Below are 144,179 nucleotides of genomic sequence, written 5' to 3'. Positions count from 1 at the left end.
AGGTTATGGACTGATTTTGGTGTAGGTTATGGACTGATTTTGGAGCAGGTTATGGACTGATTTTGGTGTAGGTTATGGACTGATTTTGGAGCATGTTATGGACTGATTTTGGTGTAGGTTATGGACTGATTTTGGTGTAGGTTATGGACTGATTTTGGAGCATGTTATGGACTGATTTTGGTGTAGGTTATGGACTGATTTTGGTGTAGGTTATGGACTGATTTTGGAGCAGGTTATGGACTGATTTTGGTGTAGGTTATGGACTGATTTTGGTGTAGGTTATGGACTGATTTTGGAGCATGTTATGGACTGATTTTGGAGCATGTTATGGACTGATTTTGGAGCATGTTATGGATTGATTTAGGAGTAGGTTATGGACTGGATCTAATTGACTGTTGTAAAACAGAGGCTTATCGAGCGACAAGTGCTCCATGTTATGGACTGATTTAGGAGTAAGTTATGGACTGATTTTGGAGCAGGTTATGGACTGATTTTGGTGTAGGTTATGGACTGATTTTGGAGCATGTTATGGACTGATTTTGGAGCATGTTATGGACTGATTTGGGAGTAAGTTATGGACTGATTTTGGAGCAGGTTATGGACTGATTTGGGAGTAGGTTATGGACTGATTTTGGAGCATGTTATGGACTGATTTGGGAGTAGGTTATGGACTGATTTTGGAGCATGTTATGGACTGATTTAGGAGTAAGTTATGGACCGATTTTGGAGCAGGTTATGGACTGATTTTGGTGTAGGTTATGGACTGATTTAGGAGTAAGTTATGGACAGATTTTGAAGCAGGTTATGGACTGATTTTGGTGTAGGTTATGGACTGATTTTGGAGCAGGTTATGGACTGATTTTGGAGTAAGTTATGGACTGATTTTGGAGCAGGTTATGGACTGATTTTGGTGTAGGTTATGGACTGATTTTGGAGCAGGTTATGGACTGATTTTGGAGCATGTTATGGACTGATTTTGGTGTAGGTTATGGACTGATTTTGGAGCATGTTATGGACTGATTTTGGAGCATGTTATGGACTGATTTTGGAGCATGTTATGGATTGATTTAGGAGTAGGTTATGGACTGGATCTAATTGACTGTTGTAAAACAGAGGCTTATCGAGCGACAAGTGCTCCATGTTATGGACTGATTTAGGAGCAGGTTATGAACTGATTTTGGAGCAGGTTATGGACTGATTTAGAAGTAGGTTATGGACTGATTTAGGAGTAGGTTATGGTCTGATTTAGGAGTAGGTTATGGACTGATTTTGGAGTAGGTTATGGTCTGATTTAGGAGTAGGTTATGGTCTGATTTAGGAGCAGGTTAAGGTCTGATTTAGGAGTAGGTTATGGTCTGATTTAGGAGCAGGTTAAGGTCTGATTTAGGAGTAGGTTATGGACTGGATCTAATTGACTGTTGTAAAACAGAGGCTGCTTATCGAGCGACAAGTGCTCCAGGCAGCGACAGCGTCCTACAACTTACTGACTGCTGGTACTTAATATATAATGCAATATTCTACACTGTGCCATTTGTCATTTGAAGCGAGACACAGATTATGGCTCAGGGCAGTGCATCTGTCCTAGAGGCTGCTGGGAAATGGACTAAAAGCTCCTCCAGCTGAGCCGAGCCAATCACACGCTGAACCCTGGATCACCCTCACTCCTCCTCTCCAGCACTCTTGCCACACACACACACGCACACACACGCATGTACACACACACACACACCACACATACACACACACACACACACAAGCACTTTCTCTTCCACTTTTAGCCTGGCTGTCTGGCCATTTTTCTTCTCTCTTTCTCTCTCTCTCTCTCAGTCACACACACAGACAAACACACAAAAAGCACATACTAACACACACACACACACAGACACACAGAGTGAGTGGTGTCCTGCTGGTTTATCCCTGCATACAGGAGTTAGCCATTTCCTCTGTGTTAGCACAGCAGCCTGTGCAGAGAGCAGCAGCAGTGTCGTCCTGGTCTCTGTAGCTTCTCTTCTCTGCGGGCAGTCTGAGCCTGGTGGGAGTCTAAATGAACCATATTGACGTCCCACTGGGGGCAGTCTGGTTGCTTTGACAAATCTTCCCTGGCATTTATCAATCAAGCCGTCCTTAGCAGAGCGGAGGACCTCTAAACCCAGCCGGAAACTCCCAGGAGAGAGAGAGAGAGAGAGAGTTTTATAACACGATGCAGTTTGTACCTGGCGTCACAGTCACTCCCCGCTCCAACAATTTATGCACACGTGCCACAAATTAAAATGAGGGGGAGGTTAGGGAATTGTCAGCCTTCAAATGGCTGACATAAGTTACAAGCAAAATTTTAATTAGCCAGGAGGAGAGGGGTGATAATTCAGAGGGGCCCTGTGCTGTCAGGGGGCTTGTCCACATTGTGTTTCCTCATTCAGCAGGCATCTGGAGACTCCAGCAGGGCCCCACAAAGCTCTGCTGAGGATACAACTACTTGTGACACACAATGAAATGTAGGAACCTCCTCCACATCACCCCTTCAGCTAAAGTGATATTCATACTGAGGAGGGTCTGCTGGGACTCACTGCATGTCCCTGCCCATTAAACACAGTCACACCCATTTCATGTACAGCAAACTGTTTCATTGTAGATTTTGTTTGCATGTTTTATCCAACAGGCTGACATTTATTTGCATTTATGCAGGTTGGTATAAAAATGAACCTGAAGACACTTGGACTTCCTTTAGGAGAAGAGTTGCTGCACAGAGATCACATCGACCTTTTTTAGGCTACAGCAAACCACAATGATGATACTTTTCATTGTTAGGGTTGAACAAATAAACATTGAGTTTTGAATATTTAATGAATGTTCAAGCATTAAAACATGTATCACTCTAATGTAACATTAGATAATATTCATAGTATTTTCTGTGCAGTGAGATTGAAAATGCAGAAACATTTAATTCTTGTCACCATCTTTTCAAATCCAGCGGCTTGGTCAGTGGATTGATTTTTTTTTTTAAATGACTCTTTTGTGTGTTTCTGGAGTCCTTTCTCCAAGCTGTTTTCAGTTTGATCGTTTAATATGTCCAGTCAGGTGACAGAGTAAGAAGGGCATCATAGTCAAGTTTAGGTGAAGGGATGATGGGTCACACAAAGATGTTTCTGTTTGACTCGTGAAAACGAATCAAAATTGACTTTAAGTTCAGCATTTTAATTACAGAACATACTAAAGTAACATTAGCTTTGCATAATTTATATAATTTTATATTTATTAAGACCAAAACCTGAAGCAAAACGATTTCCTGCAGCATATACAAATAAGCTCATCCTGACTTCTTGTGGAAATATTAATTATGGGCCGGCTCTTTGCATTCACACATGCAGCTCAACTTTTTTAGGAGCCTGGTTTATGTGTGAAAACACCAATACAAGTGCCATCCAGTCATTATGTAACATACAATACAATACAAGTCCTCCGTTAATCTGACACAGCAACACGAGATCAATGAATCATTTTTACTTCCCATCTGAAAACGGTTATTTGATTGTCTGAAGTCTCAAAAAGTGAAAATGTTCATCATTTCATGTTATTATCTTGTGCTTATCTAACAAATTAGATAAAAACTTCTTCCAACAAGATGATAACCTGCACACAAGATAAAAATGTTCACTTTTTGGGACTTCAGAGGCTATGTAGATTTAGCTTTTCTCATTAAAATAGACACATTTTTAAACCTTTCACACAAGTCTTACAGTCTGTTAGAGCTGTTATGATTTTACTTACTGTGTGTGTATATTCCTATGTGTGTGTGTATGTGTATGTGTATGTCCTCTCTCTCTCTGTGCCTATTTCTGTGTTTGTGTGTGTGTGTGTGTGTGTGTGTGTGTGTGTGTGTGTGTGTGTGTGTGTGTGTGTGTGTGTGTGTGTGTGTGTGTGTGTGTGTGTGTGTGTGTCCTCTCTCTAACTCTGCATCACGATTGGTTGCAGCTCGTCAACAAATAAAGGCGTCTCTGTCATGAAGCGTTTCAGGAAGCCGTGTCACGCCGCACAAAGTAATCAGCATCATTAATATTTTACAGTCGGCCACACCCCCTCCACTGTTATCCAATCTCAGCTCCCGCTCCGCTCTGCACTTTATGCTGCCATTATTTATTTACTGATAAAGTAGGTGGCAGGGTAAACACCCTGCTGGGGGCTGGGGAGGGGCTGCTCTTCATATGGGGGAGGGGGGGGGGGATTATTAGAGGTCTGCCCTCTGCCCTCCCCTGCTGCCAGATCATTTTAGTGGGGGTGAATGACCCTAAATACAATATTTAACAGAGAACAGATTTATTTCGTTTTATGTCTGAATGTCTTCTTTCTTTTTTTAAAGAATGAAACATAAAACGGCTCAAATCCACTGACGAACACATGAATATTTCATTTAGAAACAGTTTTTACATCCTTAGTGCAGCAGATCACTTAAATGTGACATGTCTAATATTTCCAGACACATAAAACAGTGTGGCTGTGTTTCTCTAATCGAACGCTTTTCATGGGATACTCTGACTTTCTGCAGGAGTACATGAGATTTAAAAAAAATATGTGATTAAAAAAAAAAAAAAAACATACATAGTTCATGAAAGTATTTAAATTCATTAAAGCCATTTGATCATTTTTTATCAAGACAGTCTGAAAGACATCATACTTTTCAACATGCATGAGACCATTACAGAAACACTCATGTTCATATTCCTTCACCTGCCTCCTTTGTGGTTAACATCAACAAAGTGAATCAGTCACACACTTTTGTTATTGTACTCATCAACTGCTGTACTGTTGCTGTATGTGCTGCTGTGATAAAAACATCATGTAAATTATGGACCTACTTGGATACATTGTCAGTAAACATTTTCTCTTCCTCAGGTTGGTTTTGCCCAGTCCTCTTCTGCTACTGCAGGAGTAGCAGAGAGAACTCCCATGATTCCCCACCAGCCTCAACGTCATCTTTTCTTATTGTAGTTTTGATTGAGGGCTCCCTGGCGGCAGAATCTACATATTGTATTTTTAATATAGGATCATTTCACTCTATTCTACTTAAATGTGTTTCATTTATTGTCTTCATGTATTTTTTAAACTCTTTTTAGACTTCTAATGCTATTGAGAGTGTCGGCTGATCCTCTTCAGGCCTTCAGCCTTTCTGGTGCGATGACCGAATATACAGTTTTTTTGTATTTCTATTCGTTTTCCTGATTTTGTTTATTTTATTAATTCATTTATTTTGTATTTGCAGCATATTTTCTGATGTTTTGGCTTTACATGTTTATTTTTATAGTTGTATCATGTTCAGCACATCTCTGTTGTTGAACTTGATCAGGAGTTTAGTTTGTGTTTGCAGACTGCAGTTGCAGCTCGATTGCCCTTCTTTGCACACTGTACACTGTGCTCTGACCATGAGACTTAGTGGCTGAACATTTTTACACTGATGACTTCTTTTGTGTAAAAATCAAACTCAGCAGAGTGAGAGAGTGAGAGAGAGAGAGAGAGAGAGAGGGCAGATTTAAGAAAAGCAGGACGTGAGACCGATAGCTTCTTGAATTTTTAATGCTGCTGTTCAGAACCAGATGAACAATACGATGAATATAAATACTTAACATCTCAACAATGCCAGTATCCATCAGAAAAACACCATCTTTTTTGATTTGATTCAGGGAAATTCTGCTTTACACTCTGTTATTTTAGAGACATGCTATACAAACATAGGCCCACACACATGCACAAACAAAACCTGTGGACATGAATTATTGGAGAGATGTCAGAGTGGGGCTGCTACACACTGCTACACAGAGATCACACCAGGGCAGTTAGGGGTTTGGTGCCTTGCTCATGGGAACCTCTGCAGTTCTTGGGAAGGGCCCTCAGCATTAGGGAAAATCCTCATTTAACTTTTTGGCTCCAAATGTGGAATATTTTTTTAAATACTCTAAAGATCAACATTGTCATTTCTCTAGAACAAATCAAGTAGATTATCATGAATCATGTCACCTTAGTGTGTGGCTATCTTCTCTGTGTATTTTTTGTGTGCTTTGTTTTAATTGTTAATTGTGCATTGTCCTATCTCCACATCATTGTTAATGAGGAAAACTTCACAGATTTTTCAGGCTTAAATGAAAAATGATGATGACTATTAAATAGATACTCCTTTATCAGTCAATCACTTAATCATTACTTATATAGAGCCAATTCATAACAGGTGTTATCTTGAGGCGCTTTACAAAAGAGCAGGTAAAAGACCTTACTCGTTTTCGGTGCCTTTCCTTCAAATTGACTCAACGTCGAAGATGATTTTCTGCAGGATTCTTGACCTTCTCTCTACCGTCCAGTAGGATCTTTACCTGTGGTATTGTGGATTTAAAAAGTAGTATTGTGTTGTCTATAAAAGTGTATTGAGGGGGAAACAAGAGGTTAGATTATAGTGTCTTAATAACTGCCTGATTAAAGGAGTTACATGTACTTTTGTATTTCCGCCGGTTGATGTGTCTGATCTGTGCAGACGAAGCTGCAGAACATCTGGCGGTGACTTTTGTTATCTGACGTCAGGAAGTTTCTGCCAAAAGCTCAGAAAGTCTACACGAACGCAACGTTACTCGTCCAAACACACAACTGCCTCTGCTTATCTTAATACCAAATAAATCACATACTTTTGTTCAGGTTTTAAAATGATATGGCTTCATAAATGAGAGTTCAACAAAGTGAAATAAGCTGCATTTCCATAAATTTCCCTAATGGAGTAATCCCTCTCAGACAGAGGACACATCGTGCACCATATTGTTGCATATCTGCCTTTCATCCCGACCCCCCTGATTTTCATATAAAAGTCTTTTTTGAAAGCACTCTGTGACTTGGCAGACGGTACAATGAGCAGCGCTGACTATGGATATTCATTTATGGCTTGATTTTAGAGCGGCTCTCTGAAAACAATAAAATATTCATCATCATCATCAGGATACAAACAGAAGAAGCTGCTCGTAAAAACGAAGCTCCTGAGTGTCTAATTCTGCAGAAGTCTTTGTGTTTTTTTTAAATTTGACAAACAGATAAATATCTCTGTGTCCTTTGTAGAGACACGTATACTCCTGCATATACATCCTGTAAGAGAGAGAGCATGTTTAAGGCTGACCTTATTATTTAATATATATTCTTTAATTTGATCTAATTTCATTATTTTCTCAACGTTTTTATAGAAACTTTGCCATCAATTATAAAGAACCTGTTTAATGAGCCTTGCTTATCCAATGTGATTTTTTAAAATTAATGCGGTACTAAAGGAAGGGTCATGGGGTTAAAAAAATCCTAACCCATCGTCCTCTGGAGACCATGAATACATGTACTCTAAAATAACTCACTGTGCTCAGAAGATGTTTAATGGATGGATAAAATCAGCAGCATGAACACAGAGGCTCCTCCACCAAAACTGAACACAGCCTGGACCACGAGTTCAGAACTAATCTGATCACCATTCTTCTATCAGGTTCTCACAGAAGAGGGTTAGTGCCCGTTATGAGAAATAAATTATGATGGGAGGAAGAATTTATTTTCAGTATGCATTTCGAATAAAGTCGAAATTTGGAGAGTTAAGTCGAAACTTCTGAAAAAAATGTTGAGAATAAAGTTAAAAAACTATTTTGTATAATTTAAACTTTTTTCTCCACATTTTGACTTTTCTCTCGAAATCTTTGCTTTATCTTTGAAATTGAATTTGAACTTCATTCTCAACATTTTGAGTTTATTCTCGACTCTTTGACTTCTTCTCGAAATACTATTTCAACTTTAGGTGAGCAAAACGATAGCCGATTGGGAAGCGAGCTGACTGGAGAATGAAGAACAACAACTACAGAAAATCAATTCTTACTCCTCTCCGGCTCGCTCTGTAACATGTACAGCACATCTTCACTCTGTCTACACAGCTTAAGGCCCTTACACACCAGAGAGATCGTCGGCCGTTGGTCCTAGTTGGACCGTCGGTGAGCGATCGTCACCCTGCTGTGTGTCCGGCTCCGTCGCTACCCGTTGGCTCCCGTTGGCCTTTTTTTTTGTCCGATTCGACATGCTGAATCAGCGGTCAGTGAGAGAGATCTCTCTAATTGTTCGGAGGTTTCATTTATCTCCAGCTCTCGACACAGATTGAGGAAAGCCCCTTGAGCAGAGCATGCTGCTGCAGTATCCATGCTTTCACCCATTAGTGCGGTTTCTTCTTATTTGTCACCTCTGCCTTCTTTTCTTTTTCCACTAAGATTTTTCAGGCCTGCAGGTGAAGACATGGCTTTACTTCTACCAATACAGTTCATCATGACACCAGTGGAGGACCAGTTTGATGACAGTAAAGAGTGCAGGGTTTAATGAGGGTTTTATTGTAGGGTTTAGCTCCTGGTATCCAGAGGCTGTTTCCACTGAACCCACACTCAAGTCTCTAGACATGGACACTGACTGATGCCTGACGTCCCTGTTTTTGACTTCTGCAGCACGTCTCCTTTCTGGGTGTTTGAAGCATGTTTCTTCATTTGCAGTGTGTTTCTGTTGTTGCATTAAACTTTTAAATGTGATCTTGGCTTTGCATGCTTTTGAATGTGCAGCCTGTTGAAATCATTTGGGCCTTTGCAGCGGTGTGCTCTCCTCAGCCACAGTACCACTGGAACAAACCAACCTTCTCTTCGTTTTTTTTGAGCACCGATATGTTCTTACAATTTTCTGAATGTTCTCACCGCTTCATCGTGTGAGAGCAGCAGACGGCGATGAGTTGAAACTTCAGCGTGTGATGAGCAGAGAGGAACACGGCTGTAAAAGGAGGGAGGATCTGATTATGTATTCTCTCGGGATACTAAAAAGGGGGGGTGGGGGGCTGGTTAACTAGATTGGCGTAGCAATGAGGAGGGAGGGGGGAGCAGTCCAGCTGGAAACGAAACAGATATGTGCCCACAAAATAACAGGTGCCCCCCCCACACACACAACCCTCCATAACCTCAGCTGGTGCCACCCTGAACCCTGAACCCTGACTTGACCTTGTCTATAAAGGCTGTTCCCCCTCTCTGTCTCCCTCCCGCCGCCCTTGTTCTCGCTCTGCCTCCCCTCCGTGAGTCTTCCTCAAAGAGCCAAACACACTTCAGGGCACAGAGAAAGAGGGAGGGGGGCATGAATGTTACTGTACCTGCTGTGGCGGAAACAATTTGAAAATGAATAATGCTCTCTGAGTCCCCCGAGGCTCTTATGTCTTTCTCACTTTCTACTCTCTCTCTCTCTCTCTCGCTCTCTCTCTCGCTCTCTCTCTCTCTCTCTCTCTCTCCCCCTCTCTCTGTGAGGGAGGGGTGGGGTGAGGTGAATTAGCATAAAGGAACAAGCACAACAACAGCGCCTCTGAAAGAGCTAACCGGTGGCTGGATTAAGTGTGTCATTGAATGGGGTTCTGTTGTAAATGATGGGGTGGGGTGGACCTCATCCCCATCTGGTCCTTTTAAACAGTACCTTGTGATAATTACCCCCCAGACAGCATTGTGGAGCGCCCGGGCCGTCCAGCCAGGTGCCTGCGGGCCCCGCTGCGTCCGGCCTTTCACCGGCACCGCACGCTGCCCCGACATAAATGGAGCCAAGGTCAGCACCTGATTTGTCAGACTTTTACTTCACAGCATTTTAAACAAATACAAACCAGAGCAGCCCGCGGCTCCAGGAGGAGAAGAAAAGAACACGTGAGGGAGGGTTTAAGATCTTTTTCTGTTAACAAATGTGGTCAAACTGGTCATGAGGATGGGAAAAATAACAGGCACTTCTCCTGAACATAGCTGGGTGCATTGTTGTAAGTGTTGCAGCGGAGATTTTGTGAGGACTGTGAGCTCCCTGCAGAGCTCCTCTCTGTACGCTCAGAGTGCTCCTCCTCCTCCTTCACACAGGAAAGTGTCTGTCTGACCACTATGACCCTCTTAAAGGAGAGTCCAGAGGATGTCTCTGATAGATCTCCTGAGGGGTTTCCTCTCATTCCCCTTTTTCTCTTTGATTTCTGGAAACTCTGGTCACAGACATGACATGGAATTGATTTTATCTCGTGGTTTGACGGGGCACAGGACTCCTCTTTTAAAGATATGGGAGGAAATGTCGGAGTCCATTCTGTATAATGCTGTGATATATTTGAACACTGTGTGTATCTCTGGAAGCGTGGATACACATAGATGCTTATCTGAGCTTGTCAGGTGAATCTGGCTTTAAATAACTGATGTTTTTAGACACATATACTGTCTTAGATTTGAGTTTTTACAACGTGTGAGAGAGTTATTGATTATTCTGAACAGATCACAATAGCATGCTGAGCTTTGATATTTACATTTATTTATCAGAAAGGCACTTGTTGTAAATCACTTTAGTATATATTCGCAGACAGCCTTCATCAATGACTGCTCTGGTTTGGTTGTGTTAGCCTCCCAGTGGTGAGCAGTGGGCTGTTCACTATGTCCCAGTTTGTGATTAACAGAGCTCCCAGTAAACAATGGGTGCTTGACCTTTGGCTCTGACACACACAGAAGGTCCCCGAGCTCTCGTCAGCTATTCAGCTTTATTCATGAAGAATACGAACAAATAGGGATCAGCCAGGGCCCTAACTGTGCTCCACCAGGGAATTACACTCATCTACATCTACTATTGTAGGGTCAAGGTAACTATGCTGCCATGAAGAGCTCGACCAAGGACTCATTTAAAATACCTGCTAGACATTTGAATCAGGCCATACTGTCAGGTAACTGTCAGGGCCACCTGGCTTAGATAAATACATTTCAATGCAAAAATACTGCAACAAATTCACCCTTCATGAAGTTATAAATCAGTTATTAATACTGAAATAATGATGTAAAAATTAGAATTTGAAAATTCTTTGGTTAAAAAAATTATATTTAACTGTAAAAAAACTGTAAAAAAACCCCAGACGTTTCTGTTATTAAACCTGCCCTCATGGACTTAATGAGATAGATACAACAACAGAGAAACAGTAGAAATAATAGAATACCTTACAATAATAAACTTTATTCATGTGGCCCTCTTCAGAAATAGTAAATCATCCAATGAAAATACACTTAAGTCATAAATTAAAGAATAATAATATGGTGATTATGACATTTATTACATGGCTTTATAGAAATAAGTAAAGAAAAATAAGTTAGCGGAAACCAAATTTACCAGAAGTTAAGGTTTCTGTCATAACTGTTTTAATTAATGTCCAATCTAAAAAGGACTTAAAAAAATAAAAGCTGATGCGAATGTTCTTTACCTCTCGTTAATTTATACAGTGAATACTTCCAAACCCATGTAGCATTGATATAAAGGCCAGATCTGTCTTTATTGTGTCAGACTCTGTTGCTTCTTCCCCCATGTCCATCTTTATATGTCATGTCCTTCCTCCTGAGGACCCTCCACCCCCCACCCATACGGCAATGAAAGTCCCTGCACTGTTTTCAGCAGCAGACTGATGTGAAATGTCTTTACACTTTCTGTGAAAAATGTGTGAAAACAACTAGTGATCAATTATTATTTCACTCAAAATTTAACAGTTTATAACTTTCTGCAGATAAAACACAAACTAAACATTGCTTTTAGAGATGCACTGATCCACTTTTTTTCAATTCTGATCTGATTCCGATACATACAGTATGTATACCGAAACTGATTCCAATATATTTTTTATCTTAACAAACAGTGTTATTGTTGTTATTGGTAGTCTGTGTAAGGCTACACAAAGCATTGCATTACATTGTGGTGGCTTCACATACAAACAGGAAGCAGGAACAACTGTCAGGTTTTCAGATTAAATGTTTTCAATGTTTAAATGTGTTGACGTGTAAGAATTGTAAATTTGATCATATAAAAAGGAGCTGCGCCATCTCATCTGAACGTCGTCATGGAGATGATTTGTGGACTCTTCTTACAGTTCAGTCTGAACATCTTCAAAGAGAGACTGTACGAGCTGAGAATGTTTAAAGTGCGTAACTACCTTTCTTGCTCTGTGACAAAGTTGGAACCGATACCGATATTAGGTCTGATCGATCCCATCTCTAATTGCTTTGTGCAGAACAGACGGTCAGTGCCACATTGCATACTTTAAAAACTCTATGAGCCACATGCACTACATTTCTTTAAAACATTCTGGCCTCAGGAGAAAAAGATTTGGTGGACACAGGACTGATTCATGGAGTCCCACAAGGTTCAGTGCTTGGACCAATTCTCTTTACATTATATATGCTTCCTCTGGGAAATATTATGAGGAAACACTCCATACAGTTTCATTGTTATGCAGATGATACTCAGCTTTATGTATCAATGAAGCCCGATGGCACCAGTCAGTTATGTCAGCTAGAAACATGCCTTAAGGACGTTAGGACCTGGATGACCAGAAATGTTTTGCTACTTAACTCAGACAAGACTGAAGTTATTGTGCTAGGCCCTAAGAACCTCAGAGAGACTTTTTCTAGTGATTTGACTGTCCTTAGTGACATCAGCCTGGCATCTAGCACCACTGTTAGGAATCTAGGAGTTCTTTTTGATCAAGATATGTCTTTTAGCTCTCACATCAGTCAAGTTTCAAGAGCAGCCTATTTTCACCTTCGTAATATATCCAAGGTTAGGAATATCCTGTCGCAAAATGATGCAGAAAAACTAGTTCATGCATTTGTTACCTCCAGACTAGATTATTGTAACTCTCTTTTGTCAGGGTGCTCTGGCAAATCTCTAAAGACTCTTCAACTGGTCCAGAACGCTGCAGCTCGTGTACTGACCAGAACCAGGAAATGGGACCACATCACTCCTGTCCTGGCTTCTCTGCACTGGCTCCCTATACAGTCTAGAATAGAATTCAAGATCCTTCTTCTCACCTACAAAGCGCTAAATGGCCAGGCACCATCTTACCTGAAGGAGCTACTAGTGCCGTACTGTCCCTCGAGAGCGTTGCGGTCCCGGAGTGCAGGCCTGCTGGTGGTACCTACAGTCTCCAAGTGTACTATGGGGGGTAAAGCCTTCAGTTATCAGGCCCCTCTCCTCTGGAACCGCCTTCCAGCCGGGGTCCGGGAGACAAACACAGTCTGTATTTTTAAGAATAGACTTAAAACTTTCCTTTTTGATAAATCTTATAGTTAGTGCTGGTGTAGACCAGCTCTTAGTTATGCTGCTATAGGCTTAGACTACCGGGGAAACTGGCACCATGAGCTCCTCTCTCTCTCTCTCTCTCTCTCTCTCTCTCTCTCTCTCTCTCTCTCTCTCTCTCTCTCTCTCTCTCTCTCGCCTTTTAATAAGGCAGTTTTTTCTTACCACTGTAACTTTTGCTGCTTTGCTAAAGTGCTCATGATGGATAGGCCGGGTCTTTGTAATATAGCAATAAGTAAGGTCTTTTTACCTGCTCTTTTGTAATGTTAACAGACAAAGAGTAAGGTATTTTACCTGCTTTTTGTAAAGTGTCTTGAGATAACACTTGTTATGAGTTGACGCTATACAAAATAAATTGAATTGAATTGAATTCAGTGGTTTGAACATTGAGGTTCAGATTATTTAAGACTAATGGAAAGATGATTGATGTGTGAAATGCTCAAACTGTGGCAGAACTAGAATCACCACATGACCAGATAAAGTGAGCAGTTAATAGGAGGGTGGTATGACTGCTGTTTCCTCAGGATGAGGTGAGTTTTGTGGCTGTGGGAATTCATGATGCTTTCTGGAGGTTTAACAGGTACATCCGACAGGAGGGAGACCCTGAGACTGATTATATGAATGTTCTGAGATGAAAACAGGATCAGTAAACCTTATTTGTTGAGAGCCCTGAAAGGCAGCAGAAGACAGACAGGTGTATAGGCTGCTTGTTTACCTTAACCTAACACTGACATGAATGGCAGGCTGTCCACAAACCAACACTGATGGGTCTATAGGTGAGGAGCAGCATCAGTATTGATCATTTGTCAGAGCGGACAAGTTCACTGAGGAGGCCGCTCGGACTGAAAGGTGTCATTTATCTGCTGTGACAAAGTACATCACTAAACACTGTCCACGTCCTGCTGCTCGGCAGACCCAGTGACATTCACATACAGTCAGGGATCGATCGCACCTACACTTCATATATGTGCTCCACCTGTTTGACTAAAGCTCACACTGTGTGAGGAAACAATACAACACTGTTTATTCATTTAACAGAAAGGTCTGATATTCAAAACTGCCATCTTTTTTAAGTTCTCACCTGAGGAATCTGAATTTTGATCAGGCCTCCAATTCAAACATAAATACTGTTCGATGTAAAGATGAGGAAAAACAGGTGTCTTCAGAAGATGACTTTGAGTTATCATGAGGAGCGCTTCAGTCAGGAAACACAATTCTCAGGAGCCTTATTGGGCTTTGTTAGATTCAGAAAATTTTTTACTTAACTTTGAAAACATTCAGACTTTATGAGCACTAAGAACCAAACTGTTCTCATTCTCAGGAACGTGAAAAAAAACTGGGGTTTAACATTAACAATGGCCTGATGACTGTGACCACAATATCTCCCTCTGTGGCGACCAGATATTAACTGTAGCTGTCTCTCTTTTTGATTTTATCAAATCAAATTTAGTCTTCACTAACTCACAGCACCATTTGTCCTTGGCTCTAACGTCACTGCTCCAGCTCTTCAACTGTTCCAGCAGTGAAAGCTAATGAGCCAGTTCAGCAGATTCCTGCAGAAACCGAACACTGCATCTTCTCTCTTCAATGGTGAATTAGCATTTCCGTGCTCTTCATTAGCTATAAGCCAAGCCCAATAAAATTCAGCTTCTTTTAGTCTTTTGCACACATGCACTCCTGAAAATTTCTAGAAAATGTCACACAGACTGCCTCTGAAATCTTCCTGAGCTTCTTGTTCAGACGTCCCTCACAGCAGGGTACTTCTCCTGTTGGAGAAGACGGGGGTCGCAGGAGGCAGGACATGAGGATAAAGAACGGCACGGACATGGATAAAGTAAGAGGGTCCAACTCTATGATTACAGTGAGTGTTTTTTTTTTTTAAAATCAATGCTCCATGTGATTGGATGAATTTACAATATGAATAAAAGAGCATGTAGAGGAACGTACTGATGAACAGAACAGATAATTTAGCTAATCTTTTACATGCTCAATAATGGCACTGCTCGCTCACCAGTCACGTGATGTAAAAGTCCCCCACCCTTGGCTCCTCACTTGTGGTGACTTCCCTGCGTTCACAAATTTGATCATCCGGACTTCATGCGGAAGTTTTAGGGGTCTGGCATAAAAAATTTGGGGTAAAGTTGGGGTGAAAAATTTGCATTGACACAAATGCAAATGAAATTTGGGGACATTTTCGAGTTGTGTGTGAAAATGTGTGAAAATAGCATAAGAGAAATGTTTTCATCATATGTTATCAAAGATATACATTTACAACAGAAGTAAATCATTTCTGTATGTTGTATCATGTTATGTGCTGTCACAGGTAAGGACAGCTGTGTTAGGTTAGATTTGTTTTCCTACATTTACATTAAGCCACCACAGATCAACTTTGATCACTAAAGTTTGGAGGCTTATTGGCCTGCTGTACCAGATCCTGCATGATGCCTGCATGAAAGGTAAAACTCAGGGCAAATAAAGTCCTCCTTGCACTCGCTCCAACACTCACAGCTGCTAATTAAGCTGATTGATTTCAGTGCAAATAGATGAGTGTATCAACGTGTAGAGATTAGAGACTTCAATCAACCTGGGACAAAAAGAAAGGAGGGACACCCTCCCTCAGGGGAGATTACACCCTCTACTCTAAGAGTCCTGACACATGTAGAGTCCCTGCGCTGCGTCTGTCAGGCAGGGCCGGGTGGAGCTGCAGGACAGACGGAGGGATCCAGGGTATGATGGAGGAGAGACAGACCGAGGGAGTGATTCAGGGGTCTGATGGAGGACCGGCTGATGTAGTGATGCAGTGACATACCGTGGAGCATCCTAACATCTGCCCTCAGAGGCTCCTGCTGCTTATTATTGAATATTTACGGCGCAGGGACATTCCTCAGGGGACAAAGAGCTAAACAGAGGGAGGGGAGGAGCTCTGAGTCATAAATGTGTCAGGGAGTCTAAAGTGTGTGTAATGACTCTCCCTGAAACCATCATCAGTTCAGGAAACTGGAATCTGTTTCATTATGGCCTCTCTAAACACAGTGCATGTTTATTTGAAAGATGATTTTCATTGTTTCATTGTAGAATGGGATGATTCAGAGATTTCTATTATTTTTGAATTTATTTCTTTTTTACATATTTGATGAAGACATATAAACCAAACAAAAATCCAAACTCATAACCCAACCCAAGGATATAAACACCTTAAGTCCCACATTCTTACTCACACTTGCACACACAGACAGGACAGTGGACAGAGTCTTAAATCAGCTACAGAGAGAAAGAGTGCAGAATGACAAGCGGGAAAGGAGCCAAAGGTTGAATTCGAACCTGTACCGCCCACTTGGAGGACCACAGCATGTGCACATGGGGCGCAAGCACCAACCACCAGGCCACCAGCGCCCAAATGCACACTTTTACAAGCAGATAGGAGGGGTAAAAAATGAAAAAGAAGAATTCAACTAAACCCTGTGTCAAGGACACAAAAGCAAACATACCTTTATAAATCATCTTCCTGGTATTGCTAAATCAAAATGATGAACATCACACAGTGTCAGAGTCATCCTTATTTATGATTTAAAATGATCTCTAATTGTGTTCTGAATATTTGAAAAAAACAGCAACAGCAAATCTTTGACATTGTGACACCTAAAGCTTTTTATATCTTTCATTTTATTTCTGCTGTTGGAATGAAAATATGTTTGTGCTGAAACATCCTCAGAAACATGTTTGTCTGTTTGAAGTGTTGGATCACTAAAAGCAGCAGAGCTGTTTGATAACTGCTGCATGTTGGACAGTTTAAGTGTTAATTAACACGGAAATATTTCAGCACAAACAGCTGACAGAGTGTTTACCACACATGCTGACATCACACACACACACTTCAAACTGTGCATTTACAGCTGTGTGGTGAGCTGAAAAGCTTTTGATGGTTACACAGGCTCGATGTCATTAATGTGATTTGAAATAGAGACACCACGCTGCAGAGGAAAACAGCTGATCTGCTGAATTTATTGTACTAATAATCATAGTTTCCCTCAGGTTCAGTTTAATCTATGCAGCTTTATGTGATGGAGGATGAGCCCACACAGAGCAAAGGGAGGCTGGATTAACATGCATGATGCAGTTTGATGAAAATCAAAATATATAAATGTATTCATGTATGGAGGCCCTAAGTGGACAGCATCAGTATATTTTTATTTAACTCTGTTTTTCGTGATAATTACTTCTCTTTTTTCGTTTTGTTGAGCTCTAAATTTATTTCTGTCGTTATCTCCGAATAAAATCCCAGGTTTATCCATGTTAACTCGTCAATTTCAACTCTTTTCTTTAGAGATTTCTAGATACTGATTAGTTGTCACAGAACAAGCAGCGTGTATCCCGAGATAACGTGATAAAGAAAGATCTGAAGAAAACGAACAGAAATGTCCCCGTTCACATTTATACAAAATGAGAAAAAAGAGTTGAATGAACTGTATGGATGTTTGTCCACTTCGGTCTTCCATATAATGTTATAAAGCATGAAAACATTTTTTTTTTTTTTCAGTTTGATACGATACACTTTATTTTCGTCATAGGGAAATTAAATTAAAGTGGAGTGTAGCTTCATGTCTGTTTGTGTTGTTTTTAAGTTGCAGAGGAATAAATAAACAATAACAACAATGTGATAATAAGATTAACCCTTAGCATGTTTTTTTTGCCTGATTTGTTTTATTCTTTGAAAATAGAAAGTGTCTTTTCCAAATGTATTTATTTGACTAAAAGCAGAGAGATGTCATTTTATCACATACTAGGCCTATATGTTGATATATATAGAAAAGAGAGAAAAACATCCAAATCATAATGTGAGAGAGAAACAGTAAATTATACTGTATGTATGTATTTGACTGACACTTCAAGAACAGAAATATATTGAGTGTGGTATAAAATTAGAGAACATCATCCAGGAGGAGGAACTAAAGAAACCCACAGACATGGATAAACACACAGTGTGCACTATGTAAATGTACACCATCATAACAAATAGAGACACATACATACAATTAAGGAAGAGGACCAAAATGCATTTAGAGTTTGAACCTGTGAATATATTCATGGAGCAAAATCATAAACCTGAACCTGAACACATAAATAATAAATGAACATGTTCAAGGACATTTAAAGACTCAAACTATTCTTATCATTAAAACCTCATTAGAATAAGGCATTATGAAGAGATTAAGTTATAACATGATGTCATGAAGTAACACCTCACAGCTAGGTGGTTGATCTGCCCTCTGAATCAGCCTTACCACAGTAAACAGTAGGGCATGGCATGAGAAAGCCTCAGTCACGTCCCCGTCCAGAGAGGGGCGTGGTCAGACAAAGCTCATTAGGGCCAGAGCACCAACCGTGGAGTCAGAACCCCATTGGAATTCAAAGAATTACTATTTCTTTCTGGCTAAATTATCACATTTGGGGGGGAGAATTTCTCAAAATGGCAGGAGCATCATGGCTGGAGAAAGAAGTTATATTTTAGTGGTTTCACTGATTGAGTTTGCTAAATGGCTCAATTAGGCCCCCTTCACATTTTCTAAAATTCAGGCTCTGGCATGGATTTCACCTACATGTATGAAAACTGGTAGGCATATGCATCATGTCCAGACCTACAACAAAGCCTCTTATCATCATAGTGAAATCCAAACAGGAAGTCCACCGTTCTGATTTGAATTGCATAATAATACCTAATTTTAGCGTTTTACAGGCCTCATATATATTTATGAAAAAAAACCATGAAATGTTTTGGTTTCATGTAGTCTACAGATGTAGATAAACTACTAAACTTCTACTCCTTCCTAGAGAACGACATGCAAATTATTTTCTGCTCCCCTAAACATTTCTAATTTCACCCTTTGATGATTTTCTTTATGCCCCTCCAGCCTCCATCTTTCCTCTGGTAACGACTCTTTTACTCCGAGCGAGGGTAAAATCCTGATTACACACTGACTGTCAGACATTTTAACCTCTGAACTCCACCCGTCACAGGAACACACACACACACACACACACACACACACACACACACACACACACACACACACACACACACACACACACACACACACACACACACACACACACACACACACACACACACACACACACTCACACACACACACACACACACACACAGGAGTTTAACCTGGAAACACACGGTGTCAGGAGGACAAAGAGAGCAAGACGTGCTACTCGCTGCTCTTTATTGATTGTGGGAGGGCGTAGGAAAGGTCTTTGGTCGTGCCCTTACCAAAGGATACTAATTTGCTCGATCAAGTCTGTCGGAGTATCGACTGTGAGGGAGGGGGGAGGAGGGGCAGGAGGAGGGAGTGGGGAGGGAGAACAGCCATTGTGCGGACTCTGTCGGGGAGCTGGTCTGTGAAACAGGATTACTAGAGGTCAGGCAGCCGGTGAAAGGATTTCCATCACTTTCTGGGGGCTGATAAAAGGGGCGGGGCAAAGCCAACGTGATTGAGATGTTGAAGACCGGAGGGGAGGGCTCGCTGCTGCACCACTGCTCACCCCCCACCTAACCCCCATGCATGCAGATTTTCAGCCTGTTAGTGTGTCAGACTCACAGCAGGGTGTGTTTCATACAACACAATGTATTCACAGAGGACTGTCGGTCTTATTCTGGGACACAAACATCAGATTCTGTTGATTTCAAATGATGGTTTATTGATTTCTACCTTTAATGAAGTCCCTAATACTGCTGATCCAGTGAAGAGTCAACACTTGTAATAATAATAATAATAATGATAATAACTTGATTTCTAAGGGCACCTTTAATATACAGCTGAATTCATCATATTTGATGCAAAAAAAATTAGATCTGCATTCTTTTATTTCCTGAAACCTGATTACTACACCAGACACACAGAGTACAAAATATATTTATTGGGTTCAGAGAGCATGATCTATAAGACCTTTATTCAGCACATCAAAAATGGAGAAAGCCCATTTGTTAAGAGCATGATTTCATGGAAATTGTTACTGATACTTCAATGTGGATATTTGGCTCGAGGAAACATATAGGCTAAACATATATAGTAAAATCATGTTGAAAATGTGTCTATCAAATATGATACAGCAGGTATTTAAGGTGATTTTGTCAATTATACATATTAAAGTAAATTCATTAAAAAATAAAATAGCAGTATTTGATATATTAAATGGAAACTGGGATAATTGTTTCTGACATCATGACATCATGTTTTAAAAATGAAATCTGTTGTTATTGAAAGTTTGTATGAGTCACTTGTTCATCATAATCATCATTTAATTTCTTGTCCATGTTCAACGTTCATTAAAATGTTCACAAAAGAAACTGATCAAGAGATGATAGACACAATCATTTTGTATTTATGCTGTTTTTTTGTTCTGTCTTTTGAGTGTGATGTGATCTGATCTGATGGGAGAATTTCTGAGCTTGTAATGTAAGACAACTCTACGTGCAAACGGACAATAAAGTGTTATCTTATCAATCAAATACTGAAACAAAGACGTAAAAACAAGAACAGAAACAGTCGATCAAGGGCCAAATGAAAAGAAGAGTCTCAGAGAGTGGATCACAAGTTTGATCATCCGGTGGTAAAAAACAATGTGGCTCTGTTTTTATATGTTTGATCAGCATATTCTAAAAATAACTCCTGATCTATCAAATATGAAACGAAAAAAACAACTCCTACATGTAATGTGTTATTATTTTTTTTTTTATTATTTTAGAAGATTATGTAACAACTCCAGATTCAAGGAATTCAAATGTTCTGACAGGTATTCAATGGTTTAAATTACGGGGCTAACAACAGCTTGAAAAGCTTTTTGACAAACAAAGAAGAAACAAACAACAGAAAGGCAACAAAAGGCCAAAAAGACAAATGAGAGCCAATGGAGGTCTGAAGATGAACACTAAGAGCTGTCAAAGATATATCACAAAACATCAATATTTAAAATGTAAAAGAAAATAAGAAAATGTGATAATAAAGTTATATTCGCATTTATAAAAAAACATTTATTGGGAAACATTTATGAGTTGATGTAATTAATGGATAATAAGTGATATATTTATCTTCAGCTAGGTTCATAGAGAAAGAGGAAGAAGTCTGTGTCACATAACGAGCTGTCCAACATATATTTGAACATTTCAAATTGTATTCATTATTTTGAAACAGAGATGTAAAGACTGTTTACAGACAGGAGTCAGATTACATTTAACAAATGACTCCGTTAACAAAATGCATCAAAGTTGCAGCACAGACGTCGTCTCTGACTGTCCTCTAAAGAACTGACCCTGCTACTTCTTCTTCTTTTTAACGTGACCTTTAACCTCTTTACAAACTGAGCTTTGTTGCTAACATCTGAAACTTAAATCTGTTGTTAGCGAATGGACAGAGAATTTCATAATAGAAATGGAATTAAATGTAAATAACTAAATATCTGTGAATTTGCCAAAAAAAACAGAGTAATTATTGTAATTGAGGGTAATCTAGATTTCCCCTGAGATTATCAATATATTTATATATATTTATTTATTAATGTTTTAAGCCTGGTCCTCAATGACAGTTGTTTCTCTTAAAGGAAGAATGAGTGACTTTTTGATCCAGTAGATGTCGCCCTTGAGCACCAGCATGAAACCAAAACAAACTGCTGATTGGCGACGCCTCGGCTACTCTGAAGTCTGCGTTCTCCTCCAGGAACACACCTCCAATCCCTCTCCATTCAAGTGTGGTGCAATTGCAAACAGTGGACAAAATTGTCAAGATGATTATCCGTGTCCTGAATTGTTGTGTTAGCAGGCTAATGTTAGCGCTCTTTGGTAAACTAATAGCTTCAGATTGCACATAAATTGACAGAATGAGTTAGCTAAATATCCAATTAAGCAGTGAGTATGTTATTCTTCTTTTATCTCCTTGACTCAAACAGCTTTATACTCAAGGCCAGGGCCGGCCCGTGGCATAGGCAGTATAGGCAAATGCTAGGGGCGCCGTCATTCCATAGGTGGTGCTGCTGGCGCCCCAAACGAGTGAAGGAGAAAAGCTGAAGATCAGAAGAAGGAAAAAAATGAAACTGCGTTTAAAAATTACTAAATATTATTAATATACCGGTAATATAATTTTCATGCTATTATTTAGTAAGCCATGAAAACACAACTACACATTTTAAAAAAGGCTCTATTTTCTTGTCTCACACTATATTATAAAATGCCCATTATTTCACAAATGCTCATCTTCTCTCTCCAGATGCAATCATAAAACATTTAAAACCATCCCCTGCTGTCCCTGGGCCTTCTGTGATCACTTCTACTCCCTGCACTGTTTGATATTGTTTGTTCTGTTACACTAGATATTTGTAGTTATTTATAAGAAATATTAGTGTTATTACCATTTTATTCACGTTTGTTTAGAAGTATTTTTTTATTTTTAAATTAAAGAAATTCTGTTAAATTTAAAGATGTATGCCAGTTTTCTTTAAGTTGATGAATATTGTCTTTGGTGGTCAAACTGTCTGCAATATAAGGGGCAACCGCTGAAATCTTGCCTAGGGCACCAAAATGGTTAGGGCCGGCTCTGGGTCTGAATCAAACAACCAATCAGGGACAGCTTTTACATAAACAGCCATTAACAACGACTGTGAGGAGAATGTTTGAGTTGCTTGGCAACAGTCGAGTTTCAAACTCAGTTTTCATTTTTTTTCTCCCGCTCTAATCAGAACTTCTGTTTCTACTTATTGTTAAAGTTGAGACTTGACCTGAAGAGTTCAACGTTAAGGATGACCAGTTTGTGTGATTTGTTTTCAAATCATTGTAGACATAACTAAACAAAACTGAAGTAAACAAACCTTTAAGAGCAGAATCATCTGTTTTAACTCAACTTGTCTGTTTATGAATATGAAGTTTGTTTCATTGTGTTTGAATCTCGTCTCTCTGGGATGGATGCAAAAGTTTCATCTCTGCAGACGGACGATCTCTGAACAAACAGCTTCACAGTGAGGCTCCAAAAACCTCCAAACCACATGAAACTCTACACTAGACCACAGACAATCACACACACACACACACACACACACACACATAGGCATTGGAAACACACTTCTATGCTCTGCAAACAGACAATTAGCTTTTATAGACACTGTGACTGTGTGTGTGTGTGTGTGTGTGTGTGTGTGTGTGTGTGTGTGTGTGTGTGTGTGTGTGTGTGTGTGTGAGTGCAGCCTCTATGGGTGGGGGACATCTGCTAAGGTCTGAGTCCAGCACGAGGACTAGGACCTGCACCTTTTCATCCTGATCACATAGGTATTTAGCTCATTTGTGTGTGCGTGCGTGTGTGTTTGTTTTATTTCAGAGCAGGTGTTTCACAATCATTAGCGACTCCATTACGACCCCGGCTCTAAGTAGAAGACAAACACAGGCCCTGCTCTCTCCTCAATGGAACCATCTGGTGGCAGGCAGGAAAAATGGCCACTGTTTGTGTGCGTGTTTGTGTGCACTGTTTGCCCACGGTTGTGTAATTGTGTTTGAGAGGAGAGCGTCAGATAGCAGACAGGCGGAGCTGAAGTGCTCCGGCTCTTTATCGAATGTTTCTAATGTCTTTGTCTGCTCGGACAACACGCCGCTGTTTGTATTCAGACGTTTACACGAGGGACGGCCTCCCCTAATGTCTTTTTTATTTCCAAGAAATGTTTTTGTGGACAGTCAATAAATTTCACATTCACCGGGCACACCGAGCTGCAGGAGCATTCAAATAAAGCAGAGTGCATTATGTTTCAGCACTTTATTCCCCCTCAGTATTTTCACCTATCTGTTCCTCATCACCGTGGACACGTGCAGACGTTTGTGTAAAAGCACACAGGAACAATGTAAAGAGTGAACCACAAACATAAAGCTGCTGCAGGTAATACATTTATGAACATTATGACAGCCCTGACGAGAAAAAAATATTCATGTTTGATACGACATGTTTGTATGTATGCATGTTTTTTTATTATGATAGATAGATAGATAGATAGATAGATAGATAGATAGATAGAAAGATTAGAAATCCTTGTTATTTATCTTTTTAATTCAGTGTCTTCTTTTGGAAACAGTTTAATAGTTTCTGTCTTTAATAATCAACAGTGAATACGAGTTTTTAGTTTTTTTTCCTCTTGTTATTAGTTCATTATGTTCAACATGTCTTTCTCCTGTTTAAAACACTCTCTGTATACAGCTTCATTCTTAACCAAATTTATCAGTAATTAAAAGTAATTCAATAAGTGAAGATGAGACCCCTCTAGTGCCCTCTGGCGACCCTCCAATGGGTCAGGACCCCCACTTTGAAAACACTGACAGAAATAGGGAAATGGAAAAGACATTAAAATGAAGTTTTTCTTACATTTACTCGGGTTGAATGTTGATTTCCACCTCTCTGGTCTTTTGAGAGTAAATGTAAACGATCACTGAGGATTTCATCATCCTGAGGTTCTGATCATCTAATCTTTCACATTCAGGGTGTGAAGTCTGAAAACAGCACAGAGAAGATAACAAAAGAATCTGACATCTTCACATCACATCTTTTATCTGCTGGTTGTAACATGATATAACAGATATAACAGTGTAAATATTTATATCTGAACACTGTGCATAAGCACCCGCACTCTCAGGTCTGCGGATGCAAACCTCCTTTGGGTTGATGTTTTTGTCGAAGCGTCTTTGAGTATTCAGAAAAGCACTATATATAAACTAATGTATTATTATTATTATACACATAAACCATGTAGCTGATGAGGCTAATAAAAAAAACAGGAAAAGGTGTTCATAAAGAAAAAAAAACAAACAATACTAATTAAAATGTAGAGAGAAAAAAACAGATTTATTCCAAATTCACAACCTAACTCAAAATGAAAAAAGTAAGTACCCATTAAGCATAATAAAGAGGACTATACTTTTTACAGATCATGAGTTTTTTGTATTCTGTTTTGCATATAAATGTTGTCTTAAGTTTTCATTTATCTTCTAACATGTTTTGTTACCATGGATACAGAATAATCACTGACACATTGAGAACATAACAATATCTTTCATTGAGCCTAATGTGCAAAACTCAACTTCACACTGTAACTCTTCTATGTCTTCAACTCTCTGTTCTTATTGCTTTATTTATTATTTATATTATCATTTTATTCCTAATTTCTATTTATATTACTATATTTCTTACTGATAAATTGGGTAAAGGAGCAGCTGTAACAACTGTTCCTCCCGCTGGTCAATAAAGTATTTCTGATTCTGATTCTGAGAAACGATACGAGTATAAAAACGTGATTTATTGTTTATGACTGTCTTCGAAATCTACACATCCTGCAACACTGACACGCCCAGGAACAATATAAGAGGTTAACTTGGAAAATAATGAAACACAAAAACAAGAGCAAACATAGATTACACATTATTATTTTAATTCAGAAACAGTTCATCTGAGTGTGAAGAAGTAAAGAAAGTGTGTCATTGTTTCAGCTGATAACAATTCTTCTTTATACAAGTAACTACCTGTACCTGAAAGAGAAAAAGACTAGAGAGTGCACATCCAAGCAGCATGCATACAGGTGCAGGACAATAGAAGTAAAAACTGCAGAAAAAAGAGAAAGGTCAACACACTGGCTCTCAGTTAGGCAACTATATTACAGTAACGGCAAATTAAGGGTCTCCAATATAGTTGCTCACTGGGAGCTGAAAGGTGTGCCGACCTGTCTCTTTATTCTGCAAACTATGTGTTTCTGAAATGGACTTTTTGTGAATTTGAGGGAAAAACTCTCAAAAACACAAATGTTAAGATAAAACAAGAATCATATAAGGTCTAATTCAAATGAATAATTTACAGAATTCACACAGTGCTGCAAATAATGTGGACACACAAGGTTTATAAAGATTTAGTATAGCTAACAATGAGTATATTTTGTTTTCTGTGTGTGTGTGTGTGTGTGTGTGTGTGTGTGTGTGTGTGTGTGTGTGTGTGTGTGTGCTGACCTGCAGTGTGTTGTCCCTCCTCCTCTCATCTCTCTGCTTGTTTGTGTTTATAAAAAAAAAAAACAGTTGGATGGTGATAATTATTGCAAACAGAAAGCTGCTGCTCCCTCTACACATAATTATGCCACTGATGCTAATTACCGTGTTCGTTATTAACGACTCATTAAGCAATTATGGTCACCGTCAATGATATGCTAATGAATTTCACATGAAACGTGTGTAAAAGTGACGATCAGGTGATGATGGAGGACACACACACTCATCAATTTCATCAGGACCAGTGTGCACCTCATTGTCCGCACATACTCATAAACTTTTTATTTTTATTAATACACCCAACATTAATTATTATTAAAGTCATGTCTGATAGTGGAGGTTCAGGAACAATGATAAAAATATCATTGCATCTTTTATTAAAGACTAATTTATAGATAAACATCATCTAACATCCTCAACTTACTGTCAACATGCTGACTTATGTTAATGTCATTCAGGGTAACAACAGTGTGATTTATTGGATGCATTAGTTAAATAAATCAGTTTAGGTTCAAGTTTAGGATAATAGCGGGGCTTTGTTTCACATGAACAAAGTCAGACGTGCAAAAGAGCAGAAATCTGAAAAGAAGGAAAAGGAGAAGATGTACTTTAATTATCCTGCAAGGAGAAATTCAGTTTTACTCTTCGTTATAGAACACGCTACACACGCACAGGCTGATATACGCACACATGCACAAACAGGATCCTGTCAGCCTGCACTAATGCAGAGATGTCAGAGTGAGGGGGCTGCCCACAGCGAGCGCTCCTGAGCTGGTGGGTGGGTTCAGATCCATGCTCAGGGGCACCTCTGCAGTGCCCAGGAAGTGAACTGGCACCTCTCCAGCTACCAGACCAGTTTCCAAATTTGGTCCGCACCGGGAGTCCCTACAGACTGAGCTACTGCCGCCCCCAACGGGTGTTTACATAAAATGTCTTTATAGCCAACACCATGTTCATTCATTTAGTCAACCTGAAGAAAAGCTACAGGATCAGTCCAACTTAAATATGCTTCAGTAGTATACGTTTGTCTTGTACTTTTCAACTCCATCTCTGTTATTTTTATGACTGATAAGCACTATAAGCACTTTATAGGATGAGCGCTGAGTATAGGAATGAATGAATCCATCAAAACCTTCAGACAGACTCCTGCAAACTGTTTAAATTGCACAAAAACAAACAATATTTGTTTCTGTACAATTTAGACAGTTTGCAGCATGTCTTTAATCTCAATGAGGTTTAACTTGTAATACATTGAATTAAAAAATGAATACAAATGTGAGAATTGAAAACAAATGCACCCAATATGTAATGTATAAACTGTCTATTTCTGTTACCATAGTATCCTAACAGGTAGATTGATTTTGTTTGGTTTTTACGACAATCATATTGAAGTGTAAAATTCTGATGTTGTGACAACTTCTAATTAGAAATAGATTTATTTGTTGCTTATTCCTGTCGAGCTGAGTTTATATAAAAGTCCAGGTGTGTGTGTGTGTGTGTGTGTGTGTGTGTGTGTGTGTGTGTGTGTGTGTGCAGTGCTTTATGCTTTAAATCAATGTAGACTTTAATAGTTTGATGCATGCTTCAAACTGGGGCTGCCAAATGTTGCGTTCGTTACGAATAATTAAGCAGAAAAAATTAACACATAGAAAATAGTGCAGCTATTAAAGCTGTGTAATTAGTGGAATCATCACAGCCACACAATTAAAATCAGTCCTCGTAATTTCATATTTGTAGAAATATATTATTTCTGTTTATTAGAATTATTATTTAATTATAGACACACTAATCGTGTTCACCAGCTCACATTGCAACACATTAAAGCTGAGTGAGACTCCTTCATATATATAGTAATGACACTTTAACATCTGGAACAAAAAAAGAGTCCGATCTGACTTTCTCATCAATGAATCAGGACTCAGTGAATGAGTGAATGAGTGAGAAAGGCTCTGACAGGAAATGCAGCTCAATGTCTTGATTGATGAATGGACATCTTCCAAATGTAATCTTATTGTGATAGTGTTATCAAGTAGCCTAATCACACAGCAAAAAAAAAAATTTAATCCATGATGTAAATTTATAGATTTAATTTGCGGATGATTTGCAGACTCTGGTTACGAGAATAACGATGACACACTGAAGTATTCACAGTTATTACAGCTGTGTAATTACTGGGATCATCACAGCCACACAAACACAATCAGTCCTCGTTAACTCGTGAAATATAGAAATATTATAGAAATGATGCAGAGTGCATGTTTGGATGCAGCTGCAATAATCTGACACGGCTGGTTGTGTTTTTAATGAGAGCAGCAGACAGTTTATCTCCGCTGAACACACAGACATGAGGTGTGTATATTTACATCTAAGGACCCGAGGAAAGAGAGGGAATATTTCAGAACAAAACAAGGCTTCTCATGTCAGCAGTACATGAACACATTACAGAAACACTCTCACTTATCTCTGCTGTGATGAGCAGGCAGCTCACATGAAGGTGTCGCTCTGCAGCTGCAGCACATAATGCATGTCTTTATGATGTGTGTGTGTGTGTGTGTGTGTGTGTGTGTGTGTGTGTGTGTACAGTGTCCTCTCACAGCAGAGAGACTCTCCCTCCTCTCTCTGTCTTTACTTCCTGCAGTGAGGAGGACGTTGTTCAAATTGATGTATGTCTCCTCCTCCTCCTGGATCTCTCCTCTTTTTTTTTCTCCTGCAGCATTATGGGTGGTTATAAAATATTAATATGAGAGTGCATTTAGCGGAGAGCGGCTCGTTCGGGTATTCTCTCGTGACTCCACATTCAGGTCACAGGGGAGTGTCTGCCTGTTTCTCTGCTGCCTGATTTACTCTAAATGCAACATTAAAGATGCTCCACTCTGCTTCTGGAGGCTGCGCACATCACGCTGTCATCCCGCCCTGTCTCATCTTATACAGTATATATATATATGTGTGTGTGTGTGTGTGTGTGTGTGTGTGTGTGTGTGTGTGTGTGTGTGTGTGTGTGTGTGTGTGTATATTTAGGTATATTTTTTTATAGATAGACAAAGCACATGCACCAAAAAAAAAACAGTGTGTGTTCCTGTGCAGCTCAGATCTCTGCAGAGCTGCTCCTATAACACTGATTGTTGTGGACGGGGTGTCATCTCTCGTTAAAACATGAGACAGACAGCATCATCCTCAGAGACACACACACACACACACACACACACACACACACACACACACACACACACACACACACACACACATCCTCCTGAAAACAAACAGGAAAACACAAAAGAGCATACAGCAAACACACACCAGACCAAAAACACACAAACTCTGCTCATTGTGTGATTACCTTAGACAACACGGTCCTTGCAAACATTATCATCACAACATTTATGACCGACTGAAAATGACAATTAGACAGGAAAGTGTATTTTATCCGCAGAGCGCCTTCAGGCTACCAGCTTTTCCCACTTATCTTTTATTCATATTTTCAAGAAGAGATGAAGGTAAACAATTATGATTCTCTGGCTACACTGGCTTCTTTTACACTTGTGAGATGGACATTTACAAGTAAACATTCAACCTTCTCTTTTTGACTTGTCATCAAATGCTGCAGTAAAAGGACCAATAATAGCAATTTAAGGGAGGGCAGTTTGGGTGGACGGTCCAATACAGGGTATTTATGTCTACCCGGCAGACATAAATGTGTTACATTTAATCATTATTTCAGCCCACAGTAAATGTGGGCTGAAATGAACCCAGCACAACATTTCAACATGTGGAGGAAAGTGATGTTACAATAACAAATCCTTTTGTACAAAATCATTAGTGTGCTACCATGCTACATTGCTAAATATGCTGTTCGTTATTAGCCTTGAGAAAACTGTCATGGTGATTTATTAAAGGTCCAAAGACACACAAGAAAGAAAATCAGGATTCACTCTTCACCTTAACGCTACAGAGCAATGATTCTCAACTGGTGGGTCGGGGCCCAAAAGTGGGTCGCAGAGCTGTTTGCAGTGGGTCCTGTAGGTGTAGGTGTCAGGTTACTGTTTGTTATCTATGACAGACCACATAAAGTCATATGTGACAATCATAATTGCTCCAAAGACTCTGAGTTTTCCATGTAACTGAGTATAAATAACAGGGTTGTAAGGATATCAAAAACTCAAGCTACAATACATCGAGAACAAGTCCACGGTATGATATTTATTGTGATATTTAGAGAGATAATTGAAGATCTGGGGGAAAAAAATGCCATTTATGAAACAATGATTGAACATTGAGATGAGGTGAAAGATGAGTAAAATTGACTTAATGTTCCTTTTATAAAGCAAATCACCAGCTGGACCGTGTTAACAAACAAGTCATACTCACAGTATAACATCTATCATTTTTTATATTCTTCTCTATGCTATGTCTAACCTCATGTTCCTCAGCTCAGCTCAAACAAACGGTGGTCTCTGTAGTTCCCGCTTCCCTCCGCTCTGATCCACTGTGGCTGAAACAAAACTAAACGTTTTGCCCAGAAGACCCATCGTTTCAAATTGAGGATCTTGTAATGACGTTAAAACCAAATAAATGATAATCAAGATGTTTATAATTTAGCGACTCTGTCAGAATGACAATAACTTACCATATAAACTGATGTACGGAGCTTTGGAAAAAAGTGTCTGCTACATGAGTTGTAGAATATAAACAATGAAAATTCACAATAAACCGTCTTCAGGAAAGGAGTTTTATAATTGTCCACGAAAACCATTGTTTATCAAATGGTTTTGAAACCACCAATAGGAAATGAACGCTTGGATTTTAGCTGTACAGTCATTACGACTTTCATCTGGTATAATTATGACTGTTATCTTGTTAATTAACCAGTAATATTTAAATTTATGACTTAATTCTCCTAAATTGTGTGATCCATATTCATTTACAATCGATGTTTGTGACAATGGTTATTGTAATCTGTGCACTTTCTTTGCATTCTGAGGAAAATTTGAATGAATTGAAAACACGGCCTCAAACTATAAGTTCTATTGTCAGCCCACATGAGCTTTTTCTTTTCTGAAAACCACTTTTTGCTTGAAACACTGAAAGCTTGGAGAAAGTAAAAATGCATACAAAAAGCTGAATTATTGGGAGATGGCTATAGAGATAAATATGTGTACATTTTTAGTTAAGTCTAGCTTATATGACCTCATACAGAATTTGAAGTGGAGTATTATTATTGCACAAAGGTGAGGCAGGTTTTCACCCTAATGAACAAGCACATTTCAAACCTTGTAGAACTACTTTCAGAAGCATGAAATAATCAAATGGTGACAGGTCAGCTCTTGAAACAACAAGTTATTTCAAGCTTTGGACTGAGATCTTTTTGTTTTTGTCTTCAGCTCGACACAGCTCAATACAAGTCCCTGCACTCTGAGCTCTGACATGTTAATCTTACATTACGGGCCGCCCTGTCTGCATGCAGAGTGAAGACGATGGAGCAGGATTTGTGATGTGATATTTCAACTGTAGTCCACCTCTCTGCAGAAATCAGGACTTACACATGATGATGTGCATAATTGCTGTTATTAGACTGACGCAGGCTGAAAAGAAGACTGACATATGAAGGAAATGCAGAATCATATGTGATTTAATGTGTGTGTGTGTGTATGTGTGTGTGTGTGTGTGTGTGTGTGCGTGCGTGCGTGCGTGCGTGCGTGCGTGTGTGTGTGTGCTGCACAGGAGCTATTTTAAACAGCAGACAGCAGCGGGCTGAGAGCTGCTGCTCCTCTCCAGGTGCTCAATAATTAACTGCTCACAGAGTGCCGCGGTGTGCTGGAGGAAGTCAGGCAGAAGTGTGCGTCTGTGTGTGTACGTGTTTGTATGTCGGTGAGGGAGGAGGTAACGTTGAATCATTGAATACACCCCTCTTTTCATTCGTCTTGCTTGTTGCGACATCTGGAAAATTAGTCCCTTGTGTTTCTTTACATCCTCCCTCTGATCAAGGTGGTGCACACATGCACACACACACGCACACACACACACACACACACCCTGCATGACATGCACCGTGCAGGTCCCGGATGCTTATTAGTGTAACCGACATGCAGGAAGTCCCTTAGCTCATGCTGATGGGGGATGAGCAGATCCTGGTAGCTCTGTGTCAGCATTAAAGTTTCAGGCGGCGGGGGCCGACTGTACACGGCGGCTGATGCTGAGCTGGAGAGCAGCCATGGGCAACAGCATGTCCGACATCAGCCCGCCGGTCTCCAGGTGCTGCAGTGCCACAAACAAGTGTTGGATTAGACCCACAGGGACCTGAAGCTACATACGCTAACATCAGCTTGATGCTGTTAAAAAGGCTGTAGTACAGCATGACTTAGTGCTGGGACTGCTCACAACACGATACAAGACACACACACACACACACACACACACACACACACACACAGAGGCGTCTTTTAAGATTTCTTGGCCTCATGAACAGATCTCACATCAGGCCTATCAGCTACAGCCTCAGTGAAACCTGAGATATTACCAAAGCCACACCTCCATCACACAAATGACTCATTAAAAGATGTAAATTACGATCATACACATTTGACTTCTTCAAAAAAAATTGATTCCACAAAATTTAAAGGGATACAATCTGTTATTTTAATGATTAACACTATCATAAAGTACTAAAGCTTTTTAAAAAAACACAACTATTTCATATGACAGATGTGGAGGAGAAGAATGCCTCCATCAGAAATTACAGACAAACTCTTGCACACTGTCTAAATTGTACAAATAAAATGGCAACATTTCATGGGGTTCACTTTTTGTTGATTACAAAAGAGTGATTAAAAACACCAATTTACCAAATATGTGGTTTCTAGGAATTCTGTTTTTGTTGCCCTGGTATCAAACAGGTTTTCTTTACTACAATCATATTGAAGTTTAAAATTCAGGTATCATGATGACATTAAATAACTACAACTTTATGTTACACTCTTAAAAACTCTATGATTCCAATTAAACAACAACAAAGGATTAAACTATGTAATATCTCCAAACAAAAACAATATATTTATTTCACTACATCCACTACTTTGCCCATCCACACACACACACACACACACACACACACACACACACACACAGCTTCTACTGCTGGAGAGGGAAACCCTGCAACTTCAATTTCTGCTAAGTATCATCTTCTAACATAGGTGCAAATTTCACAGATTGCTTCCGTGTAAGTATTGGAAAGGAATTACTGAAGAGCAGTAAAAGTGGCAGCTCTCTGCTGGCTGCTGCACTGTCAGACACATTTAAAACACATGGAACTGAAACATGTGAAGCTTGCATAGCTGTGTGTCTGCAAATGGATAACACACTGAGACCAAAAAGGCGAAAAATTCTGATCATTTAACATCTTCTGCTGGATTCGCTTTCCTGTATGTCAAAAAGCAGCACGATGAATTCTCCATCCATGTCTCTCCTCTCTGCATGATAGAGGAAAATAAAATCCCAACTTGGACAAAAAGTGGATAGATTTGAATGAAAGTGTTTGATATTTAAAACATTTGGAGATAAGTTAGAGCCCTTGTCAGAGAAGAGATGTTTTTGTAAAAACAAAAATATGTATAGATTGATATTTTACTGTCTGATGAAAACAATTAATGACATAAATGTTACATTTCTATCAACTAATGCTTATTTTAATGTCACTCAGTTCTTACAGTTCTGATTCCATACCTCTGAAAATAATTTATATAACATACAGAAAATAATCCTCCTTTTAAATTAAGTCATTATGTACAGTATGTCTTGTTTTTTTTCTTTCTTTTAAAGTCCTGTGAAATGAGTTCATGCTGAGAGACGAGCAGCTTAAACCCCCATTAGCCTACTTTCCCTCTCTTTTTACAGGCTGAATCCTATATAGGATCACACGGGAGCACACACACACTAGTCTGAACATTAAAAGAAGAACTGATATCTCTTCATTAAAGAATAATGTTTGTGAATGGACAATGCTGAGCTTTTTCAACCGTGTCCTCATGACCAGCACACACCGCCGCCATGAAAGAGGAAAAAATGAAACATCCAAATTGCTACTTCAATCTCCAAGAGTTCTGAAGTGCTGTTTTCATCCCATTCTGACCAAAATAAATGTGTATTTTTATTAAAGCATGTGTCGGGAGGTTGCTAATGGGTTTGGAATAAAAGACAACATTCTGATTCAGCCGAGAGCTGGTGGCACAGAGACCCTTTTTACTTCAGCTCATTTTAGAGCCGCAGCGCCGCTGCTCCCCTATCATTGGTCTATGGAGTCAAAGATGACGACCTACTCAGTGTTAATGCTTGTCTGCAGTTAGAAGTGATCCCTATGAACCAAATCAAAGCCTGGCTCCCTGCTGAATAGATGCAGCGTGTTGCTCTGCCGCCCCCGGTCAGAGATCACAGAAACACGTCCGTGTGAAAGGCTGAGGGCGGCCGGCCAAGGCTGCCGTCTCCTCCGGGTGAGACTTCACTGTTACTGAGGGCATCTTATTCACAAGCCCGGATCAGTCAGAGCTGCTGAACAAAGCTGAGAGGCATCAGGGGATACTGTTAGCTGTAACACATTCTGCACTAACATTGTGAAAAAGGTCTTTTCAAGGTTCACTGTATTGGTGATATAAACATGAAATCTTTGGGAATAATTAAGGATAACTTACTGATTAAACTTATTATGTTGATTAACTTCACTGTCTGCACCTGAAACTTCAACTTTTTTTTTTGCTACAAGCCCTTCACAGTACAGATTTCATACATTATATACCTGGAATTGTATATAATGACATACATTGAGTATTTATAATGAGCAGACATTGAATTTCTCTGCAGTCTAAGCCTATAGCAGCATAACTGAGTTGGTCCAAGCTTGATCCAGCCGTAAATCTAAGCTTTAAAGAATAGTTTTAAACCTATACGTTTAAAAGAGGGTGTCAGACATGTGGACCCTGACAGCAAAGGAGAGGGGCCTGATGAGGCAGCTTGGGCTGTGCCGGACACACGACAGAGCAAACTGTGAGCCTAAATCCTTGGGAAGATGTTCTGGGGTGGATTGTTAAACAGAATCCATTTTGATTAAGACCAGCAGGTGAATCTGTGTCTGTTGAAACACAGATTAGACTCTGTAGGCAAGGACTTCAGAGCAATATAACAAGTATAGTTGAGTATCATCTGCATAACGGTGAACTTCTATGGAGAGCTTCATATTGATGGCCCTCCTATGAGACATATATCATGTGGATATAAATTATCTGAGCACTGAACTTTGTGTAACTCTGTGTTTAACTTTGAAGAAATCATCGTTAGCATGGAAAAATAATGTTCTGCTAATAAAGCTAGTCGGATTTCTTGCTTTGAAAACTGTAACATCCTGATATATGCTGTCTCTGACCAGGTCTTCTCCTGAAAGTTGCTCCATTATCTATGAAGCCTATGATTGCTGGACGCCACCTCAACACAGTTATTGGTAACATTTAGCTAAATATGGTAACACTTGTCAAATTCAACCAGAGTTCAACATCATCTGCAGCAAACCATGGTGTAATTGAGACTCTAAATGAAGTCACCAATGACAATCTCAATATATTTACTGTTATCCTTATAGAGAAGTTTGAAAAAGGTTTCAACATTGTCTGAGTTCAAAAACGCTGATTTTAAATCCTCCTCCCTGTTGGCTCTGCCAACAACAACATTACTGTCATCAAAAGTATTCAGCCTTCATACGTGTTTCATCTTTAATGAGTAGCAGGTGAGCTCTGACTGGACCCCCAGTAGAGCCTCTTTGATGATGTTTTCATACTGAAAGTCTTAAAATCAGATGAATGAGATGAGACACTAAAAGTAGGCTGACATTTAGACAATTAAAAGATGTGTGATCCAAAAGTGTTTAGCTACAAACTCGATGAGAAGAGGAATTCCTGCTGTTTGCGGCACAACATTATAGCCAAATTTGATATTATTGTTTTTATTTTGATGACAGTTGTGTTTGGAGTTTGTTTGGACAACAAAGAGAAATTTTCTTTTTACAAATCTTTGGCTGAAACGTTCAAATTCAGATATCAGCCTGATACTTTTATGAGCAAAACAACAATTTTCTACATTTACACGCTTTTATAACTGATTTAGTATTTAACAATGTTGTTGGTGCCAAAATCTGAGGGGGGTTTTTTATCTCTGTTTGAGACACAGGATAAAACAGTGTTGTGCATATTTTGCTTAATCTGCGTCAGAAGCATTAAAAATAGTGGATGGTACAATTGAATGACGGTCATTTCACAGAGTAGATGTCATTTCCTGCTTTCTGGTACATTTTACCCCTCTATGGCAATGGTTCCCAACTTTTTTTCCCTGGCGCCTGCCCTATTTGCAACTTTGTTATTTTATTTTTATGTCATGCTTTTTGGTGTTTGAATGCTATGTGATGTCTCTGATGTGTATTGGTTGTGGGCTTTCTATTTAACTTCTGTATCTTATTCATGATTGTTGAAATACCTCTTGTTGTTTTGTTTATTCCTGTGTGTTAAAACACATTGGGCTTACCTGTAATGAAATGTGCTTTAAAAACAAACTTTCTATTCTATCATTTTCTAACTGAGAAAAGCTGAGCCCGCATAAAACCTACTTTACATTAAATAAAGTGATACATTGCTTTCAGAAATTAACATAAATTTGAATACTGTTCATTTATAAAATCCTACCAAATATGCCTACACACTTGTTCTAACAAAAATACCATTGTATACATTTCCCATTAAATGTTTTAACATAATTTTATTTATGTGCAAATCTGATTTTGACAATCTCAAAACAGACAGAGTTTTGTGCCTCCCCTGAGATCTCAGCCCCCCCACAAACCCTCCTAGGTGCTCCATGGTACCGTGTTGCCTCCAGTCAACATAGCCTATTTGAGCTTTTTTAAATAAAACAAGACTGTTATTTAACAAGTTTACATACATTTTCTGGCTGTATTATGAGACATATTTAATAACTTTATCCAGATGAAAGTGGTTTCTCCTCGTCAGATCACATAATAGAAAATATATAAAAAGCTAAAACAACATAAATGTAGTCATTAATTCCGAGGATCACTTTCTGCTTACACGCCTCAACAGCTTCTGTAGGTATTATCAAGTCAATGAGTGAGTGGAGAGGACACCTGTAGTCAAAGCTATTATATCAATAAACAAAATGAATCTTCAAGTAGAAAGTCACAGGATCTGAGGCCTACAATTCAAAGCGGTTGTTTGTTAAAAGCCAGTTATCTAAGTGGTTTTAACTTGAGAAACTCTCCTCATAAATACTGGGGCAGCGTTTCTTAACAAAATACAAACGCTTGGCTGGGACCAAAGAGAGAGCTAAACCACCTGCAAGTGACTTGTTCACTGAGTCACTGTCCCAGACAAATATTCAGAATAAAAATCATTCTGTGAAACTCGGATAGTCTCTTCATTTAAAATAATCAGTTCTGGCTTTGAGAAAAACAGAAGCGATGTCAGGTGCATGCCGACTGCCACATAGCCGACCTCGACACACAGTGCTGATTCATGGTTATCTTGTTGTTTTAAATTGCTTGTGAGTTTATTTCAGGGTATGAACACTGAGAACTAAATAAAAGCAGAGTCAAGTTCTTTGTATAAACAGACCTGGACAATACAGCAGATTCTGATTTTTTGTAAATATAATAACCTTTGCACATCTATTGCCTCTAACTTGGTGCTTTAAAGTGACCAAAGAGGGGTATACTTTGTTCCCAGACCATGCTGCATTTGGTGAGTAGAGACTGATTATGACAGTCCTTGGTTATTGAAGGTCTCTTCTACCTGAATGTACATTATGCCATTCAGTGAGTTTGAAAAACAAGATTATATTTATTTAGAATCACAAAGATATTTTAAATACATTACATTGTTTTAAATATTTAAATATGCATGACATAAAATCTTTTCTCAATCTGAAAGATTTTAAATGCGAAGGAATCTGTCTATAAGAATATCCCGAACATTTCAGATTTATCTGATGAGTGCCTTTGACAAATCACCCTCCTGCTGTTTTTCTGTTATCTGCACACACACACAGTTACTGAAATATAATATAAAATATATTGATTCAGCAGAAGCTTTTGTCCAAAGCAACTCAACAGGAACAAAAGAATCAGTCTAATGTTGTTTAATGAGCAAATGTTGACTCAGTATACAGCACACTGAGACGTCCAGCAGAGAACTGAAGAACCCTGCCGTCTGACAGCTCTCATGTAAACAATGATCTCTCTCTCTCTCTCTCTCTCTCTCTCTCTCTCTCACACACACACACAAAAAATCTGTTTGGTCTTTTGGTGGGAGCATGGACGGATAATAAGAGCTATTTACACTCTTCTCAAAACTTCCTACTTTCTATTTTTTTTCTGCTTTTCCATTTTTTATCTGCCGTTGTCTCTGAAGAGCTCTTGAGCTTTTAGTGTTTGCTCAGATGAAAAATGACAGCAAGATTTGGGAGGCCTTCCCGAAGGTCTGCTGCGCCTTTTTTTCTCCATTAGTCACTTTTGGCGTCTTTAAACACCAAAACGTCAAACGTTGGTGAAAAGTTACTTCCTCTGTGAGAAACATAAATTTTGTACCTTTTAGAGGGAAACAAGCCGAGCGTAACGGACAAGGACATCCCCCCTCCCCTCGTTTAAGGGGTTTAATTTATGCCTGTTTCCATGGTAACTATCTCCTTGGTCTTTGCTAAAGCAGTTACCTGACAGAGGTCCATTAGTAACTGGATCTTCTTCTGCATGTGTGTGTCAGAGCTCACAGGCTGCAGTCTAAACACAGCATCTGTCACTCTGTCATTTTACCACCTCTAAGCGATGCGTTCAAGTCCTCTCAGACGCTCGCCGATCGTGACGGATGGCTTCTCCTCAGGCTGTGTGGGGGGGATCAGTAAGTGATGAGGAGTCTGTTTAGTGTCAGGACTCTATGGAGGATAAAAGCAAAGTAGAATGTAATATGTGTCTTATATCATAGAGTTAAATATGTATTTCTCTAGTTCTACTGTTGATGATTCTCATTTAACTGGTTATAAAATTGTATGTACTGATTTGACCAAATCACTGGAATCTTTTATAATAGTTAACTATTAAAAAGCATTCATAGAGAAATGATTACCAAACCAAATATGTTTTCCATATTAAATAGGGTCAGGTGTTTCTGTAAAATATAACCAGTTTCGCTCAGGCTGGATGACATCTTTCAGCCTTTTTATTAATACAACTTGTGTTTTGACATGTTGAAGTGGTTTCACGGTGCACAAAGATCACACCGATCACGTACCGGTAGTAGGATAAACATTATATTTCCTGTAACTTTGTCCATTTAGTGTGATCGCTGACCCACTAAGGGTTAACTTGTCGCTGTAAGACAACATACGCAACAAATGAAATACCTCAAACTAACTTGCACAAGGTTTTCTTTTCTGTTGAACAGGTTCAGTAAACACCATAGACTGTAAATATCAATGGACGAATCCTGAGTGACGCCCCCCTCTGTTACTGCAGGAGGCTTGGGAGTCCTATCCATGTTGCCATGCTGGAAATGATGTGTCACCCTAACTTTCAGTCAACCTAACGACAGGCTGAGAGCCTCGCACCTATGTATGGATAACTTGTATCTTTCATTTAATCGGTAATAACTAATCAGACCAATATCTTTGGTTGTAAACATGTTCATTTCTGTTGTGAAACCGGGCGTTTTTTTTTTTTTTATGATTAACATTTTATTGAATTTTCTCAATTATCAAGTACATACAGAAATATTGGTGACAAATAATCATTTAAGTACTTGTATATAAAGGTAAAGAACAAACAAAAACATTAATTTGGAAATTCTAACAAAATAATACTTGAAATGAAAAAATAAAAGATAAAGAAAAAGTTATCAACTGAAACAATACAACAACAAAAAAACAAAATAGACAACTAAAGTGCACATGGTAAACCTGGCATTTTTGAATGTGATGACTTTTGGGGCTCCTGCAGCCAGCCTCAAGCGGACTGCAGGATTTTGCACTTCAGCATTGGCTTCATTTTTCAAAACTGGAGGTTGCTGCTTGGTACAGACTCAGCAGCATTGTGAAGGTGAACAGGCTTACCGGTGAAGATGTAAACAATCTTGAAATTTGTATTTACTGTCTTCATCTTCGGTTCAGGACACAAAACAAAAACAGACTTGGTAGTTTTGTAAAAGTGGAAAGCAGGATTTCCAGTCAAGTCCAGTCTATGGACCTCTACCACAGGCAGGTGGTCAGAAAGGAGACTTCTTCTCCTGCGGTGCCCAGATCACTCTCTCTACAGAGTTTAATCTCACACCCTCAGGCCGACGGTAAAGAGTTCCTGAAGTGAAGACAAAAAGACATCAAGTCTCCTTTATACCTGCTGCTATTAGTTAGTAAAATAGCAGTTAATTTCAAGTCCTGGCTGCTTATTGGCCACTACACTTTCCACTCAACACTGGATAATCTTTGCTGGGTGTTTGTGTATTGATGTGGTAAATGTTTGTGGAGTGTCTATTAGTGTTGTTTATGTTTTCTATGTGCAAACCAATTTCTCTGAGACAATACAAACAAAGTTTAATTATTTTTTTGACTGATACAGAAAACCTACATTTATGTTTCTGAAATTGCTTTTTTAGGATTTTTCTTTTCATGTCAGTCTTTGACTCATTCGTGAAAATAACTTAGTCAACTTTCTTGACTCTTTGTCGTCAGATGGAGACCCTGTTACCATTCAGCAAATCAAATTGCCCCTTTTGAAACTCTGGCCAACAGCTAAAAAGAAGTCTTAAAAAACTCCTCTGCTACATTGATGCTTGTAAACTAAATCACAACCCTGTTTACTTTGATTCTTGTTCCCTGCTGGAGCTCAGCCTGCCGTGCTCCGTCAATCAAACACTGAGGTGGCCACGCCCACCCGCCACTGAGAGCAAATGGAGCATTTCTGATGTTTCACAAAAGAGCTTTTTCTTCTTGTTTAAAAAAAACAACCTTGAACAAACATGTAAAATAAAGACAGGCCTTTTAAAATCTAGGTGCAGTCTTACTGTAACCCTGCAGTCAATGTTGTAAACCTTCAGGTCAGCACAGAGATGAATCAGAGGACCTGATCGCTCTATGTTCATCTCACTCAGACCTCTCAGTGTTCAGGAGGTGATGAGCTTCATGTCACACAGCTGATCTGGAGTCAGCTGTAAACATGTCAGCGTCTGATTCGGGAGTCTGTGTTGTGTTTTAGAGTCTGAAATCATGCAGCAGCAGCAGCACAATGCGAAACAAACATTCAAACAGCATCAATTAGTGCTCAATGAATCTGAGTTAATGAGCAGCTCACAGTGAGAGAGCAGCGACACACACTCCACAATAATGACTGCACATCACCCTGCGTCTGTTTACACAAAGAACCACCAACACTATTGTTAATGATAGTATGAGCAATAAGAATACTACGTTACACATGTGTTTTGTTATTGTTAATAATTCAGATGTTTCCTCATGAAACAGCAGCATCTCTGAGCTGCACATGCATGTCACCGCCCGGCTCTCAGACTGCAACAAAGATGGGAGACAGAATAATGAATAAAGGAATTAAAAACTTGTAGATTTAAAGAATCTGTAAAGTCCTTTGTGTTAATGTGTGGGAGTATGGAAATGTGCTGGATGGGTGTTTTGTGGTAAAACCAAAAACAAAGAAACCAAAAGGCTAATGTGTGTTATCAGACGAGGTTTCTTTCAAGGTCCCTCAAAGACTGGCTGCTGCTCTGAGATGTGTCTCATTCTCCTTATTACCCTGAATATGCCAGAAACCTGGCAGGATACATAAATCATCAAGTTTAGAATTGTTATTATTCTACGCATTCAATGGATATAGATGGAATAAAACCTTTAAAATGTGTTAATGCAGAGTTCTTAATGAGACACACACACACACACACAAACATGTGAAGACGTGATGTGAAACCACTGGTTCTGATTGACAGGATTTGTTTAATATAAGTAGTGGGTCCTTTAAGTCTGTTTCCCATACTGGAGTATTGGTGCCCCTAGAGGTAATCTGGGGAAGTGCAGGGGGTTCTTCAGGTATTATAAAATTTGAACAATTTGCAGTAGATTTCTCAGAAAAATAATGAGTATATGAAATGTTAAACGAAAAATAAAGACAAATGTACAAAAAAAACTTTGAAATTGTATTTTGAATTTATTTTATGTTTGAAGCACAGCAGCAATACAACTAAAAAATACAGAGAGAGAAGACTAAATAAAGTTCCCCTCACTCCTCTCCAGCTACTCCCACGTGTCCAAACGTTGTGTATTTGTGCAATTGAGAGAGTGTGTCAGAGTTTGTCTGGTAGTTGGTTGGGTTAGTATTGGTATCATGATGACTTTGAATAATTAACTTTGTGTTACACCCTAAAGATATTCATTGCAGTTTAAATAAAGTAATATCACTAAGTTATTTTAATGTAGGCACGTTTTTGGCATTTGAACTGTTTTAAAAAATTTTTTAAAAGGAAGTTGTTTTTAATGTTAAGAGTTAAAAGGGAGTTAAGAATCTTGTTTATTTATTCAGCCAATGTTACCTTCACACGACAGTTCTGATTTAAAGAAAAAGAAATCTAACAAATTTTAAGATGCATTTCAGCACCAATAAGGACCCCGTTCCTCGCGTCCAGTCCCTATTGTGGATGGTATAGTATCAATCCATCGTAGTGTTAAATAGCTAATATAAGAATACTGAACGACCTTCTTCGATGATAGCCCTTAATATTTAACACTGTGTAAACCAAGGAGTATGTATAGGGGCAAATTTTGAAAATCTAAATACAAGACCAAGCCCTCTTCCATGCTTCATACATGCTGTGCTCTTCCAATTTACAATATTTGTAACTATAAAGATTTAATGAGAAACAGAAAATGTTTCTACCGTTGTTGTAATTTGCATGAAAAGCAATTACAAATCACCCTGATGTCATTTCGACAAGAATAACAATATAGAATATATTTCACATGAAACAATGAACAGTTTATATTTTTGACAATTATTCTCCTTTTTGATCTGTGTGCATGCAATCTATGACGCTTTTTTTTGTTGCAGAGATCATATCAGAATCTGATTTTATCCTGATCACAGTGTCTGTGTGTGTGTGTGCGTGTGTGTGCGTGTGTGTGTAATCTCATTGATGTGTGTGTTGTTGGCAGTGTGACAGCTCTCGCTCTCTCTCTCTCTCTCTCTCTCTCTCTCTCTCTCTCTCTCTCTCATTTCTAAGCTCTGAGGGCGAGGAAAAGGCGGAGGCTGGAGGACCAGATCCAGGCCACACATTTACACCATACTGTAAAAACAAATTGTATTAATCTAACTAGACATTTGTTAATAAAAAAAGTATATAAATATTTACATCCCATTGAAACTATTGGTTTAAAAAAATGTAATTAATAATTCTTTAAAGTCTGAGCTGAAATTCAACAATCAACACCTTTTCTTTTTTTATAATTGAATAACATCAAAACAATTGATCACATATTTTTAAAAATGTTTGGAGAGCATTACAAGACGACCATATTAGCAGAACTGTTCGTTTTAAATACTGGATATGATGAACAATGTCATATTATCTTTTGTGTCTGTACAGTGTTTCTGTCTGAGTCCGATCAGCCTCACATTGAATCAGTGATGAAGATTTAAAGACAGAAATGTTTCCTGTCAGGGTCACATTAAGAAAACCCTGCAGAGAAATGAACAGAAAATGTTTGCTTAAAAACCTCCATCAGCTCCAGCAGAGTCCATGTTTTTAAGCCAAAGACTGACACATCAGTCTGTGGAGCTCTGAGGCCCTCTAGTGGACAAACTGTGACACTGCAACACAAGCAGGGAGGCTGCCTTAAAGTGCTGCTCGGAAACTATTTTTTAGAATTTAAATTGTTATTGCATTATTAAAGGCTGGGTTCATGGCATACCCACACTTTTGTTTCCAAGTTACACACATGAATGAAGGAGGCAGACTCTATAGGTTGAGAGTAGTGAACAGAAACGAATAAAGCATCAGATACAGAAGAAAGAGAAAATAAATGACTGAATATAAGGCATTGTCACATGTCACCCTGTTGTTTCTCTACCTGGTTCTCCCTCCTCCCTCTGCCTTCTGCCCACCTGGGGAGGACGAGGGGGATTTAGAGGTGCAGGTAGGGATAAGGTACACGTACACACTATCTGGCCAGCTTACTGTTACTGTTCTCTCTTTCCCCAACACATGTAGGCCTATCTATTTATTTCCCTGTGCACGTTTAGATTGCTGTGTTGATGTTGTTTTAGTGGGCTGGAGACCTCACTCTTGTTTGCTCTTAGGTTAGTCCATTTTCTCAGGTAGTTTTGAGGAAGGTAAAGCTAAAGCTAGCTTGCGTCATAGCTAGCAATAGCACAAATGTCACTCTGGGGCAAGTTGTCTCAGTGCTTTCGTATAGATCCCTCATATATTACAACATTTTCCAACTGCAGAAGTGCAGAAGCCAACTTTTCTAGCTGTTAAAGTTCATTTTTGCAATGTATCATGTAAACAATGTGTGTGTTGATATACTGCTTCACAAAGTATTATTAGTAGTAATTCAATTGTTATGTGGCCACAAAATGGTAAAAAAAAAAAATAAACACGAGGGTGCTTAATAAGCATTTCATTTAAAACATATATATTGATTAAATAATTTTTTTGTATGTATATGCAAGCAGAAGGAAGAATATAAAGAAGGACAGAAGGGAACCCTGCTAAAATGGTTCAAGATTATAAACGAAAGACGGACAATGGCAGTACACCAGCTGACATAATGTTAAGAGCAGTGAAGCAGGAAAATAAGTCTTTAAGGAGTACTGCCAAAGACTTCAGCATTAATTACAGGATCCTCACGCTACTGTTCAGCCTAGGCAGATTTTCCCAGCTGACTTGGAGATCCAACTGGTTCATTACATCATTAAGTCAGCTGAAATCTACTTCGGTCTGTCACCAGGAAACTGGCCTATCAGTTCGCTGTGGCGTGCCAATTAAAAGTGCCACCAATCCGGGCAGAAAAGAACAAGCCACTGCTGAGTGGTTCACAACCTTTTTGAAGAGGCATACAATGCTGTCACTTAGAAAGCCAGAGTCCACTAGTCTTGCCAGGGCAAGCAGTTTCACAGTTTCAACCGTGTCAATGTCAAGGCCTTATTTGACAATGTAGAATTAGTGCTACAGAGGTTTGGGTTTGGACCAGCAGACATTTGGAACATTGATGAAACTGGGGTGACTACAGTTCACAGACCGGACAGAGTAGTTGTTAGACGTGGCTTCAAACAAGTTGGGTCACTTACATCAGCTGAAAGGGGGACCCTGTCACACTTGCCTGTGTGGTCTCTGCCATAGGGAACAGTATCCCTCCATATTTTATATTCCCCCGGGTCAACTATCCTTTCCACCACACTACTCCCATCGGCTTCAACACTTAGAAAGGACTGTCTATGGGCCACTTAAGAGGCATATAAATACAGCATGTGCTGCCTGGATGAGGAGCAACCCTGGGAAAACGATGTCCTTTTACGACATTCCTGGGATTGTAGCGATTGCCTATCCTCTGGCTGCAACACCCCGGAATATCCAGGCAGGCTTCAGGGTAGTGGCAGTGCATCCATAAAACAGGGATGTATTTCCAGAAAATGACTTTCTGCCATCCTATGTCACAGATCGCCCTATCCTAGCCCCAGCCGCGCCAGGCCCCAGCCCAAACCCAGCCTTGTGAAGCCCCAGCTAAAACCCAGCCTCTCCAGGCCCAAGCTCCAGTGCAGCCTCGCCAGGCCCCAGCTGAAACGCAGCATCACCAAACCCCAGCTCAAACCTAGCCTCATCAGGCCCCAACGGAATTCTCCCAAGCCTAGAAGATATCCAGCCCTATCCCAAAGCTGCCCCTAGAAAAATATCTCATCATAGGAGAAGAGCAATTCTCACTGATACACTTTCCAGCATCTGTAAAGTCGAAATGTGTAGCGAAAAAAAGGAAACTTGCAGATGAATCATCAGATGATGAAGAGATCTTCTGTCTGGTCTTTGTTGAGCCATTCTCAAACAGCCATCTCAAAAGAGAGATGGATGAAGTGTATCCGTTGAAACAAATGAGCACATGAGGCTTGTACTTCTGGGTTCACAAATTATTTGTGACAGAACTGTGACTCTGCCGATGACTCGGACTAGACACTGTTACGTCACTGAAAATATGTATTTAGTTAGTCAGTTTGGTTCATATTGCAATTGGTGTTGAATCAGAATTTAAAGAATAGTTAAAAAACAGAGACATAGTTCAAGATGAATTTGTTTGTGTTTAGGCTATTTGTAGTTTGTTAGGTGTTTTGTTCTGCATCGACTTATCAATCTGTTTTTCTCAATGTAGTTTTTGTTCTGTACTATTTGTTCAATTCATTCTTCATTTACTGGCTTACATCTGTTGTTCCTATTTTTTATGCACTGTGAAGCCCTGGTATTGAAAACAGCTGTTTCAATAAATCAGACTTTGAAATGCAATTATAAGTGTGATTGTTAGTACGAATTTTCATGAAATTCATTAATCTTGGTAACTTCGTGAAATGTATTATTCAAGTCTGCCTACCACGTGTTAACACTCCTACCTTTAGGTGTCTGAAGCTGTAACCGTATATGAGCGAAGCACCTAAGTAGTAGCAGATCTATATATGGAGAGGAGCCAACTATATGTTGTCAGCAACTGTTTGCTAGACAGAGAGTCTACATCTGATACGTATACAAATCAGTGTCATGTCATCTTCATTGTTTATGGTAATGCACCCAAATAGAAAGGAATTTGTGGGTTGCACCTTTTTGACAGAATATAAGCAGCACTGTGAACACTGTTACTTGTTCAGCACTTTGTCAGTTAAGTGATTTGGAAGCGTGCTTGTTTGATGAAGTTGTCTGACCTCGGCCGATTAAATGGTGTTATAATCTCCAGTCTGTTTCACGATTTCTTCATTGGATTTATACAAACAGAAACAACCCCCACCTAACAGTGATATATGTTCTTATTTGATGAAAAATATAATGTGACAATTTACCCCGCATAGTGTGATGGGGCAACTCGTCACTAATGCACACTGTACTTTATCATGTACAATTATTCAATATTTAAAGAGTCCATATTCTGCCCTTTTTGGGGTTCGTATATTTAATCTATGTTCCTACTTTTGTACGTTCACAATAGCTTAAGTCCGAAAAAAGTGTCTGTTTTCATGTACTGCTCCTCCTTGCTCCCTCTACGCTCTGAGTCCGTCAGCTACGCTCTGCTGAGCCCACACTGACACTGACACTGCACTGACAAATCTTTATCGAGGGGGGCTAGAACCGAGTGTTACATGCAGCTAATGCTACAGCTAACAGGAGGAGGTAAGAGAAGCCGTGTTTCCGCGGACTTTGAATTTTTGCACATAGATGTGCCTAAACATGCACAGGACACATGGAAAACACACTAAAGAGCATATAAAACCAGAAAAAGCATAATATGGGCCCTTTAAGTGACAAGTGAAAATCTCTCTCTCTCTCTCTCTCTCTCTCTCTATATATATATATATATATATACATTACACATTTGCGCACAATAAATTAATATTTAATTGGATATAGAAATTGAGTGACTGTGATATACTTAGACCAAGAATTTTAGGTGAAAGCAAAAAGTGCGACAAGATACCCCAATCTCCCTAATGTTTATATTAGATAACTTCTTTTGGTCCAGGTCAAATTTGACCCGAGCCAGGATTTCCCTCATAGAAAGGTTTACATCAAATTTTGAACTACACATCTACACAAGAATACATAAATAGCCTATCTGACATTAATTAATGATAAATCATTACTAAATGTTTCATAGAGCAGGGAAAGAACGTTTTGTAGGTTTTGCGCCACTCATTTTTGGAGAAGAACATCTTCTTTCACACAATATCATGTGCTGTCTGTCCTGAGACATGAAAACACAACAGCCATAATGATATAAATATATTTTATTAAAAGTGAAAATGGCAAGAACAGTCTGGAACGGTTGGGTTTTAAAATATAGGCCTATAAGTATGTATAAAATTACAACCGTTATGATGAGTACCCCTTGAACTCTGTCACTACTGTCCCATAAAAAACACACACAGACATGGTACATAAACCCGACAGATTGTTCATTCTTCTCAATTCTTCTCAACAAGAACCTTTTTGTTGTCATTTTTTTAATTTTATTTTTTTTACTTATAACTGTCAATGCATGTCTACCTTTTAGCTCTTTATATCTTGAAATAAGATTTTATCTGGACTTGACAGATGAATGTGGCTTTAAATAAGTTTAATCAGATATTTTTTTGACAACAAATAAGACAAATTTGCTTAGATTTGAGGCTCTGCAGTGCATTTCCACCCTTTTGATACAGGTCAAATTTGACCTCGAACAGCCTCAATTTACAACCATGTATAGCACCAGTCCTGTCCTATCTACATATCCAGAGGTCAGAGTGTTCAGTGTGCCTTGATTTCCTGAAGTCCACTGTCATATCCTGTTTTTGTTGTGTTTAAGTCTAGGTTGTTATGAACACCACGGCACCAGATGTTGTACATCCTCTTTGTAGACTGTCTTGTTGTTATTTGTTGTCAGTCCTACTATGGTGATGTCATCAGCAAACTTGACGATGGTGTTGAAGTGATCGGGGGAGCAGAGATAGGGGCTAGGCACCCCTGGGTGCTCTTGTGTTCAGGACCAGAGTGGACGAGGTGTGGTCTCCCATCCTGGCACTTTGCAGACTGTTATTCAGAAAGTCTGGTATCCAAATATGCTGGGTACCTGCCAGGTTGCTCCTTTTTTAAACTATTTTTTAAACTATTTTTAAACTACTAAGGAATGATGGTATTGAACACAGAAGTAAAATCAACACACTGCATCCTTACATAATGTGAAAACATGAAGAGTTATGTGTCTGATTGCACCACCATCTTGTATATGCATGATATCCAGAAGATGCAAAGATTACGTACCTCACCTGGCCTTGGGACACTTCAGGACCCTCCAGGAGGAGCTGGGGAATGTACTGGGAGGAGGAACACTGGACTCATTTAGCCTGCTAACAGAGGGATTTAACCAAAAGAATGTTAAAAAGGAAGGACGATTACATTCTACTTTGTGGTGGCTCTATTTGTTCAAATGATGTTGAACTACTCCCAATGCCTTTGACCTGATGCAGCTCATCTTTACAGGGAATGTCACAGGCTTTTTTCACTCCACAAGAAACAGCTTACTTCCTTGTGTATTTTTTTTTCTTTATGTCTGATTCATAGAACAAAATATATTTTATACCCACTTTTATGGAACCAACCAAACATTATATGAAACGTTAACGGTCTTTGTTTGGAAACAGATATTACTAAAGATATGAAAACAAGACCACAAATCGTCACTCTCTTTATGAACTTCAAATCAAAACTTTTAGGACTGAAATGCCATTTAGTTTTTTATTTTTCCTGTCTGTCTGTCTGATGTTTTTTTTTTTTTTCATTATCAATAAAGTTAGTGTCCAATCCCTTTAACAACCAAACCTCTGTGAAGAATCAGAATCAGGTTTCATTGCCAAGTACATTTACACATACAAGGAATTTGACTTGGTGTATTGGTGCTAAACAATTAATAAGGAAATAAAGCAGAACTAGCAACAACTTAAATAATACAGTATAAGAAGCTATTACAATATATAAAATAGAATTTAGCGAAGGTAGTGTCAGTTAATATAAAGAAGAATAAGTCACAGGTGAGTTGACCATTTTGTACTTAACAGGGATTCTTCTTCAGTCATTTATTTTTTCACCTCATTTTAACCCTTGAGGTACAAATCAATATCTAAACAAGATTCAATCTCATATTCTGTTATTGTGATCCTAAATTAATTCAGGGTTGGTTCATACTGCCGTGAACAAACATTTATTTTCTCCCTTGAAGACAAAGATAAACCAGAGACCTACACATGAGCTGTCAGATCATCTCCGTGAAATTAGTCATAGTGAAGAGAGAAATGGACAGGACAGAGATAGAGGACAAAAAAAAACAGAATACTAATCTCTCTGAGTTATAAGAGAATAATTTTGTGCATAGAAATAAAGCTCACAGACACATAAAATACTCTGCTGATATAGGCGTAATGTGTTTCTTTTCTCAAAGAAAGCATTTTAAAAAAAGATTTTCAACAGAACAAATGTAAAACAATCAATAAAAATACTCTTCAGTGTCACAATAGGCTATGTCCATCTCACCAACCACACCAAATAGTGGGGGAAAATGAATGAAAATATCAGCAACAACAATATTGAGAGATACAGATGTGAAATGTGGTAATGTAGCCAACAGAGTCAGGTGGGAAAGATAAAAAGAAGTTAAAATTTGGGGTGAAAAAAAACGTAACTGTCTAGCCTAAAAAAAACAAATGAATACATTTAGTTTTATTCAATTAATAAATCACAGATATTTAAAAACAAATAGATGAAAAAAATGATTTTAAACAGAGGTTTTTATATTGATAGCAGCCTATTCCATCTGTCACCAGCAGAGGGCGATAGAGGACAGATGGTGACCAGTGAACACAACCTGGGCTAAAAGTGAAACTAAAAACACTCTGTGGACGGGACAGGGACACGGCGGGCGGCTGCAGACGGAGAAAAACTCTGAAAATATGGCGGTAAGGTTCAAATGTTAACACTTTATTAAGAGCGGAAACAGACGAATTAACGGAGAGTGAGAGAGCAGGGTGTGTTTTTTAACGGGTGCAGCAAGATGATCGGTTAAATCGGTTCATTATTATCGATTATCTTAGTTTTCTTCTGACCGACGCTGCTGAGTTCATCTCACATCTCACAGAGACAAATTGATCCGAATAGGCAAACTAAACCATCCTACAGAAACATGTTTGATTGTCAGAGGGTAGAAAGTTAAGCTGATGTGTACACTTTGGTTGCTATGTTACGGTTGAAGGGGTGACGGCTAAAACTGGCGACTTTTAGGCAAGGCAAGTTTATTTCTATAGCACATCTCAACAACAAGCCAATTGTTAACCGGAAGTGTCAGTGGTTGTCCTAGTTACAGCAAGTGTGTGGCGTTAAGTGCCCCAGAAAGCCCCTTTGTTTAGAAGAACCAATCAAATATAGGCCAATGTCTTTCATGAAAACTTAACAAGGAGGCATTCGTTAACATTTCAGGAATCATGTAATGTTTAAATTCTCCTGTATGATGAAGATCTGAGAAGGCTGTAATGTTGCTGTGACTGCCAGACCCAGACGAGAGAAGTAGGCCTTCATCTTGGGGGACAGCAGTGAAACCTGGGATGGGTTTGTGGGCTAGAACCACTGTCATTCATTTTGACAGCAGGTTGTCCATATGACGTGTAATTGTTGAGTTTCTCCTCCGCATTGTTGTATGTCTGTTCTGCTGTGTTTTGGATGTGTGTGAAAGATTGGTGGGACACAACCCCTTCATGATATGTACCAGGAAAACTAAAGTACTCTCGCTACTGATGTGATTTCTTTATTGTACATGTCAAGGGGTCATTCATGGTTTAACAAAATACTATGAGTGGCTTGTCAAATCTTACATAGGCCTACATACACACTGGCTGACTTGAAGAGAAAAAGCGGCACGGAGGTTCTTTCTCTGGGCGAACATGTCGATGACATCAGGGATGAAGTCCTGTAACTGCTGAATCAGCTTTCTTTCTACGGAGAGGATGGCCAAAGCGTTGAGTCGTGGCTGTCCCATTGTGTTGCGGGTGAAAGTTTTTATTCCCTCCAGGGTGGAAAAGTTCATCTGACTCAGATGTTGTCATTGGTGTTGTTATAACACTTTTCAGCAGAGTGACTGTCTCAACAACTGACTGAAGTCGTTCTTGTCATGATTTGATTTCTTATTTTCAGAGTTTAGGTTTTCTTGTTGTTTTTAGTTCTCATTCTTGTCTGATGGTGTTGTTTCCCTTGTGTGTTTTCTAGGTTAGTGTTTCATGTGTTATTTTTGTAACTTCATATCCTAGTGTTTCTTTATGTTCTAGTGTGTTTTGTTTCATTCTTGAGTTCTGTGTGTCTTCAGTGTTTCATGTATTTTATTTTGTAGTTGTCCTCAGTGTTGTGTCCAGTCCTTCCTCTGTGTGTTTCCCTCCAGTGTTGATTGCCCTGATTGTCTTCACCTGTGTCATTAGTCTCACTGTGATGTGTTTGATTACCCCTGTGTCTGTTTAGTCTCTGTGTTTCTTCCCTTCTGTGTCAGTTCATTCTGTTACGGATGGTTAGAAAACAAGGGAGGTGGACCCAAGTGCAGAAACCAAAAATATTTAATAAAACAAGAAGGCCAAAGGCAACGAAACTTAACTTCAAAAGGTCAACAAAAATCACAGGGATCAAAAACAGGGAGCCACAGAGGAGCACGAGCAAAACTGACACTCCAACAAGATACAAGAATGTAAAAAAATGTCTCCTCAAAAAGCCTCACAGATGAATGCCTGGACAAATTTGTCAGCAAAGCACCAGCATTTGGAACATAAGCCCTATTCGCACGGGACTAGTATTACCTGGGGACCTCGTGATTTAGAAATTACCCCACCACGTCTGTGTTTCGTGCGGTGCATTCGCACGGGATAAGCGAAGTCTGTGTTTTATCTTGAATTTACTGACATTATCCACCGGATATGATGTCAAGTGTTAACCTTTCCTGCTTCGGCGTTCTGACCGTGGTATCAGATGCTGACTAGTTTCTCTGCGCTGATTCTACTCCCGTCCCCGACATCAGTAACGTGCCTCTCGCACACACCTGCTGTGTAGCTAGATGAGCCTCCTGAATGTGAACCCAAAATGCTGTCAAAACTTTTATTTATAAATGCCAACGAAGCCTGCATAATTCTGGACCGGGAAAAGGCTTTTTTTTGCGGAGAACACAAAAAAAGCTTAAGAAAAAACAAAAAACTACCCCAAATCACCGAGATGCTGATTCGCACGGGACTAATATTATCACATAACCTCTGTGTTTAGCGAAATATGGAAGGTAATTTGCAGTGGAATTTTGACTTTACAAATTACGGACATGGCAGATTTGCACAGGATTAAGATCACAGACGACCTCCACATTTATTACAAATTACTAGAGGTCCCCAGGTAATACTAGTCCCGTGCGAATAAGTCTTTTGACAAATACAAGCGCTGTGGGAAGTGGCAGGCTTTACAGTACAATGCATCCTTTGCTTGACTATACTCCAGCCATTTGAATTGGATACCACTGCACTGGAAAGCAGCATGACATACCTGATATGTTCGTTACAGGAAAATACAGAAGGTTAGGGTGAGTTGGTGGTTCGTCTATCACTGACAAGTCTGTGGGTGGCATAGCTGCACTTTGGCGGGCCCCAGTGGGAGTTAAGTTTTTAGCCGGCATCTCGTCTGGGCTAGCTTGGCGCCAAATTGAACAATGTACTGTAGTGTTAACCTCCACTGTAATCGGCAGTGTTCTGTCTGCTACTGGTAAAATCCTCGTACCTTTTTTAAATGTGAAAAAACCGAGGACTGCTTTGCCATCTTGGCCAGAAGCTATATTCTATTCGACTTTACGTTAACTGTCGGAGACATTTGACGTTCAATTTTGGCGCTTTTTTCACAGCCATTTTTTTTTTTGTGATAAAAATTGTTTATTGATTTTATGTAAACATATCAGACATCGAAAAGACACACATACAGCAGCTGTTTTTTTTTAAAATTACATTTATTTAATTTTTGTTTTTTTGGGTTTTTTGGCAAGTATGAGATGATTTCTTGATGGGTAGGCCTGGGTCATTTTGGGTAGGCATAAGCATAGCATGGCCTACCCGTGCCTACCCCACTGTTACACACAAATCGTAACGACAACAACACAAAGGTACAGCTACAGAAAACAGAACACACATCACAATCATACATTAAAAGCTTGTTTGAAGAGGTGATTTTTGATCAGTGATTTGAATTTGGAAAGGTCAGTGCAGTGTTGAATGTGTGTAGGGAGTGAGTTCCAGATGAACAGGACAGCTATGGAGAAGGCTCTGTCCCCCCAAGTTCGGTGCGTGGTTCTGTGGGGGAGAAAGGAGGTTTGCTTTTGAAGAACGGAGGCTGCGTGCACGAGTGTGAGGGTGAAGGAGAGCTGTGAGGTAGGAGGGGGCCTGGTGGTTATGGTCTCCTCTTCTGTGTGAGGAGAAGGATTTTGAATTGAATACGGTACGGGAGCCAGTGCTAACCGGTCAAGCAGCTTGTTTGGTGCAAACTGGTTCTGTCTGTCACCCGATCCCTCTGGGCTGTTTAGGCTGAAACAGAACATATGCTGTATCACCATTCTACTTTATCCCAGCTATTGTTTGGATAATACTTGTGCTTATTGACAGGATTATTAACACTTAGAGTATTAACAGCAGCTCATACCCACTTCAACCTTTTTTACACTTCAATAGACAACAAATATAAAGTTCACGGCTAACCATAACCGCCAATATGTCTATAGGCGCGCTCTTTTTTCTGAAGCCTAACCGTTATCTTCGCCAACGTCATTTACCTTGAGCAGTTTATTTCCCCATAACATTAGCCAAGCAGACATGTGATGTTAATAAAATGCCTATTACCAACATACTATTTATTCACTCACCTCAATATTCAAAGGACTTGCAGCTGCTGTGACTGTCCTCCTGTTGTTGGCACCGGGAGAGCAACGTATAGCACTGCATCAGGATTTAGCTTGGCCAATTTAGAAAAACCCAGTTCCATTTCCATGATGTTGGAATCTTTGGAGAAGTGACGGTTGCACGACCAAGCTGTAGGCGGGAGATCACGATCTGGTAGCCCCAAAGCAAGCAGCCACTGGTGCCTAATTTCCAGGTCCGCTGTGCAACCCTACTGCAGCCAGGGCAGAAACTGCCGACCCATCCTGACCACTATTTAATAAATACTCTAAAAACTAAATGCTAAATCAAACAATTAACTAAGTTTACTAAAAGTCACTGTGCTAAACTATGAGCTAAAGCTAACCTACGATTAAAGCTAAGCCACTAGCTAACTAATATTGAAAAGAGCTAACAACCAGTCTACTGCCTACAACCTCCAACTAACTTTGTAAATACTATAAACTCACATCTCTAAAATCTACACTAAATTAATCTATACTAACAGCACAATCCAACTACTAAACTACTAAAGTTATTGACCTCGCAGCTCTCGCAATCCACTTGACTCCCGACAGTTTGCCGCGTCAAGTGACGAGGCTTTTATAGGTTTGGTGACGTAGGCATGTACTCCACAGCAGTTAGAATTTTTCAACCGGTAGAGGGCAGTCACTATGCACATTTCTAACACAATATTTCCAATTTCAATACTTTGTACTCAAATGTCGAGATTTGGACTTGCATTGATCCATAACACTACTTAATACTCAAATACAGAGGTTTATAGCTGTTTTGGGGTTTAGTTACCCTTTAAATGCTGCCAGTATCTCTACTATACAATAATACACAGTTAAAATGTCGACTCAGGGCGCACTCACACTAACAAAATTGTCCTGTACCGTGCTTAAACCCCGCTGGCCTGCACACACACTGCTTCAGGACTAACCGTGCCTGAGCCATTTATCTCTTGTACCATATTGACCCCAATATCCCCGAACAGACATACCCCTAATATAAATATTCAGGGTTGAGACATTTAAACAGCAATATACATCCACAACAGCAGGTGGCGCCAAATCCCCATAACCTGAATGTGCCCCTCATGACTGGAGGAGCTGTCAATCAAAACTCACAACAGTGACAGTTCGCCTGACTGATGGAGAGACACAGTGACCGTCCGGAACAAAGCGGCTCAAAAGTGGGGCAAATGAACAAACGGATGAGAAGAGGTGTTGATGCTAACTTTAAGATGATGGTGATGCAGAGTCGTCAGATTCCAGGTTCACACCTCGAAATTCTATCAAATAGTGCTACTACCAATCAAGATGTTCTGCCAAGCGCCTCTGTGCAGCACAGAGAGCATTATTTGACGGTACATTTGTAATAACCACATCTGTGATTGAAATTTTGTGCTTTGACTTGTGTTAACAACACCGGAGAACGCCTTTTTTCAGCTCCCCGTGAGCCGGCTATTGTCGAGCCCGTGAGTGTTATGATTCGCTTTAACAGCTCCTAAATACAAAGCACCACAAATCAGTTTGTCTGCCTCCAATACAAAAGCACTAGACGTCATAGTGTTTGCAAGGGGAAACCGAAATCACAGAGCAAAGAATTATATATTTAATTTGTCTAGCCCCAATTGATAACAAACATTTTCTCAAGACACTTTACAAAAAGAGCAGGATTAGATTTTTACTGTCTGGAAATCTTAATACCATTTCAGTCACTTACCATATAGCTTCCTGGGAGCGTGTCTAGTAGGTTGTCCCTTGTCTAGTAGGTTCCTGTTGGGGACGGCCTCCTGCCCCACTAGAGGAAGCATATGACATATGTTACAAAGTCACACTAACTACTTGCCTGGTATGTATACTACGGTGTTTTTAGTAATTTCTGTGGATATTTGTGCATGACAGTTGTTATGAAAATGTTCTCTTCTGAGCGCAGAACTTTTTGAAAACGTAAAAGAAAAATAATTCTGTTTTCAGAGGATTTTTTTAACTGTGACCTTATTCCTGTTTAATCTGAAACACTGGATTTCTTGAGTCCTTGTTTCAGCCCTTTCTAATGTTCAAAGTTTTGTCCATGTGTCTGAATATAGCTGCAGTAAGAGTCTCATAAGCTTGATGTTTGTTGGTGATATCTAACTCCAACTTTCTCGCTTCAGTTCATCACAGACGTTTCGCTCCTCATCGAAGAAGCAGCTTTTGAAGATCCTCTCAGATTAAAGAAGGCTCTTCAGCCTTACTCACCTGAGAGGAAAGGTTACTACTACAAAGTGACAGGAACATTTGATCAGATGTTGAACCTTTCAGCGGGACTGTCTGCAGTGAGGGATCAATTCAGTCCTGGATCACATAGGCCGACTGATCAGGAGGAGCGTCCTTCAGCTCAGCTCAGGTCGGTGGAAGTGTCCCGGGCTGTCATGGACTACATGGGCCAAAGGTGTGCAGAACAGCTGAAGAAAATCACGGGGGACAGTTTCATCATGGAAAAACGGCCTCATGCATCCAGCAGCTCAGTGTGGGTCACGTTCAAACCCCGCAATGTCTCCACCCCTCCGGTTCGCATCGACTTTATCAGACAGAGATTCATCAGCCTCTACCAGAGGACAGCCTCTGACCTGCAAACCACCTCAGTGAGTCAACGTTATGCAAGACACCTGCAGGCAGGATTCCCACAGCTCCTGTTTACAGAAAAAACAGAACACAGCACACAGAAAGTGACTGTGACTGGGCATTTTGTGCATATCGCCCATCTCAAGGAGTATCTTTCAAAAAAGACAGCCAGCTCGAGCCAGAGTCCAGAGAACAAATGGTCATCAGAGACCAAACATCCATCAGAGACCAAACGTCCATCAGAGACCAGAAGTCCATCAGAGACCAGAAGTCCATCAGAGACCAAAAGTCCATCCGAGACCAAACGTCCATCAGAGACCAGAAGTCCATCAGAGACCAAACGTCCATCAGAGACCAGAAGTCCATCAGAGACCAAACATCCATCAGAGACCAAACGTCCATCAGAGACCAAACGTCCATCAGGGACCAAACATCCATCAGAGACAACAAGCAGGAGAGAGTTAGGTCCTTCACCTGAACTCAGCAAAAACCTTGAAGAACAAGAACCCTGTCCGATCTGTATGGAGTCCATAAAAAGTTCAGAAAAAGTGTCTCTAAAGTGCAAACACTCATTCTGCAGAGACTGTCTGAAAAAAGCCTTCACCTATAAACCCATATGTCCCACATGTGGAGCATTGTACGGCGTTTTGACAGGAACTCAACCTGATGGAGGAACCATGAAGGTAACCACGGCCCCTTCATCCCTGCCTGGGTACGAGAGCTACGGGACAGTCATCATCAACTATTACATCCCCAGTGGCATCCAAAACGTACGACCAAAATCACAAAACTCTTTGTTTCTATTTGTTCATCATATAGTTCATCATATATATTTTTTTAAATCTCAATTAAAAAGTATTTTTCAAAATAGTTTGATCTCAAAGTCCACTCATTAGCTTCCAGGTGGATGTCCCAGTTTTCATCGCAGCAGAGTAAAATATGTACCATCAAAAGTGTCCCTGTGAGACACTTAAAGAGGAACTATGTGGTTTCTTTTGAAACCTGGGACCTTTTTATTCAGAAACAGACATTACATCCCTTTCCTCAAACTCACCAGCCACCAATAATAATAAAAAAAAATGTACAGATGCAAAGATGTCAATTTAGTTGGCCAATTCTAATTTATGTCTTTAAAGCACTTTAATTAGCAGCAAAAAAAACAACTTCTTTTCTTTTTATATAAATAGAAATGCTGGTTGAGTATTTTGCAAAAACTTGTAAAAGTGTAATGGTAAATATGAGCTCTGAAATGGAAAAATAAATTAAGTCCATACATTATATTTGTCCGAGATAATTACCCTTCTTTTTCAGATCGTTTTCTCTCTTTTTTTCATCGTGTGTTCAGAAGGAGCATCCGAACCCTGGGCAACCGTATGAAGGCGTATACCGCACAGCGTACCTGCCAGACAGCACTGAGGGCAGACACATTCTTAAGCTCCTGCAACGAGCCTTCAGTCAGAGGCTCATCTTCACCGTCGGTCGATCCACGACCAGCGGCAGGAACAACGTGGTCACGTGGAACGACATTCACCACAAAACGTCCACATGCGGAGGACCGACGAAGTAAGGAAACATCAGACGTTGTTTGTGCGTTCTGTGTCACGTTATATTTCCTCGAGGCTGAAACATTTATCCATTCTGTATTTAACCCTCAGTTCTCTCCAGTACGCTACGTCAGTGTTTTGCTTATTGTTCTATCATTTCTTGAAGTATCTTCAGATGCTTCATATCTCTAGACTCAAGCTTGTGAAAGTCAATCAGCCATTATAATTGGTATTCAAATTCTCATTAGTAAAATGGTTATTTGAACTCTAGACATTTTTAAGTTTAAAAAATATATATATTCTAATTTTTATGAGCAGAGTGTAAAGCTGTTACATCTTTTACGGAAATATAGTGTTGACAGGTATTTCTGCTTATTGTGATAAGTGTGTGGTTTCACACTAGGGACTCGGGCCCAGATCAGAGTATGCTTGACCCCAAATTCCGGTTCATTTGATCAGTGTGAACACAAACATACCGTACTCAGGTACCGTGCTCGAGTCCGCTTGAAGAGGTGGTCTTTGGCACAAGACACGTGCACCCGGGTAAGGTCGGGTAATTCTGACGTAATTCTGAACGGCTTCTGACGCTTCGAAAACAGTTGTATCTGCGCAGCACGAGCCTGTTTCATCCTCTAAGCTGCTCGGTAGATGTGGAAGTTGTAAGAGGGTCGTTGTTGGCGTCTCAGAAATAACTTTGACATCCACAGTTAGCAGGACGGACTCAGTCCTTGAGTGGTTGCCATGGTTGCTTCTTTTTCTTTTTGCTTCTTGGCAGATGTGAAAACCAAATATGTGCATATTCCTACCTGCTGTATCTGTATCTGGTACGGAACGATGTTACTAATGTGGAACGATGTTACTAATGTGAACATGGACCAGAGGGGGAGAGGGGAGGGGGAGCAATAGAGCTCAGGTAATTTAATATTTGATCAAAACAGGATTATGTAATCAAAGCTCTCCCACAGCCTGATCACACCTGCAGAACGTTTTCTTTTCACATCATGGCGTTTAATGACAGGAGAAGCGTATTCATGCAACAACATCTGATTTGAATAGGATTTTTGTCGACAGTTTATCATTAACGCACACTAAAATTATAACTGTATGTTTTTCATAGTGACCGTCACACTGATCATGAGTCAAACTGAGTTTGTGTCTTTGTGTTTGCAGTTATGGATATCCAGATCCAGATTATCTCAGCAGAGTCCGAGATGAACTGAGCGTCAAAGGGATTGAATGAGTGACTGTGAGGTTTGTGAACACATGAATAAGGAGCTCAGATATACTCATGTATTAGAGGTCACATATTATATTATATTATTATATTATATTATGAAAAAGACACTTAAAAGGATACTTCACCCGTTGAAACATGAATCTGTATTGACATTGGGTCAATTGTCGGTTCTCCATAGAGCCTGTTAGGATAGCTAACAAGCAATATGGCGGATGTTAAGTTTTGATTCTGGGAGTGAGGCCCCACCCACTGATCTGTGATTGGTCTGTAGCTTCAGTGGTCGAAAATATGAGGAACTAGCGATGTAGTTTCACCCGTGCTAACCACAACAGCCGCTGATCGGAGGCTCCTTTTGCAGACAAGAAATACAAAGATTTCCCGTCTCAGGGGACAATGAGGGCGGGATGCACGACCATTCAAAAATACTACCAGGTTTCTAATGATACAAAGATTAATTCAAATGGGTGAAGTATCCCTTTAACCATGTTTTTCTTACATAAATGTGTCCCTAGCTTGTCTTCAAACCCCCCAATTATGAGAAAAGTCCATCCTCTCTGTCTTTTGCCTGCTACACTTTTAAGAAAATGTGTGCTCAAACAGGCCATTTGGATATTTTACCATTGTGACATCACAAAGGGCAGTAACCCCTCCCCCAGGTGTGTGACACTCCCGCAGCTAGGTGTTTGTCCTGCCCTCTAAGTCTGCCTTCTCACTGTTAACAATAGGACATGGAGCGAGAAAGCCTGAGCCACCCAAGTCCTTCCAGAGGGGCGTGGTCAGATACAGCTCATTTACATTTAAAGGTACAGACACAGAAACAGCCTGTTCTGATAAGGGCTGAAATAGAGGGGTTCATAAACATGTGGATTTATAACAAGAAACTTCAGAGACATGTTTGGGGAGCTCTGAGACATATTTATACTGAATAGGAGGATAATATGTGACCTTTAATACATGTTTTTATCATATAAAGCGCCAAGTGAAGAAAAACACAATGATATTTTTTCCTGGAATATAATCACTCAAACGTGCTTAAGAGTTCTCTCAAGTGATTGAGATCCAACTGCCGTGTCGTGACATGTTTCCTGTGGAAACAGGATAGGACCAATCACATGATAGAACGACATAAAGTTTGGATGAATTTGATTGGATCATTGGCTTCGACAAAGGTTTTTTATTGGTCCAAAAAATAAATAAACACCCCTGAGTCAAGGATAAATCGTCAGACATTTTAAATGATTCACAGGAAGAGAAAAAAAAAGTTATTTATATGTAAAAATGATGGTTGTATTACAGAAGTGGAAACATTCACTCCTATGAAAGCTGTTAAGTGAAGTATGAAGCAAAAAAAAGTCTGGCTCTTCCATGTTACTTGGCCCATTTGAGTGTTTGTATTGGGAAGTCCATGTACCTCAAAAAATGTATTCTGTGATTTATAGACTTCTCTTCTCCAATTTAAGCTTATGGGAAAAAGTCTTTTTGGGCCCAATAGCATTATGTGACGTTGTACTACCAGGTTAGGCCACCATATAAATAGTTGGCACACTTCCTGGGGGCATGGTAAAAATATAAGATAATTGAAATATATATTACATTTAATATAGGAATGTTGGATATAAATGGGAAAATGTATTTTTAATTGAATGGGGACTGTAAAAAACAAATATCTTCTTCTTCTAACAGTTGCTGAATGAGGCCCAATGCTTTTAAAAACACCTCTTTCCAACCTTATATTCATCAATATCTGGGCAGCTTACATTGGCTACTGTATGCTCAGCCGGCCTTTAATGGAGGGAGCAAGTACAATACTGAAAAAACAATAATGTTAAATGATATCATACTGTATAAGTGAGGCGTCAACAAAATTACTCATCAACAGTTAGTTTGGGAAAATATGTTTTCCCATAATTTAGAGGGTTATTCAGTGGTAAAAAAATATACTTGTCTCTTATACAGTGTACGGTTGAAAAAACTCCACACACATACCAGTGTCTTGTTGAAATGTTGTACGTCTAAGTTTGAGAAATGTGTTTATTACATCTTCATGGGGAATTCATGTCATTACCTTTTTTTACTTTGAACTTGTTGAAGATGTAATAAGTTTTCTCAAGATGTGTGATGTATGCACTATGCAGATAGTCCCTTCCCACGCAAGTCTCAGCCAGCTGTTTATAGCAGCTAGTGTATGTTATCCAGCACAAAGGAAGGCTCATAGTGATGAATATCAGGTTGTAGCTCTAAATCTAGTTTATTATGGTTGTAAAGACCAATGTTCCGCTGTTGCGCTAATGACCAAGGAGGGCTGAATCTGTGTATGTTTCTATCTTTCCTAAAGTCGGTTACTTGTTCACTTAGAGGCGAGGGTCCCCTCGCACTGAATTTCTGTCACTTGTATGAAAACCATTCTTACTGACGAGCACAGTTTTTTTGTCTTTATATTTGTTGTTCATTTTAAAATATATTTCAATGAATCTCTCCATGGTGTGTGTGCCTTCTTTCATTGTTGGTGTATATTCCACTGTGCCTATGAACTTAAGTAGGACGTCACTTCAAAGAAAACTTTTCGAGGTTTGGATCTCAAACCAGTTTCTCGGGATTATCCCCCCGAAAAAATTCTAACTGAAGAAAATTTAAAATCTGATTCCTGAGGTATAAAAATAGGCGTTTTCAGACTGGAACCCTCTTCCTTTTTTATTCATTCTTCACCACAGGAACAATGAACTATTTTAGTTCCCAGAACCCCGTTAAGAGGAACCTCTTCAGCGCCTGCTTCAGAGTAGACAGAAACAAGTCCCCATGGTGTATAGTTCTCAGAGAACTCTCTAGTGGATAGTTACTCTTCAAAAAGTCCCCAGGACTGTTTGGTCTAAAAACACCTAAGAAAGGAGGTTAAAAACATTTGTAGAAGAAAAAGAAGTATTGAGTTTTATTTCCCGTTGCTAAACAAACAACCTCACTCTGCTTCTTAGTGACACTCTTAGTATACATGCGCAAGTCTAGAGATGTAGTTGTTGTAATGGTTGTAGTTTAGTGTTGTATTTGTTCTTTGTGTTGTCCCTTGTTTTGTTTTTGTTGCTGTTGTTTTTTGTTTTTTGTTGTTTGTTTTGTCTTTAGTGTGTTGTCTTTGTAAATGTCGGTTTGGGACCCCCTTGAAAACGAGGTGAAACACCTCAAGGGGCTTATCCTAGTAAAATACAATTCAATACATTTTTCATATTTGTATTTATTTCAGTTCATTTCCAATAACTTTAAAAGCTTTGTCAGGAGAAATGTTTCTGGAACAATCTTCCCGTGTTGTTTATGTGGAATTAACTGAGACAGATTTTTTTATCTTTAGGTACAAAGGTGTTTGTACCTTTAAGGACCTGTCACATGTTAATGACATGAACTTTATTACACTCGTCATGTCACAGTACATAGTGTATTGGTTCTCCTCCTGCAGGAGTAGGTGCCAACAACCTAACAAAAGAAAAGAAACATAAAACAATAAAATATGAATAAATGATCCAAGTATTCTTTCTCAAATATTATTTATTTTATATGAAAATGGACGTTTGAAAAAAGACCTACATATATTTTAGACAAGAAGATAAGAGTAAGAATGACTAATGTGTGCGTAACTGATGCGTAATTTCACCTACCTTATCAAGGTTGTTGACACCTTTGCATCTGTTGGAGTCCTTTATTATGATGAGCTGTCTTCACTTTGTTGCTTACATCTGTACTGCAGTGTTTTGTGCTTAGGACCAATGTGTGGGTCTTTGTGAAAGTGAAGGTGGAGGAGAAGACCGCTCTTCCTCTTGCCTGGAGCAAATCAGGGGGAAGTTCAGGCTTGTTTCTTGAATTTCACACACATAAGCCTGCAGTTTGTCTGTGTCCTAATCTTTCCAGTCTGGGACTGAGCGTCTCCCATGCAGGTTGGTCATGGCCACAATATGCTGCAGGATTTCGTCCGTCAGCATCAGAGCAAAACTGGACGTCGGGTCAGTGTTTCGGGCAGCAGCATAGTGTGTCAGTCCTGGGATCGAACCTCTGGCTACAGGGATGTAGCGGAGTGTCGCACTGGAAGTGGGAGACCAAATTATCTTCTGAGGCCTCCTCCGTTTCAGCCTCAGAGACCTCGGAGGAGGATGAGGAGACATCCTCGGACTCAGAGTGCATGATCTGTTCAAGAGCCTCCTGTGTGCTGAAATTGCCATCTTCAAAATGACTACTCCCGCACTACTACTCGTACTTATAACCAATAAGTTAAAAAACACACACATACGCACGCATGCACACAATGACACACACACAAACACACAATTATCCAACATCAATAGTGACACACACTTCTCATTTCAGTAGCAAGGCACCCTTGAAGAAACCAGTGAAAAGGTTGACATTTTGCTGCATGCTTTGAATTTGGAAAAGTGGCGCCATCTGGTGGACAAATGTAAATGTTACAAATTGAAAGCCATCAGTCCATGCAATCTTAACATAAAGGAATGCACAAGTTTGTTAAAATGAATATGTGGGATCAAAAATGCCATTGTCCATGGTTTTTCAATGGAGCACGTTTTGTCCAACAAATAACGTGGTTTTTGTTTAGCCATGTTAGGCTAATTTAAGGAACTGAGATGACAATTCTAAAAATATTTAATTAAAAATGAATATCCTCTGGCAATTGTGAGCTATATTGAATTAACACAGCCAAGATGGCTTGAAAATAAAAAAACTGAGTGGCATAAAATGTCCCTAGGAACTCTTGAGCAGGATGAGTTTGAATCTATCGACATGTATGAGCTAAACCGGAGTCCTCTCATTGGAATAATCAAAAACAAATTAAAATCAGGAGTAGGATTAGGCACTTCCAAGCTCTTGGTTTATTTTGAGGGTTAAAGAACGCCCACAGACGACAGGTCCCTTTATTTAGACAACACATATATAATTTCTCATGTTCACCCTGCAGTCTGACGGGATGAAGGTCACCTCGTCTTCCCGACTCATCGTCCCATCGTCTCGCTGCTACATACACGACCAGAGGAGGAAAATCAACGTCTGCAACAACATCAGTGATGTAAACAGAAGAAAAAGAAAACAGGTTTAACAAACAGAGGGGAATGAACAGCAGAAAAAATGAAGCTAACAGAAGAAGTGAATCATCCGGAAATCAGTCGAGGCAATCTGAAATTAAGAGCAGTGTGATAAAGGCTTCGTTAAATAAGAGACAGAGCAGCTGAAACATGGTCCATTTAAAGAAGCTGACAGTGAATCTGATACAAAAACACCCTCAAATAGACAAACGTGTGAAATGTGAGCTGGGTTCATTCCTCTGATCAGACTTTAAATCTGTTTGAATCAGATTTATTGGAGTATATACATTTCATGATTAATACGAGTGAACAAAAAAGCATCTCGGACACTTTGGGACATTTTTTCGTCCAAATTAAAATCTACTTCAGATCTGTGTGTCCAATACAGGGACAGGTCCTGAATATGTTTAGCCTAGCTTAGCATAAAGACTGGAAGCAGAGGGAAACTGTTAGCCTAGCTACATGAACATTGTTTGTAATATATCCTCAAAGTGCTCTGAATCTGTTTGGTTTATTAATGACATAATGAGAGCTAGCTGTGTTTGATGACAGAAGTCATTAGAGTTCTCTGCCTGCAAGACACAAGTTTGTTAACTTTTTTAAAAACCCTTATGATCAGATGGACATCACAAAAATATTCCAGTCGACTCCTTTTGTCACAGTTTGAAGCCACATCGCTGATGACTGAGTAGATATTTTACCTTAATGATTTTTAGTCAGCTGGTGACCCTGCTTCAGTCAGCGTCTTTACCGTTTCATTACGCCGGGAAGCACCAACCGTGTAGAAGTTCAAACGAAGCCTAGTGAGAACGTCATTTCAAATTTAGGACAGAGGTTATGCTCCAATGAAATTTAAGATGTTGCACCAGCTGAGATAGTCAATATGGTTGTCATGGTGATGGTTTGTAAAAGGTGTGATCATTTTGGATGGGTTGGAAGGGTTTTATCGGCTGTTTACTGTCAGCAGTGTGTTCCATTGACAGATTACATCCCTCAGAAATGTATCATGACTGATGATTTTATTCCTGCTTTAGTTCTCAATGAGCAGAGAGGATTTCATCTGTCCAATAACAGAGTACTGCTAAATTAGTTTATGTTGTAATTCATGATTTAACCACTAGATGTCACTGTTATTTGGCTCCAGTTGTAGATAAAGGTTGTAGGCTTTAGTTATCACCTAATTGTAATGCTTTTTTATATTTAACATTTAAGTTTCTGTTAATGGATTAAGGTCAGTTAACAAAAGTTATTTTAAGCCTTTAGTTAATGTTCAGAGACAATGAGACACGAGAAGAAACACACAAAAAAACCCTGCTTTAAGAAAAATGCTTTTCACTGATTGGCCACATTAAGTAATTTCTGCCACAATATTTTGGTTAGTTTGGACGTCACGCCCTGCTAATTAAGATCAGCCTTGCATCTCTGTAGTTCCCAAACTGTGACACAACTTAGGTTACAGACTATCTGGTCTTCATGTAGGGTTCAGTGTGGACATCACACAAATGTTGGTTTTGGAGAAGATAAAACCTCTAAGACTGAGGGTTCATTTAAAGACTCAGTGTGTAAAGTTTACAGCCTGCCATGCTGCTGATCCTGCAGCTCTGTTAACAATGGTGCAGGTAAAAACACACCAGTGCAACCATTCAGATGACATCTCGCTAGTTGATCGGGTCTTCTTCACTAGTGGATTTAAAGACCTGTTTTCGTAAGTGAGGGAGCCATGGAAGCAGTCTATCTGGCTCCAGTCCGTTTTACAAATCCAAACCTCTGCCTGTACTGGAGAACACTTTACATAACATTGAACTTAATGTGTGCAGAGAATTAAACGTTTTTAGTCCAAATAAAGTCAAGCAAGGAAAAGAAGAAAAATTAAAAGATCCTCATGATCGCATTATGCTCCTATAACCCTCAGATGATGTTATTTTAAAATCTCTTAATTCAAGTGGAAACTATTTTGTAGTTTTTCATGTAACAAACCCTTAAATGCCAGCCAGTGACTGGGTCTACCTTCCTTATGTTTGTTTCCTATAAATGACACGTCTTTAAATGTGTCTGGAGAATCACATTAAACCCGGACTAGGATTTGTTTGCTTTCACCAGCTAGCGAACTGAATTATCCTGAATTTATTTGAATCATGTTTCAGTCCGTTTGAAAGTATTCTCTCCTCTTTAGTTTTTTGTCTCCTGTTGCATCTGTTTTTTTAAACTGTCCTACATAATTAATGTCTCTATCTCACCGGCTGCAAAACAAATCTAACTACAGGTACAAATAAAGTCACGTGCACCTGAATGTAACCTGGTTAATGTTTAGACATGCACACATTTTTGAAGTGCTTCCAGGTTAAATATACTCCCAGTCTTAGTCCTCTACCAAAGATCATGTATCATTACCCAAACAAAATAATGACCATAAAATACATCAAGATGTGTTTTCATCATATCTGGTGTTTCATCAACCCTTCACGTGTTCGCAGAATTCACAAGACGGAATTATTCTGTGACTGTTTTTTACACAATGTCAGAAACAAAACTGTGACGTTCATTTTCTCTTTTTACTTTAAAGGTTTTCAAAACTCTGAAACAGATTTGACTTGGTGTGGAAGGTGTGTTCAGACCAAAAGCAATACCTGTGTAAATAATATTGTTAAATTCCAGTCTGTCTATCATCACCTGTTCTCTCTCTCTCTCTCTCTCTCTCTCTCAACGGAGTTCATCTCCCTCCTCCTCCATGAACTGTGTCTGGGTGAACATTCCTGCTTCTTGCAGCTACTTGAGGCTGGCCAGGTCCCAGTTCGAGGACCTGTAAGCTAGGATCAGTACCAGGATTTATCCGATGTACACCAGCAACCGGTTCAGCCGATAAGCTCCTGTTCTTCTGTCTATGAACCCAAAATGAACAGATTTTATTCTGATTTAATTACAATGAACAGGCTGAAAAGATGCTTAAGTAACTAAATCATTTTGAGAAAATGTATAAAGTCTCAATTCATGATTTTTCCCGTCTGACTGCACCACAATAAGCAAACGAGTTTTAAATGCTCAGTTTTTAAATGGAATTTGGATCAAGCATCTCTGAAGCAACATCAGGGCATTGTTTCATAAAACAGCGTCACATACATTTGTGGGTTTCAAAACTTTTCATTGACTTTTTGTTTTACAGCGGTCTACAAAAAAAACAACTTACTTTTGGTCTGAACACACCTTTTGTAACCGATGTCATAAAAATCAGCACATCATCTTCCCCAAACTTTGGGTTCTGCTAGCTTTGATTCACATCTTCACTTATCGTCCTGGTGACAAATGAATCGGGTCCCACAGAACTTCAAGCTAGGAGAGATGGTTTTCTGCTGTCAGCGCCCTCTCCTCACAGCCAGAAAATCCTCAGTTCAGATCCAGCAGGGGGGGCGTCCCTGTGATGAGTCTGGATTCTCTGCCTGCGATGGTCCAAGCACATGCAGGGTCAGTTGGAGCGGACTTTGCGCCCCAGTGTGTCAGCCTTGTTTAACAGGCGTCATGTCCGGGGTGAGCCCCTCCCCCTGGCCAGTCTACAGCCCTCGTGTCTCTAGATTAACAGGTTTGTAAAATAAATCAATTATGTTTTCACACACTCGGTGTTATGTAGTGAACCCAGGCTTTTAGATCCACCACATTATGTTTTTCTTCAGTCATTTAAATCGGATTCGGTAGAAGAAAAACACAAAGACCGTCAAAGATCTACAGACAACCTTCCTGAACCTGAACCTGAACGTGGATGTGTACCTTCACAGGTGTGTTCTCCTACAAACAGTACCTCTGAGAAAACAAAGATAAAGCGACAGAAAAGAAAAGAGGATATGAATCGACATCTTGATTTCAGCCTCAGTTAAATTATCATGGTCTGCTCCATTAAAGATCCATGAGAGTTGTTATTTTTTAGCAAAAGTGAACTCAGAATTTACATTTCGGGGCGACGCAGGGCGGAGGAGCAATAGTTTATGGGGTAAGAAAAGAAAAAGAGAAAGGAGGGTAGCCCATTCCAAGAATCCAGACAAGGTGAACTGTTTTCGTTCAAATCACCATGTCGGAGTTTAAGTCACTCCCCAGCGTTCAATGCCACTTTAATATCAAACTGCTGTCTTTAATCCGAGTATCAGCCTCATTTAGTGAAGGCGGCCACCACGGCCCAAAGCAGCTCATTGGCGTTGGTCTTCATGCTCTCGCCCTCTGGCTCCAGCTCCAGCAGCAGTCTCACTCTCTTCATGGCGAGGTCATACTGGTCGTCTAGCAGCGGGGCGAAGGCGTTCTCCAGCACGTCCGAGGAATGGGCCAGGAAGATGAGTGCCAGCAGACGCTTGTCTATCCGATTGGGATCATTCACCCACTTGTCCAGCACGACCTCCTGGACCCTCTTGATAAGCCGCTGCTTGATGTTGTTGTTGGTCAGAGGATGTGTGGTCATGTCGAAGAGCAGGAAGTTCTGCTTCTCGGTGGTGAGGACGCCTTTTTCCACCAGGTTCTTTGCAAGACGCTCGCGTACGTTCCTCAGCTGGTAGTGAAGCTTCAGAGGGTTCCACGTCTCTCCTGAAAACAAGATAACACCAAAGACGGTTAATGATGTCACTCAAAGGTGACGTGATGTGAAAGATGATTTAAAGATGTGACAAAGACAACAGTCAGAGTGAGGAGAGTGTGTCACTCTTCCCTTAGCTTGCTGAATAGACAAAAGGTGAGTTTCTATTTGATTTTGAAATAAAGCATTCACAAGAAAGGTCTTTGCTTCTTTGGAGTCACTCACTCAGACATGGTCTCTCTCATGTCTCTTGCAAACATGTGACAGTAATCCGGCAGATTAAATGATTCTGACGCTGCTTGGTCATAAACAAAATTAATCTCAAACAGAGCAGCTTTCTTATTTTTAACATCTCTCAATACAAGCTTGCTTTAAAAATGACAGAAACACGTTTTTTGTCTCATATAAGCTTTGACAATGTTGAACGTGTAAAATACACACACCGGTCATTTAAGAAAATTATGAACCTGCAGCCTACGGTGTGCAAGTCAGACAAAACATCAAAGTGTGCATTTATGGACTGTTTCTGTTTGTGGAGCGCAGGGGGCTTTGTAACAGAGTCTGTTTGTCTACGTTTACAGCAGGCTGTAACGTTACTAACAATATGTTTCTGATTGTTGTAACCCATACCAACCAGCTGATCTCTGCATGATAAATACAGAAACAATCAGATGAAACGGTGTGATAAAAACTTGTATAAAACACAAAATAGGAGCCCGATCTGTTGGAGGGGTGATCCAAACAGATCAGCTGTGATCTGTTTCACCTCTACATTAAGTACCGTATTTTCCGCACTATAAGGCGCACTTAAAAGCCTTTAATTTTCTCAAAAAACGACAGTGCGCCTTATAATCCGGAGCGCCTTATATATGGATCAATTGGTTAATTGGTTGATCCATACTGGTTGTACACGGCGCTCAGCGACACTGACTCGGATAATGACGAGAGGGAGCCGGGCATGTTGGATGCCGTACTCGCCCAACTGTTCAATTCGGACACTGAAGAAGAAGAATTCCTTAGCTGCAGACACGGTGAGAGTGAACGGAGTAAAGTCCAACCGACTGTTTGACCGGGTCACGTGTGTTCCCACCTCGGTCTGTACGGATCACGGATCAACTGTGTGCTGTAGCACTAAAAGTAAAAAGTAAAAAGGTTCGCGTGGTGGCTGGCGCTCCAGTGCAAGTAAGTGTGTGTGTGTGTGTGTGTGTGTGTGTGTGTGTGTGTGTGTGTGTGTGTGTGTGTGTGTGTGTGTGTGTGTGTGCGCGCTGTTTGTTGGTGTGTCTCGTCCCCCGCGATGCTCACAGTCATGACAGCAGAGAGGAGCAGAGAAAAGTAGCTGTAGCTTCATCAAATGCGCTTAATACTCGTAGCATAGTTTCTATATATGACTTTTTGGTAAAACATTTACCCCCCCCCGGTTTTACCTGCACGTCCTTGCGCATGCCTGCACTCTCTCTCTTGCGCGCGCTCTCTCTCTCTCGCTCCCCCGCTCGCTCTCTCGCTCGCTCTCTCGCTCTCTCATGCACGCAGCAATTTCATGAATAAATGAAAAATTAAATACACACAGGTCGGAAGTATACTTGGGCTCCCAACACAGGTATCGTGTGTGGGAAACAGTGCAATGAGATGAAATTGAAATCACTTTTCTATTTTACAATTGTATTTTATATTGACTAAACATCTCGCGATCGACTGAGAATCAGTCAGCGATCTACCTGTTGATCGCGATCGACTGTTTGGGCACCCCTGCACTAACGTTTGAATTAGCGGTATCAGACTGTGTTTCTTTTACGTGTTTACAATTGAACAAGGCTGGGAGATATTGTGAATATGCACATTAACGTTTGAACAACGTTGAGTTATTGTGAATGCACTACGTATAAAACTACGTTTTGAGAGTTAAGAGAAACGTTAAAGAAATAATTTATTATTTGGGGAAATCGTCTTATGTACTTTTGTTTTTGTAGTTTTATACGTTACGTTTTATACGTATTTATATTTATATATTCACAATATCTCCCAGCCTTGTTCAGTTGTAAACACGTTCTATTCTATGCGCCTTATAATCCGGTGCGCCCTATATATGAAAACAGTTCTAAAATAGGCCATTCATTGAAGGTGCGCCTTATAATCCGGTGCGCCTTATAGTGCGGAAAATACAGTAGTTAATTAGTTGCCATTTAATAGTTGTCAAAATCAGATAAGAGGGGTTATGGGGGTCTCATCCAGAAATATTTTTTTTGTTTAAATGCACCAATTTGGATATTTACTGCAGCATTTTATAGTTTTGGTCTAGTTTCAGTCCTCTTTTTGGTCTTTTTCTCTCTATTCTCTTTGAGCATTCATCAGGCACAATTTCAAACAATGATAAATACTTGAATACTTTTACCAACACGTGAACTTTAGAAGTTTTCTGTTTCCGCCCAGCTGGTGAATTTCTATAGCTGTAGCTGTTCACAAGTCACCTATGTATAGTTTATATGTAGTTTAGTACTACTCAATGGATTTCCTTTGGTTTATTTATGCACACACAAGAATCCCATCACTGTTAAACATTGAATTAATGTCATAAACAAGCAACGACTTGTCAAACAATGAAACTAACGACAGCTAGTTAACATAGAAAATGTTTGGTGAGGCAGCAATCGTTTATGTAGCACATCAGACCGTCATCACAATTTTAATCACACATCACAGCTTTCCTCACATCATGGATATATATATGACTAAAATCTATTTTCCTATTCAGGGGAAATACAAAATTGAATGAGTCCAACATGTTTTTAATGCACTGTTATCTTAATTGAAGCTATAAATTCCAGATATTTCGTTGTTGTCTGTAAAGTTGTGACACACTGACACAGAATCCAAAAGCCTGGTGGGTCTGCAGAGTTCAAAATCATAGTATCCTGAAACATCATCACATCAGCTGCTGCTTCACAGGAGGTTTTGGGATGAGATTTATTTTAGCGACACGTGATACTCAGTTTAAAGTTGTGTTAAATAAAGACACGTGATGTTTACTTTAAAGTTTTGTTTGGTTAAAACAGCTTTTGGTTTGGGTCAGTTTCCTTCACAGATCTGCAAAGATAAAACCGCTGTGCGTCTATGGCACGATGAAAACAATGAACTCACCGCTGAGAAGTTCGATCCAGCTCTGCACCGTCTCTGGAGGCTGTGTGTCTTTGATGTGTTTCAGAGCTTCATCCAAGAGGACGTCCCCTGTCGGAGCGTCGGACTTACAGATCACCTGCGGGTTCAATCCAGAAGAAACAAAGTTACAGGGGTTCGAAAAATAACTGCTTTCTTTTCACCCATCACATCGCTCACTTACATTCATATCAGGAGTTGAAACCATTGACAGCTTGTTGAAAACTGTAGGCTTCACATTTAATACATTACTTTTTCGTTTCACCGAGATTAACAGCTTTTAGGACTCATTTTTTTAGTCGGATTCCAAAAGAAACCACAGCAGAAAAACAGGGCACAACAAGATGACGTTATTACATAAGAAACAGTCAAACCCTAAACTGTGAAAACTATGTAAAAAAAAAAAAAACACAGTTCAATAATACACCGCTCCCAAAAAACATGTTTTCACCTCTTTATGGAAGCTCGAGACATTCCTCCTTTGAGGATCCACCAAAATATCCATCTCAGACACATTTTAAAAGATTTTATTTGTGATGTTTTCACTTATGCTTATGAATATACTAATTACAGGTGCAAAAAGTAGTAAGATGAGAACCCGACAACATCAGACGTCATCTTACTGAGGAAGCTGCAACCAGGAATGTTTTTGCTTCTTTTGCTTGATTTAAATGGATAACCTGTTATTCATTGGATTCTGCTGTTTTTATTACCTTAATGAAAATAAATCCAACACCACTTTCTCCAAAAGCTAACCCCCTCATTTCACTCTGCACCTTAATGAAGCATGTTAGGATGAAGGATTATGTACCAGTCAAGATATGGGGTGAACAGAGTTTGTTAATAGTTTGCTGAGATAATAACTTTACATTACAACAACACCCGTTATCTATATATTTGCGTTCCTGTTGCCTGCAAAGACATGGACGAGGAACAAGGGGACCCAACAAGGCACTGGGAGAGTCCTACAGGAAAACTTTTGTGATTTTCTTTCTTTTCTCACTTAGCAGAGCTTGTTAGTTTGTTTTAAGTGGAGATAGTGGTGCACTCATAATATCCACATCGGTGATTTTTGTGTTGTGCTTTAACTTTTGTTAACAACAGAGAAAAACTTTAATCGGCTCAGTGCCGCCAAAGGCTCGTCAACACAAAGCACCACACTTCAGTTGCTCCACATTCAAACAAGAGCAACAAATGGCATTCTGTTTGCATTGGGAAGCGAAATTCATAGAGTAGAAAAATGAATATTAAAGGTCCCATATTATGCTTTGTCTGGTTTTATATGCCCTTTAGTGTGTTTTCCAAGTGTCCTGTACATGTTTAGGCACATCATGTGCAAAAATTCAAAGTCCATGGAAACACGGCTTCTCCTACGTCCTCCTGTTAGCTGTAGCATTAGCTGCATGTAACACTCGGTTCTAGCCCCCCTCGAAAAAAAATTGTCAGTCCGACGTCATTGTCAGTGTGAGATCACTGATCTAAGCCCATTGGCTCGTTGCGGCAAGCCCAGCAGCTCATGTTTAAATTTCCAAGACGCGTGCTGAGCAACTGACCAATAACGACAGAGCGGATCAGCAGACCAATCAGAGCAGACTTGGCCCACGTGGGGTCTAACAGTTTGGGCACAGCAGAGTGTAGCTGACGGACTCAGAGCGGAGAGGGAGCAAGGAGGAGCAGTACATGAAAACAGACACTTTTTTCGGACTTTCGCTATTGTGAACGTACAAAAGTAGGAACATAGATTAAATATATGAACCCCAAAAAGGGCAGAATATGGACTCTTTAAACGGTGTGGACCACGGTGACCGTTGCTGCGCGATATCAGGCGCTAGTGTGCTGTTAAGAAAGGCGGTTACATTGTTAGTCTCAGTGTCTGACAACATAAGAGAGACGACCACAACAGAGATAGACCTTTTCGTTAAAGAGAAAGATGATTTTTAACCATAAACAGCAGTTACATCACTCTTTACAAACATACCAGACTACCTTGATAAAAACAAGAAGTTGACCTCACAGAATAGAGTAGCTGCTGGTCCACTGCTGGCTTAAGTGTTGTTTGTTTTTATGTCTATCACAAATAGTGTTGTATACAAACTGACCATTTAAAGCCTCAAAGACACAAAACAACAACAAACAAGCAGCCGTGAACCAGACACTTTTGTGTTGTGAGGTTAAATTGTCGTTTTATTTGACAGAGTCTGGCTAGCTTAAAAAATTCAGAATTTTATAAAAGGGAAATGGCAAAAAACAAGAAGAGAAAAGAAGGTAAGAAAGGAAAAACAAAATAATTATTAATGCAGTAAAATCAGAGAGATGTGTCCCACCTTCCTAGCCAGCAGACCTTTCCTCCTCATGCCACAGGCCTCCAGCTGCAGGCGTCCTCTCAGGGCCAGTTCAATCAGCATGCAGCCGCGCAGCCCGGAGGAAATGCAGTCGTTCCAGAAGGAGGTGTAACCCTACAGCATGGAAACACACATCACAACACTGGTTTTTCAAAAACAGTTGGCACTGAAGATCAGGATTTGCTAACAAGAGATCTCACTGGACCAAGAATGCAAAAAACGAGGAAACAAGGAGAACTCAAGTGAGGCCCGAGGAATCAACTTAAATCAAACAGGTCAATAGAAATCAAACTTACAGGTACTTTCAGGCACAAATATTTGAATCCACTAGAAAAACTTGGCATCAAATGAGTTCTCACTGGTTCAAACATTTCAGCTGACACTACAGTCTTACAACTTTTGTAAAGTGTGTGCGTCCATGCGTGTATCACACACACATAAATATGTGTGTGTGCTTTTGTGTGTGTGTGTGTGTGTGTGTGCTCTTATAGATGTATGCGGATTGAATATATATATATATATATATATATATATATATATATATATATATATATATATATATATATATATATATAAAATAATATAATATATACTATATATTTAGTCAAACCACCTAGTCTACCACTGATGCAGGGAAAAGGACAGGAGCACACCACACTGTCGGTCCACACTTTAACATCCAGCTTTGACGTTTATATAACACCTAGCTGTGCAATCTGTCAGTTTGGAAATTAAGTGATAGCTATCAAGTTATTTAATTAAACTTAACATGGATAATTAATCTATCCTGGCTCAGATCAAACGGTGTCTCATCACCTCACTGAGTCAGTCCGCAGGTCGAGCTACACTTGCAGCTCGATTAAGAGAAGTCCATCAGGGATGATTGAGACATGTTTTTATTTCATTCTTTAACATCATGAATAAATGCTGAATCTAACATGTGTTTACACAATAGATTTCCTGTCACCAATGCCTTATTACTTCCACAGAGAATCAATGTGTAAAAATAAAAGCCAGTTATGAGTACCTGGGCGCATCGGTACTCTTTCATTAAGGCTATAACTATCTAACAATAACAGAGAGAAGTCGGAGGTCAACAGGAGAAACCCACACCTGTCTGTACAGAACACATGCTGAAAAATGTTTTATAAAATATCATAAGTTTCATCCTACTTTGGATGTTGAAGGTCAAGGTAAAATTGTGATAAGATGTCTTGTAGAAACCAACTTTATGCGCATGCATATTAAATACAATTATGGGAAGAAACCATAAGTAATAGAAGACTAAACAAGGAGTCACATTTTGGTCTTAGTCTCGAGTTGAACAATTGAATAGAGTTGTAACAATACCAGAATTTCAGACCGCGATAAGATTCTTGTGTAAGTGATACTGAGACCTACTTTGATACCATGGCAACAAATACAAATACTAGACACCCGATATTGGGTCATATTTTGTTTCGTATTACCCAAAAATGAAAACTGCACTCCTACACACTGTCAAAATTGCATAAAAACAACAACATACAAACAACTATGCCATTGTTTTTTGTGCAATTCATAGTACCCACATCTTAGTGGTCAAGAATCAGTGCAGTTAAATTTAGGGTGAAAGATTTGGATGTATGCATCGCACATTGCACTGGTGAAATGTTCAGTTTAGTCTGAGTAAAAAACATCAAAAGACTATTTTAGTATTTAATAAGTGAGCATACAATCTTTATCTCCAAAACAACCTGAACTATCAGTATATGATGTTAAAGACAATTAGAATAAATCATTTTTACATTTAATATTTAAAAATGAAGAATGCATATAATAAATGTATAATTAAAATACTGAGTTTTTCTTCTGGAGCTTGGATAAACCTTCAGGATGGTTTAGTAATTTGAGATTTAAAGTAATGTATGTGTGTACTTCTGACTCTCTTTCAAAATAATGGGAATTAGTTTTAGTTGGTTTGACAAGTAAAACACAATACATGTATAAATATAATCATTTTAGCCTATAAGGACTTATTGTAACCCTGTCAGTAAGTTACAGCCCGTCATTCTTCATCGTTCCTGTAAACCTGTATTTAACCTACAGACGGCTACAGATCATTAACATCTGTGTGATTATTTTACGAGTTCAGCTACTTTTCTCCTCTAATGATTAACACAACGACAACTATCCGTTACCAGACCAAACATGGGCTAAGTACCCGACATTCACTGCTGATTAAATGTAAAATATCTGTCCATAATATGAAGATAAAGGACCATTATTATTGTTAGCTACTGCGTTAGCTCGCTAGCTTTAAAGCTAACACGGATGCTATGTTTGTTAAGCAAACAGAGCTAGCTAGCGTTAGCTTTTTTTAACGTCATTGTTTATCTTTATTTACAGAGTTATTAATCGGCTGTTTCTGATATCACCTCTCGGTCCTTCAGTCCCAGCAGAAGCACTTCTTCCATTAGGGTGAGACGGGTTTCTTTGGAGTCTCCGGTGTCGTCGTCGTCCTGCTCGTCTCCCCGCCGGTTCTCGTCCTCCTCCTGACCGGACGGACGGTCCTTGTCAGCGGCTAGGCGTGAGGCTTCAGTCCGCCTCTGCACCAGGCCTGAGCTCCGCTGATTGAGGGAAGTCATGTCTGCCGGCGAGTCAGCTCAACAACGACGGAAACAACCCGCCTCGGACCGAACAGCCGGGATGTCTTACCGTGTTACAGGTCGGACACCATACAGCATGTGCCCTAAAGTGTGGTTCAGTACGGAGGGCTGTGCTCACTTGTCACCCGGATTACTGCTCCTTCTCCTAGGCTCTGTCCTCAGCCATGTACCGCTGGATAATGTCTGTCTAATATGGCGCCGTGTGGAGAGTGTGATACCGAACTTATCCAGCAGGTAGAAGCCGAGATAACCTGCAGAGACCACGGACTGTGTATGCTGCAGACTGAGAAACTTAGAACAGGACTACTGCCACATCAGCACATCTCATAAGCACAAACTCCAGCCACACTGTTATGATGAAGCTCTTTTAATCAGCATTATGCTATTTTGTATTGAATACCTCTCTAATACCCTATTTATGAGTAGTTCTTTTTCAGCCATCAAACATAATACACTAATTTTAAACAATATAGACAGTTAAAACAAAGTCAACAGAGATGTATTAAAGAAGTAAACTGCTTATAAAAAAGCCTATTCTACATTATTATCCAATACCAGCTTCCAAAGAACAAAGAAAAACAACAACAGATAAATCATTCATCTGTAAGCCTCAAAAATAGCTTTACCAAGCTTCTTTTTTTGTTTAAATCAAAAGTGAATTACAGGGTTGCATTTTATATTGGCATCATTCTTTAAGTTAACCCTAACAACTGAAACACATCTCATTTCAGTTAATTTTTTTTGCCAAGTTTGTACAATAATAAACTCACAAACACCTCTTAAATCACATTTTCTCTCCTGAATTGAAAATAACTTTTGGATAGAGTCTGGATTTGACTTTGCCCTAAAATGAGAATTAGAAAAAGTGAATTTGTGTGTGTGTACTTAATAGATTTTCTTGTAAATAATCCTTTTCTCTCTGTCCACTTACCCTGGCACTGCACATAAATACTTCGACCTTCATTCAGCCACCAAACTGTTTATTATCTACTCACTCATCATTTACTCAGATGTACATAACTACTAATATATTTGTAAATATATGTGAACATATTTTGCAAACGCTGCTGTACAGGATTCCTGCAAACAAAGTTTTGTTGTGTTTTTATACAATGACAATAAAGCTTCTATCTATTATTGTCTATTATTGTCCAAAGTGTCACAAGAAGACTTAAAGCGTCACCCTCCTCTGAAACAACGTTGGCCCATTTCTCACACGTCTTTGCAAAGATTTCTCCTTCACGTCTTAAAGAGAAAGTTATTTTACTATTCCCATACATTCCCAGAGGTTTGGGGGTTCAGGTTTATACCATTTCCTAATGTAATTGTTTTCTTTTTTTTGGGGGGGGGGGGGGGGGGGGTTTGCAAGCGGTAAACAGTCAACACAGATGCCAGTTCATGACAACATCCTCTCATTAAAGTAAGATACAGGGCCTTTACATCATCAGGGACTCCATGACCCAAAATCTATAAGATTAAAAAAAAGACTGAGAATCTATTTTACAGTCTTTAACTATTGAACTCAACAAACCGTGATTTACTTTATGTACGATCATAAAGAACAAATGCTGAAAAAAGCTACATTAAAACAACACAGGCACTAATTAGTAGATAAGGTATTCACAATATCAGAGTTTTAAACTTTGATATGATTCTAGTAAAAATCTAGCCAAATTGATACCTGATTGGATACCATGGCAACACAAACAGAGGTCCTAGACATCCAATATTGGATAATTTGTTGTTTTTAAATATCACAAATTGCAAACAAACTTCTTCACATGTTCTAAATTGCTCAAAAACATTTTATGTTTAGTCAATTTGTCATGGATTAATTCTTCTCCCACACAACTGTCTTCTGATTTAGTTTTTAAAAGCTTCATTACTTTTCAATACTTTATCTATCATTGAAATAACAGAGATTTTATGGTTCTAAAACAAGTGGTATTGACAAAGTGTTGAACATTTTGACAACCTTAATGCTGATTCATGTAATAAGTTACAGTATAAAAATGACAACACGAACTTTGAAATGGCTCACATGTCGATGATGTTTCAGTGTGTTGTGTTCAGGATATCCTCTCTATTGTTGTATTGTTTTCAGAGGAAGAATCCTTCATGTGGTCCTGTGATGTAATCTGTGCAGTCATCCAGAGTGGGAGTTCACTTTTTGTCCACTAGGTGACAGCTCTGTTCACTCTCCTACTGTACTACTATCCATACCATGGAGAAGAGTACACTGTGTCTCTGTGTTGTGTTGGCAATGATTCAGATTTAAGACTTACAGGTATCTCACCTGTAAAAATGTTCTTCATTTGAGAGAAGTTTCACATATTTACTGATCAACAGACTCATCCTTCACCATAATCTCTGCAGAATGATGGAGACAAACAGAAAAATAATTGGATATGAAAATGTACATCTGCACTGACTGAAGAGTTCTTGAGACAAAGCTTTTAACATTTACAAAGTAATGATAACCTGATGGAAATGAACCCGTTCATACATGAATTAGTGAATAACAGAGCAGTTCTATACTTTTGTTACTTCTGTGGACATGCAAAGTGTTTTTCTTTTATTATTCATAATAAAATAATACTAATAATTCATCATTTTGAGGAAGTTACAGAACTGTCCACATGAGTGACATCATGCAGCACTGTAACGTAAAAAATATTCTTTTTTTTAAAGGCATAGACAAAATGTATATTTATTTCTGCTTTTAATACACAGTTTCATTTTGTCACATGTGCGCTGAGATGGAGAGATTTGAGTTTAGACTTGAGCTTTTTCTATAGAAACACAATAAATGAATCTGATGGGATAAAACCTTGCAAGTTATATTTGAAAATAATTGACTCACCGAAAAGAAAAGGCTCAACGTCAAACATTTTCCAGAACAACAAAGTCTCCATTTTAATATGAATTGTTCATGAAATATAGCCAGGTTATTAATGATGATTTTATCAAAACAGTATTTACATCTTTAAAATGATATTGCTCTTGTTAGTTGATGTTAAAAAATCACCTGGGAGTGTCTTCTAGAAATGAGGGATTTGTAAGATACTCCTGAGCTTCACAACATTTCTGACTTTCTAGTATTGGCCATCCTGATTCTGAAAAACATTTTCTTACACTTACTACGGCTGGCCAGCGGGTGGCGCTGTGCAGGATGACCTTCTTATGTCCACTGAAGTGGCTCATGAAACCATTCTATCAAAACCCACATATGAAGAAAATAAGAAGCAAAGCCTCAATGAGATTTAGACTCTCATGTACAAGAGTGTCCTGCCAAAACAGGCAGGCAGCACAATGTAACAAGTGACATAAAACACAGATCAACATATCCTGAGTCACAGAGCAGGAAGTTATTACCTTAAACAAATGAAATAATAATGTTCTGCACACATCATTATTATATTGTGCGTACAATAATTATCTTGTTGAAAAAAAAGTATCTTCTGCGCACATAATAAATAAAATCACTTTATGCTCTATGGGGCTCTGGGGATTTAGACAAAAACTGAATCTTTATCCCCGTTTCCACCAAGCGGTCCAGTTTGGTTCAGTTTGATACAGTAAACCCTGAACTTGTTTGCGTTTCCACAGCCCTTACCCCGTACCCTTACTTGGTAAGTGCAGGGTAAGCCAGATGGAGATAGCCACTTTGAATTAGTGACATAGCAGCAAAACACAGTGTAGCCCGCTATTAATTAAGTTAAACCAAAAAGAAGAAAGGGACACAGTAAACAAAGGACTCTTTAAGGTTGGATCAGTACCCTTGGCACCCCAACAGGAGGGTACCAAAAAAGTAGGACAGTACGGATCCCTTATTTTGGTACCATTCCCGAAACGCCTATGAATGGATACCAAACCGAACTGAACTGGACCGCTTGGTGGAAATGGGGATTATCTGTTGATCATCTAGATGCTGATGCAGACAATCATTTTTTTTGGATCGATATATATCTCTGAAAGGCCGACTAATTGGATCCTTTTTAAGAAAAACAGAAATGTACGTTGTGTGCACAAGATAAAATACCTTTTTTTTATTTTATTTTTTACAACATTTGGGACTTGAGTGTCTCCGTAGTTTTGTCTCTTTAAATTTCAGTCTGTGGTATTTTAAAACCTAGAGTACGGTAGTTCCCACTGGTCCTGAACGTTGCACCATGTCCTGGACGTGGGCGGGGATAGAAATCCTAGATGTGGGCGGAGCTACAAGACCACTTGGATGGGAGGAAGTGATGGTTCGGAGGCGGAGTCGTACACAAAAAATAGCCTCCTCACCAAACTGTGGACATGTAGGCTCCGCCCTCCGGCCGCAGACAGACTCCGAATGAAAGCCCATCACAAAGTCTGTGACCGCGATACCTGCGGACAAACACACACACACGCACACACACACTAATGACTGTAAATCAACACTTTATCCGCTTCTGTGATCAGTTTCCCTGCGCTGGATTTCTCCTGGATGGAGTTTAAAAGTCTGGACACACTTTTTTTTCTCTCTCCAGGCTGCAGCTCTGCTCTACTTCATTCCCGCACGGATTTAACCACTAAGACGCTTTAATAAACTGTGGATGTGTGATTGTCGGAGGAATAACTAACCTCAGTATCTAATTCAAATTTTAAAAAAACCTGGAAAACATGGGAGTATTTTGATGTTTTGACCTGGAATCGGGAGCCTTGGAGCTGCAGGACCATGTAGCTCAGAGGTACGTCTGCTCTGCTTTTTACTTTAATGACATTTGGGAATATGAAATTACAGTCACTTTACATTGGCCTACACAGACTATGTTCATATCAAATATCCTATAATGTTGGCAGATAGAGGTGGATATATTATTAGGATGCAGTTTAATTACAGTCATGACGACAACAGCTCTGACCCAAAACAAGAAGTCTGCTCGGTTTCGTTCGGCTTGTAGCCTACAACTGAAATTACTTTTTCAAATCAGAAATTTGTCTGATTTTTTGCCACCATAACAGCCAAATCGTGTTATGAACTCCAACCTTGCCTTGCTTTTTTAGCTCCATTCTTGTGTTTTCCTCCCCCTCCTGATATAGCCTACATTAATCCTACACTGGCTCTAAGCGATATTTTCTGCTTTTATGTGATTTTTTTTTTTTTTTTGTACTTTTAATCCTATTATTGCATTGAGAATGTAACAAGAGGAACAAAAAAAAAGGTTAAACAAGGCATCTCAAAACATCATGAATAAACCCACTCAAACTAAAGGTGTTGTGTGCAGTTTGGACATGATTTTTTTGATGATCAAAACTGTTGAGTTAGAAATTATAAAGTAGAAAGTAGATCAGATCTGCACCTGTATTTCTGTCAGACTGTTGTGACTCTGTCAGGACTAAAATGATCTGAACTTCTCTCTGTAGAAAACCTCTCTCTCTGCAGTCACAGTTTCTCTCACATGCTCTTTTGGCTGCAGCTTCAACATGACTTCACTTTGAAATAATGTGATAGCTTTTACATGTAGCTGCAGCCTCCCAACAGACACCAGCGGTATTTAGTTTAACACAGAGACTATAGAGGCTGTAGTCCTTGTCACAGCGACCATGGGTTCTAATCCAACCTCAGCCCTTTGCTCCTCGTCACCCCCCCCCCCTTTCCTCCCTACATTTCCTGTCTCTCTTCAGCTGTCCTAATAAATGCAACTATCACAGTTTTATACAGACATACGGGTCTGTAGTCTGAGTAAAGGAAATTATATTTGCCTTCATCATTTGTTGATTCTCTAAAAAACAATGTTGAAATAGTCTTTCGCACTTAATCATCATTTAGTACTACTTTAGTACATAAAGTACTACACTGACATAGTACTTTCACTTTTGCGAGAAACTCCTGAAAAACTCCTGAAAAACTCCTGAAGTCTTCAGGGTGAGCTGCATGTGTAAACACAAACAGACTTCATCCAGAGTTTCTCCCTGCCAGCCCCCTATAGTCATTTTTGCGCAGAAAGTCAGAGTGAGCTGATGTGAGAACGCAGAAGGATGTTATGAAGAGAATTAACCTTGAGTGAGTGGGTGCTGATTTTTATTCCCTGCAATCAGTGCAAACCGACTGTCAGCACGCAACCGGTACGAGTTCTGTGCATGTAAACTGCTGCATTATCTTTTCTGTTCACCAGTACGTTCTGCTCCACTCTTTGATATTGTGATTCCGTTGAACTGTATACATGTAGCATTAATATAAAGGCAAATATTCCCATCATGGCTTGGATAGCGCAGGGGGACCAGAGACTTGGGACCACCTCTGTCCCTGGAGGTGGCTAAGGCATACAACAGAATACAATCTAAAAAACATACGTTTATTGTAAACACTAATTTATTATAAGAAAGGCTAGAAGCAGATTACAAGTAATTAAGACGTTAGCATTGAGTGGTCAAAACTCCCTCTTGGTGGCTCGTGCCCCCTGGGGGGTCCCGACACCCGCTATGGGAATCACTGGTATAGTGGACTTTGTCTCTTCATCCACTATTTCCACGTCTTTCTTTTTACTTCAAGTCTTGCCTCAGGAAACCCTTCACCCCCTTCCTGTCTGACAGAGTTAGCCCCCCGCTGTGAGGTGCATATGTGAACAACCAGGTCGGGAGGATTTCAGGGGCAGTCCTCCTGAAATTCTCTGGAAATTTGTAGGAGTGCATGTGTGAAAACGGCTTAAGAGAATCAGTGTTAAAAAGCAACACTTACATCCTCACTGAGTTGGATGAAAGTTTCTCTGTTTAACTCAGGTTTGGTCTCCACCAGCTCGTGAGAGAAAAGTCTCTTTAAAAGCTCCACGGTGTTCTCTGCTCTCTCCCTGTGTCTGTCTGTCTGCAGGACAGGTACATTCATAATACAAGAGATTCATAAGAGATGTTTCACTCAAAGCAGATGATGTTGCTGCTGGACTTAAAGCCCGTCAGAGCAGAATGTGTTGTCTGTGAAACCAAATCGATGAACTAAAACAGGCTGAAAACTTCTGTAGGGCTGCAGACACTTTTTAATCAGTGTTGATGACAAAAAGCAAACAGTGCATGCTGAGGCAGCTACAGAATCATCCCAAAAACACACAAAAGTGAGAAGTTCTTCACAATTAAAAAGAAAATGTAAAATTCTCTGTTAGACACAACGTTTTATGATTTGTGTGGAACAGCACTGAATGGGTTTCCAGGATCTGGTAGGTCTATCCTTGTGTGCGTGTGTCAGTGTGTGTGTGTGTTATAGAAATGGAAAGGCTGGGAGCAGAGTGTAGATATTAAACATCTGCTTCATGTTGAGTTCTGCTAAAATCTTTAGCTGTCCAGATCAGAGCGGGCCACAAAGGCTCGGCTGCGTTAAAGGAAAAATTCACATTTTTTTCTTGTTGATCTTAAAATGCCCTTCAGGAGACGATATGATACAACATTAAATTAGTTTTGAAATCTGGAAAGTTTGAGAAAAGTTGCTTAATTTCAACTGTTGTGTTTTTGGGATGAAGTGCACAGTATGGGGTTAAGTATGATTATTGTGACAGATGTTGTGACATGAGTCCAGAAAATTGTCTTTTTTACAGCACAGTTTTTACTTTCACAAAAAATAAATTGTTTATTGACTATCTTCTTTTTTTTTACATCTGTAAATTAGATTTGTAGTCCAGCTCATCTCTGCAGCAGCTCTGTGACTCATTATTCTGCTGTTTAGTCACATTGACCATTCTTGAACAAACAGCTGCAGCCTCTGGATGTTACACTGGTCCGCATTAGAACTTAGCTGTTGTTTTAATCAAATGTTTGCAGAGACGAAGGTCTGCAGCTGGTGACATGAGTGCAAAGGAATTCTATAAATATTTGTGGTTATTTAAGATGAAGACATTTATTGTCTGAAAGTTTAGGTTTAAACTGACATTTATTCTTAAAGAGCTGCGTGCATCCCGGGTTTTGCTTCCTGTTGTCTTCCCTCCTGTAGATATTATCACATGATTCCTGATCCTCACACCAGGGTGGCTGATTTACTACCTGGCATGCTCCTGATTAATGTCCAGTCAAATGAAAATTAATTAAACCAAATGCAACTGTGTGTTGTTAAATAACAAAAAGATGACCTTAGATTCATCAGGATACCAGATTATAAAACTTTGATGAAAGTCAGAAATTAAATCATCTTAAAAACGGCATAAATGGTTTTTTTTTAAGATCATAGTTATTCTTAAGAAGTTAGCTATGATAACGATTGATTGTCTCTATGAGCATGCATTTACTTTACAATTTCTTCTACGTGTGCGTCGTGAACAGTAGTGTTGGCTCGTTTCAACATCCGTTATAGCTGTTTCCTGTTTGCATTTGTCTGCCCGGTATAGTGGTTGTGTTTAGCGTTTTTGCAAAGCATTTTGGATTTTGCAATCTGCTGTGACTGTGGAAAGTTCCCTTATATTTGAGTAATTCAGACCACTGAAACTTAATGTTGAGTCAAATGAAACTGTCTTCAGCTCAGAATGAGTTCTGTTTGTTTTGTATAAGTCACATAAAGAGAAATCATCCTGAACGACATGAAGAGGAGGAGAATGATTATAACAAACACAAAGTGACTCAGTTTACATGTGGGTATGTCAGTGTTGTTTTCAGACTTACAGAAATGTTCCTCTATCCTTTAAATCTGAGACGTTTCAGGAGACATTCATTCAGCAGGCAGCAGGCTCACAGGGAGGGACACTGATCACTTCAGTCAGTCAGAAAAACATGTTTCTACAAGTTCATTCTTGAAGGGGAGTGATGTCTGAGCAGATCAGAAAGCAAAACAAGACGCGCACGCAAAGAAGCTCCCGTCTGAAGGATTTATTAAGGGATGTTTTGAGCCAACATGCTCTTCCTCAGACTTCAGCTGAGTAGACATAAACATCAACCTCTCATCTTTAAACCTCAAATCATATTTTATACATTCAGATCAGTTATTTTCAAATGCTCTGTTGTCTTCATAACAGAATTACAGCCCGACCGATTCACCGCCCAGACAATAATATCGGCCGATATTGGCGGTACCGATATCGTCTGATTTTATCGCAGATATGTGCCGACATTACTAGATTCATTCTCCAGTGAAATAGCATTCCATTTGTATTGCCAACAAGGTACCCCGTGCACAGCCTGTACGTTCTCAGGTGTGCTTGGTAACAAGAACATACCATGAAAAATAAATACAGTATCCGTGGCACACTAAAAATAGCTTTACTGTATTTTATTGTGAGCTAACGCGTTTCACCTGTAGCTTCCTCAGGTCCCCCCAGCACAATCACAGGGCATACACAGGTGTGTTAAATACAAATGGTCACATGACCAATCATCACATTAAACTGTAGACTGTAAATATTACTTGACGAAGCCTGAGTGACGTCACCGTCTAAATCTAACTTTTACATTCAAACAGCTCGTTATTTTCAGCTTTGAGAAAAAGTACTGTATTCTCAAAATGCCTAGAATATCTTCATCTTCTGATTTGTTTTCAGTCTATCCTCTTAAAGACAAAAAAGGAATAAAACAATCCCCCTCCTCATGTTTTGCCTCTTGCCTGTCTCTAACATGCAGCCACTGTTCTTGTTCCTTCACATTGCCTTGTTGTGTATTCAGGCTACATGTTAATAGAAAAGCTGATATCTTTAAGCCTCACAAAGTGTTTAGAAATGATTGTACTCAGACTAAACATGATCAGATTCTGTAATCACTTCTCTCCCATCATGTCGTGTTGCTACATGTTGGACCTCAGAGATCCTGTTTCCTCCTCAATGCAAATAAACTCAGTTTCCCCCGAAGGTCTGATAAGTGAAGGTGAAAACAAGATGGCTTAAGGTGGAAATGTTTCAGTTTGAACTTGATACAACTTGTTTTAACCCTGCAGCTGCATGATTCCAGCTGATGACAGCGGCAGGAGATAAGACATACATGCAAACAGCTGGATACAGATGTGCAATCATTCTGTCCCCTATTGAGCTTCTCAGAGTTGCTGATGTAAACCGTGAGCGGAGAAGTGGCATGTTTGTTTATTAGCAGCACCATTGTTCACAGGGCTGCTGGAGCAACAACGTGTGAGCAAACTGAGGGCCTGATTCACAAAAGGATGTTAATGCTTTTGTGCTCTCTAAACCTGCAAATGAGTCAAATAGACAAAGTCTAATTCACAAAACACGCTCAAAGGGTTAAACGCTGCGCTGCAGAGTAAACATTGTCGATGTGAGTTGTGTTGTTAATTCGAGTCGTCCATTCAGGGAGGAAGTTTTCTTTGAAACAGTGAAACTGGTCTCTCAATAAAGTTTGAAAAGTTGCCCCTCCCCTCCTATTAGCTCATCATCTTTCTTTGGACAGAACTGAGCTCTGTCAGCGTGAGAGTGCAGCTCTGTGCAGAGCGAAGGTGCAGAGATCTTTTTTCCACATTCAGACACAAGACAAGCGCGAACTGCACGGAGCAGGAAACAGTTTTTGGGTGTGTTTGAATGGATATCATGAGTGCTATATGATATATCATCTGTTACCAGGACAACAGCACACAACTTGATGATTGCAGGTAAAAACACTTCAAAAATAAATGCAGTTTCATGTTAAAGAACAACTTTTCTCTGATGCTTGTCAGCAGGGGGCCGCAGGTTGAGCTGCTGTCAACTTTAGCTAACGGACTGACTCACATCCTTCTTCAGGTTCAATATAGTTTGATGATGATAAGAAAGTAATGGGCTAGAAAGGTTTTCATGTTCTTCTGAATGCCAGCACTTCTGGAAAGCTCTGTGGTAATTGAGCATCTTACTAATAAAACATGAGACTCATATCGGCTGGTGAAAGAGGTTTTTGTTGGATTGAGCTGAAATAAGGAAACAATAGTCGATGTTTACTAATAAAGATCTGAGTCAGATTAAAGTGACGTAACTCAAGAGTGAAGTGCTGCAGTACACAGTAATGTTGTCAACATTTTTGATGACTTTTCTGATCAGTTTCTGTTATTTTTAATGATTGATAGTATAGAAAAGTACCATAACTTGAAAAATGACACTTAATTCATACAACAGGTGCATAGATGGGGAATGAATCCATCAAAAATGCAGACAAACTCAGTGACAGTGTGCGGGAGTTTGCCTGAAATGTTTCCGTAATTAAAAACAAGGAAATGATGCAATGTTGGGTTCCAGGGACTTTTATTTTTGTTTCCATGGTATCAAACAGGTAAACATATTGTTTGATTTTAACTAGAATCATATTGAAGTTAAAAAATCTGGTATTGTGACAACCCTAGTAGACACACAAATACACACACACACACACACACACACACACACACACACACACACACACACACACACACACACACACACACACACACACACACACACACACACACACACACACACATTAATGCTGAACTTTTCGGATGTGTTGGTTGTGTGATGAGCCACAGTGAGGTGAATCTTCTCTGCAGGAACAGACTGAATGTGCTCCGTGTGCACCACGCTCACATAAACTGCTGACAGCAGGTCAGCTCGGCCTCAAACAATAAATATCTGTAATCCTCGGCAGGTTCCAGAGAGCCCGACCTCTCAGAGCCCGGAAACAGTCCCCCCCCCCAAACAAACCACAGACTGTTACTATTGATCTGTTACTGAACATGATCTGTTACTGAACATGATCTGTTACTGAACATTGATCTGTTACAAACTGAAAACAATAATGTGGTTTATTACAGAGCTTTAAAATGTGTGTTGTGTTTTAAATAATCGATTTTAGCTGTTACGTAACTGTCTTTGAATAATTAATTATGATCTGTTACTATTGATCTGTTACTGAACATTGATCTGTTACTATTGATCTGTTACTGAACATGATCTGTTACTATTGATCTGTTACTATTGATCTGTTACTGAACATGATCTGTTACTATTGATCTGTTACTGAACATGATCTGTTACTGAACATTGATTTGTTACTGAACATTGATCTGTTACTGAACATGATCTGTTACTGAACATTGATTTGTTACTGAACATTGATCTGTTACTGAACATTGATCTGTTACTGAACATGATTTGTTACTGAACATTGATCTGTTACTATTGATCTGTTACTGAACATGATCTGTTACTGAACATTGATTTGTTACTGAACATTGATCTGTTACTGAACATGATCTGTTACTGAACATTGATTTGTTACTGAACATTGATCTGTTACTGAACATTGATCTGTTACTGAACATGATTTGTTACTGAACATGATCTGTTACTGAACATCGATCTGTTACTGAACATTGATCTGTTACTGAACATTGATCTGTTACTATTGATCTGTTACTGAACATGATCTGTTACTGAACATTGATCTGTTACTGAACATGATCTGTTACTGAACATTGATCTGTTACTGAACATTGATCTGTTACTGAACATGATCTGTTACTGAACATTGATCTGTTACTGAACATTGATCTGTTACTGAACATTGATCTGTTACTGAACATGATCTGTTACTGAACATTGATCTGTTACTGAACATTGATCTGTTACTATTGATCTGTTACTGAACATGATCTGTTACTGAACAAGATCTGTTACTGAACAAGATCTGTTACTGAACATTGATTTGTTACTGAACATGATCTGTTACTATTGATCTGTTACTGAACATTGATCTGTTACTGAACATGATCTGTTACTGAACATTGATCTGTTACTGAACATGATCTGTTACTGAACATGATCTGTTACTGAACATGATCTGTTACTGAACAAGATCTGTTACTGAACATTGATTTGTTACTGAACATTGATCTGTTACTGAACATTGATCTGTTACTATTGATTTGTTACTGAACATTGATCTGTTACTGAACATGATCTGTTACTGAACATTGATCTGTTACTGAACATAATCTGTTACTGAACATGATCTGTTACTGAACATTGATCTGTTACTGAACATTGATCTGTTACTGAACATGATCTGTTACTGAACATTGATCCGTTACAGAACATTGATCTGTTACTGAACATGATCTGTTACTGAACATTGATCTGTTACTATTGATCTGTTACTGAACATTGATCTGTTACTGAACATGATCTGTTACTGAACATGATCTGTTACTGAACAAGATCTGTTACTGAACATTGATTTGTTACTGAACATTGATCTGTTACTGAACATGATTTGTTACTGAACATTGATTTGTTACTGAACAAGATCTGTTACTGAACATTGATTTGTTACTGAACATTGATCTGTTACTGAACATGATTTGTTACTGAACATGATCTGTTACTGAACATTGATCTGTTACTGAACATGATTTGTTACTGAACATTGATTTGTTACTGAACATTGATCTGTTACTGAACATTGATCTGTTACTATTGATAATGTTACTGAACATGATCTGTTACTGAACATTGATCTGTTACTATTGATCTGTTACTGAACATGATCTGTTACTGAACATTGATCTGTTACTGAACATGATCTGTTACTGAACATGATCTGTTACTGAACATTGATCTGTTACTAACTGAAAACAATAATGTGGTTTATTACAGAGCTTTAAAATGTGTGTTGTGTTTTAAATAATCGATTTTAGCTGTTACGTAACTGTCTTTGAATAATTAAGAAGTCTGCTGTAAAGTAAAAATGAGACGTTTCACAATGTTGTCACAGAAATCCTCTCCATGCCCTGCGGTGTGATGTCCTAATGCGTTTGTTATGTAAATTGTGATAGGTTGTTCCTTGTCGTCTTATGAGGAACTTTTGGTTCATTTAAAATTTGGCGCCCCCTGTGGACAATGCTGTTCCTCATATCTCTTTACATATTTATCATTTGTAAGTCGTCTTATAAACCTCACCCTGCTTTCTTTGATCTGTCAAACATATCGACCATTGAGAATTCATTCAATTCATGTTGAAAATGTAAATTAAAAAACAAATCCAGCTTCGAGCTTACATTGCATCACTTGTTCTGACACTGACCCTGCAGCAGCAGCGTTTACAGGCATTAAAGATAAATACACTGAGATATTAATTCTTCATGCTGATGGTCTGGTTTGTTTTTTAGGCTCATGAAGAGGCAGCGGTATTACTTTCAGTCTGTTTCATCACCTTCTAAAAACTCCACACAGGAGCTTTAAGAAGAGGATGTAATGAATGAACTCTGATTGGTTACATCAAAGTAAAGAGCGATAACTTTACAGTGTATGTGTTTTGTATTCATGGACTTTATTCTGATGATAGCAGTGATGATCTTTATTAAAACTGTTTTTTGAAGCAGTTAGGGGGGCAAACTGCGAGATGATAACGAATGACATTTATATCTTTACTCTTTTTGCTGCTGGTTAATTGGTTAAAGCTGCTTCGCTGAGTTTCTGTTTGGTCTCTTTATGCCCACCACATGCAGATCTCTATCCTCAGGTGTTTTCTGATCAGGTCCGATTTTTGGGGGTTTTTCATTTTGGATCAGGTTTTGTATTGCTCTGGTGTATTTGGATCTGGTCCACAGTAATGATTCCGTCTGCGTTGCTTAAACTTCAGTGTTGCATCACAAAAAGTTCTTTGTTGGGAAACAGCAGACTGCTTTGGTAAAATCACATAATCATTTTTTGTTTATAAGGCCTGACTAATCTTTGTTCCTAGTCGTTTTCTCTTTTCATTCATTTTTGCAGTGTTGTCTCTCAAATGTGATATCTAAATAATGTTTAAATGATAAATTATTCAATCCAGATTGCTTTTCTTTTGGGATCATTCCCTCCTTTGATCCTTAAAAAAAACATTTCTGGCTTCATCTGTTAAATAAATAATGTATGGCCTCAGAATTGAACCAAAAAAAACACTTACAGAGAAAGAGAGAGAGACCCTGTTAATATAATCACTAACGAGTGCTGTGCTGGTCAATGGAGCTGTGGAAACATATCAGACTGTCTTTAGCTGTTTAAAGCAGATGTTAAAGGTACAATCTGTAGATTTTTTATTGAAATATTTATCTAAATTAATTAACAATGGACTAAACCTATATTATATATATTTTTTGTTGAGTACTTGCATTACCTCAAATATTTCCAACAGTTATCAAAACAAGATAAATCTTTAATTATATAATTGTAACAGGACGTCATGTAAATTATACATTGTCTGTAAACATGTTCTCTGTTCTGTTTCTGTTTCGCTGTTCGTCTTCACTACAGTCTATACTCAGAACTTCGTTTTCATCGGGGGTGGGGGTGAGGTAGCAGAGAGAATCACTCCCATCGTTCTCTGCCGGCTTCACCGTCATCTTTTGTTATTGTTTTGATCAAGGTGGAACTTACATACTGTGTGTTTTGTTAAAGTTCTGATAAGAGCTGGATTATTAGAAATATCTGCAAACTATTTCAACACTTAACGTATCAGGGCCTTTAATTGAGAACAACATTTATTTGTCATAAAAGCAACACCAGACTAGTTAAAGGGACCGGGCATTAGATTGGGCTGTGCTTTTATTTGAAGTTTTACGGTAAACGTACTTCTGATATTAATCAAAGTACCGGTGTAGACAATGGAGGACCAGTTCCTCAGAGTTAAGAGGGTCAGGTATTTTAATGGCTTCAAAGTCTCCTGAATTTCCTAAATGTGTTTCCAAATAATCCGGTCAAAGCCTGTTGTCGAGACATTTTAGGAAAAAATATTAAGAACGATCACTGATTCTTTTACTGCAGACACACACCATCAAGCCTGTGACGTCAGTAAGCCAATCCGAGATGTGATCCACAGATTTATTTATGAAGTGTAAACACCTCAAAGGTTTCACCACCTTCACCATGTTTGTCTCCTATAAATCACTTTAGTCGGCTTGATCTGACCTCTGACCTCTAACCTTTACTCAATAAACATTTCAAACTAATGTGCATCGAAATATGAACTGGATTATTAATTTGAAAACAACACAAGCAGCCTCCATACTGAGTAAAAAGAGTGATTCAGTCATTAGTTACAGAGAAAACAGTCGTCCACCGTGTAAAAAAGTTAATATATATAAATAATTGGCCTCATTCACAAACAATGCGTCCGCACAAATCTGTGTTTAAACCGTTAGTACGAACATTTGATGCACAAATCTGGAATTCATTAATACGTTCTGACATGAATTTCTTCATCGTCTGCGATCAAAGTAAGAACTTCCTCAGACCATGCTCACAAATGATGAAGGACCTGCTTTCCCAAAAAATATAAACATACTCCCTTTGACTAAATGCACGACATATTAAAAATACATTCAGTAAAAAAAGCCTTTAATAGTTAATAGTAAAATAATTACAACTGTGAATTTACAAATGTATTGACGCGCCTGTTAATTTAGAATGATTCTGATTCACTGATATACTCGAGGTGTTGAGAACAAAATTGGCCGGTGTGCATGTGTCATGAATCGGATGGTGAATTTTGCATATGCACTTATTTTATGCGCAGAGCAAGAACATTTCTATGCCTATATTAGTGAATGAGGCTCAATGTCTTATATAAAAAGGAGATAACTGAGCTCTGGTGTTTTTAAAATGATTCTAAACATGTGTTGAAGTCGGTGATACCAGCTGATTGAAGTGTTTTATTTTTATTTTTTTCACCTTTCTTCTGGCAAATGTTCCCGACTCAGACACAGCAGTCTGTTTTATGAGGGAGTTGTGGCTGAGAAGGCAGCACAGAAAGTTTCTCATACAGAACAAACAACAGACTGAATCAGACTATAGCATTATTGTGAGTGTTTCCTCCTGTAATCTGTAACAATGTGACATTTTGGATGCACTAAAACGGGGGCTTTTTCTAATCTTCAGCCATATGGCGCCCAGGAGAAGAGCATGGTGGAGGGGGAGGGGATCAGACATTTAGGTCAGCCTAACCACGAACAAAGAGTGGAGGAATAATCCGCATGTCAAACTAAAGGTAAAGTGTTTTCACCCAAAAAGCGCTGTCTATGGCGAGCCTTTTCAAATCTGTTGTTCTCTGTGTGGAGGTCACTCAGACACCCTGAGTGGTTCCTCAAAGCCACACTGGATACCTCCACACTGTTCTGTACCAGTGCAGGACCAAACCTTCAATAATTCTTCACTTAGGGTATTAAAAAGCTTTTTTTAATTTAACTTATTAAAAAAATATATATTTTATTGTCTCTGATAATACAGAGAGAAACAGAAAACAAAACAAAAAGTCAAACTGCCACCTTAAGAAAAGAGAAGAAGCCTGTGTCCATGTGAGTCCAAATGATGATGGTAATGTCCCTAAAGGTATTGATGGTCAGTAGTAGAGTCTGACAGACCAAGAAAGAGCAAGGCCAAGGGAGGGTGGAGGTCATGGCAGGATTCAAAAGCATCAAAATACAGTACAGTAGATATCACAGTACATTACAGTGTAATGCAAAGTAGTAGTTTGTACCGAATTCTTCAAGATATAGAAAGGAAACAGAGTCATATAACCATTTTTTTCAAAGAAGGAGGGGAAGCAAATTAACATTCACTCAGGATAACTCTTTTTGCTACAACCAAACTAAAAATATAGACCAAACCATTAAAATCACGTCCAGCAACATCGTGCTTATAAACTCATGATAGGAGGGAACTATATTGATGATACATTTGCACGTTGCAAGGTGAGCCAAATGGCTAAACTTGATACTTGATATTTTCTTTACTTCAACTCAATGGATTTGCAACTCTTTCCTTTACTTTTTTAAGTTTTCTCAGCTTTTCTTTAGAGTATCTTTAGATGTGTCCATCTAACTTCCATCAGGCCTGATGATCTAGTGCCAAGACTTTGTCAATACATTTTTAAATGTGCGTAAACAGCGCGTAGGATATTGCTTGACATTTGAAGACTGTGCCATGTAGAATTCAGAAAATAACGTATGTCATATTTTGTACTTCAGAAATAGAAATCCCACCTGGTGGTAATTAAATGGTAAGTTACGACAAAATACAGTTTGGCTCTTATAAAATGTAGAAACTTGCCATGCTTCACTTTTGCACAAAACCTCGGACAATCTTCTGAAGTTTTCACTCTGGACTTTATCCATAGTTTCTTCTTATAGCTCACTAGAATTTTCTCTGCAGAAAGCCTAAGTGAGCTATTAAACGTATTTAAACGGCTGCATTATGGACTATATATAACTACTTCATTATAGCGTCATATAACTGACTCTGTTGCCTTATTCATAACTTTCTCGTCATTCTTTCTTCATCACGTCTTGCCTCAGGAACCCCCCCCCGACAGATAGTCTCCCGCTGTGATATGGGTGAATGACCAGATCAGGAGGATTTCAGGGGAAGTCCTCCTGAAATCCTCTCGATATTTTCAGGATATGCATATGTGAAAACAGCTTTAGAGGACACATTCATCCTAATAGAATCGCTTAAAGTGTGCAACAAACTTCATCTAGCTCTGACTAAATCTGTGTGAGACAGACATGAGTGAGTCAAATCACAAGTACAACCAATAACAAAAGGACAGCCTAGCCCTGATGTCCCTCATGGCCGACTGTTTCTTATGCAGATCATGCTTACTACAGTCAGCACTATAGGTTTGTCTGCCGTTATTGTTTTTTCAAAGCGACATTAAAAAACCTTTTCTAAAACCACAGACGCCTCTCATCTCATCTGATGGACAAAGGGTAACAAAACATCAATGCTGTAGGCCCTGTTTTTTTGCACTTACATGAAGATTCTTCTTACAACTTTGTAGTTCCGGATGGCAAAAACATGATGAAGTAAATAGACATCTCTGTGAGGAAGACATTGTTAGATTTCATGAAGCTTTGATTCAAACTGCCAACATACTTTAACAACCTCTTTAAGTGTAAATATTGTGTGCAGCTCCCTCGGCTCAGTGCAGACTGCTCCTTTAAATCAGTACTACAGAGAGAAAGAATCATTTAATAATTATGTCTTTCATGGCCCGGTGTGAACAACAGTGTAAACATGGTGCTGTAAATCAGTATCATGGCAGCGCTGTAGGTCTGTGGTTGTGTTTCAGGCAGTGATCCAGAGATTATGTGCAGAGGGGGAAGGACCATTTAGAGGATTTAGGTCGTTACTGGAAATGTCACGTTAATACTGTTGTTATTTAACTGATGTGTGTCAACAGTTCTTTGCCTGTCACTCTGAAGATTACAGTTTAAAGCCTGAATGAAAAGAACTGTTAACACAGCACAGAAGTCGAGATCAGTTTTAAGACTTTTAGTCTCCAAAATGTAATCTCTGTTGGCTCTGGTTGTCTCGTTTTTTCCTGTTTTTACTTTTGTAAGTCAGTTTTCTCCCTGCTAAGGATGTTAAAATGTTCAATTCTTTGATACTTTTCAACACCATGTGTTTTTTAAAATGATACAATCTGGTTATTTTATGATTGAATGCATCAAAAAAAGGCACCAAAGCTTTAAAAAACTTAAGATCCTCAGTCATTTTTTAACTAGAAGCTGCAGTGAGAAAAGGAAAAGAACCGCTGTGGGCCATTCAAACTCTCAGGTCGGCAAATATTTAGATTTTTAAAGTCCTTTTGGCGTCTCATGAAGATGCAGAAGTTACTTTTATGTCTTTTATCACAGGGAGCAGAGGAGATACTGAAACTTCACAAATGTTGTTGTGCAATTGAGACAGTGTGCTGGAGCTTTCTTACCATTTTTGCTCATAAAAACAAAAAAGTAGCTCATTTCAGGTGCTCTGGACTTCTTTTGTTGCTGTGGTATTGAAACAACCGTCAGACACACGAAGCTTTTTATAACCCCTCTCACATTTAATTTAAAACAACAAGAGTTCTTCTTCCTAAATCTATCCGTCATCTAACACAAGCACTCTCATGACTCACTTGATCAGACTATTAGTGGGATTAAAGTTTATCTGCACAGCTCTGACTCATGCTGCTCCCTTACACACACACACAGCTGCTCTCCTATTACATTACATCTTCTATCTGGATCACTGTAAGAGGACGTGTCTGGACATAAAGACGGATGTCAGAGACAAACGGTATTTTAACCGTCTGAATGAGCCGCATTAAGAGCAGCTCTTTGTTTTACTGAACGTTCTCACAGGTTTTTATTCACAAAGCTTTCCTGAGGAGAAACAAAAACTGAAACTCAACACGACAGAGTTGATTCACGTGAATTCAGACAAAGGCGAGGGATTTTATCATGTCATTTAGTTTTTGTAAGAAATCAATATAGTTTAGAGCTTGAATCGGATCCATATTTAAAGTTTTGCATAGAACGGCTGTTTGATAAAAAGAGGTATCGGCCTGAGCCTGAGGTATAAAATAACTGTCGCTATAAAAATTGCTACATTTTTGTGGAGCTACTATTGTTAAATATAGAATAAAATATGATTTACTACAATTGGATTAATAAATGTAAAAATCAAATATTGTGTATCATTGAGTATGGTGTCTATACTAAGGATCAAGGATACATGAACCCCTGAGGGGTATTCTGTGTTACAGCAGAACTGAACAAACAATCCCACAAACTACAGAAAGAAGAAACAGAAAATGTAGGAGACATCAGGCAACACACCACATTCATTAAAAAGTTCAATGGCAGTAAAAATAAAATCAATAAACAAATATTACATTGAACTATTCAAAAGGCTAACAGCCCAAAATTAACTGGTTCTACGTCTTTTATTCTACATGCTCTAAGAGAGTGTGATGTTGGTCAAAGGTAGCAAAATGGTTAAAAAAAAGTTGAACTCATATATATAGCCTATATATGATGTTATATGTGGATATACTGTATATATTGCTTCATTGGTAGCTGTTTTGGTTTAGCTGTATTGGTATCCAAGACGTGGCTAAGCGATACTTGAGTCACTGTGACATTTCAGGCCAATCTAGACAACCTTTTTAAGTCGTGCAAATGTTTTTTAATTAATGACAGTCAGATTGAGGATCATTATTTGTGTAGTGTACAGCGAGCCAATCACAGTCGATGATTTTCTGGTATGTTTGAAGTTTTGGTCATACGATGACACACACTCGCACAGTGAGAGCACAGCCACGGGACGATTCCTCATATCCAGGACTTTTTTTCCTGACTGTGTCCGAACAAACTGACAAATAGCGTCAGAAATCCCTGTGTCAATAGCAGGCATGACTGCTTGATGTGTCTTCCCCCTCATGGAATGGAATAAAAGGCAGAAAATATCTCCGGCAGACCTCCAGCTGACAGAGAACATTTGTTGCGTAACTTGTGTTTATTGGTGATGCTGTGTGTGTGTGTGTGTGTGTGTGTGTGTGTGTGTGTGTGTGTGTGTGTTGTGTGTGTGTGTGTGTGTGTGTGTGTGTGTGTGTGTGTGTGTGTGTGTGTGTGTGTGTGTGTGTGTGTGTGTGTGTGTGTGTGTGTGTGTGTGTGTTTGGCAGAGAGAGAGAACATTTGTGCTGGTGTGTCCTGAAACACTGAGATCTCTTGACAATTGTGAATTCTCACCCTGATTTAACTCATACAGTGTTTTTTCAAATAAATAAAGTTACCTTATTTCTGTATATATATATATATAGGCCTACACTATATACATATATATATATATATATATATATATATATATATTTTATATATATATATATATATATATATATATAATGAGTAATAGTGGAGTATGAGTATACAGGTAAAATAAAACCGATAAATACACAAAGTCCAAGAACATCAGAGTGTTCTCTCCACCGACTCCTCCATGCACAGTTTGATTTGTATGGTGGCATTAGCTGTGACATTTCTGCAGTACGAGAAAGTGTTTGTGTTTTCTAAAAGAGAAAAACTCCTCTTAAGTTTATTTTGAACTCTGTGTCGTTTCCCGAGCTCTTCTAAATGAAGGTTAAAGGTTCATCTGTAGCCCGTGGTGATGCACAGAGTGAAACAGTCAGCAGTATTTTGTGAACACACCCTCATGAGCAGGACTGACGCTCTCTGGTGTCTCTAACAGGGAGCTGTTAAAAACAGCACAGGGATGTGTTATTGTTGGAGGGACAATAAGGAGGCGGACCCTGAATCTCCAGCTCTTTCACTTTTCTGTGTGTGTTGATCAGTAGAGGCTTCGTGGACGTGTTAATAACAGGATCTACTCAGGATGTTTAACACAATTAATTATGAACAATGACACCCTGCAATCATCTGGTGCTGTAATGTTTCAGAGTTATTCCTGGAATGAAAAGACTGGAGACATGTTGAAATTAAAAACAAGACACTTTGGTATCCATGGGTTAAATATATCTCTCTTTTACATGTTTTAGGTCTAAATGACTAGAAAGTACTTTTTGATTTCCTCCAGTTTACATGTTCATCCTGCAACAGTGAAACCGGCTGTAACATAAACCTTGATAGATCTATGTGTGTAAACTAAAAGTTGTTCATGTCACTGACGGTGGCTGGGCCATATGACCAAAAATCACGATACAAAATGTTCATATCAGTCGATATCGAAAAATTATCACAATAAATGTTATATCATTATTTATTTCAAATTTAAAGGCTGATTTTTGCTCCTGATTGAAAGTTGAAGTAACCACATGTTTAATTGTGGTTTAATTATTCTTTATTTTCAGAGCATGACAAACTCTACTTGAACAGAGGAACATTTCACAATCATAAGCACAGAGCACGGTGATGGAAAATGCTGATATGACAGTTTGCTACTGGCCCGGTGTTTGCTGAGTGTCCACTAACGCTCGTTTGGGACGTTCGGTCATTTCTTGCTCACAAATGGGTGATACTGTTTTAAATGGTGGAAAGGTTTGTGGTGTTGCACGTTTTAGCTGCACTTGTCTTAGATCAGGATTCTGTCATGTCCAAAATATCTCCAAACTCCTGAAGCTGAGGGTCTGTTCTTGTTGACGATGTTTTATCCTGCTTTGAGCCGGTATAGGCTCAACGTTTTCTTCAGTTTCGCTATCGCTCATTTCAGCTGTGTTTCCATTCCGCTCCAAACGTATGTAAGCATGCCTACACATATCCCTGCAACATGATTGGCTGTTTGTCGTCTTTACCTTCTTCTCTTTGATGTCAGGTGGCTACTAGTGTTTAATGCACACAATTTAGCGCCCCCCCATCCTCTTTCCCAGTATTTGGGTGGTTTAACTGCAGGTTGAAATATTTTGAACTTTTATCAAACGTTATATTTATTTTGATAAAAAAATGTATTGCGATAATTATCGTTGTGGTTTATTGCCCAGCACTACTGACAGGCTCAGATTGTTACGATCCAGACATAGATAAACCTTTTGGTTCAAGAAGAAGATAGCAGCTGTTACAGTACATCTCTCTCTCTCCAAACACACCACATTACTTTGACATAAACAGGAATTTTACCTCACAGCACTCAGGAGTCCTCTGCTGTCCCAATCCTGTAGCTTTTTGTCAATATAAAAATATTGTGTTGAGAACTAACCATTTAAAAAAGCCAATGTCATTGAGGACTTAAAGATGCAGGAATTCCCCTTTAAGTTGTTATACCACAACATCCTCGCTCATGATCTACAAACCATGAAAAGTAAACTGAACATCATGTGTGAATTTGGTGGAGTTGCCCTTTAAGAAGAGTTTCAGAGAAGATCTGATTTATTCACCACATCCGCTCTTCCATCATCATAATCATCCATTATGTGACTTTGTATGTCTTGATTTAACACCCTGACACTCTCCTCCGCCCTCTCCTCCATCACTTCCTCGTGTCCTCCTCTTCCTGATGCAGCCGAGGTTCAGCCCGAGGTTCAGCATGTCGACGAGCTCGTAGCAGAGCAGGGCTGGCCGCGCTGGCTCTGGGTTTCAGAGTACAAGAATAGTAAGATGGATGAACCACAGAGACCAACAGTTTATTTGAAGCCTGGGCTCTACATAGTCATTACAGTGTGGTCTGATGGAGGCCTGCTTTAAGTCTATATGTGCACACATGTGGCTGCTCTCAGCTTTCTGTCTGTAGTTAAGATGCAGCTGAAGGGTCAACCCAGATTCTTCCTGCACAGCAGAGCTCTGCTTGTTTAGCAGGTTTCAGACCATTAAAAACAAACTACCATCGCTGTCAGCCAGTTACAAAGAAAACTGGATCATTCATGGAACACCAAAGTATTCAAGATGAATGATACATATCAACCACACAGGCTCTGGTTTTAAATTATTTCAATAGGGGATGTTTTGGTGAAACCTGATATTGAATCCTTGGTGTTGTGAAGGATCAGGGGGGTCTCCAGGATTTCTGGGCCCCATGAGAAGATGTCACAATGAGCTCCAGGTCTAAATGACTCCACCACAGGAGATATTACTATGACCACAGCTCCTTTACACAAATGACCCACTAAAAGATTGAAATTGAGGTCATCAACATTGTACTCCTTCAGTACTTTATGAATGGATACAACCTTTTTTTTATAATCAACACTATTTAAAAGTACTGAGGATTAAAAAAAAAAAATGTGTATATGTAAGAGAAGAATGAGATGATTTAAACTTCCAGGCAAACACCTGCACACTGTCTATATTGCAAAAAAACTTCAGGCACATTTTGGTACTGAAATGTTGTTTTGTTCAAATTAAACATTGTGCAAATGTTTGTTTGCAAATTTTGCTAATTAAAAAGAAGAAATTATCTTATATTGGGTGTCTAGGACTTCCATATTTTTTGCCATGGTATCTAAACAGATATCTCAAGAAAACGGTTGTTTTTTCTGTGATATTGACCTAATAGCTTTCTAGTTAAAGGTGCACTGTGGAGTTTTGGTAGAGAAATGTGAAAGTTGGAGAAATGTACAGATTCTGTGGTATAGGTTCATAACTCTACACAAACTGTCCTCAGAGGAATATTTGGTCCCTGTAACTGTTTGTAGATAAAATGCTACGCGAGAAGTTATGTTTGGGGTCCGCAACAGTGAAACCGTAATTCTCCCGGTAGCTTTTAAGCTCAGTGTCCAGGGACCCATTTTTTTTACTTTGAATAAAGTTTGTGTATTCAATTTAGAAAATATACCATAGAATTGTTTCACTTCTCCAACTTTCAAATTTTACTACCAAATCTACAAAGTGCACCTTTAATGAACAAAGAAGAGGAAGATTGTTGATATAAAAAAAAAACTGAATCAAAGTATATTTTCATTAAAGGGGACATATTATGAAAAATCCACTTCTACAGTGTTTTTGAACATATATTTGGGTAACCTGGGTGTCTACTGACCCACAAAATGTGAAATAGATCCACCAAGTCCTTTTTTTGTAGTCTACATAAGTCTTAACACACAGAGAAATGTGCTCTCCTTGTGACATCACAGTGGGATTCTGGTCATGAAAATCCCCTCCCCTCCCCTGGTATCTCCACCCATGGACTCCACCCCCAGTCTAGAACAAAACTTTTGCGCAGGTCCGCCATTTTTATCATCGTTACAGAGGAGTGATGTCTATGGGGAAAACTCAGGGGGGGGCTCATTGCATTTAAAGAGACACACACACCAAAACAGAGCGTTCTGAGAGAGCTGGTTTATACAGGGTCACAAAAACCTCCTCTGCTGCTTGATTCATGTTATATTTTGACCACAGCACAGATGTTTCATTTAGACCACAGGGGACTGTTTGAAAAGGAGGAAAAGGAGGATAATATGTCCTCTTTAAACCTCCTTTATTTACCTCGATATAACATCAACCTGTTGTTCTGTCTTCATCAGAAAAGTATTCAGGCCTGAGGGCCCGCTCTGCTTCCTGTTCTTCACCCGCTGTTGGAGCATCGGAGCGGACGACTGGGTCGGCTGGTCGGGCGCACGATGCCAGGATGCCCATCACTCAGGACAACGCCCTCAGCATCCTCCCTCTGTTGGAGGACTGGCACAAGACTCAGACTACAAGAGGAAGGAAGGACCAGAACCAGAACCAGGAAACTTCTGGAGACAAGGTAACACACCTTTAACCATTTAACTGTTTCATTTAGTTATGTTTAGCAGCATGTTGATTCCACCATAACAAAAAGTCTGCTCATTAAAACAAGATACTTCTCCCTCAGTTACAGGACCATATCATGTTAAATAAAGACCATGTTAAATAAAGACCTTTCTTGTTTCTTGTAAATTAAGAGATCTCTAATACAAACTATATGTCACAATGAACAGCTCATGACAATGAACCTTTTTTCATTTTGCACTTATTTACATATTTTTACATGACGTCTGTGAGGTACAAAAAGTTTCTGAATGTCTCCTGTAGATTATGTAGTTTATCCTGCAGCAGTGAAACAGGCTGTAATGTCTGTAACATAATCCTTCTTGTACCTAAATCATGTCAATTACTCGACATACCGTGTTATTCTGTGCTACACTAATATTCTGTTTATCTAAACTGTTTATAACACAAAAGTGAAATTGAATTTAAAATGCAGGAATTCCCCTTTAGAGGAAGAATGTGCGACTTTTTGATCCAGTAGATGTCGCCCTTGAGCACCAGCATGAAACCAAAACAAATGGCTGTTGGTAACCCCTCGCTATTCTGAAGTCTCCGCTTTGAACTTTCGTGGAGTGCAGTTATAAAAGGACTGAATGTATTCCCATGGTTTGTTTGGTGGAGTATCATGTGAGATGACTGAGGGGGGCGGATGATTGATGGATTATTGCATACTTCCAGTACATCCAGTAGAAAGTGGGAGAGTGCTTTCATTGAGGGCTTTCACATCCTGCAGAAATAAGTGCTGCTGGAAGCTCTGTGACCTACTACGAGCAACATCTCAGTCACTATTATGACAGCCAGTTAACCTAGTTATTTCACTCTGATGGCTGGATTGCAGACCATTGTGCGGCTTATACTGCAGCGAGGCAGGGTTAGATCAAGAGGAATGATTTGACATGATAGCTTTCTCACTTCAGCGCCCTCCGGCTCACTGGTCCCTCCACACAGAAGAGAGAGACGCTTTGCTTTGGTGCAAATTTGAATGTCAGTGTTTACTGAACTCTGGGAAAGTGCAGCAAAGACTTTCTGAACGCACTGATTACAACGATTCATCAAACTGAATTGACCCTAGTCCAAAACCTTGCTGTAAAAGACAGTGTGACCGGCCTCCAGGGCTATAACTCTTCATCAGTGAATGTATTTGGTAAATGATTAATGAGGATGTGGTGAATAAATCAGAGCTCCTCTGCACTCTTCTTAAAGGGCAAATTATATGATGTTAGATGATACAAAGTTAATAGTGACCTGTAGGAAAACAGAATGTAATGTCAACGCAAGGGCTAAAAATGAAAGCAATCTGATTGATGAGAGTGACGCCCTGGACCTCATGAAACAACACACTCACTATCATCCACACGAAGCCTCCGCTCTGGAAACACCAACCTCCTCCGTCCCCCCAGGACTAAACTACACACCATGGGTGACCGGGCCTTCTGCTCCTCTGCTCCCAGTCTGTGGAACGCTCTCCCCGAGCAGCTGAGGGCTCCACAGTTTGCTGATGCTTTTAAAAGGGCCCTAAAAACCCACCTTTTTAACAAAGCCTTCTGCTTGTGCTTTTAGTTTTGTTAGTTGCTTAGTTGATTAAATATGTTTTTATTTCTATTTTATTTTTCTTCCTGTAGCACTTTGAGATTTTTTTGCAAAAATGTAAAGAGTGTTACAAATTAAATGTATTATTATTATTATTATCATGACACTGTGGAGTCGTTTATTGTTCCTCCAGCAGCTGTGAGCTGATGTTTCTGTTGGCTGTCATAGTCTTACCTCCAATTTCCTTTTTTTTTTTTCCTCCATGGTATTTGTAGATAAAAAGAAAAGTAAAGATGATCAACAGTCTTCAATCTTGAATCCTCTACTAATGTCATGTTAAGTATGAATTAAAAACATAATGCAACCTGAACTGTAGTAAATCATAACTTAACTCACCATCAGTGTGAGACCTTCGCTGGTTTTCCAGAGATAAGTTGTTAATAGCGTGGCGTCATGTGTGTGAGTATCAGGCGCAGTGTGTGCCTAACATAAAGTCTGAGCCTTGTTTTGGTGGCAGTAAAAGCTGAATGAGTAGAGAGTGTCTCCACTATCTTTACTGTCTGAGAGTCTTTTTTCAGCAGCACCAGTCCGTAAAAACTGTTCATTTTTGTGGTTGGTCATCTTAGGAAAATAAAGGACAAAACACAACGCAGTACATAAAACATCCACCCTCTAGATTTTGACTGGGTGTTTGCGGTCTGGCTCGAAACAGCCCGCAACCTCAAGGTCCTGCACCGATCTAAAGGCCAGTGGTTGGGGACCCCTGATGCAGACTGAATATGGACAACATGAGAACATGTCTTTCTTTGTTGTACAAAAGTGAAGCCAAAAAACCCCTGTGAAGGGTGCTGACATTGCGCCTTTGACATGATTTGGAGCCAAGACATGCAGTCCACAGCAGAACAGATTCATGTGTTGGTTTGAAGCTGACAATCACAGTTATGGAAATTCAATGACTGTATTGTTAGTTTTCAATCCATAAATTCAGCTGGGGTTCATGCCCTAAATATTTTGGCTTCACTCTCAGTAGGCTGTTGCTCTGTCCATCTCAATATACAATCCATGGTACAGACCTGTAATGAGATTTATTTTATTAATACGTTTTGCCAACTGATTTTCCATCTTTTCTTCCTCTTCTCCTCCTCCTCCTCCACATCCTCCTCTTCCTCCCCCTCCTCCCCCTCCTCTATGTCCAGCAGGTGGATCAGGACTGGTACAGGAATGGGGAGGGGGACAGCGTGTGCAGCAGCAGCAGCGTGAACAGTTTAAACATGGACGACATGTCTGTGTGTGTGGCTGCCATTCAGAAGCTGGTGGAGTACATAAAGTTTAACTTCATGGAGGGGGAGGTCACTCTGTCTCCCAGCCCGTCCTCCTGCAGGGAGGGGTTAGACGTGGAGATCCAGGCCGTCTCCATGAGTAAAGAGGAGGACGACTCTGCAGAGTTCGGCCTCAGCTACGGGAACATCCCAATCTTTGGAGACCCCGACGGGAGGAAAAAGGGGGGCCCGAGGAGGAGGAGGGACCAGGGCCCCATCATGGACGTGGGCTGTATCTGGGTGACGGAGGTGAGGAAGAAGAGCCCGGCCGCCCGCTGTGGGGGGATCAAACTGAGAGACGAGCTGCTGTCTCTGAACGGACAGCTGATGGTGGGAGTGGACGTCAGCGGAGCCAGGTGAGACAGATTTTTAAAACAGTGATCCAATCATATGGAGGGGAAAGTTGTTGTTTACTGTAAGAAGCACACAATTTCTGTTCAAATCAGGTTTGGTAAAGATGGTCTTAAGAAACCTGATGGTTCATTATTAAAACTTTAACATGTAGTGAATAAACAGCTGATCAACTTGTTTTTTAAAGGTTTATTATTTTTGGGCTTTTTATGGCTTTATTTAGAGAGAGGACGGTGAATAGAGTCAGAAATCAGGGAGAGAAATAGTGGGAAATGACAACGAGCCACAGGTCGCTTTCGAACATGTGCCATCTGTTTGGAGGACTACAGCCTTAGTCCATGGGCTGCGCACACTAACTACTAGGCTACCTGCACCCTAGAATGAATATATAATAATATAGGTTCTCACACAATAAAAGGTTGTAACTCGTGGCCTTTTATCCCAAACAAACAACACTACGATGCCATTTTTCCTTTCTGCATATAGACTTTCATATTTCAGGGATGTGAATCTTTCAGATTTATATGGAATTCCGATTTTTCCGACCTGAAATGTTGACCCGCAAGACTTAAATATCCTTGAAAGTGTTTCTTACACATAGACTACGAGTATATGTGCCAGCCATTTTTGCATCTTTCTTTTTATCCGTGTAAGATCGGCATCTTAGATTGATAAATTAGCGGACAATCAGAACTCACTCTCTCCAGCTCAAGTTTGTTTTGCTCTGCTGGTTATCAGAGAGAGAGAGAGAGATTTAACTATTTATACTTCATCTGGTGTGTGTTCTTTTCTGATTGCATCGGGATATTCATTGTTTCTGACAGCCCTGTCTGAACATAGTGTGATATAATCTAATGTATCTGTTTGAAGTGTCTTTTTTCAGCCTGTTTGGTTTTGTGCTGCACCACATCCACTTTAGAAATACTTATGAGTTTTTAATACTTGAACATTTTAATTCAGGCATTCCCGACATCTCAAAGCTTTTCTCTTCGATCCACTGTGACTTCTGTGTGTGTGCTGTGTGCATATGGCCCTGCAGGCTCATGCCCTATTATGGGCATAAAAGAGGTGTTTTTATGCTAATTATCAAAAACATGTGTGAGCTCCCAGATAATGAGGACACGGCATTCATCAATTTCAGAAGACAGGTGAGAACAATTTCGCTGTTTAAGAAAGCAGCATGAATCAGACTTAGAGTTTTCTTAAGAACTTCAATAAAACTCATAAGTAGACATTAGTGCCAGCTTAGGCTCACAAGCTGCCAAAACTCCTTTGAGGTTGAATGACAATGAAAAGTTTGGTGAAGTGTCTTAAGAAAGTAGTTTGCTTTTTGTGTTTCTAAGCCAACAGCAGCTGGGTAAAGAACATTTGCAGCACTCAGGTAAAACATGATACACATGAGGCTTATAAAGGAGTTTGGTGTGGATCGAAACTGAAAACATGGAACATCCAAATGTGATTTTACTGCCATATCCTGAGCTGGTGCTGCGCATGCTGTAATGAGAAGCAGCTGATCTTCACATTTCAGAAGCCAGAAGTGATTCAACCTTTCTTCAAAGGAAAGAATTCAACCTGAATAAAAGTTTTCCCACCGTGAGCTCTAATGAAGCATAAAGGTACATGTCAGGTGTAAACTGCCCTCATGTAGTCCCTGTAAACATCACCCGCTCACCTCCTTCATTTTCTCAAACACCCAGAACAGGAGGAGTTTTTGACTAACAAGCTGCTTATGATGGAGGTGATTATCGCAGCAGGATTAAAAGAAGTTAACAAAGAGTGTTCAAAACACTTCATTATTGTTTAGGAAAGAACAAGACGCTCCATGTTCCCCTGTAGAGATGTAACTTTGGGTGTTTGTTGACCTATGGATGTCAGGACTCTAGTTTTCTTCATGATATTTAAGCCTGCATGATTTTTTATTTTTTATTTCTTTTACAGTTACCTGACTGACCAGTGCTGGAACGGAGGCTGCATCTACCTGATCATGCTGCGGCGAGTCAAGAGAAAAGCCCCTCCCCCTCCCCGTGAGGTCAACGGCGTCCTCAGTGTGTCTTTGAGTGGAGATGGCTGTGACGGACAGCAGGAGGGCGGAGCCTGCGACCCCTCTGACAGCTCAGGAAACTTCAAACGCACACGCAAGTTTGGAGTCATCTCGCGCTCGTCCTTCACTCGAGACAACAGAGACGGGTCAGACTCCGAGCTGCAGAGCGGCTACACGCCTGCAGGAGACGACCCCCCACACACGCCCACAGAGGACAACACACACACCTGTCTTCAGGTGAGACCTACAATCCATCGGATGCACAGCGGAGGCTCGGCCACGCTGCCAACACGGAGCCACAGCCAGCTGTTAGAGAGCAAAATGGATTCAGTCAGCAGCGAACCTTCAAACCAGGTGAGACTCACGGAGAGGTGATGTAAAGCACAGATACAGGGGGCGTGAGTTTTTATTCACACCCCTTTATTCCCCAGATCAGTTCGTTTTTTAAAAGAATTCAGGCAAAGAAAAAGTTCAAACGTTAAAGACGTAACATGAGACATTCTGATCATTAGAGTAGCAAAAATCAGATATACCCTTTGAAAATATTATGTGGATAATGACTTCCTAAAATGAGAGTGAAGGTTTGTTGTTCTCAGCTCTGTGTTAACAACTGACAGGACGGCACTTCCTTTAGCTTGTTTTTTGATTCACAGAGAGGCTCAAACATGTCTCATATTTATATTCCACTTCATCCCCTTCCTCTCTAGCTGTTAGCTCTGCCACTTGGACGCAGTTTCCAGGGTCATCATAATGCAGTGTCGTCACTAGAGTAAAACTAAAGAAGACTTTTCAAACTGAAGAATTTCTTCAGATAACAAACAAATCCATTTTGAGATGCTCATTGTCACTTGAAATTGATTGCAAAATCTTGTTTCCAGGCTGCACGATGGTGCATGCATGTTGGTTCTCTCCGGGTACTCCGTCTTCCTCCCACAATCCAAAGACATGCTCGTTAGGTTAATAGGTGACTTTAAATTGCCTGTAGGTGTAAATGTGAGTGTGTCTGACGGTTTGTCTCTATGACCAAAGTTACTCAAAAAAAAGTCTTGTGTTTTTATAAAAAGATCTGTGTTCAGACGACAACGTTTTGATAACAACCACCGTTTACAAAGATCTACAAAAATGACGTAAAACGCGGTACAGTAGGATACATGCCAGGGTTCCATTTATCACCGCTGGGTACACACATAACAGGGCCTGAAACTGGCATACGCCATTTCTCATGCAAAAGTTGTGATCTATAGGAACAAACCTGATGGTAAAATGTTCACTGGTAAGCAAACTCTGGCGTACATTTTGGAGGCAGAGGAAATTGGCGACACAGAAGGCGATTCAGTGAATTGCAGCCAGAATTGAAGTCTCTTATAGTAAGCCGTTTTCCATTAGTAGCTTGAAACAATATGAAAAGATTTAAACATTTAAAAAATACAAAAGAGTCTTCCACATATTTCATCAACTTTGTCTCACCTTTATTATCCCAGAAAGTCCATTTTTATTGTCCTCCTTCCAGTTGTTGCCATGATCCAGCGCTGGAAACCTTTGATCTGCCAGCTCATTTGTATGCATTAGCATTCATGAGATGCTTTGCATTGACCATTTAGAGTTGAATGTGCCGTGGGCATGTAGAGGGTGGCTTACAGGAGCCGATCCATGTGCGCACATTCCCAGGTGGATTGTGTTTCGTAAATGCAACATTGCATGCAGGTGTGCATACCCAGTTTTATGAATCTGAATGATTTCGGGCACAGGCCTTTTCCGGGTTTTGGCCGCAGGTACACTTCTAGTATGGATTCTACGCACTGTTTTATAAATGAGACCCCGGGCCAGTAGTTAGCAGTGTTACTTTGTAATGAAACAACACGTGCATGTGCACATACTCTTCTTTGCACAGAGGGCTGAGGTGTAAACATGAAAAAATGACGGACGCGCAAACATTTGTGTGGACAGAAGATGAGGGGTTGCTATTCCAAGTGACCCTAAACCACAAAGAGTAAATTTCAAGAAATGTTGACTTGGCGTCGTGCCAGTCCACATTTTCACATAAAAGAACTTGTGAGTCCACCATGGTTGTTGTAGTAGTAGATGGAGGTGCTGTGCACTCTGGAACCCATTTCTTAAAACACCAAAAACTGAGCTGAGACAGGGCCTATATGTCATCCCTGTGATTGATGGTGTCTTGTATTTTGATGTCCACAGAGTGTTTGTCTTGGTCTGAAAATCTGATCTGAGAGATTCTTTGTAAGTCCTTTAATAATGTCAAATACTTGATCAGCCATAAAGACACTTTCTGGACAAATGATCATTTGGTTTGATGATGGTGCTGGTTGAAATGTCAGCACACCAAAGTTATGAAAGGCCTTCAGAGAGGAACACAAGTCTTTGTCCCAAATCTGAAGAACGACATTCAAATCATTTTTTGAGTCATCTGAGTAAACGTCATAAATTGGTGCTTTGGTGAGTCTAAACAGAACTCTAATATAATCATGCTCTTGTATCCTGGTGAGGATTTAGCAGGACATCAACAATTTACATTTTCTGATACAACATGTCAATAAAAGTACTGAACTATGTAAACAGACATGACATTTGCTAGAAAACAATTTGGGTCAAGCATGTCAGCCGGCAGGAAAATATTTATGGAATTAGTAGAAGTTGTCGTATTTATCAGGTTGTTAAAACGTTTTTCTCTAGTCTGTAAAAATGGATCAACGCAGCTTTGAAGATATTATTTTTTATTTTTTGTTGAAAAGCACAGCATTTGGTTCTTTCAATCACTCTTTTGTTTCAAATTTCTCTTCCACTTTTAATGTAAATGAATTATGCTGATTCACAGAGAATATGACGAAGCATCAAAGCGTCATCAGCCTGGTTTGACTCTTGGAGTGGATTAGCATCAGAAAAGAGTTTGTTCACTGTTTCCTTTGAAGGACAGAGCTGCTTTGTGATGAAGAGGCAGCAGCACCGCGAGGGACGAGTGCAGAGGAGAGGGAGGGGATCATGGCCCTGTTTACACTTGGTGTTAACATGCATCTTGAGTGCACTCACAGGTTTAGCACAGATTTCATTAATCATGTCTGTTATGTCGTGTAACCATCAGTATTGTTTACTGTGTGTTTAATTCTTTAAAAAGATGCATTTTGAAGACCATTTTTAAGCTTTGAGGCAGACAGCTGGTCGAGGCTCTGATTGTTGCTCTTTAATTAGCTTCATAATCTGGCTTCAAACTACAGACTCTTTATGGAAGATCCATACAGTAAATCCAATACTCATGTCTCCTTGAGATTATTTATCCATGTTTCTTTCTTAAAACTGCTAGCTATCCACTGGACGCCCCTCAGTTTGCCAGATATGGGACCATTTATGGTAAATGGACTTGAGTTTATATTTTGTTTTCTAGTCTTCAGACTACTCAAAGCACTTTTACACTACATGTCACACCCACCCATTCACACACTGATGGTAGTGGTCGCTATGTAGTATCATCCATCAGAAGTAACTAATCCCAGTGTTTACCCTACCATTATATTAGGGGGGCGCCCCGCCCCAAGGTCAAGTTAATTTTTTTTTTTTTTAGATTTGTATTTGGGCTTTTTGTGCCTTTACTGTAGGGATAGGATAGTGGATAGAAAAGGACAGCTGTCATTAAAAGTAACCTATGAACACCAAGGTTCCTTCAAGTGTTTGTGTCGGCATGTTGGAATGTCCCCCCCGACATGAAAGCACTGTAATATAAAACTCTGCACTCTGAAAAAGACAAACTATTGTTAAATAATTGCAGATACTGCAGCATGAGATGTTTTTCAAGAGCTTTAAATCGGTCTTTTTTTGTGTAGAAAAAAATCTTCTGTCTGGATCTACACGGCTACAGTATTAAAGCTTTTTGGCCCTGTAATCCAGCCGTCCAATCAGAGCAGAGGATGAGCAGATATGTGTGCAGATGTCTAAGTGACAAATCGCTCTGTAAACATCAACTGGTGAGAGGATCCAGAGCGAGCGATATGCTGAGGTTTAACATGTGGGTCAGAGGATTGAGACGGACAGCTGGTGAACGAGCTCGACACACAGATTGTAGAAGAAGAATCACGTCTGCACAGCAGCTGTGTGTGTGTGTGTGTGTGTGTGTGTGTGTGTGTGTGTGTGTGTGTGTGTGTGTGTGTGTGTGTGTGTGTGTGTGTGTGTGTGTGTGTGTGTGTGTGTGTGTGTGTGTGTGTGTGTGTGTGTGTGTGTGTGTGTGTGTGTGTGTGTGTGTGTGTGTGTGTGTCTGCATCTGCATCTGCATCTATAAATCCTTCCACAGGTCCACAAGGCTTCAAATGGCTGATCAAGCTTCGATCAGGGGGGCACGGAGATGTTAGACCAGACAGAGGGCCAGATTGTTAAACACACAAAAACCCACAGCGTGAACACACGCTCTGTGAGGCCGCAGTCAGAGAGTTTTAGTTCATGTGTGTGCGGCTGTAAAAGGTGTGAAGGAGCAGTGTGACATTCATTAAAATCAAACAGTGTAAGGGTTCATTAATACACTTCTAACCAATCACCTCACTGCTCTCAAAGCTCTGAAACTGCTCAGCCAATCACAGTGATGAGTGACAACAACAGCTTAACAAATGGAGATTTATTCAGGAAATAATGTTGTTATTGTTCGGACAGGTCAAGACCGCCATGTTTACAAAGCACATTTTATACACCAGGGAAATATGAAGGACTTTAAACAGGCAATGAAAAGTTTTTAAATATACATGTATGTGTAAAATGTAAGAGCAATAAAAAAAGTCTTTGACACAAAATGGTTCAAAAATGTATCAAAAAAAGAATCAATTACATTTTTAAAGGGGATATGAAGCATGATATTCATTTTGGGCGCTACCCACATGTTTAGCCGTGTTGCTTATTTCACGAATGCACGATCCTTACAAGTTATACCTCGATGTAAAGGTGACTAATCAGGCTTTCTAACAAAATATAATACAACACCAATTAGTATTATTAAAGGGCGGAAATAATTGACCAAAATAATGTTCCAGTGGTTTGGAGTTTATGTAAACAGTATGTAGACGTGTGTATATCCTATGTATTTATGTTTGTGTCCGTGCATTAATGTTTAATTTAAAAAAGAAAAAAAAAACTATTTGGCCCGATGCAAGAAAGCCCAAGCTACATCCCTTTACAGAGAGGGGTGTGGTCAGAAACAGCTAATTTCCATTTAAAGGTACAGACACAGAAACAGCCTGTTCTGAGCAGGGCTGAAATAGAGGGGTTTATAGTTCATGATCAAATACAGGATCAGAGTCGATCATTGGCACGTCACAGACATGTTTTGGGGAGCTCTGAGACTTCTTTAAACTTGTTGAAAAGAGGGAGAATATGTGACCTTTAATGTGACAGACCTCTTCAACATCACAGTAACAGAAGACCAAAGGCAGAGTTTTTACTTCCAACTTGTTGGTGTTCTAATGAATGTTTTTCATCAATTTTATGTTAGATTATTTTTGATGAAGTAGATAAAACACCAAATCGTCAAAAGATAGACTTTCACATTCATCCTTTATGTGAAGTAACTCCTGTTCAAATACGAGAAAGGGAGAGTTTACTCAGCTGCTCTCTGCGCCTCCTGAAAGGATTTATTTATTAGCCAACAAATAACAATTACAATCAGGTGCTGGTTGTTTCATCACAGCTTAGACTGAGCTGAATAAATAAAGGCGTCTTTGTTTCAGCACAGTTCAGACTGAGCTGAATAAATGATTTCACAGTTTAAGACTTTATACACACAAAGCTTACATAACAGCCCCCAAGACGTCTTCTAATCCAAGTTTTGGCCACAGCAGGGAGACTGATTTCATGTTTGATCAACACCATAGTGAATCAAATTCACCTTTTTATTCTGTTGTGATGAACTATTGACTATTTACACCCATATACACCCAACCAGTGAACTCTAACCCGTGTCTCTGTCTCTCCTCTGTGACTGGTGTATGTGTCCATAAAGATAATTTTTTTATAACCAGTAAATCATCAATAGAAATACTCTGTAAAAGTTCCTGAATTGTGAGTTGCAGCAGGTCTGAGTTCAGGGTTCAGGTTGTCACAGGAGGTTTGTGAGGGTAACAGAGAAAAACAACAATACGATACAATAATTTGGGAGGGCTGTCCGATGATTTTTCAGGCAGTATATGATGCGGATGAGTTTGTTTCTCTTCACAACTGTTAGCATGGTGAAGAAAGAAGGTGTGCAGTGGAGGAGGATGGGCTGGAGGATGCTTCCACACAGTAGTAATAGGATGTGATGTGAAACAGACAGGGCTCTAAGTTAACGTGTGACCAAAAGTCTTTGCTGGCAGTGTTTATTGTCCAGAGTGAGCCGCTGAGTTGAGCAGTTCAACCGCTTCATTGTTAATGTACGAGGGGTTGCAGTGAGCCAGGGTTAGGTCAGGATTAGTGATGACCTTTTCTTTTGTTTTTGTGGCATTCTCTTGGAGATAGTTGTCTGTACACCACTGTGTGAAGTGAGATTTGTGTGCTCTGGTACTAAGTAACTGTAACTGAGTTGTTGTAAATCAGAAGTGTATCTACATCTGTGTCGTCCGAGTATTTAAACAGATCACATGCAAAAGGAAAGAAGTGCAGATCCAAAACACAAATCACACTGGTCACTTGATTGTGAAGCCTGATGTAACTAAAACTAACAAGGATAATCACTGAAGAGAGTGAACTGAAGTGCAGTCTGTAGTTAACGCAGTGATAAAGTGATGGCTGACCCAGGCTGGAAGTGCATCGCTTAATCAGCATTTCATATGTTCAGTTCTTTCAGATTGTGGACACAATTATTGCTTCTCTGATCTGATATTGGTTATCTATACAGATGCTGCCTTTGAAGAAAAATGCATTATTTGCTCTGCATTGTTTCTGACACAACCAGATTTCTCAGCATGAGTCGTGATGCCTTCAGGTGCTGCAGGGATTTAAAGAACTGAACAAGCTTTTCATTTAGTTTAAAGCCGCTATGTTATTAATTGTTATTTATAGATGAATGCAGACACATTCATTGATGTTCCTCATGTTCCTCATGAAAACTTTAAACTTTATTCTGGTTTAAATCAATCTTACGTTTGGGGAGAGATCTATTCTGATTGTTTTCTGTGTCAAGATTGGATTACTGCTTTGTGTAAATTTTTGCAACTTATCCTTTTGTTAAATTTTATGAAATGTGTTTGAAATGTGTCCCTACCACAGGAGCCTCGCCATACCAGAGTTGTCAGTGATGACGAGCACAAAAAAAGATGACGACACATTGTTCTACCTGTTTCACTGCAAAGATTAAAGAGCAAAAAAAGCAGAGAACAGGCTCCTCATGTCTCATTTTTTTTTTTATATCAGTACATTATTATTAGGTGGGGGTTGTTTCAGCTGTATAAATCCAATGATGAAATCGCAAAACAGGCAGTGGACTTTTCATTTATTCGGCCGAGGTCGGACAACAGCAATAGAACAAGCTTGTTAATATTCTGCTAGAAGGTACAGCCTACAAATTCCTTTGTATTTGGGTACACTTCTAAAAGGCTAGAAAGATGACATAACCTTGACTTGTGAATGCCAGACATATACATTTCAGCCTCCGTAAACCTTGTTTCCTTTTCAGTTTACAACATCTAATCCAAATATAACTCTGCTGCTAGACGAGCTGTCTTGCATACGTATAAGTTACAGCTACTCAAATCTAAAATAGTTACTCTTAGATGGTAGACAGATTTAAATGGTACATTCACAAAGTTTCAAAGGTGTATGAATTAGTAAAAATAAAAATAAAAAGTTATTTTCCAGCTTCATAATCTGTATATGCGTTTATAAAAACGTGCATTTTAAACTTGTCCTCCGGGTCGTATTTGTTCTCTGTTGCAGTCCAGAGACGGCAGCCACATCTGGAAGATGCATCTGGTGAAGGGCCAGGAGGGGCTGGGCATCCAGATCACCGGGGGGCGAGGCTCCAAGCGCTCACCTCATGGCATCATCATCGCTCGAGTGGAGGAGGGAGGAGCCATTCACAGGTACACGTTGTTCTCATGAAGTGGGACAAAATGGATTCATCTTTGTGTTTGTGAAGCTTGAATTAGATTTTCAATCTGTCTTCTTTATTTAATCAATTATTAAATTATAATTTTTTCTTACTGCTTTCATTTTTTCAAATGTTTTTTTATAATAAGATGTATTCACTGAACACCAGTAACACGACCACATGCAGGTTAATGGACTTCTTCATTGATGGAGAACTGTTCAGCTTTACATTGTGTGTGTGTGTGTGTGTGTGTGTGTGTGTGTGTGTGTGTGTGTGTGTGTGTGTGTGTGTGTGTGTGTGTGTGTGTGTGTGTGTGTGTGTGTGTGTGTGTGTGTGTGTGTGTGTGTGTGTGTGTGTGTGTGTGTGTGTGTTTCAGGGACGGTCGTCTGCACGCTGGTGACGAGCTGCTGATGATTAACGGTCAGTCTCTGGTGGGTCTCACTCATCAGGAGGCCGTCTCCATCCTCCGCTCCACCTCCGGACTCGTCCAACTTGTGGTGGCCACCAGGGTGAATACACACACACACACACACACACACACACACACACACACACACACACACACACACACACACACACACACACACACACACACACACACACACACACACACAAACACACACACACTACAAAAATAAAAGAAATAATCTGGTGGCATTTTTTCTCTCTTTTGGCAAGCAGCCATTTTTGTAACTCTTGTTTAAACTGGACTTTTGGCTTTGATTCTGCAAAAGGAGACTTAGATATGAAATGTTACAAACTGCAGATTTTGTAGTTAGATAAGTTAAGAGTCAGTCCCTGCCGGGGGTGATTCATTGACACCGAGCAGAGCTGCAGAATCAGCACCCTGGACAGCGGTTTTCAGCTCACAGAAAACAATAAACAGCCCATCAGTTTAGTAACCATGACATTTTGTTATTTCTTTTTATTTTCTCCATATACACAAAATGAAACTAACTAGACATCTCACACACTCTCTCCTCTCTCTTCCTGCAGGAGGAGTCAGACGTCGGTTTCGAGCGTTTCCCCTCCACCAGTCTACCTGACCTGGTCAGCACCTGTAGTTACCTGTCCTCCCTCAGTCTGACGGCCCCCCCTCACTCACCTCAGGATTCAGACTGCAGCCCCAGCCTGCACAAACCCTGCCTGGTAAACACACACTTTCTTTACTGCAGGTTCATGTGTCTTACATCAGTCATCAGGAAGATCTAATCTGTGAGTTTGTCTCTACAGGCGACTAACCAGGAGAAACAGGAAGAACAGAGTCAGGCGGAAGCACCCAAAGGATCCTGCTGCTCCACACCCACCAAACTCAACAGCAGACCCTCGGGTTTGTTCCTCACTAACACTAAAATGTTTTGGTGTTTGGTTCCCAGTATAACGAGCACTAAATAAAAATGTTTCCATGTTCCGTGTGTGTTATTTGAAGTAGTCGAAACAGATAATGAAACACTGGAACATCTTCTTCAGTGCAGAGGAATAAAAGTATCTCGTGTTTCTCTGTGTTTCAGGGGGAAGCAGTCGTCTGGAGTCGGTGGGCGAGGACGACGAGCTGTTTGTGGAGAATGGCGTGAGCAGCTGTGAAGTGGTAGAAAAGCCTCCGCCTGGCCGACGGAAACACTCACTACCTCAACAACTCGATACAGGAGGAGTGAGACAGGTCAGTGAATACATTGAATTTAAAAAAAGGATAGCCACTTGAGATGCAGCATCTCACTTAAAGAGGTAACACAACACTAACACAAATACAAAGTAATGCACACAAACATACATAACAGCATACACAGATATACAGATACAGATACAGATACATACAGTGAACACCTCACTCTGCTTTTAAAGGAAGAACATGCAACATTTTACACATAAATACAGCAGAACTAAAGTATATCCTCTGTAACTATCTCTCTGAGTCATGATTGTCTACAATGAGAAGCTCGAGTCCCGCCAGCTGTGTTGTTGTCAGAGCCGTGTTTACATCATGTTAACATGGACATGACGGCCTTGAGTATAAAGCTGTTTCAGTCAAGACCAGAGAAAAGAAGAACATACTCACTGCTTATTTGGATGTCACATAAGTATCTTTGGATCACGATCATTTGGTGTCAATTTGTGTGAAATGTAAAGCTATGAGTTAACCAGAGAGCGCTAACATTAGCCTGCTAACACAACAATGCAGGACACAGGCAATAGCAGCTTGGGCGAAGAACAATTTTGTCTGCCACTTGCGCTTAATGATGCTTAATTATGTTGCGTTCTACTTGATAACTCCTTCATCCAAACATGAGTGGAGAGGGGTTGGAGGTGTGGCGCTGGAGGAGAGCGGAGGCTTCAGAATAGCAGAGGTGTCACCAAACATCAGTTTGTTTTGGTTTCATGCTGGTGCTCAAGGGCGACATCTACTGGATCAAAAAGTCACACATTCTTCCTTTAACAAGTCTGAAGGTTTAAGAATGCATCACGCCTGTGACGTGCGGTGAGGTTCGTGGCTGATGAGGCACTGACTTTTTCAGATTCAGATTTACAAATATATGAACCCATTAATTGAACCCGGTGTATTCATTGTCTTACCTTTACTTGTAAAGGAAGTCCGTTCGCCTATCCTTCTGGGCTAAAATATCCGTGACTTTGTTGTAAAAGTTCTCATCATTTTCTTTTAGTTTTAAAAGTCTTCTATTATTTATCACTTCACGTTTTGATGAAAGTCCATTTTTGAGAAATCTTTAAGCTTAGATATAAAATCTTCCTTTTCCATTTTTGCAATCGGAGTGAAATTTTAAACTAAAAATTCTGCATAGAAGAGGAGCAACATCAAACCAAGCATAAACTCTTGGCCTTATGAGCCTCACGCAACCTGATGCACGCCCCCTTCAGTTGAGGCAGAGGTACTGGCTGCTTCACCTCATGTTTTTTTAGTGCGGTTTAATGTCAAATTTCAAAGACTAAATATGTTATAAACACACATGAAATACATTACTTATTCTATGGAAAGTGAGGACGTATAATAAAAGAGTCTACAAGCATTACATTGGTGACAAACAGTAAGAAAGCAAAAGACATATGCTTGACCCACTTTGTGAGGGATTGCGCAATCTGACGTGAGGCACAACGGGCACAACTCGTCGCTGCCTCACCTTGCATATCTCCGGCGGAGCCGGCTGGAAATATGCAAATTCAGCGATTTTGATCATGAAAATGATTGAATTTTTTTTAATCGTACAGAAATAACATTTAGTTCAGTAGAAAATATATATATTTATTTTATGTAATCATTATTTGTTTTTTACTCTTGATGATGACAGGTGAGTCTCTGCATCACGCCCTGCACTTTATGGATAGGACAACTAAAGAGATATGATACAGAATGGGGAGGAGAAAGCAAGGTAGACATTAAAAGAATGGCTGCAGGTTGGAGTCTTAACCCAGAGCTAATGCTTTCAGACTTTTCCTCAGTACATTGGGAACCTGCTCCACTGAGCTGAACTGGAGCTCCCCTCAATCCCATTTCGAACAAAAAGTTCCAGGAACTAAAGTTTAGAGTAAATGTCACTTTTTGGGGAGCTTTTTTGGAGAGATAGGACAGTGGATAGAGTTGGAAATCAGGGAGAGAGAGAGTGGGGAATGGCATGCAGGAAAGGAGCCACAGGCTAGATTGCACTTCCATAAGGTTTATTTAGTAAACAGTATAGCATCATTTTCTTTAAATGCAGACTTTTACACGACAAGTCAGAACAGCTGTTAAAAAAGATCTGACCTCAAACAGAGAAAAGTAAAAAACAAACCTTAAATAGTCTGAAATATGCCGTTACATGTGGACACCATGTGCTGCAAGCGTGTTAAATGTAAATCAGTAACACACACACACACACACACACACACACACACACACACACACACACGTGTTAGTCATTTAAAGAGATCAAAAAGGCAGATGATCGTGTGGATGAAGGGTTTCAAGTATCACTACACAACACATGTACTTTAAGCCGCATGAAAGAGTTTATAGGTGGATGTGTTTTTTCAATGACTCTTATCTCTCTCTCTCACACACACACACACACACACACACACACACACACACACACGCACACAGACACACGCACACACACACACACACACACACACACACACACACACACACACACACACACACACACACACAGATCAAAGCCTGCTTCGTCACGCTGACTGTCATGACAACATGTTGAAGGAGACCTGAGTTGATGAGAGATAAACGAAGAGAAGAACCATTTCAAATCACATCCTGTTTACAAACCTGTCCACAAGACGTCCACCTTACATTAACAGATCCAGACATTATCCTGACTAATAGTACGTTTAACAACTGACCGAGCACATTTTGAAGAGATGATGAACAGGATTTTTAGAAACGTTTTTTCATTGGACATTCATGGAGACTTTTGGTACAAAGATGGAGATGATTATATAGCACCAGGTTGTCAGGCAGGTGAGATGAGCCCAGGTAGAACGAGGGACGCAGGAGAGAGGAGGGGGGTCTGAGGGGTTAAAGGAGAATATCTGAAGGAGGGTTCAAGGCTCAGAACTTAAGTCTTTACTTAAAGGTGCAAAGGGACTCTCTCTGACCCTGAACACAAACTGGTTCAGCGGGGGAGACCTGAAGACACCCAGACTGGTTTTAGAGACTATAGGATCAAGAATGAAAGGCTGCATGCACAGAGCTCCCGGAGGTTTCTGTGCAGCAGCATCAGGCAGATTTGATTCTTTTTGTAGTAAAGCAACAATATGCAACTTTTCAACCTTAGAATAGTAGTTTCAAAGTCTAATAACTTTCAACTTTCAGCACTTTGTGTAAAAGTGTGAACAGCTACACCACAGACATCATGGTAACAGTTGAATACAAATACTCCACATACAAAAAGTTTGAATAAAGAATCAGGCTGTAGACACTAGCAGAGTCATATTTACTCAAAGTCTTTAAATATTACTGAGCCTTGTCAGTCGACATGGTTCTTTGGCTTCTCACAGTGACAAGGGGAGGAGTTAACGGCATTATGATAACAGTGCAGTTCCACTCTGAGACCTTCTGTAGGCGTCAAAATGCACCAAACTGAATTTCTACATATTGTTGCCATAAAGATGAGGATTGTTCATCATCATCTTCATCGTCATCAACCTTAAAAAAATGGAAAAAGAAAAGTCATTAAAATAAAGTTGGCCTCAGAAAAGAAAGACGATTTGTTCCAAAAACAGAAAAGTGATGTATTTAAATCCACTTGAGTGTTTTTCAATTTTTCTGATCCTCTCTCTTTCAGGAGTATCAGATCATTAAGAAATCAGCTCGCTCTCTGAGCACCGTTCAAGTGGAGTCTCCATGGCGACTGGCACAGCCGTCCATTATCTCCAGCATCGTGCTGATGAAAGGCCAGGGCAAGGTGAGAGCTGTGTGTGTGTGTGTGTGTGTGTGTGTGTGTGTGTGTGTGTGTGTGTGTGTGTGTGTGTGTGTGTGTGTGTGTGTGTGTGTGTGTGTGTGTGTGTGTGTGTGTGTGTGTGTGTGTGTGTGTGTGTGTGTGTGTGTGTGTGTGCTCACAGATAAAGCTGTGTGTTGTTAAATGTGTCCTTACATGAATAATGAATTCTTAATTAACAAATGTAACCGTCTTGCTGCGACATCATCATCATCATCATAATATTACCAAATTAAGGTTCATATTGTGATGCTGTAGTGATGCACAATGCTGTGTGTAGTTGAGTGTTCTCTTCAGGTACTCTGGCTTCCTCTCACAGTCTAAAGACATCCTGGTTAGGTTAATTAGTGACCTTAAATTGCCTGTAGGTGTGAATGTGAGTATGTCTTATGGTTTGTCTTTATGGCCATATTTACATGAAAATGATCCTCTGAAAACGGAATCATTTTTTTTTGTATTCAAAAAAGTTCTGCGTTCATACGTGAACGTTTTGATAACAACCTTGGTGCGCACGCCTCCAGTAGTATACAAGTCAGACCAGTATCTGGCAGTGTGACTTTGTAATGAAACAACACTTGCATGGACACTCTTACTGCAAAACGTTGAGGTGTAAACATACAAAAATGGCAAATGGATAATCAGCTCTCGGCTGCCCTTTAACCACATAAAGATGGATTCAGTATTTGCCGTTTGTAAGCAATGCATCTCCGCTGATCAAAGTGATGGTGAAGTAAGTTGAATTAAGTGTCTTATGTGATAAATTTTTATTGTCGTTCACAACATTATCAAGCATAAAGGTGAACTTTGTTATTTATTATCAATGAAAATATGAACACCACCGCAGCATTGTGCTGCAGTGGTGTGACTCGACTCGATGTGAATCAGTTTTGTGTTCAAACTTTGATCTAAGCCTGTGTGTGCAGTTTTCTCTTTGTTCTCCCTGTGCTGCAAATAAATACAACTATTTACGATAACGTATGTTAACAAGACATGAGCTGCCTTCATGTGTATGCAGATTTTTTTCTGGCTTGATGATAATAAAAAAATGAGTTTTGATTTAGAAGAGGAACCTTGTAGCAGACTGAATCTGCAAAGCCCAGAAGATAAGTAGGATGTAATGTTTAAGACTGAGCTGTAAAAGGATCATGCAACTTGTCATTACTTGTGATCAAGGCCATCCATAAGGAAGGTAAATGGGGAAAGCTTTCTGGGGACCTGTCACATGAGGAGGGGCCCATGGAGCTTAAGAAAGACAAACATGGTGCATCCTAACTTTAAGCCACAATGACCACATTTTATTTAACACATACATACTCACCATTACCTCTTAAAGCAACAAAAACACACATTTAATTTATTGTTGCTTCAGTAAAATGTAGCCTCTTTCAAAATATAAACCCCCTCTGTTTAAAATGATATGAGCCTTTTCTTTCTGATGTTACCGACGTAAGCGGTCCCAGATAACTTAACTCTTAATGACAGTTACGTTGGAAGAAGTATAGCGACTCCAGGACCTGCACAAAGTATGGAAGCCAGAAAAGAAAGATGAAGAGAAGGAGGGAGCAGGCTGGGGCATTTGACCCCATCAAGAACTTGTTAACAACAAACAAACTTATTTCAGTCGGCTCTAAAGGCTGGTGGAAGCAAAGGCAGGGGGAGCTAATGTTAGCCAGGAGGCTAGCGCTAAAACTACTGATCAAATGTGCATACGTTGATTTAAATCATACCCTGGGAGGGCCCGTTCTCTGGGCCTATCAGGGGCCCAGCCGTTTCTGCTTGTGATTAATTGTTGGTTGACTGCAGCTGTGTTTCTGGTGTCGTGTAAGCTCATGAGGGTTGGGCACTTTGTGTGCATGACACGTAAATTAAATACGATCAAACAGTCGACCTTAAACTCTTAAAAAAGGCTTTTGAAGTTGTTTACTCCGCTCACTTGTTATGAGCTGTTAACAAACCTTAGATTATTCTATATGTATGGACTTTTTTTAAAAGAGGATGATGCTGCTGTCTTGGCCAGGACTCCAAACAGAGTCTGTATCTTTTTGGGAATCTTCCTGATAAAGTAATGGTTAAATAAACATTTAGGCAAAAACACCTTTTGACCCATTTGTCAAAACAATAGTCTGTTTGAAAGCACGTTACATGACAATACGCTCTTTAGATTTTATGTTGAAATTACAAACTTTTTCAATAAAGTTCAATAAAACTTAAAGAAAATATCATTAACCTCTAACTGTCCTCCCTCTTTCAAAGCTCTGATGTCTTACATGTTGAAAAAGCTTGAGCAGAAACTGGGGAGAGATTTTATTTTCCTGTAGGGATAAATCAACAACAGAAAAAACATCACACATCAAACATCAAACATCAGTGCTTTTAGTTTGAAGTGGAAGATTCACAGAGATGTTAGGAAGGCGTGACACCTGAGTTTAAACTGCAGGTATCTTCTTTCTTCTGTCACAGCCTTCAAACTAAAACATATATTTCTAAATGCTCTTCATTGCATTTTTGTTATTTCAGGGTCTTGGCTTCAGTATTGTTGGAGGTCAGGACTCAGCTCGGGGTCAGATGGGGATTTTTGTGAAAACCATTTTCCCTCACGGAGCTGCAGCCGCTGATGGACGGCTGAAAGAGGGTAAAACATTACCTTGGATCTTTTTGACTGAACTAGGAGAGCTTATGACATATGAGTAATCTTCATTTAGACTGTGATTGATTGTTTTCTTCTGTGTGAAGGAGACGAGATTCTGGAGGTGAACGGAGAATCTTTGCAGGGACTCACACACCAACAGGCCATCCAGACCTTCAAGGTACACCTCATGTTCGACTGACAAGAACTGTTCAATCAGACATGAAAAGCTGCAGAAAAGAAGCCCTGGAATAGAAAATGTCTTTGACATGTTTCAAAGATTTTGTTTCACCTCGAATCTTGATGACGTCCAACTCATTTATCAAAGTTAGCTGATCTCATTAATGGAGAAGTCACCAAAGACTTTTTAAGACTTTTTTCTTGTTTTAGGATAAATCTATGCGTTAAATATTTTCTCAAACTAAGGACGAAAGTAAAATCTAAAATTGACTAAGTGTCCCCTTTGACATTGAATCTTGTTTCCTCAAACAGCAGCTGAAGAAAGGAGTGGTGACTCTGACCATTCGGACTCGTCTTCGTAGTCCCAGTCTGACCCCGTGTCCCACCCCCACCCTCCTCAGCCGCTCCAACTCACCAAACTCCAACACAAGCGGGGGGACGCCAGTCCCTGCAGGGTTTGAAGATACTGAGGGTCGCAGGGGCCCCGGACCTGGTCCCAAAGACTGCATCATCATGGAGGTGACACTGAATAAAGGTGAGCTCAGCGGATGGAGAACCAAGAGAAACATATCAGACAGTTGCACTTCTTTGTTTCCACATGTCCTAAAACCCTGAAAGTTATTTAAAAAAACCTCTTTTTGAGCCTCAAACTGAATATTTTTTTGAGCCATTGAACCCTGTATGTATGTTGTTGTATTTGCACGATTCTTAAATGTCAAAAATGAGTCTTAAAAAATGTAAATATAAAATTAATTTAAAGTGTGAAAAATTAATTCTGATTTACAATGGAGTTTACGCCTTACTAACATTGATAACATTTACATCTGGTTCCTACTGCAGTAGGTGTAAAGTAATCCGTAAAAATAACCTGGTTGACCTGGTGATGGTTTTGAAAGGTGGGCTATCTGGGAGGATGAGTATGAGCTGCAGAGGGTTTTATGGATTGTTTAGCATCATCAGTGTATTCTCTGTGACTGATGCCAACCCTCATTAATGTATGATGACGCTGATTTGTAATCCAGCTGCCATTCCATGACTGAATATATAATTGCACATGTCCAACAACGGAGCATTGTTTAATGACCTCATTCCTTTATTTTTCAGAAGATTTCACCACTAGATGTCACAGTTGAGTCTAGCTGTAGATAAAGGCTGTAGGATGCTGTAAACACTAGATTTTTATATCTTTTTATTATTGTGTCATGCATAAAACCCTCCACCCATGACAAGTTTCACCATCATTAATACAAAGAGACCAGAAACCAGAAGCACACACTTACCGATAATAATTCTGATCAAATAACCATCCTGATTCCTTCTAGCGATTAAAGATTAAAAGTGAAAAAACACTGATCCTGTCATCATCAGTGATCCAAAACATTTTGAATGTACTGTATATATTTCAATTATCGTACTTGTTCTTAACTCATCATAAGAGGGACAATTCAAAAGAAACTGAGATTTATTCAAAATCACATCATTCAAACAGACTGTGTTCCTCCGTGATGTTTTTATATCTGCAGTCTAAATGAGCCAGTGAGCCTAACTTCTGACAATGAGTGTGGGTGTTTTTCATGTTTTGTGACACAAGGTGTGTTTTATTTCAGAGCCCAATGTGGGACTGGGGATCGGCGTTTGCTGTCTCACTCTGGAGAACTCTGCTCCTGGGATCTACATCCACAGTCTGGCTCTGGGATCTGTGGCCAAGATGGATGGCAGACTCAGGTAACAAAATCAGCCCTCTCTAAATGTTAAAAAATGAAGTGTTAAACCTGGGCTCTATAGTTAAAGAAAGAAAGATCTACCTTTACGTTAAAGAGGGAGATGATTTCATAACCACAAACAGCTGTGACATCACTATCTACAAACACACCAGTCTACAGTGATAAAAACAGACATTTAACCTCACAGAACACAGGACTTAAGGTCTGCTGTCGTCTTTATTGGGAAGTTTATTGCGTTATTGCATTACACAAATATTGTATAAATCTGTAGTAACTGTTTGAACCACAGAAGTCTCATACTATCACACACAGACTAATTTATTGAGGAACCTGCAAAACAGCAACTCAAAAAAAGCAGACACTTTTATCCAAAGCGACGAACATCAGAGAGTAAGAACAACACAAGCAAGGCTATAGAAAAAAGAAAACAATGCCAGTCTAAAAGAAGGAAGACTGCCACTTAGTTCTCTTTTTTAATCCTTCTGATGTAGTTTTCAAGTTTATGTAGAGCCGTCTCTGACTGGCTGAATCTTACACAGTTCTTTGACAAAAGTGGTGTTGATGTTTTTTCTGTGTTCAGTCGTGGAGATCAGATCCTGGAGGTGGACTCGGTCAGTCTCCGTCACGCTGCTCTCAGTGAGGCCTATGCCATCCTCAGTGAGTGTGGACCTGGACCGGTCAGTCTCATCATCAGCAGACACCCCAACCCAAAGGTACGAGCTAATGTGTGTCTCTGTTCTTAGAGTTTGATCTACTCTCGTTTGTCTTTCAAAGAGGAGCTGAATGATTTGGTAAAGTGTCAGATAGTAAGTTCGTGGACTGTCAGCCAGATTTTCTGGTGCTACAGATGAAGGTTAGTTAAACATCAACTAAAATAAGTTTATTTAAAAGTATTTTAACACAGGTATTGCAAACACATCATGGAGTGTCCTTACCTCTTGAAACATGTGCCTTTGAAACATGGTCTATCTGTATTAATTTATCAAATTCTCTGTTTTCTTTCTTTACTCCTCTGTTGATATAAGGCCTCGTTGTTCCAGCTTCTCTCAGTTGTGTTCATCTCCTGCATGTTGTTGTGTCTCCTCAGGTTTCAGAGCAGGAGATGGATCAGATTATAACTCGATCTACACTCAGGGACAAAATGAACAAAAACAGAATCTCCTCTCACCCTCAAGGTCTGACATCTCTACCTTTGTTTACAGTTTCGTATCATTTTACTGGTTAGCTCTGTCCAATCAGAAATGTCAGCATTATAGTTTAATCAAAGGTATTAAATAAGCTTATTAGGTCGGCTTAGACGTAAGAGTTGAATATTATTCATGTTTGTGGTGTCTGATAACCTGTGTGTAACCTGCAGGTGTGTCCTGTAAGAGTCCCGGCCTGGCGGTGAAGGAGCGACAGGGAGACGGCTCGCCCCTTCTCAGCTGGACCATGAAGAGGTTCCTCGAACCGGCCAGCAGAGTAAGATTTTATTTAATATTAAATATTAAATATTAAACTCATTTGTGTCCCAGGCTAGGGACACATATTAGTATAAGAAAAACACTAATATGTGCATTTTTTAAATTGTACTAAGCATAATATGTGACCTCTAAATAAATACAGTAAAAGATAAATATGTTTCCCTTTTTAGATTTTAAAGCTAAATCTGAAAGAAAAAATGACTTGATGAATCATGAATGATTTGAAGTCATTTTTATTACATATCCTCTTCCTCCATGAATAAAATGAAAAAAACCCTCAAGAATTATAAAGACAACCACGTATGCACAAGATGTCTTCTAACATGACCTCTGTGTTTGATTGGATGTAGTTGGTGATTAGCCGTGTGATTTTGAAAGCACAAAGAAATACACAGCCTCCAATAATTACTTTTATTTGTGAGGCCCCTGGTTAATGTTGGTTCTCTGCGAATGGAGTGAAATTACAGGAGTCAAATAACCTGCAGAACCAGGAGGAAGTGTCTGGTTCAAGAATAACAGGAGAGTTGGTTTATGGTAGAAAAAAAACAAACAGCAGATGACAGGATGAATACTTGAAGCCAGCTGGAGTTTCTGTGTCACCACTTACCACTGATGATCTGTGACACAGACTCAGATAGCGGGACATCATTTACCCTTTTATCCACTTCTTTCATTGGCTATTTCTTTATTTCATCTTTAAATGTAGCTTTCTTTTCAAAAATGGCTTTAAAAACATGTGCTGCTTTTTCTGTTCTCATTTCCTCCAGCAGGGGTCGCTGAGCTCAGAGAGCGAGCTGTCTCAGTACTTCCCTCAGGATGTTTCCACGAACTCGTTCTCCGAGTCCTTGCTGACTGGCTCGACCAGCGATGAGGCCATACACCAGCAGAGCTGCGTTACCTCCATGGATGACAGCTTATCACAGACACATGGTAAACATTCATCTGTGGAAACACCATCAAAGAGTTTCCAATTCGCTTCAATATATCTCTCTTTAAAGTCACTGAAACTTGATCAGATGTCAATCTGACACCCTCCAACAGAACATCTAACTTGAGCACACAGATTATTTTGAATATTTTCATGAATATCAAACAGCAGCACCAGCTGGGACAAGTTTCTTTCGTTGAAAGGCATTTTGAGCAAAACTTTTTGACATTTTAGACTTTATCTATTATTATGTTTGATTTGATTTTTTACTTCTATCTTTATTTTTTAATAATTATTTCCCATCCCCTGTTTTCTTGAGCTGCTGTAATGCACAAATTTCCCCCACAGGGGATCAATAAAGTTTATCTTTATCTTTATCTTTATCTATAAACAGAAAACTTCATATGACTGCACAAAGAATCTGAAAGGTCCAAAGAGGACATTTTTAGTACCAGAAGCATTCTCCTATCCATTTAGAGTGGGATTAATATTAACTAACCACATTTGAGTGGGCTCTGGAGGAAAACAGTCCATTTGGGGAGCAAAAGAGATAATAAGCATTAATAGAATTTAATGGGCTCGTACCGGACAACTATTTAGCATTTTAATAATCTCTATACAAATAAAACTGCACAGTGCAGCTTACTATCATGGACATCCTTTTTAACTTCATTCTCATATCTAAAGTAGGTCAGACTGTAAGCAAATACCAGCCAATGTAGGGGGAAGTGGTGTGTCTGACATCCAATAAGAATATTTGTAATCAAACATTGATGGGCTTTACAGGGTTCTTTTTCCAGAATGTGGGCTCTGTTTTTTGTTTCTGAAACTGTCAAACGTTGTGTCTCAAAGACAGTAATCCTAATTTATTATTCTTTACAGAAGTATATTCTAGGGCAGGAATTTCCATCTCAGATTGAGGCCAAATCCCAATTCCTTCCCTCGGTCAAACCTTTAGTTTTGGAGCGCTAATTGTTTTTCCACCTACCCTCAGAGACAAGAAAACTGTACTATGTACAGTTGTACATAGATATATATGTACATATGTACTATGTACATGTTTTTTGACCTTGTTGATATTGATGTTTTTAATTGCCTGTATCCAGTTACATGTTGTTCTGTATCTACATTAAACTAAGTTCAGTCAGCCATCTCACAGTTGGGTTTAAATGTTTATTGCAGCAGCAGAACATAGTTTGAGTTTGGCATTTAGACTCCGACCTCATCACTCCTCGCAGCTTGTTTCACCTGCTGAAATTTGAGGAGTGATGAGATAATATCTGAAAAGCCCAGTCAGGATGTGGATGCTGGGGTGGTTGTGTTGTTGGTGGTAGGGTTGAAAGTAAGAGTGCAGTACTGGTGCAGGGAAGCGCAGGCAATGACCAAGCAGAGGGAGAGATTGGAAATCTTTCATCTTAAATAAACCACCAAAGCAGGAGGATCAGTTTGTCATGTGTTTGTGGAGAATGAAGCAGGCCATTGTGAAATCACTGTAGCTTGAGTTGCCTGTCTAAACTAGCTCACAGGCCCTCCGTGTTTTTCTACAGATTTAATACATTTGGCATGAATTGTTGTTGGCTTCTTTTCCTTGAATGGATATCATGTTTAATATTAGGCTGCCCAAGTTTGCAAAGATTATTGGGAATTAACTTCTGCCACTCTGTTTGGATATCATATTTCAAAATGCTATTTTTGGAGAACAGCAAAGAGGAAACTATTCCTCAATCTGCAGGAGAAAGGCACACCCTACCAAACATGGGAGTGCAAAAAATCTGAGGGTACCGCCAAGGGGGGAAATCTGATGGGGCCTTAGACGATGTCCAATTCAGAAAAAAGGCCCATGATGTTGAAAGTTTAAATTCTTTAGGACACATTGTTTTATTTGTCTGTTTTTATCTTGAAATGAAAAGTATGTGTTCATATTAAAAGCTTTTAATTTCAGTCACCACACCTGATTTTGACTGTACTGAATTACCTGCGTCTCTTTCTCAGCTTTCACCCCGTCTCTGACACAAGTGGAGAGGGAATCCGTCTACAGCGCATCACAAGACAAGAACGCCGCCCCCTCCCACGCCCATCAGCATGCAGAGGCAGTTTGCCCGCCCATCTCTGTCTCCAGTCCCACCTCGATGCGGAGCCCGCTCCTCCGGCAGCGACGGGTGATGTGCTTCGAGGAGCAGCTTAGTGACGAAGACGATTCTGACAACGCTGGACTCTTCGACAAGGCAACCAAAACCAACTCGGTTAACCTCAGTGGCGCCAGAGAATCCCACAAATCGAAAACTGATTTAGCCATTGTTTCCGCTACGTCTTCGTTAAATGTAGATGGGGACAGTGAGAACGGAGGAGATTATCAGGGAAGCAGCGACGTGGCGTCTCTGCTTCATTGTAGTTTCTCTCAGTGTGAGGAAGCCCTGCCTGGTTCTGAGTCCCCCTTCATGCCTATCCGCTGCCCCTCAGAGCACAGAGCAGGGAGTGCGGGGTCGTCTAATCTGACCATCAACACTGAGAGCGCCGTCAATAAAGATGATGGACAGGTGGAGTCAAAGCGCTCCCCCAAGCTCGAGCACAAAGCAGTAATGCGAGTCAAAAGTATGATGAGCATTGAAGCACCAAACCTGACCCAGCAGCAGAAGTCCAGAGCTGATGAGCCCTCCCCAGGTTCGACCCCCTCCCAGCCCCCGGCCCAGGCTTCTCAGGGTGGGAAAAACACTACTGCTGGGCTGATTCCACATCACCACTATAAGAAGGGAGAAACCAGTGAGCTTGCAGGTGTGTGTACTATCGACACAGTGACTCTGTGGAGGAGAGAGGATGAGTCGTACGGACTGGATCTGGAGATCATGTCGTCCCCTCTGAAGGTTGTCATCACCGGGTTAAAACCTGGAGGAGCAGCAGACAGGGTACGTCTCAATGGTTTCAACCAGTTCAGTCATTTTTTATTTAATGTTGTGCTAAATGACAACACAAGCTTTAACATGGAACATTGCATAATGAGCAGGTCTGATCAGGCTTCATGAACTTATTTACAAGGATCCAGAACTAATCCACCAATGAGCAGGCACCTGGCAAAAGTTACGCAGAAACAACTTCATAAATCATCTTCAAAAACCAATGGGTTGAGACGTCCGTCTTTCATACAGCCTATTACAGAAACCCCTAGCTGAACCACGCTCATTGGTGAACAGACATCTGCTGCGTCTGGATGGACAGAGAAACTGGGATATATACGGAGAAACAAAGGAAAAGAGAGACATGGGTAGAGACAAACAGAAAGAGACAAAGAAAAATAAAAAAGACAATTTAGATATATAGATAACTGTAGCAGTTGAAGTTGGCAGAGCCACTCCAGCAGGCAATCAAAACACTGAATTACACAAACCTGACAGGCAGCTGAGTACAGACACTCTTAGGAAGATAGTAGTATCAGGTCTAAATGTCCTGGGCAAGACAGGGAACCCCAAATTGCTCCCACTGTTACGCCAGCAGCATCTGAATGTGTCTGAGTGGAATTCATAGAACAGATTGGCAGTTGGGCATTTTACGTAGCGTCCTCTGCCGTTAGTGTTTGAATGGGTGAAAGTAAAGTGTAAAAGAAGACTAGAAATGCACTCTTCAAATTCAAGTACATTTACCATGTATCAATGGTACATTAAGCTATAAAGATAAATAGAGTGCCAGGTCCCCCGGCAGTCTAAGCCTATAGCAGCATAACTAGGAGCTGCTCCAAGCCTGAGCCAGCTCTAACTATATGATTTCTCAAAAGGAAAGTTTTAAGCCTACTTCTAAAGGTAGATAGGGAGTCTGCCTCCTGGACCCTGACTGGTAGAAGATTCTAAAGAAGCCTGATGACTGAAGGCTCTACCTCCCATACTACTTTTAGAGACTGTAGGTACCACGAGCAGGCGTGCATTGCATTCTGGGAGGTTTCATATCTGTTGAATGATCTTATGCTGTACCTCTTTAATTTACTGAAAACATATGAGCTTCTTTGATGTGTGATGCTGTTTGTGGCTCAAGGGAAGATGATTCCTTTACACCACAGCTTATTTGTTTCTCTCCTGTTTCATCCCACTTATAGGAATCTGCAGGAAAGCTGTGTCCTGGAGATGAGATTGTAAAAATTGGAGATAAGCTGGTTTGTTCCTCTAGCTACCAGGAAATCTGTGAGCTCATGCTCAATCTTCCAATGACTCTGTCCATAGAAGTGAAGAAACCAGTGTCAGGTAAGGGCGTACATAACACCACTTTTAAGGAAGTATTAAATAGAGCATGGTCTGTGCTCCAATGAACTTCTACTTGAAGTCCTAAATATTGTTTACCTCTCTTTCTGTTCCCAGCTGTAGATCATCTGTCCAGTCTGATCATGTCGTCAGGTAACAGTGATGGAGCCGCCAGACAGAAAGCACCCAGATCTGCTCAGGGGACGTCTGATGAAGAAGCAAAAATGAGTGAAAATTCAGTAACTTCAAACCACATTGCCGAAATAGATGAAGACTTTAAAATCCCCATCACAAATATTGATGATATCTTATCAGTATTGAGCCCCAGCAGTGATAAAAGCACAAACACAAAATTCTCCTATGAGCCTGAATCCTGTTGTTCAGAACAAACCACTGTGACTCCACCTGAGGAAACTGAGAATCAGGATCCATCAAAGTCTGACTCTGACCTAACAGATCTTTCTGTTAGAGGAGAGGGAAAAGACGAAGGTACCATCCTCTCTGTGGAGACAACACAGGAGAAGAGCCCTGCTGCTGGTCCTACATGTATGTACAGCCCAGGAGACGACAGTGATTCAGACAGTGACTCGTCCCCTGACAGCAGCGTGTTGGTCATTAAGTTATCCAACAGCGCACGACGTGAGCCGTCATCAGATGAGGAGGAGGTGGAGCTTTGTTCTTTGGACGTGCAGCAACAGAATTCAAGCCGTAAAACAAACGGGTATTCATCTTTTCACCAAACCACAACTCAAAACACTCACCTGGATCAGACCTGTGAAGTCTCACAGTCGCTCAAAGAGAACTCAGCAACACAATGCTCTCAGGTTTCTTCTGCAGGGCAACAACACCAGACCTCCAGCTGTAGGATACCTGTAACCACTATAGATTCAAACACAGACAGCTCCATAGAACCCTGTGATAAAATGAAAGCATGTCTGAGCGTCTACAGAGGCTCCTCCCCTCCACAAACCAACAGTCTCACTCAGGGTTTTTCTGCAAATATAAAGACAGACTCCTCACTGACCTCAGATTTACCGAAGCATCTGAAAACAGAGACACCTCATTCACCAGCAGAGAAATCAGAGATCTCAGGTTCAGGATCAGAAGCCAGACTGTCGGCTTCAGCGACGAACTCAGAGAAGCTGCTGGAGTGCACAACTAATTCCTTGCTAAAGAAAACTCCTGGGCTGAAACTGTTTGATAAATCTGACGCTCCGGTGAGGGGTAATAACTGTAAAGCTCAGGCTGAAACTCTAATACAGACAAACACTCCCAAACTGAAGGGTCTGAGTATAAAGAGCAAGAGCCAAGAACCTAAGAGGAGTGAAAGTCCTTTAAACACAAGCAACTCAACGAAATCACCGCCAACAGCAACCATGTCCAGCCTTTCTAAGACCAATAACCAGCCTGACACACACAGCAGCCTTGTTTCACCCAGAGTCAGAAAGAGAGTTACGAGCAGCCACGGACCTTCTGAGGGCACATTACATACTGCACAACCGACCAAGGAGAAGGACTCCAAGCTAACATCACCTCCTGCAACTCAGAGGACATTCATCGAGGTCCGTCTGTCTCCGTTATCCTCACACAAAGAAACAAAAGATGCAAAACTCTCAGATAGAAACACAGATTCAACTGCCACAGTGGAGAAAAACAACAGCATGTTCACTAACGCAGCGCTGGGTACACTTTGTTTGACTAAAGAAAGTCATTTCACTACAAGTAACGGCGCCAAACACAGCCCTGAGGTGGAGATGAGTGAGAACATGAAGTCAGGCGTGTCCAGACTTTATATAAAGTCAGAGGAAAGACAAAGCTTCCCCTCTGACTCTGACAAATACAAGCCCTTCTCTGTGCGACATAAAATCAAGTCCTTCGAGAATCTGGCTCACTTTGACAAACCGGTCTCTAGAAGCAGTGACATTCAGTCGTACGCTCTGGCATATCGAGCCTCACTGAACCAAAGGATCGCCGGTTACATGGACTTAGTGAACTCGACCGACTGCCAGACACGACACAGGAGTTTCAGCCCTTATATGGACAACCTGATCACCAGCACACCTCTCATGCTGGGGAAATCTCCATCCAGCATTGCTCTGATAAATCTTGATCTGCCTGATTTAAGCTGTAAAACGTCTCCGCTGTGTGAGACTGAAGGTCAGAAGATGGCTGGGACGCCTCAGGTGCTGCGGAGGAAACACGGGAAACTGGCCCGCAACCGGTTGAGGCAGCTCAGGGCTCTCAGTATGCCGGAGCTGGAAAAGATCTGCACAGAGGACTTCACCAAAGGGACACCTGAGGAGAAGCCTGAGCCCGGAATCAGTGAGCCTGTACCCACAGCGGCGTCAGAGACTGAAAGCCGTCCACCTTCATCCCTGATGAGGACAGAGGTGAACAGGGTGAGCCGGGCTGATCTTAGATCCACTGAAGAGACTCCTCAGAAAACCTCAGAGAGCCACAGAGCAGGCTGGTCTATCAGGTGAGGAGCTCAATTCAAACCTGCTCATTTTAAATAATGATGTGATAAATATTGAATTATCTATTGTGTGTGAGGAAATGACAAATATGTGACTTTTGGACCCTAGTCGTGACTCGTTACAAGGGTTGGTGATGTAGTGTGAAGTCTCCTTTAAAGCACTGCTTATCCAAATTTGCTGATCTTTAAAAGTCTGTACCTGGATCAGGTAGATTTTATTTAGTTTTTCTTTAAGAAACCAGGAGAAAAGGGAGCTGGATTAACTGATCATTGGTAGAAAAATGTAGATTAGCAAATATGAATAATTTTAATCTGCATCATCCCAGAGCTTTAAAGACATCGTACTATACACTTTGTCCACAGGGGGCGCCAAAATCCAAAAGAACTGACATAATTAAAGTTACTTTAAATTAATTATTCAATGTTTGATAATGATACTTTTTGGTGAAATTATCTATTTTATGTTTTGACAACCCTAAAGCTTTGACACTGAAGTAAAACAGCATTTATTTAACCGGGTAATTAACCCATTGAGTTCAAGATCTCTTTAACAAGGGTGACCTGGCCTAGTGTTAAATATATATAAAAACAATGTTTTAATATATGAACTATCATGTTAAAATGTTGTTTTGTTTGACCTTGTAATCTTGTATCAGCCCTCTGCTGGGATCACGATGATCCAGATTTTTTAGATCAAGGTTTTCTCAATCATAATAAAAAGTTTCAACAACACAAACTGGAGGATTTATCAGAATTCAAAATACAGGATTAGATTTTTCTGAATTAAACTGTGTGCTGTCTATTAGAGTCCTGTTTGACTCCAGGGAGTGTGATGAGGATTGATAAAAGTCATCATGGAGGATAAAGTATATAGAATCTCTTCCTTTTTCTCTTTTTGTCTCCAGTTTGAAGGAGCTGTCTGCGTCTCCTGAGAGTCAGAAGCAGCTTCAGACTGTGACGGCGAAATCAGACGTGTCTGCTCTGCTGCAGGAGGTCAAATCTCTCTCAGAGGTAACACCATCCTGCTGATACTTAATGAATTAAATACAGTTCATTTTAAAATGAAACATCTTGTGCAGACGTCATTGTTTCAGCATGAATCATTTTGTCACATTGTGTCTGCGTCAGGCTAACAGTGAAACTCACCTGGTGGTCTTGAATAAAGAAGAAGGAACAGGACTGGGTTTCAGTGTCGCTGGTGGAGTGGACCTCGAGCAGAAAGCAATAACTGTAAGTACAGACTTAGTCTAAATGCTGTTTTTAAAAATCAAACCCTATAAGATTAAATGAAACCTAAATAAAGTGAATGAAAATGTATTTACAAAGCACATTTATACGACCAGGGGGAATTAATAACAGTGTTTGACTTCACTCCTTTTTAGAAAGTCTTCACTCACCGATATATTAAGTTAGGATATATTAAATATCTGCTATATTCATGTTTAAAATGTTGCAGACTGTACCTTTAAAGAGTCATAAAGAAGCTGTTTGTCCAAAATCACAATTTAAAGCACAACATAAGAAAATGTGTTACATTGAAAAGGAAAAAAAAAGATACACAGTCTAATGTAAAGCAGCCCAAATAGTTGATTCCTCTGACAAGAACAGTGGACAATCACAGTTGGATCCGCCCCGTTAATGTTTTCTAGCTTTACAAATGTTGTTTTTGTTCATAAATGATGATGTTTGTGATACTTTATTTATCACAGAGATGTCAGAAGATGGAACAAAAGATAAATGACTGATGTATAAATGTTGTAAATGAAGCTGACGTCCGTTTTGTGTTCAGGTTCATCGGGTGTTCAGCAGAGGAGCAGCCAGCCTGGAAGGGACGATCCAGAGAGGAGACAACATCTTATCCATAAACGGCACCAGCCTGGCAGGAAGAACTCATGGAGAGGCTGTGTCCTGTCTGCATCAGGCCCGGCTGTCCAGTCAGGCGCTAGTGGTGATTCAGAGAGACGGTCAACAGAGACTCGACCTCGCTGAAAAAACACAGAGGACGAGTTCTAACGGGAGGAGATCTTTAGGAGCCGGATCAGGTGAGACTCGCACCTTTCATCTTTGACCATAAAGAGAAACCTGCCAGTGTTGATAACGGGAAGCCAGCACAGATTCTTATACCACGATGGATCTCTGGATTTAAAAATACTAGTATTTTAAAATGCTTTACTCCTTAAAATCAGAAAATTGTTAACTGAAAGGTTATATAACACAATAAAACAATAATATTTGACATTATGTTATTAAAAAATGTACATCTCACTTTTTTTTTCATCAAATTTTACAAAATAAAAACACAAAACATGTTAAATCAAAACAAAGTATTGAACAAATCATTTGGTAGCACTCCACAGTGAGTTTAACTCACTCACTTAACATTTTTAGTTTGTATGGATAGTCTTATTTTTATGAACAGAGTAAAAGTCGTTTTGATCGTTCAACCTGCAGCAGAGATCGATTTGGAGTCAAGATTACGTCAGAGCAGTTGCTCACACATTGTGGTCGCAGAAAAAAGGAAAAAGCAAGTGAAGCGTAAAACAAGGAGAAGCTGCACTTATAGAGATTTAAATTACATCCAGCTGAAAAGGCTGTTGTAGTGAACTCTGTGTAGGACATGGTCATTACGTATCGTATCATGGGGTTGTGGGAAATACCCAGTCCTACCTCTATACCTGTAGATGGTATTTACATAGTTGATCATTATCAGGCGGTTAATGAAATTACTTTTTATATGAAGCTCCTCTACTAGCGAGCATGATCAGGTAAGAGCTGCATGTTATTATTACGTACCAGCTTCATTAGACAGAAGGGGAAAAAAGGAAATACATCCTTAATTAATATCTAATAAAATGTATTTCACAATGCAAATAGTCTTTGATGATTAAATGCAGCTGTTTATTGATTAAGCTGACTAGCATCGCAGAATAAATGACGCATCACTTCATTAAGAAAGGCGGCCACCACAAGAGGGCAGCCCTGAGCGCCCACTAAACAATCAGCCAATTCGTCTATAGACCAACTGAAGACGATTGTAATATGATTTACTGTTTGTGTTAGCTTCAATCAGCTGGACGCACATTGAATGTCTCCATTAGAGTGCAGTATGAACTGCTCATAAATGTGCGAGTGTTGTTTTTTTTTCAGCGCTGGTTGTGGGTCCAGACGGAGCTTTGAAGGTGGAGCTTCATAAGACCTCAGCTGGTCTGGGCTTCAGTCTGGAGGGGGGGAAGTCCTCGAGCCAGGGAGGGGACAGACCTCTGACTGTCAAACGCATCTTTACAGGTAAGCCTTTACAAACTGCTTTTATACATTAACATCTCTATATGTTTAATCCTGACACGTTTTCAGGCCTTTGCTCCTGTAGTCACCTCGTGTTTTGTTTGTAAATCCACATTTTAGCTGAAAGGAAATATCAGGCAAAGGCATAGAAGGCCTTTATCATATAAGCATGATGATTCATATTTGATACACACATTATTGAGAACTCTGCATCTTCAGTGAGATCTTTTTCTTCATGAAAACCTGATGAATAAGCAGATACATGCAGTACACAGATGATCCACCAGGGGGCACAAAGTATTCTCCATAGTACCTTTATACAGCAGCACAACACAAATGGAGTGACATATATGGGATTTTTCATGAATAGTTTGACAATTTTAAAAGAGATTAAGACAGAAAAACAATCAAATTGTTGCTGATACTTCATGAAGGATATTTATTGGATTGAGAAAAATAATTATATTTGGTGACTTTTTTCTCGTAAAATCGTGTTAAATATGTGTCTATAAAATGTAATACAGTAGGTGTTTAAGCTGATTTTGTTTATTAGCATTTTTTCCACTTTATGCATAATGTATTCCATAAAGCGATATTTTCTCTTGTTCATGTTAAAGTTAACTAATTAAAGGCTTAAATGGCATAATTTTATGTATTTAAAGCCTAAACTGAGATTCTTATTTCTGATATTGTGTTTTTAAATGTAGTCTGTTACAAAAAAAAGTAATATATGAGTTATTGGATGTTTGGGTGGGTCACTTGCTCATTGTTTTTTTTCCTAATTAAATTTTCCACAACATGAATGATCAATTTAAAAAAAAAAATACTAAAACAAAGATGTAAACATCAACAAAAGCAGTCGATAAAGTGAATAGTAAATAGACTTGAGCTTGTGTAACACTTTTCTAGTCTTCACCTACACATTCACACACTGATGACAGAGGTTACTATGTGAAGTGACCATCAGTATTAACTTAACCATCCATACCCCTTCACACACCGGAGCTATCTGGGGTTGAGTGGAACATCGACATGTGGCTGCAGGAGCACCTGAGCCACAGCTGAAGCGTCTCAGAGGGGGAACAAAAAGTTTGAACTTCCAGCAGAAAAAAATTATATAATATGAAACATTTTGTATCAGCATGCTTAGAAAAATGAATGCCTGATGTATCAAATATCATTCAGAACAGAACTCATACAAGCAGTGTGTTATTCAATTTAAACATTTTTTTTTTTTTTTTAAGATTTATTTTGGGCTTTTTGGTACCTTTAATTCAGAGAGAGGACAGTGGATAGAGTCGGAAACCAGGGAGAGAGAGCGGGGAATGACATGTGGAAAGGGGCCACGGGTGGAAGTGAACCCGGGCCTACCGCTTGAGATGAGAGTCTCAACACATGGGACGCGCGCCCTGCCACTGTGCCACCAGCGCGCCCCCAGTTCAAACATTTTGACAATTATTTCATGATGTAGGCCTTAAAGCTGATGACTTCCCTTCTCTCCAACAGGGGGCGCTGCTGAGCTGTCCAGGGTTATTGAAGTTGGTGATGAAGTCTTGTCCGTTAACGGCTGCTCTCTGGAGGGCCTCATGCACCACGATGCCTGGAAGATCATTAAAGCCTCTGATGAAGGGCCGAACCAGCTCCTCATCCGCAAACCCAGAACCTGACCATGGACCGTCTAATAACATATATACAGTCTGTATATATTATTACTGTATAAGTAAATATGCAGCCTGTTAAATAGTATACAGTCTGTATAACGACGACGACACAGAGAGAGAGCGGAGACAATCAGGAGACATATGGAGAAGCTATTTCCCTTTTATTGACACATCTCCTGATGGACTTTGTTTGAGATTGTGTCCTGTTTCATGTTTTTACTCATAAAAAGGTCAAATTGGATGGACCACTAACTGATGTGATGTGCAATGCTGAATCATGGTTTACTTCAGATGGGACGTGCAGTTTGTTTACAACAGATTCACTTTGAAAACTTAAAAAAAAAAAAAGAAAAAAGAAAAAAAAAAATTTTGGATGTCAGTTGTTTCTTTTTTTAAATAAAGTCAGTATGTGAAATGACCTTCGGCTGTTTGTGGTGTGACTTTTCCTTATTTTTTATTGTTAATAACTTTAAGCATCAGCGTCTTATCCCCATGTTTTACATTTAAAAAGCAGGAACAAGTGATCAGGTAAAACACTATTCTCTTTGTTTTCATACTTCGCTGTTAAAACATATTCAAACTGTTGTCATAGCGAGATATTTTTAACGAGTAGATTATTTTACAGCTCTCTATGGGAAAACGCAGTTCCTAGTACCCATCCTGGTTCAGCAAATCTCCGATCTCCAGTGTGTCAGCAGCTCTGTGTAAGTTCAATCGCAGCCTGGTTTGAACTTACTTCTAATTAAGGATGGAGTTTACGCGCTGATAAATATGTAAGGTGTTTCATTTGCTGAGAAAGTTCAAACGCAGGCAAAAGTCACACCTTAACACTTACATCTAGCTCCTCGTAAGTGTAAAGTCCTCTGGTTGTCATGGTGATAGTTGTGAATGGCGGGATAACTTGGAGGATGAGCTGCAGAGGTTTTTACCGTCTGTTTGGTGTCAATGTATCAGTGAAAATCAGTCAAAATTAAAAGAAGAAAAACTTTCAGAGTATAGCGAGTGTAAAGAACTAACTGTGTTGAAATGTCTTTGATCATATCCCCCAAATAGTATGAAGCAATAATAAATAGAGCAAATATAGAGTGCAAAGGCAGGGTTGGTAATTTTCTACAGATAGACTTTTTAAGATTTTGATTGAAATTGTCTTTAGGTCTTGATAGAAATTAATAACTCGTTCTCTGAAAAAGGAACCAAGAAAATTTGTCATCTGTAGCAGTTGTGAGCCTGTAAAAACTTTGACAAATGTCTGCGACGAGGTATCAATCTGATGAACCAATCACGCCTCCCTGACTCCCTGCTCCTTCCATGCATGCACGAGCCCACCCTCAAACTTTATACTGCGAGTTTACTCACCGCTTTACTCAATCTGAACAGCTTATTCTAAATCAGGCCGAGCAGCAGAGTGAGATGTGTGCTGCAGGATGTCGTCTCATGTCCTGAATATTTAATGCAATGGTCAGACTGCGTTCCCACACATTAAACTAAAGATGTCATTACATTACAAAGTGTTGACTTCAGCCTAATGGCCATAATTATCTCCATGTTCTGCTCACTCCTGTAATTTGGACATTCAGATAGCACAGTATAATACTTTACCTTTTCATGTAATGATTTAATGATTTTAAGTGTAATGAGAGCTGTGGAAAACATCCACATGTACGTCAACAAATTCCAGCTGCAGCTGCCAGCAGACAGAAAGTGTCCTCTCAGAGACTCGGAGAGCTACGTGACTCATTAATGACACTCGTTAATGAGCCGAGAGACACTTAAGGTCACTTTTTCAGCATGGGAGCCGAGCATTGAGTTCGGTTCGCTTCAGAGTTAAACAGAAGTCAGTACTTTTGTCAGATTGAACCTCTGTGGTCTGTAGAAACTTTTCTGTTTGGTTTTCACCATGAAGTCAGAAACATATGACCGATAATAGACTTACAAAGAGAATTGTAACTTCATGTTCACTTCCTCTCCTCAGACACATTTCCACTGTTAATTTGTATTTTTATGTGATGCACTCAGACTTTTTTCAGATCCTGACACTTCAATCAGCCTTACAGTCACTTCATTCCCCTTATCTGACTTTTGACCCCAATCTTTCTGCATTCATAGAAGTTAAATAAATATGGACGGAGCAACCAGCGTTCATTTTACGGGCTGTTTTAGGTTTACTGTAGTCATAACCTTTTGACAAAATGCTCATTGGTTTTAGTTACATTTTAGTCATTTTTATTCTTTAAAGTTTTAGTCTAGTTTTAGTCGACGACAACACAAAACACTTGGCTGCAGTACAGGTCAGAAACCACACTTCCCCGCGCATGTCATGGGAGTATTTTGGGTTTAGAAGGAGGAACGGAAGGAGAAGGCGACAGAGAATGAGACGGAGACGCGTTGTCCATTTTAATTTTGTGCAGGGGTTGGACTCCAATTCTGATAATTAAAAACAAGGACTGGTATTTTTGTTGCAGTGGAATCAAATTGATATAGTTTGATTCTGTTTTAACGACTTTGGGTGTAGACTTTAATAAAGAAACAAACCACTAAGGCAGGAAGATGAGACCTTAACGCCAAGTTAAAGAAACAGTAGGTTCCATTTTATGTAAGGATTCTTCCAGACCTGAAAAATAAATAAAGTATAGGCCTATGATATCTGCTTTTAATGTGTGCAGACAATGTGTGCAGGGCAATGCTGTCGCAAATGTGTTTTTCCACTTCTTCTTTATCCATATACAAGATGGAAAACACTTCAATCAGAATTTGTGAATGCATCATTTAAAATGTATTTTTCCTGCTGTTATGTAAACTCTTCAGGCTCTACGTTGGCTCTTCTTCTGTGGTTTTCTCCCTAAAGACAAAGTTTTTAATTGCAGG

General features: G+C 39.7%; 3 protein-coding genes and 1 long non-coding RNA gene across 7 annotated transcripts; 3 read left to right on the top strand and 1 right to left on the bottom strand.

The window, feature by feature from the left end:
* Positions 1 to 50,852: 50,852 nt before the first annotated feature.
* On the top strand, positions 50,853 to 62,805 carry si:dkey-3h3.3 (uncharacterized protein LOC100144568 homolog). The gene is made up of 4 exons (XM_020631128.3): positions 50,853 to 50,957; positions 57,097 to 58,317; positions 58,893 to 59,110; positions 60,262 to 62,805. The coding sequence occupies exons 1-4, from the start codon at positions 50,952 to 50,954 to the stop codon at positions 60,329 to 60,331; spliced, it is 1,515 nt and encodes a 504-aa protein (XP_020486784.2). The 5' UTR covers positions 50,853 to 50,951; the 3' UTR covers positions 60,332 to 62,805.
* Positions 62,806 to 67,828: 5,023 nt separating this feature from the next.
* On the bottom strand, positions 67,829 to 78,308 carry golph3a (golgi phosphoprotein 3a). Its single transcript, XM_020631072.3, has 4 exons — positions 77,862 to 78,308; positions 75,427 to 75,558; positions 73,088 to 73,202; positions 67,829 to 69,963 (listed from the first exon to the last, which is right to left on the bottom strand). The coding sequence occupies exons 1-4, from the start codon at positions 78,069 to 78,071 to the stop codon at positions 69,539 to 69,541; spliced, it is 882 nt and encodes a 293-aa protein (XP_020486728.2). The 5' UTR covers positions 78,072 to 78,308; the 3' UTR covers positions 67,829 to 69,538.
* LOC136182690 (uncharacterized) lies at positions 77,546 to 79,232 on the top strand. The gene is made up of 2 exons (XR_010668732.1): positions 77,546 to 77,670; positions 77,833 to 79,232. It is a non-coding gene; the product is annotated as an uncharacterized lncRNA (long non-coding RNA).
* Positions 79,233 to 82,405: 3,173 nt separating this feature from the next.
* pdzd2 (PDZ domain containing 2) lies at positions 82,406 to 141,732 on the top strand. 4 transcript variants are annotated; one of them, XM_065963445.1, is made up of 26 exons: positions 82,406 to 82,810; positions 103,743 to 103,966; positions 106,740 to 107,215; positions 109,149 to 109,605; positions 117,151 to 117,296; positions 117,681 to 117,813; positions 118,301 to 118,453; positions 118,538 to 118,634; positions 118,816 to 118,964; positions 122,599 to 122,718; positions 125,269 to 125,383; positions 125,485 to 125,558; positions 125,870 to 126,092; positions 127,165 to 127,282; positions 127,862 to 127,994; positions 128,369 to 128,456; positions 128,639 to 128,742; positions 129,512 to 129,674; positions 131,665 to 132,575; positions 133,754 to 133,898; positions 134,013 to 136,374; positions 137,277 to 137,382; positions 137,500 to 137,601; positions 138,161 to 138,413; positions 139,519 to 139,656; positions 141,160 to 141,732. In XM_065963445.1, the coding sequence occupies exons 2-26, from the start codon at positions 103,847 to 103,849 to the stop codon at positions 141,318 to 141,320; spliced, it is 7,047 nt and encodes a 2,348-aa protein (XP_065819517.1). In that variant the 5' UTR covers positions 82,406 to 82,810; positions 103,743 to 103,846; the 3' UTR covers positions 141,321 to 141,732. The 4 variants fall into 4 exon arrangements, with proteins under 4 accessions (XP_065819517.1, XP_065819524.1, XP_065819519.1 ...); XM_065963452.1 differs by having other exon boundaries at positions 106,737 to 107,215; positions 125,873 to 126,092; XM_065963447.1 differs by having other exon boundaries at positions 106,737 to 107,215; positions 129,515 to 129,674.
* Positions 141,733 to 144,179: the final 2,447 nt, after the last annotated feature.

The sequence above is a fragment of the Labrus bergylta genome, chromosome 2 (assembly GCF_963930695.1).
Source record: "Labrus bergylta chromosome 2, fLabBer1.1, whole genome shotgun sequence".
Classification (NCBI taxonomy): Eukaryota; Metazoa; Chordata; class Actinopteri; order Labriformes; family Labridae; genus Labrus; species Labrus bergylta.
The sequence above is the reverse complement of the archived record's forward strand: the minus strand, read 5'-3'. Positions and strand labels throughout refer to the sequence as shown.

What these genes read in the sequence shown, in the direction of transcription:
- si:dkey-3h3.3 (XM_020631128.3), top strand. An exon ending in TCCCCAGTGGCATCCAAAAC is followed by an intron (nt 58,318 to 58,892) that starts GTACGACCAAAA and finishes TCGTGTGTTCAG; the next exon opens with AAGGAGCATCCGAACCCTGG. An exon ending in ACATGCGGAGGACCGACGAA is followed by an intron (nt 59,111 to 60,261) that starts GTAAGGAAACAT and finishes TTGTGTTTGCAG; the next exon opens with TTATGGATATCCAGATCCAG.
- golph3a (XM_020631072.3), bottom strand. Translation starts at nt 78,071, where the DNA reads ATGACTTCCCTCAATCAGCGGAGCTCAGGCCTGGTGCAGAGGCGGACT. An exon ending in TGGGACTGAAGGACCGAGAG is followed by an intron (nt 75,559 to 77,861) that starts GTGATATCAGAA and finishes TCCATGCTGTAG; the next exon opens with GGTTACACCTCCTTCTGGAA. An exon ending in AAGGTCTGCTGGCTAGGAAG is followed by an intron (nt 73,203 to 75,426) that starts GTGGGACACATC and finishes TTGAACCCGCAG; the next exon opens with GTGATCTGTAAGTCCGACGC.
- pdzd2 (XM_020631029.3), top strand. Translation starts at nt 103,847, where the DNA reads ATGCCCATCACTCAGGACAACGCCCTCAGCATCCTCCCTCTGTTGGAG. An exon ending in AAGATGGATGGCAGACTCAG is followed by an intron (nt 127,283 to 127,861) that starts GTAACAAAATCA and finishes TTCTGTGTTCAG; the next exon opens with TCGTGGAGATCAGATCCTGG. An exon ending in AGTGAAGAAACCAGTGTCAG is followed by an intron (nt 133,899 to 134,012) that starts GTAAGGGCGTAC and finishes TTCTGTTCCCAG; the next exon opens with CTGTAGATCATCTGTCCAGT.